This window comes from Mustela lutreola, chromosome 9 (genome assembly GCF_030435805.1).
Source record: "Mustela lutreola isolate mMusLut2 chromosome 9, mMusLut2.pri, whole genome shotgun sequence".
Taxonomy (NCBI): Eukaryota; Metazoa; Chordata; class Mammalia; order Carnivora; family Mustelidae; genus Mustela; species Mustela lutreola.
Window position 1 is genome coordinate 25,844,812 of NC_081298.1, and position 128,973 is coordinate 25,973,784.

Here is a 128,973-nt window from a genome sequence, read left to right on the forward strand (position 1 = left end):
GCCATAATCACAAAGCTAGTAAATGGTGAGTTCTGGATTCACAATTCAGCAGTGTGGGTCCAGTGCCTATGCTGTTCTCCACTGCCTGTGCTGCCTCCGTAAGGTGATGGACCAAGAGCCAGCAGCGGAGAGGGTCGGAATCCCCAAAGCACTCACCAAGGTCAAGGCTGGGCTGCTTGGCCCATCAGGCATGCCCTCGTGTATCTCTCTTCATCTTCTCTTTTAAACCTCGCCGTCGCCCTGTGAAACTGTAGATGAGCAAACCGGGGTTCTGAGACCCAACAAAAGCCAGACCTGGACAGAGAATCGATCAGTGGCAGCCTGACCCTCTGCAGTTGGGAGCGAAGGTGCCATGGCTGCATTTGGTGCACCAGGGGGACAGAGATGTTTTCAAAATTGATGGTGGTGATGGTTGTACAGCTCCCTGTGAATACACTCCAGACCTGTGACTGATATACTTTCAGTGGGTGAACGGTGTGGGAAGTGAGTTATATCTTAATCAAGCCTTTTATTTTGAAAGTGGGGAGGACACAGAGGAGGAAGTAGCAGTTGTGGAATTTCCACTGGCTTCAGATCAAACACCCGGGAACCACCGCAGCCTTTTCTATGTCTCTCGCTTCGTGCATCCACTTACCAGAAATCAATACACACCCGGAGGCGCCTACTTCTCCTCTCCTCTCCCAGCGCCTGGGGCAGGTCATGGCCCCGCACCCCAACTACTGCACCCCTTCAAGCACCCCTCATCTTGTCCCCTTGCTCGCTACCTCTCTTCTCCACAAAGCTGCCAGAGAGATCGGCTTAAAGCATTCCTGTCAGATTTCCCTCTTTTGCTTAAAAGCCTCCAATGGTCTAAAGATAAAATTGACTTACAATTCAGAGCTGGCCCCTGGCCACCTTTCCAAACTCACTGCCCACCAGCCACTCTCGCCTCCTTGCTTTCCCCAAACACACGCCCACCTCTGGACCTCTGCACCGTGGTCTTTTCCCTGGAATACTCTTCCTCTGGGTACCAGATCCCACATGCTTGCTCCCTAATTTCACTCAGGGCTCTGCTCAAATGTCGCATATCACTGTTGCAGAGAAGCCTTCCCTAACTTCCTGATCTAACCCAGCTCCCACCTCCCCCAGCTTGGCAGTCTCGTTAGACCTGCCTTGTTTTCCTTCAGAGCATTTCTGACCACACAACATAACACATACTTCTTTTTTGTTTGTTTGAAGTAAACTCTACCCCCCAATATGGGGCTCAAACTCACCACCCCGAGACGAAGACATCCTCTACTGACTAAGCCAGCCAGGTGCCCCAACACACACTTCGTTAACCATCTGTCCCCACCCCTAGAATGTGACATTCCTGGGCACAGGAGTTCATCCTGGAACCCTAGGACTAGAACAATGGGTAGAACATAGTAGATAATAAAAAAATGAATACATTAATCAAATTCCAAAGCTCAGGCTTCTCTTGCTGCCCCTCAGATAATCTAGCAAAGAGACTGATCGCTGCGTTTAACACGCTCCTTACACAAATCTGTGACCCCTTCTGCATCCCATCAGAGGTACCACTGACAACCTGGACTTGGACTTATTTGTGAATGGCCAAGTCATTCCCTACCAGACTGGGAGCTCTGGAAGGGCAAGTTCCCAAGCTGTAGCCCATGACACCTAGTGCGGACTTGAACAGCATACTTAAATCCTCTGTTGGCTGGATAAAGAAGGGTAATTTCAAAACCAGCAGCAATTTAATTTTTCTCTTCCCAATGGCAGCAAAGGGACACCTTCCAGACCACTGCACTGAAAAATGCCTCAGCCCCATTCTCAGGAAACTAAGACCTTGAAGTCAAGTTCAAGTGCTTCTTGGAATTCCTTGGGTAGCGAGCTGTGCCGGGGAAAGCTCCCTGCAGAATGGAATTTGCCAGCCGAGCCCAGAAAAACCTGCATGAAACAGCAGGCAAACTTAAAGCAGCACTTAGTGAAATTGCTTTCTGTTATCTCAGAGGAAATAATAGCATATGAGGCTGGCTTAAGGAGAAAATGCTCATGTTTCACACACACACACACACACACACACACGCCTTCAGGCTGTGCCACAAAGTCAAGACCCTTCCCAAGCCCAGCCTTTCTCACTCCCATCAGTCTCCAGGTCCCCAACCACCAGAACTCCCCAGGAGCTCCTTCATGTTGCCTTTTGTCCCGCATGCTCCTCCCAGCTTCCCAGATGGGTAAAACCCTACCCATTTTCACGGAGCACAGCTCAAATGCAGTCTCCTTGGCAAAACCTTGTTTCACCTCTCCTTCCTGGAGTGGCACATCTCTCCTTCCTCTGCTAGAAAATACTGTTCTCAGCTGTAGGTGACTGCACGCCTCCAACTCATGTAAGTGTCAAACTTGGAGAAAACTATAGGACATGCCCTCAGGGAATTTACTGTCTGGTAGGGGAGAGGAAAGCAAAAAACTAACAAAAAACAAACAAAAACAAAAAACATAACCCATCATTGTAAGTTGGGAAAGGGGCTAAGAGGGAAACAAGATGAGAGATACCATACAGTCAGATGGAGATGGGGAGAAACCAGGATGGATGCTTGGGGAAGGCTTCTTTGAAGAGGTGACATTAAACTGGTACCTGATGGATGAGTAGGAGGTAGCCCACCAAAGAGTGCCGAGAAGTTTCCAGAAAGAGGACACAGGACATGTGAAGGTGCCAAGGCATGAAAGCAGTTGGCACAACCAAGGAACCAAAAGGAGAGCTGTGTGGCTCCAGCCTCAAACGTTTGGGAGAGCATATGAGGGGAGGAGGCAGGCATTCTCACAGGTCCTAAGCGCTCTGGACTGTGTCTTCGAAGTGCCTGAGAACATTCTACTCCTCCCCATTTCCACTGCAGAGCAAGAGACCTGGTGCAAAATAGGATTCAACAAGTTCCTGAGGGCTATACTGCCCTCAGAGATGCCTCTCTCTTTGCCCATTCCCCCACTCCAAAAAAGCAAGTCCCCAGTTGGCTCACCCAACTGAAACCCCCAGCGATGGTTAACCACAATTCTGGTGATGGAAATAGAGGTCAAAACAGGAGCAGCTGCAAGAGCTACAGTTACGTCCTTGACGAATGCTGATGATGACCCAGGTGACAGATGTAACTACCACATGATCCTTGGAGACTAGATTCTCAGGGTAAACTTCAATCAGATGGCAAGTCTAGTGCAATAGGGCTTGCCAAAATCACATGCCCCAAGACTTAAGCCATTAGCATGAAGTTCAAAATACGGTTTCCAAGGTCAACTGTTGTTATTCACAACACCCTGACAACCAAATATTTTTTTTTCCTTCCATGCAACAACCAAATCTTTGATTCTCCAGACACCAAGAATTCTGAACCTACCTGGAGTCAGCACAGATTCCACAAGTTAAGGGCTCCGCCCCACAAGATTTCCCCACTTCCGATGCCAGCTCAAAGTTCAAGGCTGACACTTGTTTTTCCAGCCAACTATAAACTAGCTGTACCTCAGGGGTTCTTTTTTTTAAAAGATTTTATTTATTTATTTGTAAGAGAGAGAGAGAGTGAGAGCAAGCACAGGCAGACAGAGTGGAAGGCAGAGTCAGAGGGAAGAAGCAGGCTCCCTGCGGAGCAAGGAGCCCGATGTGGGACTCGATCCCAGGACGCTGGGATCATGACCCGAGCCGAAGGCAGCTGCTTAACCAACTGAGCCACCCAGGCGTCCCAAGGGGGTTCTTATGACCCATGCCCCAAGTTTTGATCATTGCTAGAACAGCTCACAGAACTCAGGAGAGTGTTAGTTACTATTATGAATTTATTATACAGGATGCAACTCAGGAACAGTCAAATGGAAGAGATGCACAGTGCAAGGATGGGGGGAGGGGTGTGGAGCTCCATGCTGCCTTCCGATGTGACACCCCCCCAGCATCTCGCTGTGTTCACCAACCTGGAAGCTCTTGGAACCCCGTCATTTAGGGGCTTTTATGGAGGCTTTGCTACCCAGGCACAATGGATTAAATTATTGCCTATTGGTGATTAGCCCAATCCAGCTTCTCCCCGCTCCTAGGGCGTCAGCAGGTGGGGATGAAAGTTCCAACCCTCTAGTCACAAGACTGGTTCCTCCCGCAACCAGCTCCTATTCGGAAGCTATCTAGGGACCCACCTCGAGTCACTTTATTATTAGATTCAGGCAAGGTTGAAAGGGGTTTGTTAGGAATACCAAAAAATCCTCCTATCTCCTCTGTCACTCAAGAAATTCCAAGGGATGTAGAAGCTCTTCAGGGACAAAGACCAAATATATATTTCTTACTGAATCACACAAGGCTTGTATCGTTTTTAAATTTTTATTTATTTATTTTTAGAAGAACAATCCAGCAGATGAGAAGACAACTTGGTGAGTCACAGGAATTTCCAAGTTGCCCAGCTGCTCTGTCCTATACCTCCCTTATGAATTAGCCCCTGTCCCATCCAGAATTCTGTCACTTTCAAGAACACACTCATAATTCTTCAAATCACATTTTGAACTCTTGCTTTCTGGCTAATGGATTTTGAATTATCCTAAATTAATAATTACTTGGGCTAAGCCAAGCTATGCTTCTTAACTCTATTTTTTTGGAAGGAAAGGGCATCCTACGAAGAAACACAATTAAAACTCCTTTGCCTGGGGCGCCTGGGTGGCTCAGTGGATTAAGCTGCTGCCTTTGGCTCAGGTCATGATCTCAGTGTCCTGGGATCGAGCCCCGCATCGGGCTTTTTGCTCAGCGGGAGCCTGCTTCTCTCTCTCTCTCTGCCTGACTCTCCGCCTACTTGTGATTTCTCTCTCTGTCAAATAAATAATAAATAAAATCTTTAAAAAAATAAATAAATAAAACTCCTTTGCCTAAGTCACATAGGATGCTATCCTTTCTATGCTCTTTAAATTTGTTGTTCTGGTTTGGTTTAAGTCCTATGCTGTAATTTTTCCCCTAATATTTCACCATGCCTCCCTGTAGTGAGGGTAAAAAGGACTGGAGATGCCTTCCTATGAAATTCTGCTTCAAGACCTTCATAGATTCCCTCCCCTTCTCTACCCAGCTAACCTCTCATACTTGTTTATTTATTTATTTTTTAAAGATTTTACTTATTTATTTGAGAGAGGGCCCAAGCACAAGAGCAGGGGGAGGGGCAGGGGGAGATGCAGACTCCCCACTGAGCAGGGAGCCCAACAGGGGCTCAATGGGGGGACAGGATCTCCCTGTCTCTTTGTGTCAAACAAACAAACAAACAAATAAAATCTTTTTTTTAAAATATTTTATTTATTTATTTGACAGACAGAGATCACAAGTAGGCAGAGAGGCAGGCAGAGAAAGAGGGGAAAGGAGGCTCCCTGCTGAGCAGAGAGCCCAATGTGGGGCTCAATCCCAGGATCCTGAGATCGTGACTCGAGCCAAAGGCAGAGGCTCAAACCACTGAGCCACCCAGGCGCCCCAATAAATAAATAAAATCTTTAAAAAATGTATTTTATTTGCAAGAGAGAGAGAGAGTCTGAGCAAGGAGAGGGGCAGAGGGAGCAGCAGACCGCCACTGAGCAGGGAGCCATCTCAGGACTCCAGGATCACAATCTGAGCCAAAGGCAACCGCTTAATCAACCAAACCACCCAGATGCTTCCCCTTTTTCTTGCTTTTTGTCTTTTTATTTTTATTTATTTATTTATTTTTTAAAAGATTTTGTTTATTTATTTGACAGACAGAGATTACATGTAGGCAGAGAGGCAGGCAGAGAGAGAGGAGGAAGCAGGCTCCCTACTGAGCAGAGACCCCGATGTGGGGCTCAATCCCAGGACCCTGAGATCATGACCCGAGCCGAAGGCAGAGGCTTAACCCACTGAGCCACCCAGGCGCCCCTGCTTTTTGTCTTTTTTAAAGTGTGCTCTACATCCAGAATGCTGCTTGAACTCACAACCCTGAGATCAAGAGTCGCATGCTCTACCGACTGAGACAGCCAGTGCCCCCAAATCTCTCATTCTTTAGGTCTCACTGTAAATGCCATTTCTTCAGAAAGCCCTTCCTTTACTTACCCACCCAATCCCGATTAGGACCCCTTAGTCTCCTGTAATATGCTGTAATAACATTCCATGGGATCTGTCGTAATTTGTAATGGTACACTGGTGTGCACTCTGTTAACATTTATCCTGCCTCCCTCCTCATTTAAGGACAAGCTGTGTGGGCAGAAACCAAGACAGAGTGGCTCACATCTGTATACCCTGTGCCCGGAACAATGTGGCACATAATAGGTACTTCACATACACTTGTTAAGCAGTTAGCAGCTTTTCTGGAAAGGCCTAGAATTTTCTAAACATGGTGCGACCAGTCATAGCTTCTAGTTTCTTGGGATACAAACTATTCCTAGTGTCTTCTGAACACAGAGCCAGGTCATAGCAATAACCACATTTTTAAATGGCTGCTATGGTCCACACACTTGTGTGCTATTGTTTTAACTACATTATTAATCTTTACAATGGCCCTGTGAGGTGGGGATTACTGTCCCATTTTATAGACAAGGACACCAAGGTTCCGAGAGGTAAACTGAATTCCTCACAGTCACATAATAGAAAGCAAACAGAATCAGAACTCAAACCCAGCTCAGAGTCCAGGGTCTGTGCCCGTTCTTCTCAAGCCCCCAGGGGGACAGACCAAAAGCCCTGGGCGTATGGGAGACCACGAGAGCAGCATGTTGCCTATTTCCGGTTATTTCCTTTTTTACCTGATGGTGAGTAACATCATATATTTTTGTGTTAAAAAAGGGCCACATTTTAAAGTATAATATGAAATGAACTTAAAAGAAATTTTGAACCCAAAACAACAGAAGTTCAAAGAAATGCCCCACCTGATACCCAGGTCTACCTGTGGAAAACCTCTGTGGAAAAACATGAGAAGCACTTATTTTTCGCTCTTTCTTCATTCCTTTACCTTGTTGCTATCTTTTTTCTTTTTTTTTAAATGCCAGCCTTCCAACTCAGTCTTCATTTTCTATTCCCACCCTCCTTTCCCTGGAAGTTTAAATGTTTAAAGAGAGTGGCAGTGTGTCGGCCATGAGCATGTCATTTTCAAAAGCATTAGTCATTTATGAGGACACCTTTTTGTAGGTACAATAAATCTGATTGATTTTTATTACACATCTTAGTTTAGAATCACTTTTACATTCCTAGACAAAGAGATGATACAAATAAATATCAACTGTAAAACTTAGAGCCCCAAGTATTGGCATATTCTTTGTCTAAAGGTAGCCAAAGAGAAGGTCAAGATCAACAGTAACTCCAAAGAGCCATAAAGCCCACTGCCCCTTGCCTGCCCCAGGATCACTCCCTTCATAAACAACCTTAAAAGCATTTCATTCAAGAAAACAAGGGCGGGGTGAGAGGGGGCAGATTGCCAAACAGTACCGGACTAAACCATGTGCAGTAGCAACAGCCAGGCCCACTGTCCTTATCCAGTTCCCTCTGAGCATTTTGATTATGGCTTTTAGGGCTTATTAATAGCCCCATTTTCATCCACTGATGGTGCTGAGATGGCCCAAGGTGGTGTTTGCGATGAGCCTGGACCATACGGAAATGTGAGGCAGAACTGATATCCCATGTTAGCAGGGAGTCGACGCTTCTCAAGAACTTGGCAACAATTCTACATTCAGTGAGGGAGGACTTAACAAGAGTCAGACAGGAAAAGCGGAGAGTGGCCCGGGCCTGAACTGCAGAACTCTCTGACGCCTTTGGTCATGGAGGTGCGAGTGGTACAATTCAAGCAGCATGCAGGCATTCGACGGGGAACAATCCAATGTTAGGTCAGAGTCTTCAGAAAGTGCTTCATGCCTGTGATTTGTGTCCTTGGGTTCTGAATCCAGGGATCTGGGAGACATGTGACTTTCAAACAGGAAGCCAGATACATTCTTACTGATCAGAGCAAAAAGGGGCGTGATAAGGGTCGCACACAGTCTCAAACTCCTTCTCCCAGATGATCTTCTTAGATCCTGTTCAGACTTGCTTCCAGACTTCACTAGCTGCTCTTGCGTGAAGACCCTCAGACGGCTTGGAACATTCTAGCATGACTATAGACATGAAAACTAGGTCGGTCCTCCATGTGTTTGGCTCAATTCAGAGCCCAAAGCAGCAGCTTTCTGGTAGCAGTGAGACATGCTCCTGTCTGCTCTACTCAAATATTTATCGGATCCATTTTGAGAGAAGAAAAGCACCAGAGACTGCTTGGGGAGGGACAGCTCCACCTCCTCACAGCTGTTCTACCTGGGCTCACAGACTGCCAGACGAACACAGCTGTGCATAAGGCAAGCCTGTTTTAATAATCCTGCCTGCCCACTTGGCTTTCTTCCTTCGCCCTCTTAGAAAAGTTCCACGGTCACTCAACCACCCTTGCTCAGAACAGCCACCTCGAGATATCAGTATTAAGGTACAGTGTTATCTGCAGTGTTCAGTTCTCAGATGTGCTAGGTGAATATTTTCAGCCTATGGGATTCGGACTAGCTTTGAGGGAATGTGGTGCAAGAGACAGGTGTAGCTGGCAGATAAGCATCTCAGACTACCCACCTCATCATTTGGTTCCCACTCAAACAGGTAAATTCTTAATAAATAAGAAGCAGGGTCTGATCCCAAGGAAGATGAGGAAAGGCTCCATTATGCTCTGGGAATTGCTGCAAAGGGCCCCAGCTTTCAGAAAGAACAGTAACTAAAAAGGAGATAAGGGGCCAGATGCCAGATCTCCATTTGTAGAATGCTAAGACATTGCACTTGGTACCTCCTCTTTCCCACGGGTTCTGATCCAGAAATGTGCCCTGGGAACTCAGCAGCTGAGTTAAAATATAACTCAAGGCCCACCTGAGTCGCCATCTTCCTGGGGCACCGTGCCAGCAAGGTGCACCAGGGTGGCAGACCTGGGGACTCCTATTGTGCCCTCAGGCTTGGCTCGTGGACTCAGACACTCACATGGGAGCACTTCCCGCCTGGATTCGTCATTCAGTGGGCCTTCAATACAGACAAAGGCAATAACCGCACATTAGTGTATTTCTAAAACTGGGCAAGTCCTTGGTCTCTCTCTTACAAACACACATGGACACACTCAAAGAACACAGGCACCACTGTGCTTGCACACGCACGCACACTTCTGAGCTTCTCTTGGGGGGGAAATGAGTAACATTCACCTAAGGACCAACATAAAATGAAGCTTTGAATTTCAATAATACGAAGAACTAAAACTTAAAAACCAAACTAGTCTATGTCAACGGGAATTTCTAATTCTCTCCTCTGAGCCTACTCAGTTGCATGGACACTCCGGGCCACCACCTTTGGCTCTGCCGGCAGTGAGCCGCTGTTCTGGCCTCAGGTGAGGGTCCTGGGGAAGGCAGGCAGGACGCCTTCGTTCCCATCCATTCTATCGTCCTCTCCCACTGCCCCGAGTCCCACATCTCTGGGTCTGCACTGCCTTATCACCCTTTTGCAGACAGGGCACAAAACGGGGAATTCAAAAGTGCCACTGTACGTCTCATTCTCCCAACTCTTGTCCGGTCAGGGAAAGCAGACCCAACCTTCCTCTTCCCATACAACAGGCCCATGGCTGAGCGGCTGTGCGGGCCGAGGCCGGGCTGAGGCAGGGATGCTCAGAGGATGCGCAACGGCAAAAGTGGTGACAAATGAAGAGTAAAGTGACACAGTGTATGGACATGGCATCAGCTTACAGAGTTACGTCTTAGACAAGGATGGTCATGGTTTTAAGGTTTTAAAGAAGCTGTTCCCCTAAAACTCTCCAAGGAGGCAAAGGGAATGTTGTTTCTATTGCTTCCAACATGCTTGGGAAACATTTCCTTATTCAGCAGATCCCAAAGGCCCATCAAGCCTATCGGGGGCTTGGATCCAAATGAGAATTCTCATTCTACCTACAGGAACAAGCACCTATTCAAGTTCTGGGGCTTTTACTTTTCAGTCTCACTGTCATTTTATCCTGAGGCTCCAAAGACTTGGTCCTGCTCAGGTGACTCCTGATTTTGCCCTGTTGTTCAACAAGAAAGGAGCCCAGCACAAAGAACAGGCTAGATAAGGAGAGGGGAATGGGAGGGCGGGCGGGGCCGGGGAGAGGAGAAGGCAAGGGAGAAGGGAAGCAAGGTCACTGGTCATTCCCTTGCTTTCCACTTCAACTATCACACTTTACCTTACCCATGCATTTCTGAGATGCTAATTAAAGGACATTTCCCAGAGTCGCTTCGTGCCAGGTGAGCGCTGGCACGTTTCAACCAGATTACGATGGTTAATCTGCAAAGAGGCCATCGCTACTCCCCAGGGGCACAGTTCTGAGTTAGGGCTTGAAGTCCTCTCTGCAGGTGTTTGCTCGTCTCTTCTCTCAGAAGGCAAATGCTATTTACACCCTGGGAGAGGAGGAACTGGCTTTACTTGGGAACCAGTCCTCGAGACTGTGGATAAAGCTGAGATGCAGGGGTTCCTGAGGAAGAGGAGGAGGATCCCGACTTCCTTCCGCTTTTCGGCCTGCAAAAGTCAAGCACATGTTTACATGTCATGTCCCGTCTCTGTCCCTGACACAGATCAGACTCCTTTCTCACCAAGTAGCCTTCGCCTTTCCTCAATGGCCTGAACGCCAGTACACTTTCCACCGTAAAACCACCAGACCGGCACAGCCTGACCCTCTGTTCATGGCCAACGTGACCAGCCAACCGAGGCGTGACACCTCAGGGAAGGGACCTGCTTCTTGGCAACTGTTCTTCCATTTACATCAGATCTTGATTGTCTTTTCTGGCAGAAAGTACTGTTTGCAGGTGGAATTTCTTCCATTTTTTGTTTTTTCCCATTGTTGTCCTTAAGCCTCTAGTCCAAAATTTAGTAAGACAGAACTTCTAATTTAGCACCAAATTAAGTACTTGGTTATTTCACAGGTCATTTAAATGAGGTAAATTCAGCAGTGAGGCTCAGAGTCTGGGCTGTGGATTCAGACACACCTAGGTTTGAACCCTGGCTCTGTACTTACTTCCTTGAACTTGGCTACTTTCTCAAATTCTCTAAGACTCAGTCTTCTTATTTTATAGATTTTATAAATGGGATTAATGATAACATTTATCTCGTAAGTTTTTGCAGAAAACAGTAAGATCATTCTGTCAAAGGACTGACAACCGCCTAGTACCTGGCAGGGACCAAAGAACTGTCCCCTAGTTCACGGGAATACACATTCCTTAGCCATTCTGGTGTTCACAACACTTGACTGGGCCATAAATATTTGTGGAGTAAATGAACAAACCTAGGAGTAATATGGCAGCATTTTCTGGTGTGTTCTGTAAAGCATTCCATGATAAGCCTCTACCTTTGTTTGTCCTTGTTTGAGCATGTTCTGTTTAATTGCAGGTCATCAAAAGCCACTCACCTGGCCTTGGACTTCTTATTTGTCGTGCTTTCAAAGGATGATGCATCCACCTGTATCTCATCTTCGTCCTGCAGGGCTGCATCCAGTGCAGCCTGGACTTTGGGAGCGATGGCGGGGCCCTCGTAGTCTCTGGTGGTCCGGCTGGGCATGTCCAGCTCTAACAGCACGATGTTCTCTGCCTGCAGAAGCACAGCCATGACCAGTGAGGCCGGCCTCTGATCAGACACAGAGCCTACAAGCAATCCTGCCACCCTCCGAAAGACAGAACTGCACATGTCTTGCTACTAGGAGCCTACCAAGAGCCTGTAATGACACAGATTTATAACTTTTTTCCTGGTGAGGACACAGATGTTTTTATCTTCTTCTCTGGGCTTTCCTCTATTTCCTTAAAAAAGTTTTTTTAAACAATGAACATATATTATACTCTAAGGGGAATAAGCAGGGAAAAATAATAAGCAGAATCCATTGACTGCAGACAATGTGAAAATTAAAAAAGGTATAAAGAAGAAGAGGGTAATTACTGATAACCTCACCACCCCCAGCGGCTCTGATGAACATTTTGGTTGCTGAGGGAAGGAAGCAGGCAGGTAGTATATATGTGAAAGGTGTGTGGCAGTGTGTGTCTTGTAACCACATTTTATCTTTTATCATACCCAGCCCTGCCTCATAACTGGCCTTGTGGCTGGATTCCTTTACCTGACAGCCTGTGGTGAGCCTTTCCCTGGGTCCTACATGCTGAAATGAGTGTGTAGAGGGAAGAACACCCACGGTACACATCTCGTCCTTCAGCTCCTCCTACCCAGTAGAGTTCAAGCCCCAGAACTCCAGAAGGGGCAGGAGGGCCACTGCGGGGAGAAGTTGGGGAGATGGAGTGGCTCCATCAATCAATTTTATATACCGAGACATTGCTTAAATTTTCTCTTAATGGAGTGTGTCCGGTGCTAAAAACATCTGAAAGCCACTGCTTTAAATTCTACCTTTGTATCAGGTTAGCCCCCTGGAAATCCACATGTTCTGATTTGAAGGCTTTGAAATCATGTTCTAGTTTTGGGACCTGAAATAATGGGCAAGAGATGCACCCTCTGAAACTGCTAGGAAAATGCTTCTGAGGACACAGATACATTATTCACCTTCTACGACAGAAAACCCCACCTAATGTAGCTTTTTTGCTTTTGTTTCCTTTATTTTAAATAACTCAGCAACAGGAAGAACAGCACCTGAGCAACTAATTAATCCCAATCTGTTTTGCTCTGACGGCTAAGGGAGACTCAAAAACAATTTAAAATTTTCAAGATACAGGCTTGTATCTTGTATCTTGATATCAATGATACAGGCTCCCTGCTGATACAAAATACAGATAAGCAAAAAGAAGGCAACTTAAATTGAGTGCACTTCCATGAACCAGAGATAACCAGTCCACGTATTTAATTCATACGTAAACTTTCAGTACCAGTTGTTTTATAACTTAACAATAAGTTGTGTCTCCTGGTCCATCCACTTACCAGCTACCTACTAAGCCATGGGACCTACGGCAGAGAGGAGGTGGGAGCGTTCAATCAGAGAAAGCCAAGAAGCGCTGAGTACATGTCCGGCATACAGCAAGTGCTTATGTGTAGCAGTTCGTACAGTGGGATTATTGCAAAATATGTTTGGGTCATTTAAAAAGTCCTCAATTATGTCACTTGAAATAATTACCTGACTGACCCACATCCTGTTAAACAGAAGTACCAAAGGTTCTATAACTCATCTCCACCTCCCGTCATTGCACATCTGCATTCCCTCCAGTCTTCGCACGGAGCCATTTTCAGGCTTTGTGGTGATGATGTTTCTTGGCCATTACTGACAGTATGTTTGTACTCTCCTCCTTCTGTAGGCTAATTTTCTAAATCTCATTCTACTTTGCCTTCTTATTCATAATTATTTGTTCTTTTTATTTGTTCTTTACTTAGTATGTTTATTATCAATTATAATTATTATGTTAATATAAATGTCCTCAGGAACCCCTGGAAAGAGTCAGGACACATACTCTGTGACTTTGCAGAACGGTGCCTGAGGTTTTACATATACCTAAACTCCCTGAAAAGAGATAGGAGAGAAACACAAGGACAATCTTCTCACCCGATATCGGGCCTCTGGACGAATCATCATGGACATTCTTGCGTGTTGGCTCAACGGTCTCTTATACCCCACAGCTGAGACTGGTCGCTTCATCATCTGCTGATTCCTGGAAATGGACTGCAGTGGTTAAAGCCCTGTTTGGAGTGTGTTCCACAGTCCCAGGACAGTCCTGTGGAACCAGCTCTCAGAAGACACTGAGCCTATCTAAATAGGCCTGAACCTAGTAACTCCCGGGACTAAGGGCTACCATGTGAATGGGACAGGAACTGCTTATATTTTCTGAGTCACATTCTGATTCAAATGTGGACATCATGCATCTCTTAAGCTGTAAGGGACTGGTGTAATCACCCAGTTCTCAGATGGCAGGCGCAAGACACAGCTGTCAGTGTTCCCCACCCCCACATCCTTAGCGGACCATTTTCCACTATTCTAGCAAGACCCAGAAGTAGACTGGAAATCAATGCTGCATCAAACGGCCGTACAATATGACGCCTACCCAGGTACTGCCCCCTTTGGCCTAGCATGCTTCCCATGACAGCTGAGGAAGCGCGAATGCAGGAACTTGGGAAAGGACATGAATTCACTGTGATAGTCCCCCAATTCCTAACAGCACCATCCTACTATACCCCTTGGGCCAAGTCCAGCTTATCCATTTTTTCTCCCTCTTCCCCACCTTCCCCATTCTTAAAATGAATAGTGACTTACTCCAGTCTGGTTATAGGATGTAATTTCCAATGATCTTCCTCTTCATCGAAGAAGGATCTATTCATGATTTTACTTTTTTCTTCTAGAGGGATGAAGTTTTCAATAATAAGATGCCTGTAAGAGCACACAATCATGAATGAACACAGGTGGAAAAGAAGACAGCTGGTACTGGCTATCCTACATGTGGGAGTCATTGGATAAGAGTCAAGCTACTCCACAAGTACCTCCTGGGCAGGCCCTGCAGGCCGGCCATTGGGCAGAGAGCTGGGGTATGGACAGGAATGACGCTTAGTCTCTGCCTGAGACAGAGAGGTAATGGTGTGGCCCTCTTAGATATGACAGGTGCTGACAGCGGGCTGTCCCAAGACTCTAGGGAGGTCACTTCTGGCCAAGGAGGAGCAGCTCGAGGAGAAGAATGGACTGAAAAAAAGTGGCCATGCCTGGCCTATACCAGAGTGCAAACGCACTAACTGAAGTGTCTCTTAGGGGGCCATTGGTACCCCCCCAACCTAGCACGTTAATTTCCAAAATGCTAAAAAGAGATTAGAAGTGAAACGGTCTTTTTCCAATCCCATGGATTGTTGGCCAAGCTAGAAAACTTCCCACGCTAGTCGCCAGGACAAAAGACAAGACTGAGTGGATTTCAGTCCCCTTAGACCACTGAGAATAAAGGACCATTCCCGAGAAGAGTCTCAGCTTGAGAAGTGCTGGGAAACACAGCAAACAATGAAACTGGAACCCACTGGGTTGTGTCTCTCCATGGTGACAGCTGTCCCACATCTCTGCATTCACGCTTTCAAAGCCTCAGGACAGAACAATGCCAAAGGGGTGTTAAAGTGGGAAAGACACACAACAAACACCAGTGACATGTAGGGTACCGACTATGAGAAAGAAGCTGACTCACTGTTTATTCAAAAAATATAAATAAGAGCTAAAGCCATGAAAATGGCTTCCCTAGGAGAAAAATATTTCAGAGAGATGAAATTTTCTACTTATTTTATTTGAAACATTTAAGAAATTATTTTTATGACATATATTTGCTTTTTTCTGATTTTAAAAGTCTTATTTATATAGCAGGAAATGTAAAAAATACAACTACATTCACTATCCAGAGATAGCTATTATTAATATTTTGGCATATTTTGTTCTTTTTTTTTCCTAGGTGTACATACCTAGAAAGAGGATACCTTTAATTATAAAAGCTCCTTCCAAATTTAAAACTTGGTCATTAAAATAATCCCTCTGAAGAGTTCTTTGAAGAAAAATTCTAGCTAGACGTATCTGGCTGGCTCAGTCTGCAGAGCATGTGACTCTTGATCTCAGGGTTGTGAGTTCAAGCCCCACATTGGGTGTAGAAATTACTTTAAAAAAAAGAAAAGAAAAGGGGATGCCTGGTGGCTCAGTGGGTTAAGCCTCTGTCTTCAGCTCAGGTCACGATCTCAGGGTCCTGGGATCAAGCCCCACATCGGGCTCTCTGCTCAGCGGGGGCCTGCTTCCCTCTCTCTCTCTCTGCCTGCCTCTCTGCCTACTTGTGATCTCTGTCAAATAAATAAATAAAATCTTTAAAAAAAAAAAAAAAAGAAAAGAAAAGAAGGGGCGCATGGGTGGCTCAGTTGTTAAATCCTCAGGTCATGATCCCAGGGTCCTGGGATCGAGCCAGCATCGGGCTCCCTACTCAGCAGGAAGCCTGCTTCTCCCTCTCCCACTTCCCCTGCTTGTGTTCCTTCTCTCACTGTGTCTGTCTCTGTCAAATAAATAAAATCTTAAAAAAAAAAAAAAAGCAAAATTTCAGCAAATATTGTGGAAGGACTGATAGAGAAAAACAGTATTATGTAACCCCTAATGAAATAATAATTTCAGACAAATTATTGTTGGTTGAAACTGTTAACTCAGTGGTTCTTAAGCCAGGCTGCATGTTAATACCACTTACAGAGTTCTGAAAAATATCTTGCCCAAACCTCATGAGAGACCAGTGGTTCTCAAAGTGTGTTCACAGAACCAATAGGAGCAACAACTGGAATCTTCTAGAAATGCAAATTCTCAGGCTCCATGCCTGATGAACTGAATCAGACTCTCTGGGTTTGGGACCCAGTAATCTGCACTTAACAAACCCTTCAGATGATCTGGTGCCTGCTAAAGTTGAAGGACCAATTAAGTCAAAATCTCTGGGGTGGGACCTTTTTAAAACTCCTATGATTTCAGTGAGCAGCCAAGGTTGAGAACCAGTGCTTTGAACTAGCTTTCAATTAAACCTTTCAGTTAAATCCAGACTGTGAGACGCTTCAAGAGGCTGACCTCACTTTTCAAAAAGTCAACTGCAAAAAAAGTTTTTAAAAGGAAAAGGGACTGCTCCAGATTAAAATAAGCTGAAGAGAAATAATAACTAAATGCAATATGTGGTCTTCATATAGATATTAATATGAACAAACCCATAAAATCCGAATATGGGCAAGGTATGAGATAATAGTAAGAAACAATACTAATTTTGTTAGGTGGAAAGATATAATTGTGTATACAAAAATCAATTGTGATTCTATACACTAGCAATAAATATTCTAAAAATAAAACTAAGAAAAACAATTCCATATATAATTGCAAAAAACCACTTAGGTATATATTTAATAAAAGAAGTGCAAAGACTTGGCTATTGAAAACTACAAAACATTCTTGACAAAAATTAGAGAAGATCTAAAAAAATAAAGAGACATCCCATCCCAAGTTCATGGACCAAAACACGTAACTGTTAAGATGACAGTACTCTCCAATTGGATCTATAGATTGAACACAGTCCCTAACAAAATCCCAGCTGGCTTTTTCACAGAAATTGACAAGCTGACCTTAAAATGTATATGGAAATGCAAGAAACTCCAAATAGCCAAAACTATCTTGAAAAAGATCAACAAAATTGGAGGACTCATACTTCCTCATTTCAAAACTTATTACACAGCTGTAGTAGTCAAGACAGTGTGGTATTGGCATAAAGACAAACAGATCAATGGAACAATATTGAGAGTTCAGAAATAAACCCTTCCATTTATAATTGATAAGATGCAAAGACAATGAGAGAAGACCCTTTCAACAAATGGTGCTGGGAAAACTGGATATCCACATGCAACAGAAGGCACTTGGAACTGCACTTCAGACCATATACAAAAGTTAACTCAAAATGGATCACAGACCTAAATGTAAGACCTCAAACTTTAAGACTCTAAGAGGCTTAAGAAAACTGAAAACAGAAGTCCAGAATAAAACTTGTACACAGGGACGCCTGAGTGGCTCAGTTGTAAAGTGTCTGCCTTTGGCTCAGGTCATGATCGCAGGGTCCTGGGATCGAGCCCCACATCAGGCTCCCTGCTCAGTACAAAGCCTACTTCTCCCTTTCCCACTCTCCCTGCTTTTGTTTCCTCTTTCACTGTGTCTCTCTCAAACAAACAAATAAAATTTTAAAAAATAAAATAAAACTTGTACACGAATCTTCATAGCAGTATTATTCGTAATAGCTAATAGAAATAACCCAAAGGTCCATTAACTGATGAATGGATACATAAAATGTGGCATAGTCATACAATACAATATTATTCAACCACAAAAAAAGAATGAAATATTGGGGCACTTGGGTGGCTCAGTGGGTTAAGCCTCTGCTTTCAGCTCAGGTCATGATCCCAGGGTCCTGGGATCCAGCCTTGGGTCTGGCTCTCTCCTCAGCAGAGAGCCTGCTTCTCCCTCTCTCTCTGACAGCCTACTTATAATCTCTCTCTGTCAAATAAAAAAAAAAATTAAAAAAAAAAGGAATGAAATATTGATATGTGCTACAACATGTATGACCCTTGAAAACACTATATTATACTAAGTGAAAAAAGTCAGCCACCAGTGGCCACATTATTCCATTATAAATTAATATGCAATATCCAGAACAGGAAAATTTAGATACAATACCAAAAATTTAAGCAACAAAAGAAACTATATATAAATTGGACTACTTCAGAATTAAAATCTTTTGTGCTGCAAACAAAATACCATAAAGAAAGTGAAAAGACAACCCACAGAATTTGAGAAAATATCTACAAATCATGTGTCTGATAAGAGACTTGTCTCCAGAATATACAAAGAACTCTTACAACTCAATAATAAAAAGACCCAATAAATTACCCAATTTTTAAATGGGCAGAGGATTTGAACAGACATTTCTCCAAAGGAGATATGCAAATGGTCCAAGAGCACATGAGAAGACATTCCATCATGAGTCATTAGAGAAATGCAAAGCAAAACCACAATGAGAGCCTTCACACCCATGAGGAAGGCTATAATAAAAGGACAGACAGTTGCAAGTGTCAACAGGACATGGAAAAATTGGTGGTGGAAATATAAAATGATCCAGCCATTTTGGAAAACAGTTTGGCAATTCCTCCAAAACTTAAATACCGAGTTACCATATGACCTAAGCAATTCCACTTCTAGGTATATATATCCCAGAGAAATGAAAACACATCCATTTAAAAACTTGTACATGAAGGTTCACAGCAACATTATTGATAATAGCCAAAGACAGGAAACAACCTAAATGTCCATCAAATGATAAATGAATTAATTATATGGTATATCCATAAAACCCAGTATCATTCAGCCATAAAAAAGAATGAAGTCCTTACATGTTACAACATGGAGGATCCTTGGAAGCATCATGTTAATCAAAAGAAACCAGTCACAGAAGGCCATGTTATACGATTCCATTTATATGAAATGTCCAGAATAGACAAATTTATAGAGACAGAAAGTAGATTAGTAGATACTTAGTGCTGGAAGGGGGGGGTGGGTAATACGGAATGACTGCTAACTGGTACAGGGTTTCATTGAGGGGGGCGGGGAGACACAAAAAAATGTTCTAAAATCAGATTGTGGTAGAGGTGCCTGGGTGGCTCGTTGGTTAAGTGTCCACCTTCAGCTCAGGTCATGATGCCAGGGTCCTGAAATCAAGTCCTGCACTGAGCTCCTTGTTAAGAAGGGAGCCTGCTTCTCCCTCCCTCTGCCTGCCACTCCCCCCTGCTTGTGCCCTTGTGTTCTCTCTTTGTCAAATAAATAAATAAAATCTTTAAAAAATAAAAAAATTAAAATTAAAATAAAAAAATCAGATTGTAGTGATGGCTTTACAACTTTATAAATATGTTTTGTTTGTTTTTTAAAGATTTTCATTTATTTATTTGACAGAAAGCGAGAGATCACAAGTAGGCAGAGAGGGAGGCAGAGAGAGAAGGGAAGCAGGCTCTCCGCTGAGCAGAGAGCCTAATGCAGGGCTCGATCCCAGGACCCTGAGATCATGACCTGAGCTGAAGGCAGAGGCTTAAACCACTGAGCCACCCAGATGCCCCCAAATACATGTTTTTAAAACTGACTTGTATATTTATTTGTTTACCTATTTATTTAATTTATGGGGCAGGGAGGGGCAAAGGAAGAAAGAATCTTAAGCAGGCTCTGTGCCCAGTGGGAAGCCTGACATGGGACACAAGTTCACAACCCAAAGATCATGACCGGAGCTGAAAGCAAGAGCTGGATGCTTAACCAACTGAGCCACCCAGGTGCCCACTGACTTGTATACTAATTTAAATAGGTGAATTGTATGGTCTGTAAATTATATCTCAGTAAAACATTTTTTATTTACTTTTTCTTAAAGATTTTTTGTTTATTTATTTGACAGAGAAAGCAAGCACGCAAGAGAGGGAACACAAGCAGGAGGAGTGGGAGAGGGAGAAGCAGGCTTCCCACAGAGCAGGGAGCCCGATGCAGGGCTTGAACCCAGGTCCTTGGGATCATGACCTGAGCCGAAAGCAGACACTTAATGACTGAGCCACCCAGGTGCCCCAGTAAAGCATTTTTTGAAACAGCATTATAATCATGGAATAAGATAACACGAGGTTAATATTACATGAGATTTTAGAATATTTCTATGAAAGAACAATGACAAAAGGTAGTTTATCAATGAATCTGGGCTGGGGGGCATTTGGATGTTCATTAAACCACTCAAAAAATTGTAGTTAAGAAAGATTCCCTCTTATCAATAGAGGCTGGAGCCTTTAAAAACTTCCAGCAGGTAGGATGGAAGGAAATTCAGAGATCTGGTGAGGTCGTTTGCTTAATAGATGGGACCCAGAGACAGAAAGTGATTTTCTCAGAATAAACAAAAAACAGACAAGGTGGGGAGAAGTAGGCAGGGGCCCTGCCTTTAGATTCACGTTTCTTACTCAACAAACTACCTGGCAAGTGGCTGAGGGTGCCATAAAAGGTCCAGAACTTACTTGAGTTTCAGCTCCCTTGTGAGCTCATTCTGAGTCTGTTCCAGCTCCTGACGCTCCTTGATGTGCTCTTCTTGGAGGTCATGGATCTCCGCCTTCACTGCCTGAAGCTTGGAGAAGAGCTGGAACCGAGGGGAAAGGCAGGTGAGGAGGAGAGCCCTCCAGACAACAGAGCTCTTCCCTTCCTCCAAGTCTCAAGACACCTCTGCCTGGCCTCATTCCTTTATACCTTCTTGAGTTTTTTGGTCTTGATGTCCACCTCTTGCTGCAATGAGCTGTACGTCTCTTTCAGTTCCAAGGTCTCCTCATCTCTGCTTTCCATCTGTTGCTGGATTTCTCTTTCTCGACGTTTCTGGGCAACATCACAAAATTCATCAGCTTGCCTACAGACTATGTCTAAACAAGAGTACAGGGCTGGGGCTCCAGATCGGAGTCTCCCACTGGGAAGGGGTTGAACACCCCATTTTCATTCCCTCTGAAGAATCTAATAAAAGAGATATTTACTCTGTAGCATTGGTGTGCCTTGTCCCACGCCCTTCTCCTCAAAAGGGAATGAAAAGTTACCTGCTCTGCAATTTCCTGCCGTTTCTGCTCCAGGATTTTCTGTTGTTCATTTGTATGATCTACTATATTTTTTCCTCCAACAAGCAGCTTACTCTCCATGGCCTGAGTGAGAAAAGAGTAGAATCCATCTCGTGAATGATCTCCCTCAGGACATAGCTCCTCAGAGGGAAGCCTGTAAAACATCCTGAGCTCAGGACTGAGCCAAAGGGGTGAACTCTGGGGGAAGACAGATTGGGCACAGCAGTGTCCTTACCATCACCGAGGTGGGGCTGAGGTGGCTCCGCTGGGGCTTTACCTCAGAAACACTAAAGATACAGCTCCCTCAGGACTACAGGAATTCCAGCTTTCTTAAAAAAAATTTGGGGAGGTTTGTATGGACAAAGTGTTGACCCTACTTAAAACATATTGAGTTCCTCCTATGTGCTGGGTGCTAGAGAGGCAACAGAATATGAATCACAAGGCTGAAGACTCCACTGAGGGCCACGGATAAGCAAGCAGGCTCTCGTGCTATGCAGGCAGACACAAGCATGAGGAGAAGACAGAGAAGGGCCCCTGGGTGGCTCAGTCGTTAAGCGTCTGCCTTCGGCTCAGGTCATGGCCCCAGGGTCCTGGGATTGAGCCTCACGTTGGGCTCCCTGCTCAGTGGGGAGCCTGCTTCTCCCTCTCCCTGTTCCCTCTCGCTGCGTCTCTCTCTGTCAAATAAATAAGTAAAATCTTCAAAAAAGCAAAGAAAAGACAGAGTGATAATAGGAGAGGCATATAGGAGGGAGAGAACTCAGGCTTTTGGAGGGAATCAAGGAAAGCTTCCTGTCTTGAGAGTGCTGAAGTAAAAATAGGAATTAGCTAAGGAAGAAAAAAAATCGATGTAGCGGTGCTTGGCTGGCTCAATCGGTTAAGCATTCAACTCATGATGTCGGCTCAGGTCATGATCTCAGGGTCGTGAGACTGAGCCCTGCATCGGGCTCAGTGCTGAGTGTGGAATCTACTTGAGATTTTCTCTCTCCTTCCTCTCTGCTCCTCCCCCTGCTTGCATAAGCAACCCCCAATAAATAAATAAATAAATAAATAAAATCTTCAGGAAAGAAAAACAAAACATGGTGTGTGAGAGGGTAGGGTAGGAAGTGATGATACACAAAGTTGGTAAAGCAATCAGGGCTCAGTTCAAAAACATCAAAGCCCTGTTAAGGGAAACTAAAGTTGATTTGAGACACTCAGGAAACACATTGACCGTTCTTTGAGTATAAGGGTACACAGATTTGTGTTTTACACAGTCAGTTTTGGTTTTTAGAGACATTTTCCCCCCACCACAGGAAAGATGACTGGAAAAGGACAGGCCGGGTGGAGGCGGACCGGTCAGGAGGTTATTTTGAGGATCCAGGCCTGGGCTAGGGCAGTAATGGCGGGAGAGAGCAAAGTGGATGGGTCCAAGAGAGCCAATCCGATGACGCAGGATTCAGAGGCCTGGGGACTGACTGGGCCATAAGAAAGAGGGAAGGACAGCTCGCAGGTATAACTCCTAGGGGTCTGGCTTGACTGAGGAAAGGCAGGCAGAAACAGGTTCTGGGTGGCCATGGCCATCTCTGGAAATGTCCAGTGGGCAGAGACTACCAGGATCGAAAGTTAGAAGACAGCTCTGGGCTTGCTATGTAGACGGGCCACCTTGAGCAAATATTTAGATGGTGGGTAAAGCCATGGGAACAGTTTGTACCCAAAAAGCAGAGAAACCAAAACCTCCATGACCTTGTCTTTTTTTTTTTTTTTTTTTAATTATTTATTTGACAGATGGAGATCACAAGTAGGCAGACAGGAAGGCAGAGAGAGAGAGAGGAGGAAGCAGGCTCCCTGCTGAGCAGAGAGCCTGATGCGGGACTCAATCCCAGGACACTGGGATCATGACCTGAGCCGAAGGCAGAGGTTTTAACCCACTGAGCCACCCAGGCACCCCAATGACCTTGCTTTTAAGAAACTTACAAACATCTTTCAGGGAACCCCTAGGCCCATTTCCTCTTCTCTCAAAATGAAGTGGTTGCACTGGATTACTAGCCCCCACACGCACACATTCCTTCTAGCTTTATAATACTTTTTTTTTTTTTAAGATTTTATTTATTTATTTGACAGAGATCACAAGAGGCAGAGAGGCAGGCAAAGAGAGAGAGGCAGAAGCAGGCTCCCTGCTGAGCAGAGAGCCCGATGTGGGGCTGGATCCCAGGACCCTGGGATCATGACCTGAGCCGAAGGCAGAGGCTTTAACCCACTGAGCCACCCAGGCGCCCCTAGCTCTACAATACTTTTGTCCTATGATTTTATAGCATCCAGAGATTCTGAGACAGAAGTAATATCATTCTCCAATAAAATCAAGTCTAAGAGATTCAGTGACCTTGAGGTAATATTGAGTCTTGCCACACCTGGCTTCTGAGAGTTGCCCAAATAACCCAGGTTGTTTAGAGAGTCTAGGTGTTCTTAGGCTTGAATAACAGATGTGATCCTAGAAACCAGCATGCACATCAAACACGGGCACTCCCCGTTATATGTCAAGTGCAGGAATGAGGAGGGATGAAGTGGCGTCTGACGTTGAATCCCAGACTAAGCCCCTCCCTGGAACAAAGTGACGCCCTAACTGTGTTGTATTGGACTCCATTTTCACATCAGGTCTTGAAAGCTCTGGAAAGGACCCCTGCCTCTGAAGTAAAAGAGAACGCAGCTCTGTGAAAGGGCCACAGATGAAGCCACAGATAAAGCCACAGCTTCATACAGTGGGGGCAGGGGAGGTGAGAAAAAAGAGATCACTGGTCATTTTAAAATTAATAAACAAGGATACATCTGTGAGGCGAAGTCAGAGTTTTCATAAATTCATTAAGAAAGAACCCAACACCTCAGAGCTGTTCTAGCTTATAGGCAGGCAGCGGTCATCCTCAGATTTCCAGGGCTGGCTCTGTCCTCTCCTCTGCCAGTAAAGGCCAGTGGGAGCCCAGAGTCTGGGCGCCTGATGGAATGGTACACTGGCACCAGAAAGAAAAGACACAGGAGTCTCCACGCTCTAGAATGCTAGTCAGCCACTGACTCACAGAGCTTGGAGTCAGTTGAGGGAGGGGGCTGACTACAAGGGAGCATTTGTGGGGCGAGGGAACTGTTCTGTATCTTCTATGGTTGGGGGCGCTGCATATTAAAACCACAAAGAGGGGCACCCATGTGGCGCAGTCAGGTAAGCTCAGGTCTTGATCTCAGCTCAGGTCTTGATCTCAGGGCTATGAGTTCAAGCCCCAAGTTGGGCTAAACCAAAAAACAAAAAACCCCACAACGAGATACCATTTTATAGAGAATTAAAGCAGATAGTCATACAAGGATGGAACTAGAGGGTATTATGCTAAGCAAAATAAATCAGTCAGAGAAAGGCAATTATCATACAATCTGATATGAGGAATTTGAGAGGCAGGGCAGAGGAGGTAGGGAGGGAAAAAATGAAACAAGATGGGATCAGGAGGAAGACACACCATAAAAGACTCTTACTCTGACGAAACAAACTGAGGGTTGTTGAGGGGTGAGAGAGGAAGCATAGGGTGTCTGGGTGATGGACACTAGGGAGGGTTTGTGTTATGGTGAGTGCTGTGAAGTATGTAAGCCTGATGATTCACAGACCTGTATCCCTGAGGCAAATAATACATTATATGTCAATAAGAAAAAAAAAGCAGATAGTCATAAACACTGGTAAGGATGAGGAGCAACCAGAGTTCATACTGTGTTGGTAGAAGCTTCGCTTCACGTGGCCACCACTGAGATAACTTGTGATTATCTAGCAAAATTACAGCTGTACAAACCCGAGGACCTAATGGTGCCAGGTAAGAAATTCTTGCTCATATGTGTTCTCCTGGAACCAAATACAAAAACATTCATAGCAAAAAATGGAAACAACCCACTATCAGGAGAATGGAATACACACGCTTCTCAGAGCAGTAATAATGAATGAATCACAGCTACAAGTGTCAATCTGGACAAATCTTATTACGTAAGGTTGGGCAAGTAAAAGCAAACTGCAGGAGTGGGATTTCATTTATATAAAGGTACAAAATTGTGTGGAACTCTCCTTTTTTTTAGAGACATATACCTATATGAGAAAACCATAAAGAAAAGTCAGGAAACACCAAATTCAAAACAAGGGCTAGCTCTGGGGGAGAGGGACACAAAGCTTGTGAAGATAGGGATTCAGTTCTGTCACACGGGCTGTGGGGCCCCTGGGTGTCAGTTTTATTGCTGCTTTTTATACCTTGCACATAGGTAATAATTATTCTTCTGATGAGTTCGACATAAACTTGAAGAAATGGTTTTTACTTCTCTTCAACAAATGTTTACTAGACACTGGATCCCACCGAGCTGTTGGGAATGTAAAACTGAAAGGGACGTCACCTGTCATACCATTTTTTGGATAAAACGGGAAGCCCTGAGAGAACAGAGGGGCTGAGGAAGGCTGTAGTACCTTGATTTTGGCGCCCAGCATCTCAGCTGCATCCTTCTCCCGCCGCAGGTCCTCCATCTTCTTCTCCTTCTCCTTCAGCAACCTCATCTTCTCCTCTGCAACCAAGCTGTGGTCCTCTACAATGGCCCGCTTCTCAATCTCCAGTTTTTCTTGCTGTTCCCGCCAGTAATCATCCTTATCATCCCCTTCCTCCTCACCCTCTTCTCCCTCCTCCTCCTCCTCCTCCCCGCCCCCACCACTGCCACCACCTTCCCTCCGCTTCTCCCGCCTCTTCCTCCTGCCAATGGACCGTTTTTCCAGCTGGGCCTTGAGCCGAGCAATTTCTTCCTGGAATTCGCGAAGGAGGGCATCTTTAGGGTCCTCGTTGACCCTTGGCTTGTTCTTAATGTTTTTGGCACGGTTGGCATATCTGAGAGTGGTCAGAGTCTCTTCTACATTGTACGAGGCAGGTCCCACGTTGGCTACCATCACAGTTTTAGCATTGCCACCGAGAGAATCTTGGAGGAGCCTGGTCAGCTTTGAGTCCCGATATGGAATGTGAGTGCTTTTGCCGTCCACTAGGGCAGAGATGACGTTACCTAAGGCTGAAAGGGACAGGTTGATCTTGGTGGCCTCCTTCAGTCTTTCTCCTTGTGCGCCGGTCTTGGCTTGCCGTTCGCTGCCAGCGAGATCCACAAGGTTCAGTTTTCCTACGCGGATATGGTTTTCTCCATCAAGGCCCACCTCACTGCATTCAATGGTGATTACAAAAATCGCATGAGAGCGTGAGCTGTGCTCGTTCATGTTGGTAGCACCGACAGAGCGGTTCTGGTTCCCCACATTCATCACATGCTCGATTTCCTTCACGCTCTTGGTGACAAAGGAAGACAGGTCTTTCACATACACGCCAGTGTCAGGCCTCTCTTTGAGCTCGAGCCTTTTGGTCTGATCCTTTGAGAGCAGATCTCGGATCTCCTCCTGGTAGATCTCCAAGTAAGAAGCCCTGACCAGGTACTGTTGATTCTGGGATCGAGAGATATGGGTGAAGATGTGGTCAAATGAGTTAGGGATGACCCCTCTTTTCTCAGGGTCACCACGAACTCCTTCCATCGTGTAGGTTTTCCCAGTCCCAGTTTGTCCATAGGCAAAAATCGTCCCATTGAAACCCTGCAAGACAGAGTCCACGAGCGGTCGGAATGTCTCATCGTAGAGTTCAAACTGCTTGGCATTCCAGTCATAGACTGCATCAAAGGTGAAGGTCTTGGGCATTTCATGGGCCACGCCTTTGGGGTTCTTCACTGACACCTGCCCTAGCTTCACGTCCACATCCACCACCTTATCATATGAAGCGGCCTTTTCCTTGCCGTTCATGGGCCGACAGCGAACCACCACCCTGACGGACTCCGAGCTTTTAAACTTGGACATGATGGACTCTGACAGGGTCAACCTTGAGGGCTATGAATCCAAAATGTCTCAGGATGCTAAGGTCCTAGAAAAAAAGCAAAAGTAAGTGAGGACAGTATAGTTGTCACTGAGGGCTGGTCAACAGCACCCAGCCCACCCACGTCACCTTCCTCCTAACTACCCTTCTGATAGCTACGGAAAGGACTACAATGCACGCTGCATTTCTTCACGGGATCTTAACAAGCTTCAGTAGGAAAAGTACACACTTTAGTCCACCAGCTGTGTGAATGGGCCTGTCTTCCCCTTGACTGATACTTTATCTTATACTTCAGGTTGTAGCAGCTAGAAACCTTTTATAAGCCTGGATAATCTTCTGTCCTGTTGAACTACTAAAACCTCTGTGGAGAGCAATTTGGAACTATCTATCGATACCTTTTGACGTAGCAGTTGTATTTCTAAGAATTTATCCCACAGATACAAGGATATTCGTTGTGGTAGCAACAGACTGTGGGCCACGCCAACTCCCATCAAGAGAGGGCTGGGCTGCCTGAATACATACGTACGTAATAACATATATACAGTGGAATCCTGTGCAGTAACTGAAAAGAATGTGCTAATCTAAATGTAACCCTATCCCGAGACGCACTGCTAAGTGGAAAAAGTAGATGAGGAGCCGTGTGCACAGTACAGTTAACACGGGGTATAAGCAGGCGGATACATGCATGCACGTTTATGTGTGATATGCAAAACAATATTCTTAGAAGCAGGCATATCAAAGTGGGAACAGCAGCAGCCTCAGCAGGGGAACTGTGGGCCTAGAGGACTCTCAGGTCAAGAGAGAGAGAGAAAAAACTTCACTTTATGCTCTGTTTGTACTGTTTGAATTTCCTACCTTGTGCCAATAATACTCTTCCATTCTAAAATCATAAACTATGGCTTATGCAAAATGTATGCAAATAAATGAGGATGTGGTGTAATACGTTATATAGAAAGCACTTATTCAACCAAAAAATTGAAGACAATTTGAATGCAAATAAAAAAATAGGTGTTAAAAATTTTTTTTTTTTAAGTAGGGGCGCCTGAGTGGCGGGTAAGTTAAGCGCCTGACTCTTGGTTTCTGCTCAGGTCGTGATCTCAGGGTTATGAGATCGAGCCTTGAGTGGGACTCTGTGCTCAGCAAGGAGTCTGCTTGAGACTCTCCTCTCCCTCTGCCCCTCCCTGCCTCTAAAATAAACAAATAATTCTTTTTTTTTTAGTTTATTTATTTATTTATTTGACAGATGGAGATCACAAGCAGGCAAAGAGGCAAGCAAAGAGAGAGAGAGGAGGAAGCAGGCTCCCTGCTAAGCAGAGAGCCCGCTGCGGGGCTTGATCCTAGGACCTTGGGATCATGACCAGAGCCAAAGGCAAAGGCTTTAACCCACTGAGCCACACAGGCGCCCCAGCAAATAAATCTTTAAAAAAAAATTTAAGTAGGTGCATCTGGGTGGCTCAGATGGTTAAGCCTCTGCTTTCGGCTCAGGTCATGATCTCAGGGTCCTGGGACCGAGTCCCACATCAGACTCCTTGCTCAGTGGGGAACTGGCTTCTCCCTCTCACTCTGCTGCTCCCTCTGCTTGTGCACGCTCTCTCTCTCTCTGTGTCACATAAATAAAATCTTTAAACCAAAGTAAAAAAAAAAAAAGAGTAAAACCAAAAACGAGAACTTCATTTAGTGCCAGAAAACTCAGGGAACGGAAGAAAGGATGACTAAATGGGTCCTTTGGGAACGGGTAGCAAGCAAGCAGGTCAGAGTGAAGAGATACATACGAGGATCCCAAATTCCTAAAAACCTCAGTGTGGGGTGTCTTTTGGTTTTTGTTTTAAGTAGGTGATTCTCCTGCTTCTTGATTCAGTGACCTCTTTAACGACAGGTCCTTTTCCCTTACATGTTCTCTAGCCGCCCAGGTCCCTGTCCACAAGGCAAGTATTATTAGATTTTTAATCTTCCTGAGCTAGTCTATGCATAACAAGCAAATACGTATTAGTACATACTTACCCCCTCCTTCTTAACACAAGTGTAGAATGTTATACACAGTAATAACAGTGTCCTGCACCTTGCTTTTCCTCACTAAACCATGTTCCATCAATAAATATACAGCTAACTTATTCTTTGTAACAGCAGAAAAATTTCCCACTGCCTGGAAGCATCAATTTACTTAACCGCAATCCTAGCACTTAAGCTGTTTCTGATATTTTACTGTGAAAAAAACTAGGCCCACATCCTTTCACATGTGGGAAAGTGTATCTGTAAGATAAATTTCTAACAGCGTAACTGCTGGCTCACAGGATCTATGTATGCATTTGTGATTTCAACAGACACTTAGGACAGCGCGAACAATTTCTTTTTAGTTGTGAAGGTGACCTATTCCCTGCCAACAAAGAAGTGTGAGAATGTGAGGCCGTGATGGGCCAGTCTGTGGCTTATGTGCTGTACATTAATAAATATAGAGTCAATATGTTCTCCCATTAAGCTTTTATCAAAAATTCAGCTGCTGCTAAGCACATGGAAACATGAAAAGTTATTTTTTGCACTTTCTAGTCATTACATGTAATCAAGTAATGTCTAGAATGTCTAGATGTCTAGACTGAAGAGCTAGAAGACCTCTAATCCTCTTGGAATCCATTTTCTATAAAATTGGTAAGACAGGGATCATTCTCCTTCTTTATGGATGATTTTAAGGCTAAGGGGTACTTACAAAGGTGGAAGTACATTATGAACTAACATAAAGCTGGATTAAAATAAACCGATACAGATTCATCCAAAACCCTCATCAAAGGGTCATTCCAGAGATTACTGGTGAGTCCTAACTTTTATTCTCTTGTTCAGTTTGTAGTTGTCACCCTAAAAAAAAAAATCAGATTAAACTGAGATCCAAATACCTAATCAATGTTCCATTAGTAGTGACGCTCACGGGGTAACTGGGTGGCTTAGTCGGTGAGGCATCCACCTTCAGCTCAGGTCATCATCCCAGTGTCCTGGGATCGAGCCTCGCATCAGGCTCCCTGCTCAGCCTGCTTCTGCCTCTACTGCTCCCCCTACTTGTGCTTGCTCATTCTTGCTCTCTCTCAAATACATAAATAAAATCTTTAAAAAAAAAAAAAAATGAAGCTCAAGCCATTTAAGGAAAACCGTGTAAAAGTCCCTCATTCCTCACCTGTTATGTGCTATTACCATTTTGAGAACAAAGAACTGGATGTTAGAATGGCCAGTCTGCTCACTACATCTCCTTTTCTCTTCCAGGGCAATGGCCCCCAAACTACCACTGCAGCTGTGACCCGAGCCTGTCTCTACTTCCATGTCAGCAGAGACTTGCAAAAGCTGTCCATGTGCCAAGTTCAAACCCCAGCCCCCTGAGCCTTCTCTGGGGAGCCCTCTGCTGCAGCGCATGGGATGGTTCACACAAGGTCCTAGACTCAGCGTAAGAAATGGTAGGGGTGGGTAAGGAGGTGACGGGTTGGCTCAGCCGGTGGAGCCTGCAACTCTCTCGATCTCAGGATTGTGAGTTCGAGCCCCACATTGGGTGATTACTTAAATAAATAAAACTTAAGAAAAAAAAAAAGGTTGTGGGGGTTGGTAAGTGGCAAATGCATCAGTGGAGAGATCAATTTTTCTGCATTGCATACTCTAAAGAGGCAGAGCTGCCCAGTTCTTACCTACCAGAACAATGTGGCCCGAAGTCTGTTTAAAAAAAAAAAAAAAAAAAAGCCTGCAGCAGGGTGACCTTCATGTTCAGCTGCTTGTGTTAGAGCACGGTCTATTTTTTGAGCTCTCTAAAATGATAAAAACAAAGGTATGATAATGACCTACAATCATGTTTAAAATGTTTTAAAAAGAAGAATTCCCAAAGCCTGCATCCCCTTAATTAAATCTCAACTCAGAACACAGAACACCATTTCTTTTCAGAACCCACTGAGCTCGACTGAACTAGTCATGTATTATTGACGTAGAACTTTGGGAAGATGGGCTAATTTAATTTCCTGCCACCAGGGCTTAAAAACTTGCTTGGGTCCTCCTCAAAGGAGAGGGTTTTCTTGGAAGGATGCCCTGACACTCTTTCTTTACTTTATTACCTTCCTTATTCTCCTTCTAGCCGGTCTAATTACAGTGATAAATCTTTAAAGGAACTCACGGCATTGCCAGGAAAGAAGCAACCACAGGTCAGCAGCTCGTCACCTTCATCCTGAAGACATTTTCTGTTAGAACTTGTTATTTCAACATGAACAACCACAGTCTGAATGAAACCCCATGAAAAACCGCGTCTCTCCCCAACTTCACCTCTTTTGTCCACTGAGGAAGTCAGTTTCACAGTGCTCATGGCAATGACCTCTTCCAGATGGCTCTCCAGCCCTTACAGTTAGATTAACCACCCTCACCTTTGCTAGTTGTCACAGAGTCTTACCTCAAATTCTAGAACTAGGTGTGGGTTAGAATCTCATTACTGGCTTCCTACAGAGATTCTAGGACAGAGGTCACAAACCAGTCACATTCTACCTGAAGCATTTTACTCGGACCATTTTATTTGTTAAAAAAGAAAAAAAAAGCCTCAGCAATTCCACTACTATGTATGTGTATGTCCTAGTGAAAAACCTTTTGCACATGTACACAAGGAAACATGGACAAGGATGCTTCCTGCAGCATGTTAAAATAGAAAAATGGGAAACAACCTGGATATCTATTTTCAGGGGAACTGAAAAATAACATGTGGTGTAATCATATCATAGACACTATACTATTCAGTAGGTAAAAGGAATGCATTAGAGTAGGGGTCAGCGAACTATAGCCCATGGGCCAAACCGAGCCGACAACCTGTTTTTTGTAAATAAAATCTTATTGGAACACAGCCATAACCCTTTGTTTACCTATTATCTATGGCTGCATTAGCTATAAAATGGCAGGGCTATGTAGCTGTAACAGAGACAGGCTGGCTCACAAAACCTAAAATATTTACTGCCTGATCTTTTCCAGAAAGAGTCTGCCAACCCCAAATTAGACTTATATAAATTTACATGGAAAAATAAACAGGCTGAGTGAAAAAACAAGTGCAGAGTGATAATTATGATTAAAAACTTACAGAACAATATGGTGTTAATGGAATTGCATTTATGTATATGTAAGTAGTAAAAAACTGCTGTACCCCTGAAGCAAATAATACATCATATGTTAATTAAAAATATATATATATACAATAATTTATGATAGCAGCTGCCCAAATTGGGCAGGGTGAGAAGTGGAGAATGGGATTAAAAATGGGAAGGATAAAAAATAAAAAATAAAATAAAATAAAATAAAAAAATGGGAAGGATATTTCAATCTATAATAGTTTATCATGTCTCTTAAAAAAAAATACAGGGAGGTGCCCTGGACTGGCTCAGTTGGTGGAGTGAGTGACTCTTGAATTAAAGCCCTGCGTTGGAAGTTAAGTATACTTAAACAGAACAAAACAAACGGGAAACGAGGCTTGAAGAAAATAAGAGAAAATGTTAATAGCTGTAAATCCTGATTGTTTCTCATATTATTCTCTGAATGTTTAAAATTTTCTCAAAAATGTTTTCTCAAAAAACAAAAACAACAACAAAAAACCCAAACCCTACTAATTTCACATTTTAAAAAAACCAGGTCTTCCGCTTCTCTTGAAGAATGGGAATATCTGATAGCCCCTGGCCCATGCGCTAATTGCAGCAATGGGAGCTGAGAAACAGCTGCCTCTTTGGAGGACCTGAGCTCTCCAATCCTCCCCAATCCTGTTCCCTATGTCTCACTCCCAGCATGCTTTGCTCATTTGTACTTCCTGCCTGGCTCCTATAGGCATCTCTGTCTATAACCAAATTCATGTTCACATGATCTGACTAGAAAGGCCTACCATGCTTGCCCATATTTTTATTTTTTATTTTTTAATTTATTTTTAAAGATTTTATTTATTTATTTGACACAGAGAGAGAGATCGCAAGCAGGCAGAGAAGCAGGCAGAGAGAAAGGGGAAAGCCGGCTTCCCGCTGAGCAGAGAGCCCCATGTGGGGCTTGACCCCGGGACCCCAAGACCACGACTTGAGCCGAAGGCAGAGGCCCAACCCTCTGAACCACCCAGGCGCCCCAGCCTATCTTTTTTTTTTTTTAAGATTTTATTTATCTATTTGACAGACAGAGACTACAAGTAGGCAGAGAGGCAGGCAGAGAGAGAGGAGGAAGCAGGCTCTCCAAGGAGCAGAGAGCCCCATGCGGGGCTCGATCCCAGGACCCTGAGATCATGACCTGAGCCGAAGGCATAGGCTTTAACCCACTGAGCCACCCAGGCGCCCCCCTATCTTTTTAAATGACACTTACCAAGGTCCTGTAATGACAGGGAAAATGTTTATCATAAATGAAAAAGCAGTTTACAAAACTGAATGCATGCAATCACAATTCTATAAAAATAAGACACATCACAATATCAACAGTGGTCCACTTTAGGTGATGGGACTAGAGGTGATTTTCCCTGCTTCTTCAACATTCCTGTGTTTTCCAAATGTTCTTTAATGAGTATGCGGTATCTTCAAATGGGAAAAAAATAAAGGCCCAGCAATTTACCGGAAAGAGGCCTGCAAGTGCACACTAATGCATCTTTAATCAATGCATTCCAATGCAGTGTCCTTTAAGAACAGACCAGGCAACCACCTGCCAACTGCCTCGCCAGAAGTTCAAGGACTCAGAGTATCTGGAAGGCAGCTGAAGTCATGTGGGCCATCCAAAAAACCACTGCAACTCTCAGGCAAGAAGATAAAGCAACTCCCTATTAAGCAGCCCAAAACAACTCCCTGTGCAAGTTTCTCCCAGGGGAAGTGGCTGCTTCTATTCTATCCACCTCATCACCATCAACACCACTCTCTCACAGCTGCTGCTAAGTGTATTTGAAGTACCAGGGCTCCTTGTTTGCAATCCCTGAACCACCCCAAGAGAGCAAGTCCAATTCTGGGCTCCTGGCTCCCGTAATGGCCAGTGATCACTACAGGAGTTACACAATTTTCAAAGCAGGATTATTCAGCACCTGTTGAAAAAGAACTTCACTGCCCTGCAGAACTTTTACAAGCACACTGGATTTGTGTTGAGGGAACACTTCTTTATCTGCTTATATATGCATAAAATATATTTGAAGGGATATTCATGAGCCAGAAAACAACACTGGTTGCCTGTAGGGAAAAAGCTGTATGGTGAGGGCCAAGAGTAGGAGAGAGACTTTGTATGTCTACCCTTTCCATCTCTTGAGTTTGGTTTCTTTTTTTAAGATTTTATTTATTTATTTAACAGAGAGAGGTCACAAGTAGGCAGAGAGGCAGGCAGAGAGAGAGAGGGAAACAGGCTCCCCGCCGAGCAGAGAGCCCGATGTAGGGCTCGATTCCAGGACCCTGAGATCATGACCTGAGCCGAAAGCAGAGGCTTAAGCCACTGAGCCACCCAGGTGCCCCAGATCTCTTGAGTTTTAAATTGTAGGAGTATACTGTGTGGTCAGAAAAAATAAAATTATGGGAAAAAGAAGATGGATAAAGTTGGGGAAGTTAATTAGTAAACTAATATCCAGGTCCTAAAACTCATTCTTTTCTTCTTTTCACTGGCCACCATGGACATAAGGTAATAAAATGTTTTGAGACGCCTGGCTGGCTCAGTCGGTGGAGCTTGTGACTCTTGATCTGTGTCGTGAGTCTGAGTTCCACTCTGGGTGTAGCGATTATGTATAAAAATAAATAAATAACTTTTTTTTTTTAAAGGAAAAAAAATGTTTCAATTGATGAACAAAGCCCTAGGAGTAAAAGTACTTATCTCAACTTTCTGGAGAAGAGTCATAAAGCCCTTCCATGGGGTCTATGGCAATGACAACTTTGATATTCTAATGTCATTACAGTCTGTCATGTAGCCTCAGTCCTAAAGGCATTTAGAGCAAAGATGGCAAAATACCAGACTAATAAAATATAGTCTGTTGTTATTACAGGCAATGTTTATAGCTAGATAGTTGTGCAAACTGTCTAAAAACTTTTTAAACTGTCCCTTACAGTACATATGAGAGCCACATCTTCTCAAACTGGCAAAGACTATTTGAGAAGAGTTGGAGTAATCAAAACCTTCAGTCAATCAATCAATTGATTGAAATGTAATACTCAGAATGTTATAATCTCTTGAAATAGCAACTCCATTTCTTGGAAGTATTTTAAGGACATTAGTAGTGGAATATATGTGCAAGATGTACATACATGTTTATAATTATTACAGTACCTTCTCTGACCACCTAGAAATTCATTAGTAAAGGACTGGTTATGACACACCTCTACAATGGGAAGTTATGCAGTCATCAAATAGGCAATACACCTCTAGGTATTTAGTTATAGGAAGATGTTCATGACATTTTGCTGATGCAGGCTACCAAACAGAAGAGGTATTATGATGTGATTTATGTTTACATGTGTACATGCACATGTTCAGAGAAAGATCTCAGGGAAATGGTATAAAGTCATGGTTAAAAGCATGAGCTTTTGTGTTCAACAAGACAGAGTTTGAATTTCTGCACTGCCACATAGCTACAGAATCTTGAGAGTTACAGAAGTTATAGTTTCTTACACAAAATGCAGTTAATAACACCTATCTTAAAGAAATGTTCTATGGATTACATAAACTAATAAATGCTCAATGCTTAGCCTAGTGCAAGATGTGTAATGAATGCTCAGGGAATGCAAGCAACACTGATCTCAGGGGTGAGCTTGCAAGCGATTTTTTTTTTTTTTTTTGCTTTCTTTGGCCTTTTTGATAGGTACATATATTTTGTTTCTTATAATCAAGTGGGAAGACTGCAATAAAGCTATTTTTTCTTTGGGGGAAAAAAGTTTAGCACCTTGATTTCTGGTTAAGTGTCTTAGAAAGACAGGTTACTTATCTGGAAAAAAAACCTACAAAGGTCACATAAAAGAAGCATGAACAATAAATTCTTGTCCTAAATTCAAATTGGCGTCAGGCATGCCCTATCATTTGATAACCCAAACAGGCAAACAAAGAAAGCATTTATCTAGGGGGAAAAAGAGGGAAAGAAATCCCCCCCCTTTTTTTTTTAAGCTTTTATTTATTAATTTGACAGAGAGAAATCACAAGTAGACGGAGAGGCAGCCAGAGAGAGAGAGAGGGAAGCAGGCTCCCTGCTGAGCAGAGAGCCCGATGCGGGACTCGATCCCAGGACCCTGAGATCATGACCTGAGCTGAAGGCAGCGGCTTAACCCACTGAGCCACCCAGGCGCCCTCCCCCCCCCTTTTTTAAATCCAGTTGTGAAACATTCTCAAAATACATTAAAAATATATTCAAATCTAGAGGATACTCCTCATTAGAATCTGGGGTTTTGTTATATTCAATAGTCACAACTCATAGTTTGTCAAGAGTTTAATGTAGGGACACTTGGGTGGTTCAGTTGGTTAAGAATTTACCTTCGGCTCAGGTCATGATCCTAGGGTCCTGGGATCAAGTCCTGCATCTGGCTCCTTGCTCAGAAGGGAGTGCTTCTCCCTCTATCTGCTGCTCCCCCTTCTTGAGCGCTCTCTCTCTTTGACAAATAAATAAATAAAATCTTAAAAAAAAAGATTAAAAAAAGAGTTTAATGTATATTCCTCTTCTAATCCTCAAAATCACCTTAGGAGGGATAGAGGTATTAGCCTTATTTTAAAAAAAAGGATGGGGGGCGCCTGGATGGCTCAGTGGGTTAAAGCCTCTGCCTTCAGCTCAGGTCATGGTCCCAGGGTTCTGGGATCAAGCCCCACATCGGGCTCTCTGCTTGACGGGGAGCTTGCTTCCTCCTCTCTCTCTCTGCCTATCTCCTCTGCCTACTTGTAATCTGTCTGTCAAATAAATAAATAAAAATCTTAAAAAAAAAAAAAAGGATGGGAGATTCAGAGAAATTAATCTGTTCAAGGTAATTAAGTGGAACGGTCAAAATTCAAAACTAGGCTTATCTTATTAAAGACCTACATATGAACTTACTCTGAACACATACACATATGTATATGTACATTTGTGTATCAATATATGCATAGATTACAACAATTCAAGTCATATAGGTAAGTATACAGTAAACAAGTAATCTACCCCCTACCCCTTGGAGAGATACTCAATGCATGTGCAAAGCATTAATATATCTATATTGCTCTCCCACCTTTCGTTTGTTCTTTCTTTCTTTCTCTTAACTCAATCATATGTATACTATTTATATTCTCCATTTTACTTTATAGATCAATGAGGTAATTTCTGCACCACCTCCCCTTTTAAACAGCTGCCCAGATGTCATGGTTTGGTTGCTTTATAACGTTTTTGATGGGGCACCTGACTGGCTGAGCCAATAGAGCAACTCCTGATCTCAGGGTCATGAGTTCCAGCCCCACAGTGGGTGTAGAGTTTACTCCAAAAAATAAAATAAAATAAATTTATAATATATTTGATTATTCAACTCCTGAGGGATCTTCTCATGGTTTCTGGTCTTTTGCTCCTGCACACAATGCTGCAGGAATATCCTGAGCATACACCTTTAACTACAGGTAGGAGTAAGGAGCAGGATCCTTTCCCAGAGGTGGAAAAGCTACACACGTTCCTCTCTTGACAGAAGGTGCCATCTTACCCCAGTAACAATCCCCCTGCTGTCTCACTAATTCCCCCACTACCAGTGCACCCTGTTGCCCACACCACCCCAACATACAGAACTTACACTCTCAACCACCACAAAACTATAAAGCCAGATAAGCCTTCCTGCCAGGAACTTCTTATTGGATGTACTAATCCAGGAAAGAAATAAAGTTGTTTCCCTGCTAAAAATGTACACTCTGTTGATGTAAGACACTTAAATCAACCAAATACAACATCTAGCTCTTGACTGGGGCCCTTTTTGGATCTTGATTCATAAAAGTCAACTGTTACAAAATGTATGAGATAATCAGGGACATCTGAACTGGATATTAGATGATGTTAAAGAATTATTATGGGGCACCTGGGTGGCTCAGTGGGTTAAAGCCTCTGTCTTCAGCTCAGGTCATGAGCTCAGGGTCCTGGGATGGAGCCCCACATCAGGCTCTCTGCTCAGCAGGGAGCTTGCTTCCTCCTCTCTCTCTGCCTGCTTCTCTGCCTACTTATGATCTTCATCTCTCAAATAAATAAAATCTTTAAAAAAAAGATTATTACCTTTTTTTAGGTGTGTTCTTTAAAGAAAGTTCTTCCTTTTAGTCATACACACAAAAGTGTTTTCAGATAAAGTTATGTGTTGTCTGGGATCATAATAAACTAGGGTAGGGCGGGGTGGATGGGAGGTTATCGGTAGAACAGAAGTGCTATGTGCTGATAACTGCTAGAGGTGGGTAATTGGTTCACGCCTCATTATACTATTTTATTTTTATGTATGCTTGGAATTTTCCAAAATGAAAAAAAAAATGCCTTCTGACCAATGCTTTGCTTTTCTTTTTTTTTCCTCTTTTTTCTACTTTTAAGAAATTTATAATTGTGGGGGTACCTGCCTGGCTCAGTCAGTTAAGCAGCTAACTTCGGCTCAGGTCATGATCCCAGTGTCCTGGGATGGACCCTGGATCAGAGTCCCCACTCAGTGGGAGGCCTGCTTCTTCCTCTCCTTCTGCCTGCTGCTTCTCCTACTTGTGTGCTCTCTGTCAAATAAACAAATAAAATCTTTAGGGGAGCCTGTGTGGCTCAGTGAGTTAAGCCTCTGCCTTTGGCTCAGGTCATAGTCTCGGGGTCCTGGGATTGAGCCCTGCATAGGGCTCTCTGCTCAGCAGAGAGCCTGCTTCCCTCTCTCCCTTACCTGCCTCTCTGCCTACTTGTGATCTCTCTCTCTGTGTCAAATAAATAAAATCTTATAAATAAATAAGATCTTTAAAAAAAAGAAATTTTTAATTGTAGTAAAAAAACCCCACACTTACATAAAATATACCCTTTTAACCATTTTTAAGTGTACAGTTCAGTAGGTGTCAATTACATCCACATTGTTTTGTAACAGATCTCTAGAACTTTTTCATCTTGCCAAACTGAAACTCTATACCTATTAAACAAAAACTCCCTGTTTCCCCCTCTCCCCAGCCCCTGTAAACCACCACTGCACCTTCATGTTGTATCATGTGACGAGATCACCTTGTTTTTGGAAGGCTAAATGATATCCTATTGTACATATATGCCACATTTTTTAATCCACTAATCTGTCCATGGACATCTGGACTACTTCCACCTCCTGGGTATTCTGAGTAATGCTGTAGTGAATATGGGTGTGCTCAATGACTTTTCATTTTTTTAAAAATGTTTTTATTTGAGAGAGAGAGAGAGAGTGCAGTGCACAAGCAGGGGGAGGGGCAGAAGGAGAGGGAGAGAGCAAATCTCAAGCAGACCAGGACCCGGAGATCATGACCTGAGCTGAAATCAAGAGTCCGATGCTTAACTGATGGAACCACCCAGAAGCCCCTCAATGACGTCTCATTTTAATCAGACTGCCTTCCAGGTGGGCAGAGAGCCACAGCAAAATCTACATTTAGAAGAGGGAAGTGGGGGCGCCTGGGTGGCTCAGTGGTTTGGGCTGCTGCCTTCGGCTCGGGTCATGATCTCAGGGTCCTGGGATCAAGCCCCGCATCGGGCTCTCTGCTCCGCAGGAAGCCTGCTTCCCTCTCTCTCTCTCTCTCTCTCTCTCTCTCTCTGCCTGCCTCTCTGCCTACTTGTGATCTCCTTCTGTCAAATAAATAAATCAAATCTTTAAAAAAAAAAAAAAAAAAGAAGAGGGAAGTGACCTGGAATACGGAGGGAGAGATCCTGGCACATCAGAGATTGAAACCCATGCCCATTGTCCCAGCTCTGGGGCTCCTCATGAGTTCCCTCAGGCCTCCCAGCCTATCTGCTGTCTGTAAAGTGGGAAGACCACCAACACCAGGCCTGCTGCCAGGGGAGCTGTGTGAGGATCTGAGGAGACAAGCATTATAGGGCCTAACCTGCAGGAGGGGCTTCCGCCCCGACGCAATTTAGAACAGAAAAGTCCTGAGATGGGGAGTGGGAAGTAACCTGGCACACCAAGTTAATAAGTGGCAAAATACCTAGAAACCAGGTCTACCTGGCTCCAAAGTTCATGGCCTTTTTTCCACACCAGCCTGAGATATCAGTCATCAGGTTGTCTCTTCACATTTTTTTTTTTTTTTTTACCATTTCCAGGCACCACCTGTATTATTATTTACTCAAGGTTTTTCTTTAAATCTACTTTCTTTTTTTTTTAATCTACTTTCTTTTAACCCAAATTTATTCTTAAAAGAAACTTTGTATCACTAACATGCTAGAAAATCAGTATCACATGCTGTAAGTAGAAGGTAACTATGAAAATAAATACAAGGACACATAACAATGTTACTCAGTTCTAGCCAGCACTTTAGCTTCCCTAAGGACTGAGGTCTGATCTCTCTGGGTTGGAAAGCCAGCTTAGCAAGTGTTAAGAAACAGACAGGAACCAAACAAATACTCTTCTAGACACAGAAGAATAACCAAATGAGCTTAAAATGGAATAATGCTCGGAACACCTGGGTGGGTGCCATTGGTTAGGCTCTGACTCTTGGTTCAGCCTCAGGTCATGATCTTGGGGTCCTGACATTGCGCCCTGCTTCGGCTCCACACTTTATGCTGAGCGTGGAGTCTGCCTAGAGTCTCTCTCTCTCTCTCCCTTTCCCTCGGGCCCTCCCTCTTCCCAAATAAATAAACTTCTCTCTTTTTAAATTTTTTTTTTAAAAGATTTTTATTTATTTATTTGACAGACAGAGATCACAAGTAGGCAAAGAGGCAGGCAGAGAGACAGGTAGAAGTAGGCTCCCTGCTGAGCAGAAAGCCCAATGTGGGCTCGATCCCAGGACCCTGGGATCATGACCTGAACTGATGGCAGAGGCTTTAACCCACTGAGCCATCCAGCTGCCCCACATCTCTCTTAAAAAAAAAAAAAAAAAAAGATTTTATTTATTTATTTGAGAGACAGAACGTGAGTGACAGAGTACAAGCTGGCAGAGGCACATAGGGGGAGGGAGAAGCAGGCTCCTTCCTGAGCAGAGAGCCCAATGTGGGACTCAATCCCAGGACCCCGGGACCATGACCCAACTGAAGGCAGACACTTAACCAACCGAGCCACCCAGGCATCCCTCAAATAAATAAATCTTTAAAAAAAAAAAAAAAAAAAGGAATCATGCTCATCATGCCAGTCAATGTAATTTAGGATGTTGTATTTGAGTGCCACCAAAAATCTTCTCTTGTCCCACTCTGGTTTAACTCTACAGAATCTAACTCCCTCTAGATTGCCAAAATCAGAATCCCATTTTATCAAAATTTCTGGTGATCTGTATGTACATTAATGTTGGAGAAGCTCTGCCTACATGTGCCACCTCTAGAGTAAACAGTTCCCAAAGTCGATGAAGCAGAATATCCTATAAGTTACAGGATTTATTTCAGTAATGTGACAATGGAAATACTTTTTTTTAAAACCCTTTCCAAAAGTCCACCAGTACTGTCATGGCTCACTGCCTAGGACCGCAACAATATGCGCGCTCTCCCAGCTCACACAGTGCCCACACCTGACAATGTATGTACAGCATTTCTGGTTAGTCACCAACCAACCAACAGCCTGTTCAAGGAATGGAGGGTTGAAATAGGACCACCTTCTGGGTCTTACACACTGGAAATTCTGTATCAAAAAGAAAAGTAATTAAGGACAAACAGCAAGGAAGGCTAAGAAAAATTATTAAAAGATCCTTATGGCATGTGAATTATATTTCAATAAAGCTGAGGTTTTAAAAAAATTATTTTAGAAGCGCCTAATAAAATTTTAAGAAGGAAAATGAACACTTCTCCTTTAGAACTTTTTCAAGTTCTAACTTTCTTCAAAGTATTTATTTAGAATTGTTCTCTTATGCGGCTAAGAGAGAAGCAGAGATGTCCATTAAAGCACTATACGTGGGGCGCCTGGGTGGCTCAGTGGGTTAAGCCACTGCATTCGGCTCAGGTCATGATCTCAGGGTCCTGGGATCAAGTCCCGCATTGGGCTCTCTGCTCAGCAGGGAGCCTGCTTCCTCCTCTCTCTCTGCCTGCCTCTCTGCCTACTTGTGATCTCTCTGTGTCAAATAAATAAATAAAATCTTAAAAAAAAAAAGCACTATATGTGATTATAAAAAGTTGGGAAAAAACGCCCAGTGCTAGGGAGAGTTTACTATAAACATGGTAACATGGTTACGAAATGTTAAATGAACATTTCCAAGTGGAAAAATGAAAGGTCCGATTTGAGTACATTTATCCGAAAGTGTCTTTGTAAGTAGACAAGTGTGCTGAAATGGACATAGGATACCATTTTCACTGGTAATCCCTCCCCACCAAATTGTAATAATGTCTGCTTTTGCAACTTTATTTAGACACTGCCTTATTCAAAACATTATTGAAGGAGGCTACCTTTATAATTAAAAATTTTTAACAATTAAATCATCTAGTTTAAGGAAATTGTCAGAAATGCAGACAAAGGTGTATGCAAAGATAATCATCAAGATATTCTCTGTAGCATTATTTATAATATTCAATATTGAAACTAGCCTAAAAGACAATAATAGGGGAAACAAGTAACAACAGTACATCCCAGAGAAAAAAATATATTTAGGATATATTTGCCTTTGGATAGTAAAATGTTACAGTGATTAGTTCTGGGTGGTAGGATTTAAAGTGAATCTTTGAAAGTCTTTTTTGTTTTTTTAAGATTTTATTTTTACATGATCTCCATACGCAACATGGGGCTCAAACTCACAGCCCTGAGATTAAGAGTCACATGCTCCACCGCCTGAGCCAGCCAGGGGCCCCCAAAGTGAATCTTATTTAATCTTTTCAGGACTTTCCTCATTTTTCCTCAGCACAAATTCTTTATTTTTATAATGAGGAAGAAAAATTATATTTTAAAAATGCTGGAAATTAATTAATTAATTAATTAGAAATGCTAGCAAGGGCGCCTAGGTGGCTCAGTTGGTTGAGCGACTGCCTTTGGCTTGGGTTATGATTCTGGAGTCCAGGGATAGAGTCCCGAGTTGGACTCCCTGCTCAGCAGGGAATCTGCTTTTCCCGCTGACCTCTCTCCTCTCATGCTTTCTCTCTAATAAATAAATAATAAAAATAAATAAATAAATAAAATGCTGGCAACTGAAGAAATAAGGAAGGAAAAACATGATGTATTTTAGGCTAGAATCTGATTCGTTACTGCAGATCTTGCAAAACCAGTAACTAAGCGCTATCTTCTTGCAGTTATTGTAAGTAACCCGAACTGATACTTCATCTCACCTGAATGGAATCTTTTGTGATTTACTAGCTAGGTTTTTTTGCTTAGGTTATTGAAATGTGTTAAGTAATGACTACTGCAATCCACTCTACTGCTGGAGACTGTGCTAGAAGCTTTTAGTTTCTATTTACTTTATTCCCACACGGAAGCCCCAAAGAAAGCAGTTCCTGGAACCACTGCTGAAGGTGATCTGAAGGACCCCAGAGTAGGTAAGAGCAGGTCGTGTCTCTACTCCCAATAATCACTACAGTTTCTAGTCCCCTTGGACCGGCTTCCATTTATACACTGTGTTCAGAGATGACAAAATGCAAATGCTACAAATACCCTGCCAAAAACTTTAAAAATAAAACCACACCCACCACAATTATCACTGGGTGCTCTCTAATGCAAACTCTGATTTAAATAAATCAGCATACTAAAGATAGATCTGCCTGTGTGTGAAGAGCTCAGTGCCTGCAGTGTGACAAAGTGTGGAGACACAATGTGTCACCATGACTAACTGAGCCTTAAACATGAGCATCCCGAGCTGCAGTGCAGATGTGTGACGCTAATAAGATGAGCTGATTGCAATCACTGATCTCTGGCTGCCAAGAAATCTGGTCTAAAAGCCCCACCCTGGAAGGTCTGGGTGAAAGCCCAGCATGAAGTCACCAAGGAAGAAGAAAATACCACTCAGTTCCTCGCTCAGTCTTCCAGGCAGGGCTGGAAGAGCCTTAGAAGGCTGTCCCAGGTCCTTGTTTTGTGTATATAGAACCTGAAGGCCAGAGAGGTTGAGTTACTTGCCCCAGGTCACACAGCAAGTGGCAGAATCGCTACTAAAAGTCTTGCCCCAACTCCTCAGATCCTACCTCCTTTTCACACCAGAATTTCTCATGATTGCATACCTTGACCAAGAAATCTTTCTAAGACTCTGGGGAGATCAGGAGATATGGAAAGGAAAATAATGAGCCCATGGCAGAGAGGGAAAACTGAGGCGCCACAAAACTGAAGCCTTCGCGGTCAGTCAGCGGGTGGTACAGGACTTGGGCTGCCCTCTTCTCACCCATACAGATGTTATCACCACCATCAAGAAACAGTGTAGGGCCAAATGACTCAGTACAAGCAATACAAGCTCACAGTTCCCACCTGCGTCAGCTGTTTTGGCCTTGAGTGTTGGACTGCTAAGAAGTGTCAGAGGTGGCTTATCTTATAAATTGGAAATCTGGGGGCGCCTGGGTGGCTCGGTGGGTTAAGCCGCTGCCTTCGGCTCAGGTCATGATCCCAGGGTCCTGGGATCGAGCCCCGCATCGGGCTCTCTGCTCAGCAGGGAGCCTGCTTCCTCCTCTCTCTCTGCCTGCCTCTCTGCCTGCTTGTGATCTCTCTCTGTCAAATAAATAAATAAAATCTTAAAAAAAAAAATAAATTGGAAATCTGTTTACTGACTATTGGTCAAGTGATTGATATCCAGGTTCAGTTAACAAAGCTCAAGGGTTTTTCCCCTGATTTCCTCGAACACTCTTTGAAGTCACACTTTTTTTTCTTCAAATGAATAGGGTACTTTTTTTTTTTTTTAAGATTTTATTTATTTGTTTGACAGAGGCACAGTGAGAGAGGGAACAGAAGCAGGGGCAGAGGGAGAGGGAGAAGCAGGCTTCCCACTGAGCAGGGAGCCCCACGTGGGGCTCAATCCCAGGGCCCTGGGATCATGATTCGAGCCAAAGGCAGACGCCTAACAACTGAGCCACCCAGGTGCCCCTGAAGTCACTTTTTCATCAGCATTTGACATTGGTTACCCACGAAGAGAAGAGAAGGGCTCCAGACAAGACAACAAGGATATACTGTTCCCCTGAAAGATGAATAAACTCAGTGGTAGAAGGAGCAACGGACTTGGACTCAGAAGATCTGGGGAAGTTATTTTACTTTTGTATGCCTCTACTTTCTTCTTCTGGAAAGTGAGATTCATATCAGTACCCATGTTCAGGGCTGCCTTGAGGACCAAAAGAGACAATCTGTGTCAAGCACTTATGACAGTGCTTGGCTGGATAAGTGTAGCCTAGTCCTATTACTTTTATTATAATTATCATGGGGAAGACCTAGTTTTGCCACTTATTACCAAAAGAGTGCACCTGAAACTCTTAACTCATGCAGGACACATTGGGGGTTTTGGTAAAATATAGCCTGGTGAATTAGCTAGGTCCAGAAATCTGAAAAGCTTTCAGGGGCCATGGGTACTTCCATCATGTAAAACACACTCTCAGAAGCAAGGATCTACCTAACCCAGCACCTAACAGGTGCCTAACACTGACAAAAACAAATGACCTCTTAGCATCTCAGTGCCTCGTCTGTAAACTGAGGGTAGATCATATTCCATGTGGTCTCCACTGGCGGGCATTAGTAAATAAGAATGCACAGGAAAGAGCATTCTGAACTGCTCTACAAGTGGAGGTGATGGGATTATCAGTCTTAATATTCCCAGGGTGGAACTTACAACATTGCAAAGCCTAAATTTACAAGAGCAATTATTAATATGTATGAAAAAAAGGCTTAAATTCTCTTGCTCAGAAGAGATCCTCCATTCAAGGATCCTCTAGGAATTCTGGCAGGACACAACAGCTTTTCAAGGGATCCCCAAATCAAAAGCTCTGAAACTTTAGAAATGTCATTTGATGGCCAAGGAAAGAACCACTTTGGCAAGGAAACTGTGGCCATGTGAGGCACTGATGGTGAGCTTCTCCAGCCATTCCATTCTCTCTCCCCAAGCTGGCCGGCCTCCTTCCAGGCTTCATCAGCCAAGATCTCGAGTCAGGACAGCAATGGCAACAGCATGAGACAGATGGGCACTGCCCTGGCAAAGCCCACGCCTGCCACTCCACAAACTGGCCAAGAGCCAGCATGCAAGAAGAGCAGGGCTTGCGGATGTCCATGGTGGGGGCTTCTGTGAGACGCATCCGGCTGTCCTGCAGTATGAGCTGGGCTCTCCTCCCCCAGGACTATAAGGTATGACTATAAGCAGGTTCAGCGCAAGCCAGCGATCATTCTTCCTCACAGGGGACCTTACCAAAAGTTCTTTGATCATTTTAGAGGCAGATGGCACCACCATCATCTACCTAACTGCTTGGGCCAAAAACCCAGCGGTCATCATGGATTCTTACGGCTCTTCTCCCAACCACCATCCTGCTGCTCCTGCCCCCAAAACACCTCCCAATTCATGCTCCTGTACCCATCTCCAGTGATACCCCTCTAGCAGGCCACCATCACCTCTCTACTGGCCTCCTAACTACCCTTCTGGCTGCCATGCTTACCTCCTTAAAATTCATTGGCCACAAAGAGGTCAAAATGATTTAAAAAAAAACAAAAAACAAAAAACAGGGGCGACTGGGTGGCTTAGTCAATTAAGTGTCTACCATAGGCTAAGGTCATGATCCCAGGGTCCTTAAGATAGAGTCACATAGGGCTCCCTGCTTAACAGGGAGTCTGTTTCTCCCTTTGCCCCTCCCTCCTGCTCACGTTCTCTTTGAAATAAATAAAAACCTTAAAAAAAAAATAGACTATTGTCACTCCCCTTCTTAAAGCCTTCAATGGCTTCCCATGCTTTTAAAATCAAATCACAATCACTTACTCTAGCCTATAAGCCCTATAAGACCTGAGGCCTCTCCTCGGCTCACCTTTCCCCTCTCCTCCTCTACCTCCAGCTCACCTGCTGCAGCCGCTTGGAGCCTTTTTTCAGTTCCCAGAACTTACCAAACTTGTTCCCTCAGAGCCTTTACCCTAGCTGTTCCTTCTACATTTCCAAATTGGCTGGCCCCTTCTGGCTGCAAATCTCAGCAAAAGTGTTACCACCTTAGGGGCACCCGGGTGGCTCAGTCACTTAAGCATCCGACTCTTGATTTGGGCTCAGGTCATGATCTCAGGTTCTGGGATCAAGCCTCACATCAGGCTCCCTGCTCAGAGGGGAGGCGGCTTGGGAATTCTCTCTCCCTCTGCCACTCCCCACTACACCTGGGCGTGCAGGTGCGCTCTCTCTCACTAAATTAAATAAATGGACTAAAAAAATTGATTAAGAAAAAAAGTCAACACCTTACAGAGAGGCCTTCTCTGACCATCTAATTAAAGTAGCAGTGTCAAGGGGCTCCTGCGTGGCTCAGTTGTTCAGCATCTGCCTTCAGCTCTGGTCATGATCCCAGGGTCCTCAGATCGAGCCCTGCACTGGGTTCCCTGCTCAGCCGAAAGCCTGCTTCTCCCTCTCCCACTCGCCCTGCTTGTGTTCCCTCTCTTGCTATTTCTCTCTGTCAAGTAAATAAATAAAATCTTTTTAAAAATAAATAAAGTAGGGACGCCTGGGTGGCTCAGGTCATGATCCCAGCGTCCTGGGATCGAGTCCCACATCGGGCTCCTTGCTCGGCAGGGAGCCTGCTTCTCCCTCTGCCTCTGCCTGCCATTCTGTCTGCCTGTGCTTGCTCTCTCTCCCTCTCTCTGACAAATAAATAAAATCTTTTAAAAAATAAATAAATAAATAAATAAATAAAGTAGCAGCGTCCCAATCCCCATAAGAAGCTACTGTTCCTGGGGCACCTGGGTGGCTCAGTGGGTTAAGCCGCTGCCTTCGGCTCAGGTCATGATCTCAGGGTCCTGGGGTCGAGTCCCGCGTCGGGCTCTCTGCTCAGCAGGGAGCCTGCTTCCCCTCTCTCTCTCTGTCTGCCTCTCCGTCTACTTGTGATTTCTCTCTATCAAATAAATAAAATCTTTAAAAAAAAAAAAAAAAAGAAGCTACTGTTCCTGACATCACTGTTTTAGTGTTTTCACAGTCCTTATTTCTATCCAAATTACCTTGTTCATTTATTGGTTTATTTCTCCATTGCTGCCACTGGAATGGAAACTGCATGGAAGCAAAGACCTCATCTACCTCTGAACCATCATATCGCCAGGCTGCAACAGGGGCCGGACACATATGAGGTGCTCTGCAAATGCGGTGTGAGTAAAACTGAGGCAGCATAGGGCAAGAGCACTGAACTTGGAGCTGGAAGACCCAATTCCCAGGTGAAACAGGCCACTTACTAGCAGCATGGTTTCTCTCATCTTACGTTCCTTGACTGCAAGATGGGGATCTTACATCTTCACCTTACCTTCCTTGTAGGGCTACTAATAATACCAAATGAGTGAAGGCACACTTAAACACTTTTGTAAACCAGTAGGCACCATACAGAGAGCATTGTATTATCAACCAGCGCAAGAGAAGGTTCTTTCTCAGGGACCGAGGCACCCAACAGAAGCCTAGGGACACAAAAGAAGACTTGTGGACCAGAAGCTTTACTCTGCAGTAGCAGTAAACACAAGATAGGAATTCATTTAAAGAAGCCAGATCATAGGGCGCCCGGGTGGCTCAGTCATTAAGCGTCTGCCTTTGGCTCAGATCATGATCCCAGGGTCCTGGGATCGCCCTGCATCTGGCTCCCTGCTCAGCAGGAAGCCTGCTTCTCCCTTTCCCTCTCCTGCTCCCTCTGCTGTGTTCCCTCATTTGCTCTCTTTGTCAAATAAATACATAAATTCTTAAAAAAAAAAAGTCAGATCATTTCCAAAGCCAGTGATATGCAAACTAAGTTCTGGGGCCCTTGAAGTATAGGGCATCAGGACCGATTTCCACATCCTCTGTTGTGCTCAGCACAGAGGGGTTTAGTACACATTTACTGAACTGGGAGCTGGGCTACCACCTGACATCCTACCATCAGCTTTCATCTTTCTTCTCAACCCATTCTGGCATGGGGTTGCAGGTTCCTAGAGCCACCCTGTACTAACACTAACATTTACGTTATACTGTGACAGCCACTTTTTCAAGCTTACAGCGATCTCCTGAGGTGGACAACCCTCGTGCTGTGAGCACATACTTTATTCACTCACTAACCGTAAATAGAATAAAGAGTATAGGTGCTATGTTAAGCCCAAATAATAATGGCTAACATATATCAAACATGCCGCTGAGCAGGGAGCCAGATGCAGGGCGATCCCAGGACCCTGGGATCACTTTACCTGTATTACATGTATTAAGCTTAAATGAATCCTCACAACAGCCATACATGGTGGATGCTATTATTAACCCCATTTTACAGATGAGGAAGGCGCAGCACAGAGATGAAGTTTGTTGATCAGTGACACGCAGCCTGGAGGCGGCAGAGCCAAGCTTTGAACCCAGACACCAGATTCCATGTTGTTAAACCACTAGCTTGCCATTAGAATTGCACAACATCACTGAAGGGCCCTTCTGATGTCATCTAGCCCTCTTCTTTCATTTTAAAGAGGAGGGGACTGAGGGACAGAGAAGCCCCCTTTTAAACATGCCAGCTCTTTTTTGAGGTCCACACTTTGGATGATATCTATTTGAATGAAGCTTTATATAAGACCTTATTTCCTTGCCACTGCGGGGGGGGGGGGGCTCTAGCCATAGCAGTTAGAAGAAACAGAGAATACCTGCTGGCTTTGTAACAGCTGTTGTTGAGAAAGCAGAGACATCAGGATACAGGGGAGAAAATATGGGACTTACATGGATTTACCACCACTTTATAAGGATAAGATTCTTAGGCAAGTCATTCACTTTTCTGAGCCTCAGTCTCCTCGTCTGTGAAATGGGGATAACATCACATATACCTGTCCAAGTCTATGTGAAGATTAAATGAGATAATGTACCTGAGAAGTGCTTCTTAATTATACATTTACAAATAGCGATTAAGCTTTAAGCACCTTCCAAGAGACATTAAAAAAAAAAAAAAAAAGAAAGAAAGAAAGAAAGAAAGGACACACCCTTTTGCTCCTGAAGGATTAACAAAGCCCAAGTATTTTGAAAATGAGACCATAAGCTCAGTCATCTACAAGAACTTGAACTCACGGTCTCCACGACCAGGGCTACTTGCGCAGGGCCGCCTCGCCTTCCCTGCTCGGACCAGCATGGAGAAGAAAAACCGGGGGCAGTGGGATGTCAAAAGCGGAGGAATACACATAAGAGCCCGTGCTCTGCACACTTCAATCCCACCCACCTCAAAGTCATCTCCAGGAAGCCTCGCCCAAACCTCCCCACATGCCTCCTAATAAGCTTGCAGGACACTTACGATGCGCCAAACTACCTAACATACCCTGTTTCACGGGCTTCCCTCCGTGGTTCATTAACTCATTTTACAGATACAGAAAAGGCGGCTCAGAGATTAACTTGCCCAAGACAAGGCCACACAATTACTAAATGGAGGTGCAGTCTCCTACTCAGACACTCTCGACTTGAAACCGGACTCTTGGTCCTCATGTCAGGGTGCCCTAAGAATTCTCCCTCTCCCCATTCAGGACATTTTCAACGTACACACCTCATCATCTTAACCACTCTGAGCAGCAAGTGTTCGGAGATCCCTGAACGGTCGACCGAAGCCTGACAGGGGAAGGGACTTGCCCAAGGTCACACAGTGAGCCGGGGCAGCGGCGAGGTTCAGACCCCAGGCTCTCGCTTCCCCGCCTCTCTCCAGAGCTGGGTCCCTGACCACGGCCGCAGACCCCGCCGGGTGGACCCCAACCCCTCGCGGCCGAGCCTGAGGGTCGGGCCGCACCTCCGCCCGAAGGAGGAGGGGCGAGGCCGCCCAGACAGCCGGAGGATGCCCGGGAGGCAGGGCAGAGGATGCTCCCGCTCGTGAAGCAGCAGAGCCAGGCGGCGGCTGCGGCGCGGGCCCCCGGGCAGACGGCGGGCGGCCGGCAGGATGGGCCTGCCCCGCGGCAGCCCGGGCCCCTCCCGGACTCACCTGCGGCGCGAGCCGACAGCTGGCGGCGGCGGCGGCGGCGGCCGCGGCGGCGGGGGCGGCGGCAAACCCCGGGCTCAGCCATTCCCCGCTGCCCCGGATGGGGAGAGAAGGCAGCCGCTCACTTCCTTAGCAACCCGGCTCAGCGACCCACTTCCTTAGCAACCAGTGTCAATTTCAATAACTTTATTGGAACACGAGCGGCGAACAGGGAAACCGGCGGAGCGGAGCCAGGCCGGGCACAGTACTGGCGCTTAGTAGGTTCCCAACGCGCCTGGGTCCTTTCACTCAACCAAGAGGTGTGAGGCGAGCGCGTCGTGGAATGCCTCCATCTGCCAGACTACCGTGCCTCAGTTTCCCCATCTGTAAAATGGAACTCACTGCCTTGGTCGCGCCACAGGATTTCAGCCGCCGCCGTTTGACCTTTCCGAAAGCGCTTTCACGTTCATTATCTGACTTAAGCCCTGAACTGCTACTGAGATTGCTCTCATTTAGGGTCAGTCACTCAAGCCGAAAACATTTAGGGATTATTCCTGCCTCTTCTCTCTCCTTCACCCCCTCATCCACTCAGTCACCATCTCTCTCTCTCTCTTTTTTTTTTTTTAAGATTTTATTTATTTAACAGACAGAGAACAGAGATCACAAGTAGGCAGAGAGGCAGGCAGAGAGAGAGAGAGGAGGAAGCAGGCTCCCTGCAGAGCAGAGAGCGCGATGTGGGGCTCGATCCCAGGACCCCGGGATCATGACCTGAGCCAAAGGCAGAGGCTTTAACCCACTGAGCCACCCAAGCGCCCCAGTCACCATATCTCTTAATCTATCTCTCAGATATCTCTCCCGTCGGTCCACCTTTCTCCATCTTCAGTGCCACCGTACCAGGCCAGGCCACTCTCCCCTCACCTCTAGATTGGCTGAAATATCTGCTTCTGTTCATGTCCAGCCCTGCCCTGCCAAGCCATTTTCCCCTAAGGCTGCCAGAGGGATCCTTTCAAAAGGTAAAAGAAAGCATGTCATGGGGCGCCTGGGTGGCTCAGTGGGTTAAGCCGCTGCCTTCGGCTCAGGTCATGATCTCAGGGTCCTGGGATCGAGGCCCGCATCGGGCTCTCTGCTCAGCAGGGAGCCTGCTTCCCTCTCTCTCTCTCTGCCTGCCTCTCCATCTACTTGTGATTTCTCTCTGTCAAATAAATAAATAAAATCTTTAAAAAAAAAAAAAAAAAAAAAAAAAAAAGAAAGCATGTCATGGTCATGGCTTAACATCCTTTGACAGAACCTCGTTGCTCCTAGAATCAAATCCCAAACCCCTATTGCTTCCTACAAAATTGCTATAAATCTGTTACAGCCACGTTGGTCTGAAAGGCCAGTCTAACCACCATCCCCTCAAGAAGAATCCATATGCTGAGGCCCCCGGGGGTGGCTTCCAGGGTTACGCCTCTCACTCTTGATCTCAGCTCGAGTCTTGATCTCAGGCTCATGAGTTCAAGCCCGGTGTTCAGCTCCATTCTGGGTTTGAAGCCTACTTATAAATTATAAAATAAAATCCATATGCCATTCCCCACCAAACAGAAAGCTCCATAGGAGCAGAGTCTGTTTACTACTATAGCTGCCATGCCTAAAACTTTGCCTAGTCGATAGTAGGTGCTCAATAAATACGTGTTAAGTATTACATAAATGAATACCTGAGATGCTCTTCCTTACCCCACACCCTACTTTTGCTTACTCTAGAAGATATTGCTACCTGCTCCCCAGAGCTTTTTTCCTTGCTCCTGAACACACAAGTAGACGACATTTCTCAACCTTCCTTGCAGTTAAGACCAATTTCTGGCCAATTGAGTATGATATGCACATTCTCAGACCTGGTGTATAAAAAATTCCTGTATACTTGTTCTCACTTTCTCTTCTTTAAAGTGAAGAACTCAGGGTGCCTGGGTGGCTCAGTGGGTTAAAGCCTCTGTCTTTGGCTCAGGTCATGATCCCAGCATCCTGGGATCAAGCCCCGCATCCGGCTCTCTGCTCAGCAGGGAGCCTGCTTGCCTCTCTTTCTTTGCCTGCCTCTCTACCTACTTGTGATCTCTGTCAAATAAATAAATAAAATCTTTAAAAAATAAATAAATAAAGTGAAGAACTCCATTGAACACCTGAAACTAACATAACATTGCACGTTGACTAACTGGAATTAAAATAAAAACTTAAAAAGAAAGTGGGGCGCCTTGGTGGCTCAGTGGGTTAAGCCGCTGCCTTTGGCTCAGGTCATGATCTCGGGGTCCTGGGATCGAGTCCCGCATCGGGCTCTCTGCTAGGCAGGGAGCCTGTTTCCTTCTCTCTCTCTCTGCCTGCCTCTCTGCCTGCTTGTGGTCTCTCTCTGTCAAATAAATAAATAAAATCTTAAAAAAAAAAAAACAAACCTTAAAAAAAAAAAAAAAAAGGGAAGGACTCCAAGGCCTTAGGAGATCAATGAGACATCCCTTAAAGGACAGCTTGCCAGAAGCTAGCCAACCCCTACCATTTAAGATGGACAAGAAAATAAATTTTTGTTGGATTCAGTGATTGAGATGTTGATGCTTTTCGTCACAGCAGTTAGCTGATCCCAAGTAAGATAGTTAGCTGATCCCAAGTAACTCTGAATCATCTTCTGGGTTCCAGCTTATTTCCCTTATCCTGTTAACCTACTGTACTATCCTATCCACTGTTACTCGATATTAATCAAGTCAGTAAATCATGTTTTCCGTATACTGACTACAAATACTATTTTCTAGGGTGCCTGGATGGCTCAGATGGTTAAGCTTCTGCATTCCGCTCAGGTAATGATCTCCGGTCCTGCTCAGCGGGGAGTCTGCTTCTCCCTTTCCTTCTGCCTCTCTCCTAACTCGTGCTTTCTCTCTCTAAGAAATAAATAAAATCTTTTTTTTTTTCAAAGATTTTATTTATTTATTTGACAGACAGAGATCAGAAGTAGGCAGAGAGGCAGGCAGAGAGAGAGGAAGGGAAGCAGGCTCCCTGCCAAGCAGAAAGCTCAATGCAGGGCTCGATTCCAGGACCCTGGGATCATGACCTGAGCTGAAGGCCGAGGTTTTAACCCACTGAGCCACCCAGGCACCCGAAATAAATAAAATCTTAAACAACAAAAAGAAAAATACTGTTTTCTACTGAATCAAATAATATGTTTATGTTTATGTTTCCTTTCTTCCACATCTTTTGGTATTTTCTGAGGTTAGTAATTGCCTTTTTTTTTTCTTTTTCATTACTTTTCTTTGTAGCTACTGTTAGTTTAGTTGTTTGTTTGTTGTTGTTGTTGTTGTTGTTTTGTATAGTGTCAATAAATCAGGCAAATACTTAGCAGTGGATTTTCCAGATGCTTAGACACAACAAAGAGTCCATGAGTTTTGTTTTTTCTTTTGAAGACCTTGGCTCCAATCTGGACTGGTGCTCACCAAACCTAATGCACAACTGTCATACTTGCTCTTTCCTGTGTCTGTCTCCTGGATTGGATTTCCCGTTCCTTGGATCCAGCGTCTTCCAGTTTTTAGATTTACTCTTCATTTCTGTGTAGCACATTTTTTAGCAGATTCCTGAGAAAAGGCGCATGGAAGCAAATATGTTTAGTCTCACACATGATTAACAGTTTAGCAGGGTATAGAAATCTAGGTTGAAAATTATTTTCTCTTGGAATTTTCAAGGTATTGCCCTATTTTCTTTTTGGTATCTATATTTAAGAGCTCTAACCCTGTTCTGAATCCTGTTCCTTTGTATAAGACTAATTATTTTTTGGGTGGGAGGTCGGGGTACCAGGTGGTGGGTATTATAGAGGGCATGGATTGCATGGAGCACTGGGTGTGGTGAAAAAATAATGATACCATTATGCTGAAAATAAATAAATGGAAAAAAAAAAAGAAAAATTGAAAAAAAAGACTAATTATTTTTTTAATCTTTGGAAGCTTTTAGGCCATTCTCTTTATCTATAATGTTATGATATTTGATGATGATTCTTTTCAGTGAGTTTTTTCCCTCGTTGTGTCAGCTGAGTCCTTTCAATCTGGAGACTTGTATCTCTTTGTTCTAGGAAATTTTCTTATTTCTTTGATGATTTTCTCCTCTCTATTTTTTTCCCCCTCTGTTCTCTCTTTCTGGAACTTCTCTTAGTCAGAAGTTGTATCTCATGGAATGAGCTCTTAATTTTCTCATTGTTTTACTCTTATTTTCCCTCTTTTTGGCTTTTTTTCCCACCTACTATCTGGGAGATTTCCTCCACTTTAGCATTCAACCTCTCAGTGGAAGGATTCTGGACTCACCTTTCAGTCATCAATATTCCCTTCTGCAGACTCTAGGTCCTAACTTCCTCTCTCTGTAAAGTCAGTTACTTCTTGCCCTCTGTCTCTGTCTGCTAAAAGCTTTCTGAAATTTCTGGACTACTAATGTCTCCCTCCTGTACCATTAGCATCGTGGGGTGATACATTATTTTTTAATTCCTTATTGTCATATAAGTGGAGTTCATATAAATGTCATCAATCCACTGTATTTAACAGGATGTCTGTTTTGCTTCATAATTTTTAAAAAAAGGTGGATGAAAGGGGATGAATAGGTATCTCCTAGAAAAAGAACAGAAAACATGGCTTTTAAACATATGAAAACATGCTTCTGCTCACTCATATTAAAGCAAATGAAAATTTAAACAACCATATGATTTTCCCCCCACGTAATCAGAAAGAAAAAGAACCTTTGATAACGCACTCTTGATGTGTTGATGAGAGTCTGGTATTGGTTGTGTCCTCAGCAAGTTGTATGACTCTGTTTGAAGGAACAGGATTAGTAGTAGTAATAGTAGTACTAAAATGTAGAGTGACTAACTCATCCTGGTTTGCATAGGACTTCCCTTGTTTTAGCACCAAAAGTCTCATATCCCAAGAAATCCCTCAGTCTGGGCAAACTGGGGTGGTTAGTTATCCACTGCAGTGATATATATATATATATATATATATATATATATATATATATATTTTAGATATTACTATTATGTTCCTTTTCCTTTTCAGATTGTGACCCCCTTTCCATCCAACCTGGACTGGGAGGCATTTATTGCTCAGGGAAGAGTTGTTTCAGAAGAAAAATAGGGAAAGAAATTTCTGAGTCCCCAGATTCCTGGAGGGAGACTCAGAATGAAAGAAATCTTGACAAGTCAGAGCAGAGATTTGCTAAGTTTGAGGGAAGCAGGGGGACCTGGGTGGCTCAGTTGATTAAGCATCTGCCTTTGGCTCAGGAAATAATCTTATGGTCCTGGGATGGAGCCCCACTGAACAGCAGGCCTTCTCCCTCTCCTGCTGTCTGCCACTCCTCCTGCTTATTCTCTCTCTCTCTCGCTCTGTGTCAAACAAATAAGTAAAATCTTAATGTTAAGAATGCAACAAGGAGGGGTACCTGGGTGGCTAACTGGGTTAAGCCTCTGCCTTTCACTCAGGTCGTGATCTCAGGGTCAGCGGGGAGCCTGCTTCCTCCGCACCCTCCCCACCCCACCGCCTGCTGCTCTGCCTACTTGTGATCTCTCTCACTCTGTCAAATAAATAAATAAAATCTTAAAAAAAAAAAAAAAAGAATGCAACAAGGAGAATGAGGCCAATGGGATGAGATCAAAGGGTCCTGATACAGAAAGATCATGTGGACCAGAAAAGAGACCCCTCCCTGCCAGATGGAGCGAACTCCAGCCTAGAAATGATCTGATCTAATTCCAGTGAGCACTATTCATCATAAGCAATAGAAACCAATTCTGACTGAAGGCTGCAGAAATGGGATTCATTAAAAGGGTAATGGGAAGTTCAAAATCAGAATTTTCTAGAAGCAGCCAGGAATGAGAGAGGTCATTGGCCAGGCTGGTGAGGACACCGGATGCCCAGCTGTCACCACAGATATCTGGCCATGGGCACTGTCTCAATACCACTCTTGCTCACCCTCCCCATAAGGATTCTCCACAGTATCAGCTTCTTTGTAACCCAAGCTCTGATAGGTTGAGCTTTGATCATGTATCTATCTCCTACCTGTAGTAGAAGCTATAAAGGCAAACATTTGGGGCTTCTTCTATGGTGGCAGGAAGACTCTACCTTCATTTACAAAGTGAGAATTCCCAAACACTGAGAAGAGTTCTGTTGCTAGGCAGGAGCAAGGTAGCTCATTACAACCAGACATCCCCTTATCAAGGAGCTCCATCAGTCCTCCCCCTCACTGTCACTCAGTGAGGACAACTCACCCCAGTGGCAGGCGTGACACCAGTGACCACCCACCAGAATGAACCCCACCATGCCATGAAATCTTGCTCAGTCCTCATCTGTCTCATCCTGTGAGGACATCCCATTTTCATGGCTGGAGGCATCCCAAATGCTCTGTGACAGAGGAGAGCACTAGATAGTTAGGGACTTGGGGGCAGGAGGAGAGTGAAGAAAGGGATCTGCTGGTACCTAGCCTGGGTTGGACTGAATGGAGCCAGCTTGCAGTCTCCTACCAGACCAGGAGAAAGGCAAGTTTTAGCCTAGACACCCATGAACAGTTTTATTATGACCTCACCTAGAGAAAATAACTTCTGATGGGCTCCTCACAGGGTTGACAAATGACAGATGGTCTGGCTCCTCTCGCAAGGAGAAAATCACCCAATTTGCTCTCTTCTCTCTGACATTTGAGAGCAGAGTGGTCTAAAAGATCTTTCCACAGTGACAGAAATGATCTATGTCTGCAGTGTCTAACACGGTAGCCAACCAGCCACGTGTGGCTATCAACCACTTGTAATGTGGCTAGTGCTCCTGAGGAACTGAACTGTAATTTACTCAATTTGGATTCATTTAAGTTTAAATGGATGGTGCAGCTCTGGGCTATGGAAAATGACAAGCCTGGACTATGGGGTCTGGATGGTCTTGGGTTTGAATCCCAGCTCCTCCTCTCACCAGACAGCTGAGTAACCCAGTGCATGTCATGTGAACTTTCTGGGACTCAGCTTCCCATCTGCTATTAAGGGTACCGCTTGCGTTTGTTGTGAGGATTGACTGAGATATGGTGTGGGACCATGCCTGGCACTTAGTACGTGTTCCGTAAATGGTGGATCTTTTTCCTTCCTTGATTGGGTGAAGGGCCATACTATCCTCCAGGGAAATGATCATTGCAAATGTAAGGAGTCCTGCTGGCAAAGAGAGCTTGATCTTTTTAGAAATTTAATACCACTTGCGGAAGAGGGCTGAAAGGGGATCCTGTAAAAAGACTACAAAGGTGAGTGAAGTAAGTCAGACTGAAAAAGATAAATGCCCTATGATCTCACTTACATGCAGAAACCAAAAATCAAAATAAAAAACAAACAACGGCAAAAATCTGAGCTCATGGATACAGGGCACAGATTAGTAATTGCATTAGGTGGGGAGTAGAGGGTGGGCCACATGGGTGACGGGGGCCAAGAGGTACAAACTTCCAGTTATACCCAGGACTAAGTCCTGGGTAGGTAATGTACAACACAGTGACTATAGTTAATGCTTTCTATAAAAGAGAAAGAGTGGATCTTGAAAGTTCTCATTATAAGAAACTTTTAAAACTGTGTGTGGTGATGGATGCTAACTGGATTTATTGTGGTGATCATTTTGCAACATACACAAATATCAAATTATTATGCTGTACACCTGTAACTAATATAATACTATGTCAGTTATATCTCAAATTAAAAAAAGAAAAGAAAAGAAAAGAAAGAAAGACCGTAAAGGGAATGATTTATTAGAACACAAGGAGGTGGCATCCCAGAGCCCCTTTCAGGAAGAAACAAGATGCCAGGCTTGGATGGAGGCCAAGCACCTGAGACAACCTGGATGGTTCTCACTTGGCTAAGTGCCCAGGTTCAGTGTGGATGAGGCTCTGGGACCTGAGGGAGGCTCTACCGGCTGAGAATCAAGCTAATGCCTTCTAAATTCACTAAGCTAATGCCTTCTAAATTCAGCTCTTTGAAGTTTTCTGAAGAAAACCAGATGGGAGTTGGCTGCTAATTGCTTCCTCCTCGGGCACTTAACTGTCTCTATGACCTTGAGCAAGTTAGTTCACCTTTCTGGATCTCATTCCCTATTTGCCCCCTGGAGGTCTGCTGTGAGAACTTAACCCAGAGAATGGGTGGGACATTGCTCTCCCAGCTATCAGGCACCATAAATCATGGGGGATGAAGAAAAAACAATAACTAACATCTCAGAGCCTGAAGGAGGTCCTAGATGCCTGTGGCTGAACTAGGACCAGAATCAAGGTCCCAGGACTGGGTTTTGTCTTACTGTATTCTCTAGGCATAGCACAGTGCCTGGCACATAGCAACACACAGCAGACTATTAAAAAATATATATTGGGGCATCTGGGTGGCTCAGTGGGTTAAGCCTCTGCTTTCTGCTCAAGTCATGATCCCAGGGGTCCTGGGATCAAGCCCCGCATTGGGCTCTCTGCTCAGCAGGGAGTCTGCTTCCCCCTCTCTCTCTGCCTGCCTCTCTGTCTACTTGTGATCTCTGTCAAATAAATAAATAAATTTTTAAAAAATGGGTAGGGGCCCCTGGGTGGCTCAATGGGTTACAGCCTCTGCCTTCGGCTCAGGTCATGATCCCAGGGTCCTAGGATCGAGCCCCGCATCAGGCTCTCTGCTCAGTGGGGAGCCTGTTTCCTCCTCTCTCTCTGCCTGCCTCTCTGCCTACTTGTGATCTCTGTCTGTCAAATAAATAAATAAAAATCTTTTTTTAAAAATGGGCAAAGGACTTGAACAGACGTTTCTCCAAAGAAGATCTACAAATGGTGAATAAACTCATGAAAAGAAGCTCAGCATTACTAATCATCAGGGGAAATGCAGATCCAACAATGAGATCCTACCTCACCCATTAGGGTGGCTATTTCCAGAAAACAGGAAATGACAAGAGTTGGTCAGGATGCACAGAAAGTGGAACCCTCATGCACTGTTTGTGGGAATGTAAAACAGTGCAATCACTGCGCAAAACAATATGGTGGTTCCTCAAAATACTAAAAATAGAGTTACCATATGATCCAGAAATTCATATCCTGGTATATGCCCAAAAAGACTGAAAACAGGGTCCCAAAGAGATATATTTGTATATACCCATGTTCATAGCAGCATTATTCACAATAGCAAAAAGGTGGAATCAACCCAAGTGTCCATTGGAAGGACAAACGAAATGTGATATAGACATACAATGGAATATTACTCAGCTTTGAAAAGGAAGGAAATTGGGGTACCTGGGTGGCTGAGTCAGTTAAGCATCTGCCTCTGGCTCAGGTCACAATCCCAGGTCCTGGGATCGAGCCCTGCGCCAGGCTCCCTGCTCACTGGGAGAAAGAGAAGAGGCTTCTTTTTCTCCCTCTGCCTGACGCTCCCCCTGCTTGTGCTCGCTTGCTCTCTCTCTGTCGAATAAATAAGTAAGATCTAAATAAATAAATAAATAAATAAATAAATAAATATTAAAAGGAAGACGATTAGGGGTATGAGCCTGGCTCAGCCAGTAAATCATGCAACCCTTGATCTCAGGGTAGTGTGTTCAGTCCCCAGGGTGGGCATAAAGCTTTAAAATAAATAATAAAATAGAAGGAAATTCATGCTATCACATGAATGAATCTTGAAGACATTATGTTAAGTGAGGTAAGCCAGACATAAAAAGGTAACTACTGGTAACTCAAGTATAGGAGGTACTTAAAGTAGTTAAAATACAGAGACAGACTGCAGAGCAGTGGTTGCCAAGGGCTGTGGGGAGGAGGTTATGGGGAGTTGTTCACTGGGCAGATAAACTGTGGCACATCCAGATAATGGAATATTATTCAGCACTAAAAACAAATGAGCTATTAAGCCATGAAAAGACACAGAGGAAACTTATTAGTAAGTGAAGAAACCAAACGGTACTGTATGATTCTAACTCTGACATTCTGGAAAAGGCAAAACCACAGAGATGGTAAAACATCAGTGGTTGGTCCACCTGGGTGGCTCAGTGGTCCACCTGGGTGGCTCAGTGGTTAGTGATCCCAGGGTCCTGGAATCTAGCCAGCCTCTGGCTCTCTGCTCAGCGGGGAGCCTGCTTCTCCCTCTCCTACTCCGCCTGCTAGTGTTCCCTCTCTCGCTGTGTCTGTCTCTGTCAAATAAATAAATAAAATCTGAACAAACAAACAAACAAACAAAAAGATCAGCGGTTGCCAGGAGTAGGGTACAGGAAGGGAGGAATAGGCAGAGCGCAGAGGAATTTAAGGGCAGAGAAACGTCTCAGTATGATACCATAATGATGGATACACGTCATTAAACATGTGTCCAAATCCATAGAACGTACAATACGAGGAGTCAACCTGACTGTAAACTTGGATAGTCTATGAGTGATAAGATGTGTCAGTGGAGGTTCATCAATTACAACAAAGGTACAGCTCTGGGGATGTTGCTAACAAGGAAGGCCACACATATGGGGACAGACAAGGAGTGTGTGTGCTCAATCTCTCTGTGCCTTCCCCTCAGTTTTGTTGTGAACCTAAAACTGCTCTAAAAGAATAAAGTCTCGGGTGCCTGGGTGGCTCCGTGGTTTAAGCCTCTGCCTTCAGCTCAGGTCATGATCCCAGGGTCCTGGGATTGAGTCCCGTATTCGGGCTCTCTGCTCAGTGGGGAGCCTGTTTCTCCACCTCTCTCTCTGTCTGTCTCTCTGCCTACTTGTGATCTCTCTCTCTGTCAAATAAAGAAATAAAATATTTTAAAGAAATTAAAAGTGAAAGAATAAAATCTCTAAAAAAAGAGAACCTAAGTAGATACTGTGATCATAATGCAATCTGTCATTAGCGAACCCACCATCCTGGTGCTGGTGATTACAGTTCCTGGGATGGCCATCACCTGGAAGGTCATGAAGATCCATCAGGACACTACTATTTCCCTTTCTTTCCCCTGAGCAGCAGGGTCATCTCTGGCCCCACTCACAACCAGGCCCAGTCTCTGCATAAAGTTGACATCTGACACTGGTAGCCGCCCACCCATCAGGAAATGTTTACTTAAAAAACCTTGGGGTGGGCACGAGTAATTGTAGGAATTACAAGGCACCTGAAGGTGGTTAAGATGCGGAGTTTGCATGAGCTAGGGCTCTGGAAGCACAGGGAGTCTTGGATATACCAGTTCTGTGTGGCCTTGGGCAAGTCTCTTTCCCTCTCTGAGCTTCGGTTTCTTCCTCCACGACCCAGACGTGACGCTTGCTGGATGACCTCACAGAATTCCTACAGGAGAGTGGATAGTGAAGTGCTGTAGTAAAATGCTTCATTACTTAATGGCCAGATGGGAGGAGCATGGTGGTTATTCTAAAGGGCAATTAAAGATTCCGTATGAGAACTGGGGGACTCAGCATAAGAGAGAACTACCCGGTGTGGAGCCAGGCGGATCTGGGTTTGGATCTTAGCTCCGTCATTGATGCTGTGGGGTCTTGGGCAAGACACTGAATGTCTCAATGTCTCACAGCCAGTGAGTATTAGCCCCAAGGAGCACAGAGTGGCATCAAAGTTTATGAGCTGCTCTAGACCTATCTCTGCCATTTATTAGCTGTATGTGATCTTTTTGGCTTTTCCCAAAGAGCATCACAAGGAAAGAAATTCAAAGGCATATTTTTGATCAGTAGGAAAGTGGAATCAGGGATGAAATGAGAAGAGCAGAAGGGTTGGTGGGACAGATAATCCACAGACACAAGGTGGTGGCCTATGGCAAGGAGACAAAGGGGAAGGGCACTGGGAGAGCTGAAAGTTCCAGAAAGGGTATTTATGGAGCACTTACAATGAATCAAGAATGTCAGTCCTCACAATTCCTGAGTATGAAGGCACTATTACATCCCCATCCTACAGATGGGCAAACTGATCCCGGAGCCCACCCTCTCCTCTCTGCACACAGCCAGGTGTTCCAGTGCAGGCCCTTCACTCTCTCATGTCCTCTGCAGATAATGGGTGTGTCTCTAGGGCACACACACACACAAAAACATTCTATTCTCCCCTTCCCCAGAGGCTCCCAGACTTGTGGACAGGAAACACAAACCCTACTCTGATTTGAGGTAAGGCCCGTGGAAGCATATTCAGTGACTGGCAATCCGTGACGATTCTCAGTTATCCCTGTCCCACCCCTGCAGACCTGCCCCGCCCACACCTCTCCTAGGACTCCTCACCTCCCGGAGGGACAGGCCTGAGCTCCTCCTGCTGATGTGGACCCACCTCGCTTGGCCGTATTTCTCTTTTCTCTCTGGCCTGGCTCCACCAGCTCACAGGGTTCTCTCTCTCTCTCTCTCTCTCTCTCTTTTTTTTTTTAAGATTTTATTTATTTGAAAACAGAGATCACAAGAAGGCAGAGAGACAGGCAGAGAGAGAGGAGGAAGCAGGCTCCCCGCTGAGCAGGGAGCCCGATGCGGTGTTCTATCGCAGGACCGTGGGATCATGACCTGACAGAGGCTTTAACCCGCTGAGCCACCCAGGCGCCCCTCACAGGGTTCTCTGTGCCTTTGCTCTGGGGGGTTTTCCCTGCCTGGAATGCCCTCTCCCCAGATCCCCTCATACACACACACACACACACACACACACACACACACATACACACACGCACACACACAGGCACAGCACATCTCTGTCCCTACCCATTCATCACCTCCACCTGGATATAGGAATATGCTGCATGTTCCAGCACCTAAGAGGAAAATGTGAATAATTAAACAATTAAAATAGTTAAATCAGGGGCGCCTGGGTGGGAAGGGAAGGGAATTTCCCTTCTCCTTTTCTTTCCCTTCCCTTTTCTTTTTCCTTCCTTCCCTGCTCTCTCCTTCCCCCCCTTCCTCCCTGTTTGCTCACAGCACTGCATTTATTGGGCGCTTCCTATCTGCCAGACGCTGCGGTAAGGACTTTACCATCTTTCTTATCACGTATCTATCTGCTTAAGAGGCAGAACCTATTATTATCCCCATTTTACAGATGACAACTGAGGCTGAAGTGATTACCAAATGAGTAAGGGACAGAGCCACAGTCAAAGTCTGTGCTAACTCAACTTCAGAGCCCACAACTTTGGCCTTTTCTGGACTCACCAAATGGTGGACAATAGGTAGCATCTGTCTGCAATTGTGTTTCATTTGGCCTACTGTCTTATAAAGAATTAATTGCCAATATTTAAAAACCATATTTTCCATATACATTGGGATATACAACTTCTCTTGAAATACCCGAGGACTTGGCCATACTGGACCTGGATTTCCACGTGGCAGTCGTTAGCTGGAGGGAGTTACATTTGCCCCAGATAACAACCAATGTGTGTATTCCACTTGGTCATATGTTCCCCTGCCCCCCATAGACCCACCATATTTATTTTTATTGCCTGTCTGGCTCCTGGAAGCATTTCAGTTTATGTATGACTCCTGGGTTCACACCTTCTAATAGCTGGGTTTGCCTTGAGAATATCCTGAGCTCCCCATCACCAGAGGTGTGCAAACTGAGAGTAGCTGGCTAGTCGGTAGGTGTGTTGAAAAGGGATTTCAAGGTCCAGTTGGGGAATTGGGTCACATAACATACAGTCCCTTCTATCCCCGCAGGGCCAAATATTTACTTAAGACTTTCCAGCATATATTGTTAAAAACCAACTTCCCCTCTGGTCTCAACTTACTGTTTCAACTTTCCCTTCACCTTGGTTTCTGATCTATTTCTGTATTTTGATCATATGATTATGCTGTATGAATTCTCATAAGCTTCCTCAAATCCTTTTTGGAACAAGGCATGGGGAACAGATAAATCTATAATAAATATTTACATAAAGGGCTTGGTTCCACGAACAGAAAAGAAACAACAACAAAAAGAATTTTAAGTTGTATAACCTGTACAGCTTGTAAGTTGTAGGAGTCATAACTGTCAAGTTATCTCAGTTTCTCTGAAATTCTTGAGCTCAAGGACTTGAAGAACAGAAGGACCTAGAAGTCTGGATGTTATAGTTACTAGTTTGTGCTTAGGTCCTCCCAGGAAAGGGAGCCTCAGGAAAGGCAACCCCCTAAAGTTTTATTTCCCACTCTTTACCTGAAGTAGATTTTAAAATTATAAACCCCGGCGAGGGGTTTCTAGGGGGCTCAGGTGGTTAAGTGTCCAACTCTTGATATTGGCTCAGGACATAATCTCAGGATTGTAGAACCAAGCCCCACATCAGGCTCTCCACTCAGTGGGGAGTCTGCCTGGGATTCTCTCCCTCTGCCCTTCTCCTTGCTCCCATGTGTGCGCTCTCTCTCTCTCAAATAAGTAAACAAATCTTTAAAATTATAAAACTAACCATGGGGGCGCCTGGGTGGCTCAGTCGGTTGAGCGTCTGCCTTCCACTCAGGTCATGATCTCAGGGTCCTGGGATAGAGCCCCACATGGGGGCTCTCTGCTCAGTGGGGAACCTTCTTCTCCCTCTGACCCTCTCCCTGCTTATGCTCTCTCTTTCTCAAATGAATGAAATCTTTAAAAAAAATTTTTTTAAACCTTAAAAAAATAACAAAACTAACTATAGCAGGGTTTTTTTTTTTTCTCACTGCATATTTATTGGCAATCCTCTTGTTGAGAGAGGAAATCTATGTCCTCTTTCCTCAATCATGAGTGGGCTTGTGGCTGATTTAACCAGTAGAGTATGGCAGAATGTTATCCTATGTGACTTCTGAGACTGGGGCATAAAAGATACATAGCTTGGTCTGGTTCTCTTGAAATATCTTTTCTCCAGATGCTTCCTTTCTCTTTCTTTCTCTTAGGAGCACAGTTTCCATTCTGTGAGGAATCTGTGCCACACTAAGAGCATCTGTGGGTATTCTGAGCAGTGGCCCTACCTGAGCTCAGGTGCCACAAATGAAGTCACTCACCTCCCACTGTCATAGTCTTCCCCTTGGGAGCAGAAACGAACCAGTTCTGCTGTGTCTTATCCAAATTTCCAACTTATAGGATCTAAGAGCAGAATACAAAGATTGTTGTTTTATAGCACTAGGTTTGGGGTGGTTTGCTCTCCCACAACAGAAAACTGGAACAGTCAACCAATGATCCAAACCATAAAGAAAAATATGTGTAAAAGTGGTAATTTCCATTTTGTGACATTTCATTTCATGTCACTCCCCAAAGGTAACACTGTTAGATCCTTCTAGATCTTTTTCTATACATTTATATATGTATGTGTAATAGAAATATATAGGTTTTGTGTTTCTTTTTTCTTTAAGTAAGATTATATAAAAAGACAATTTGCTTTTTTTCTCAATAACGATCTCTCAGTGATCTCTTTAAATTTACAAAAGAACTTGAATGGGTAGTGATCCATTCACATGCAGCAGTAGTCAGCTTCCAAGGTGACCCTCAATGACCTCCCCCCCATATGCAAATCCTTGTATAGTCCCACTATATGCAAATCCTTGTATTGTCCTCTCCCATACTGACCTGCAACGTCTTGCATGACCAGTAGAATATGGCAGAAAAGTTGGTGTGCTCTTCTAAGACTAGGTTCTAAAAGGCACTGCAGCTTTGTCCCAGTCTCTTGCTCTCTTTTGTTCTGGGGAAAACAGCTGCTGTATCATGAGCAGGTCTGTGGAGAGGCCCACATGGGGAATAACTGAACCTTCTTATCAACAGCCATGCGCATGAGCCATCTTGGAAGTAGGCCTCCCAGCCCCAGGCAAGCCTTCTGATGAGTGCTACCCCAGCCGAAAACTTGGTTCCACTTCATGAAAGACCCTGAGCCAGAACCACCCAGCAAAGCTGATCCCAGATTCCTGACTCTCAGAAACTACATGAAGTAATAAATGTTCATCGTTTTTTGTTTTTTTTTTTTTTTTTAAGATTTTATTTATTTATTTGACAGAGAGAGATCACAGTAGGAGAGAGGAAGGGAAGAGATCACAGAGAGAGAGGAAGGGAAGCAGGCCCCCTGCTGAGCAGAGAGCCCGATGTGGGACTCGATCCCAGGACCCCGAGATCACGACCTGAGCCGAAGGCAGCGGCCCAACCCACTGAGCCACCCAGGCGCCCAATGTTCACCGTTTTAAGCCACCAAATTTAGTCAATTACTGAGTTAATTGCAACAGTATAGTTATTGCAATAATATGTAACTATATGTGGTTCAAGTTTCCAAAAAATATTAAAAAAAAGATGTAGTAAATCTCTTTGTTACTTTGACCTCTAAACTCTCACCTGGTCCACCATCCTCTCCCCCACCCCTATTTAACTTGGAGTAAGGCCTTGGGAAATGTTAGATTTATTATCTTGGGTATGGAAGCGGGCATGCCTTTGGTCCCTCTCACAGATCGTCTGACCCAAGAAAGCCTGTAGTAGTGTGGCATTCCCTTTCAGCTGCTATAAAACTGTGCCCTTTTTTTCTCCACAGGAACTGAGCCATTGGCCTTTTCAGCCTAGATGCCATTTTTCCCTGCCAAGGCCTGACACCCACGTGCATCCCCACATCCTGTCTCAGGTCTGGGGGTGGGGGCTTCCTTTCTGTGCACACTAGTGGAAAACATTACCTGGCCTTTTTCTTCAACCCATAGAAATCAGAAACCAACCACTCACCTCTCAGCCTGTGGTCCCACCCTATTCTCCAGACTTCTCTCCCATGGTACTCCCCCTTCGCCCTGCCTCAGTCCTAAAGCCTTCAACCCAGACTTCCGATCTGCTCTGAAACTCCCTTAAGACATCGCTCATGCCGATTCCTCTGCCTGGCATGCTCTATCGCACTCACCCCCCCCCCCCGCCCTTCTGAAAACAACCGCCAATCTGTAAGACTCAAACCAGGGGTCATGAATGAATGAATCTATGAATCTATCTCTATGAATCTTCCCCTATCAATCCCACAGGTCTCCCTGCTTTCAACCTAGCCCTGTCGGTCCACTATGTGCTTGACAGCCAGAGGGACTGATGTGATGAAACCTATATAGGTTTCAAACCCTATAGGTTTCATCACATCAGTCTGGGATGGGATGAAACTGGGATCATGCTCCCAGTTCCAGTAAGATGGGTGAACAGCCTCCATCCTACCTCTGATGCTGAAGGTAGCTCCAAATTCTGGACAGAAGGCATGGAGCAGTTAAGTCAGGCCTCGGAAAGTCAACAGTAGCAGGCAGACCAGGGAAGAAATACCACCAATCTAGCAGTAAGTTTACACCTGTTGTTTCCTCTGATGTTCCCTGGGCTGTGTCAGTGCAGCCTTGAACCTAGGACTGGGCATGGGCGCATGGGCAGGGAGTGTCAGGAGATACTCTCTAGTTCTGGCTCCAGAAACAGGAATGAAGAATGAGGTCTCCTACCCTTCAGAGAGAGTGAGGAAGATCTCCATTTCTTTTCCTCATTTTCTTTTATCCTAGCCCCCAGGCCTCCCAGGTGGTGGAGGTAGTTGCAGGGGCAGACAGGAACCTGAAACTATGAGGAAGAAGAACCTTCCGCTCTAATTGAATGGTTAGATGGTCCCAAGATGGTGGGATGAGCCCATACTCATACTGGAGCTTTGGCTCCAGATGTGGGTGTAGCTGTGGGAAATATGCATCAGAGTCTGGTAGATGAAGCCTCAGGGAACCACAAAGTCACAGGGAGTTGGCAAGGAGAGAGGAGTTTGGGAAAGTGACCCCACAAAATTATTTATGGATTTCTGGGCTCACCCCCTAGGTATGCAGAGTGGATCTAGCCTAAGCAGCTCACCACAGACTTTGAGAGACTGAATCACAAACTAGACCATTGCCTGAGTTGTGGCCAATGAGCGGCACTCCCAAGGGGCAGATGCAAGTGGCATCACACAGGGTTTGAAAAGAGGACTGACACTGGAACCACAACCCAGAGAAGGCAGGCAGAGATTGCGGCTTGAACCCACTTTGCCAATTACCTGCAAAGACAAAAGAATCAATATTCTCTACAGGATTTATTTATTTATTTTTTAAAGATTTTATTTATTTATTTGACAGAGAGAGATCACAAGCAGGCAGAGAGAGAGGAGGAAGCAGGCTCCCCGCTTAGCAGAGAGCCCGATGCGGGGCTCGATCCCAGTACCCTGGGATCATGACCTGAGCCGAAGGCAGCGGCTTAACCCACTGAGCCACCCAGGCGCCCCTCTCTACAGGATTTAAATGCAACCCAGAGCTCATAACATAATGTTAAAAATGTCGAGGGCAAATTACTTCCAGTATAAAGAAGTAGGAAAATTTCAGCTCGTTCAAGAAAAGACAGGAAAAGATGCAAACACCAAGATGCTGGAATGATCTGAAAAAGCCCTTAAAGGAACCGCTGCAAAAATCCTCTGGGGAGAGGATGGGGAGTCAGGGCTCGATGGGGATGGAGTTTCAATTTGGAAAGAAGAAAAAGGCTGGAGGTGGATGGTGGTGATGGTACGCAATAGCGTGAATGCATTTATTGTCATTGGACTGTATACTTAAAATAATGAAAATGGTAAATTTTAAGGGGGGTCTGGCTGGCTCCATCAGTAGAGCATGTGACTCTTGATCTCAGGGTCATGAGTTCAAGCCCTAAGTTGGGCCTGGAGACTACTTAAAACAAAACAAAAAACAAAAACAAAGCTCCAAGAAATAGGGATGAAGACTCTGGGCTTTCTTCAGTTTTTTAGTAAATAGAAGATATATATTAAAATTTCCATGGTGGGGGGCGCCTGGGTGGCTCAGCCAGTTAGGCGGCTTGCCTTCGGCTAAGGTCACGATCTCAGGGTCCGAGGATTGAGCCCTGCATTGGGCTCCCTGCTTGGCGGGGAGCCTGCTTCTCCCTCTCCCTCTGCTTGTCACTCTGCCTACTTGTGATCTTTATCTCACTGTCAAATAAATGAATAAAATCTTTTTAAAAAGTTTCCATTTGGTATCTGTATATGTACCAGCTATGTATTTGAAATACAATAACCAAAATTTAAAAGCTCACTGGAAGGGCTAAACAGCAGAATGGAGATGTCACAAGAAAGAAAGAATCTACGAACTCCAAGCTAGGTCAGTAGAAACTGCCGAGTCTGAACAACAGAGGTAAAAAAGGTTGGGAAATAAATAAATAAATAAACAGGGTCTATAAGATCTGTGGCACAAAATCCAAAGGTCTAACACACCTATCATCAGAGTAGCAGAAGGACAGGAGAAAGGGGCGAGTGCACGAATGCTTTGAACAGCTCTGTTCACCCTCTCTCTCAGTTTGGAAATGACCCCTCCAGTGAGTAAATCAATAAACAGAGTGTGGTACATCCATCCAATGGAACACAGCTCAGCAATAAAAAGGAATGAACTGTTGACACTCTACAACTGAGATGAGTCTCAATGGCATCATTCGGAGTAAAGGAAGACATTTCAAAAGGTGACATACTATATGATTCCATCTAGGTGACCTTCTCCAAAGGACAAAATTATAGCGACAGATCAGCGGTTAACACAGGTTAGGGGTGGGGAGAGTGTGTCACTACAATGGGAAACACAAGGGTTTTTTGAGCGGTGATGGAACTGTTCTGTTTCCTGTTTGTGGTGGTGGTTACGCAAATGTACATGTGTTAACATTTGTAGACCAAAGTATCAAAAAAAAAAAAAAAAAAGGAGTGAATTTCTACTCTATGTTAATTGAAATAACAAAAAACTTGTGGTAGAGACGCCTGGGTGGCTCAGTTGGTTAAGTGTCTACCTTCAGCTCAGGTCATGGTCCCAGGGTCCTGGGATGGAGCCCCACATCGGGCTCCCTGCTCAGCTGAGAGTCTGCTTCTCCCTCTTGCTCTGCCCTCCCTCTGCTCATGTTCTCTTTCTCTCTCTCAAATAATAAATAAAATCTTAAAAAACCAAACCTGTGGTAGTGAGACTCCAAGATGGCCCACAGTGATCCTCACCTACTCATATGTCTGCCGTTGTGTGGACCCCCATCATATGGAAGAGGGCTGGCCTGTGTGACCAATAAACACAACAGAAGTGTTGGGTATGACTGAAGAGGCCAGATCATAAAAGCCACCGCAGCTTCTGTCTTGGTCTCTTGAATCACTCACTCTGGGGGAAAGCCAGCCTGTGTTGTGAGGACACCCAGACCATCCTGTGAAGACAAGCTAAGGCACCTTACCAACAAATTCCACTGCCAGGAACATATCCTGCTGGTGTATTTGCCCACGTGGGAAATGGTGCCTGTTGATGACAGCTTTGTTCCTGATGGCCAAAACATCAAACTTAAATATCTCAGAATAGGCTAACTGCTTTATGGTCCATCATTCACGTTGTGGAATATTAGGAAGAGGATAAAAAGAATGAAAAAGAGCTGCATATCTGATATTGAAAAAACTCGTAAGTGTGTCATATGAAAAAAGCAAAAGCCAGAGAGTATGATTTTGTGTTTTTTTTTTTTTTTAAAGGATATACATATGGAGGTATCTCTAGAGATAGCATGAAAAATTTCTGGAAGGCATTCAGCATTTGCCTCTGGGGAACGTTCTGGTAGATGTTCTGGTAAATGTCTGCTAGAGCAGGCATTTATTTTTCATTCTACAGGTATATTCTTTTGTACTTTTCCACTTTTGAATAGCCTATACAGCCAGAGCTCTGCCTTTCGGCATTGTCCTAAAAGGGCACTGTGGGGACCCCTTCAGTGATCCCTGAAAAGCCCCTCCTTCCACCAGCACCTATTGACTTGCCTTTGACCCAGAGACAAGCCCTAATTAAAATCTATCAAACACTAGGTTTCAGAGCCTCCTCTGTCTCTCCAAGATAAAACCCACACCTCTCAGTTTGGCATTTTAGGCCCTTCACACACGGCTCAAACCTTCCTGTGCTGCTTCATCTCCCATCTCCACATCCCTGGATCCCCGCACGGCACTGCTCATGCTCCCCACAAATTCAGCTCTCTTTCTGGTTTTCACTTTATAGTCTTTCCTCTAGGTTATTTTAAACCCACAGTCACATCAACCGCCCCAAAGCCCATCTCTGCTGGTGCCACTCCCTTGCATCACTGGGTCCCTGATGCTCCCAGCAGTACAAGTTCTTCACTCTGGCCTTTGAGCACCACCTGCCATGTTCCAACCTCAAGAACTCTCCACACTCTTCCCCCAATCCAACTAAACTAGACACATTGTGAGCTCCTCTTTGTACCTTTGCTCATATGGTTTCCTCCATCCAGAATCCCCTTTCCTCTTTCGCACGTGCACCTGTTGGTAACACATCCATCATTCAACTCAACTCTAACCTTCTCCGTGAATCTTGCACGAAGTCAAAAGTCATCCCTGCTTCTCAGACTACTTTCTCTGCATTTCCTTCATTCAACCCTTACACAATGAGCACTCTTCAAAGCTGCATACCAGGTCAGATGCTGGTGTAGGGAGATACATCAAGCATGGTCCCTGCTCTTTGGGGAAGCTCCGGTCTAGCTGGGGAAACCAAGAAGCAAATGTCCTCACATAAGTAACCTCAGATAAGGCAGCACAGCTCAGGGGTTCAGGACCCCAGCTCTTATCTTCTACTTCCAAGGTTCAAGTCCTAACTCTGCCACTCATAAACTGTGTGACCTTGAGCTAGTTGCTTCACCTCTCTGTGCCTCAGTGCTCTTACCCGTCCAATGGAGATACTGGGAGGACCAGCTTCATGGGGCTATTTGAACTAGATGGTTTAGCTTATATAAAGTGCTTAAACACAGGCTGGCAAGTGGTAAATGACACATATTGGTTATGACCACAATTTCCAGGTATTATGGCAGCTCAGGAGAGGAAAATTTCTTAGAGTAAGATCTCGAAACACTAATGAGTATGATATAAGCAGAGAGAAAGCCTTGGCCACAGTGTGGAGACGTGAAGGGTAGGTGGGGTATGAATGCACAGTAGAGTTTCTCTCTTACAGTAATTTCAGTACCTGTTTCTCCCGCCTTGACAGCCCCCGTGGGGCTTGTTCTGAGGGCCTAGCAGAGAAGCGAGGCTGAGTGAGGTCTCCCAGATTTCATCTTCTCAATCCCCCCCACATCCTTTACTTAATGTATTTCTCTAAAGCGACTTGATTTTTGTAAACTAAATACCTTTCTTAGAAGGAAACCGTAAACCACATCTGTAAATGAAAAAAATTCAAAAACGCAAATACAAAAGCATCTCCAGCATCAATATAATGAAAGCAAAACAGTGTCGCTAAATTCAAGCTAACTAATGTCTTACTCTGAGGTCTGCTCTCTGTTACCAGGACAGATTATTAGCAAATCGTGGAGAAATTAATGACATGCTGGCGACGAACTGAGACTTTCTCTTTGGCATTGTTAGCAGGGCTGAGAAAACAAAAAGATAATTCTTTTTGCTAGTGCCCTGTACCTCTGAAAACACCGCACACATTGTTAAAAAGGGAAATATCCCCTCTTCCCAAAACAATCCATGTGAAATTTTTTAGAGAGACAGATTTTCAGAGAGAGAGATGAGCCTCTTCCCAGGCTCCTCCTCTGCACCCCCCACCCCCCACGGTGGGCATTGTTCCCCACTTGTGCTGAGTCACTGTACTTGGGGAAGGAGGCAGGTTCCAGGGAATGCCTTTTGTTCCTGTCCATACTGCTATTTACCTGGTTGGGCTTGGTGTCCTGAGCTGATGATCAATAAAGGATTAGACTTAAAAACAAACCAAACCTGCTTGTCCTTGAATAATGTTAATTTCAAGGTAAACATCTCAACCTTGAAATAAACCAGGTTTCAAGTTATAATTTGAATTAATTTTCTGACAACATAATCCAGAGTGCAGGATTTGCCTTCAGGCTATGTTTTTTTTTTTTTCCTTTTCTCCCCCCCCCCCCCCCTGTCAACTCCATTAATGAAACAGAGAAAACTGAGGAGGAAGAGGGATCTTTATTTCAGGCCAGGGAAATCTTATTATTCTCTATGCTTTTTTGAAGTGATCGGAACACAGAAATGAGAGCTCACCTCTTTCATCCTCACTCTATCTCTTCTCTCCTTTCTTCTTTTTTCTTTCCTCCCTTCCTCTCCCCTCCGTTTTTTTTTTTTTTTAAGATTTTATTTATTTGACAGAGAGAAAGAGATCACAAGTAGGCAGAGGTAGGCAGAGAAAGAGGGGGAAGCAGGCTCCCCGCAGAGCAGAGAGCCCCATGTAGGGCTCGATCCCAGGACCCTGAGATCATGACCTGAGCGGAAGGCAGTGGCTTTAACCCACTGAGCCACCCAAGCGCCCCAGTTTCGTGTTTCTGAAGGATCTATGATTTATCAGGATAGTGTTTCCCAGCTTTGGTTCCATTGCATACCAGCTTCTCCAATTCTGCCTAATATAGAACCTACCTCTATTGGTAGTTACTTCATTTTTAAAAAACGGAATTCCCATTGTTTTACTTATATAAAATCGGCCCCATCCTAAAACAGTGAAACCCAATAAAACAAATTCTCTCTAGTTCTACATTTCCCCCAACACACAATTAAGAGGGAAAAAAATGTTACAAACCAAACTGAACACTACCAGGTACCTAAAGCTCCCTTCTAACTAGGGTTGGTAGAAGCTTCAAGGCTTGCCAGGGAGGGGCCTGCAGAGAAGGCCCTCCAAGAATGCTTGCTGTCTGATCACAGTGCCTACATCCTTCCTCCAACTTTAGCTCCTGGAGAGATTAAAATATTCCTGGGTCACATTCCCAGGGTTTCTGACTCACCAGGTCTGGGGTGGGGCCTGGGAGTCTGCCTTTCTAATAAGCTGCCCCAGGTGACATTGATGCTGCTGGTCTGAGTAGGTCTACTCCTACTCCTCCAAGATAAGTAGGTCTTGGGCCACTGGGCATCAAAATCACTTATAAGTGCTTCTTAAGATGCAGATACCTGGGGGGTGACTTGGGGGCTCAGCTGGTTAAGGGTCTTTTTGATTTCCACTCAGGAGATGATCTCAGGGTCGTGAGACTGAACCCCACGTCAGGCTCCCAGGTTCGCATGGAGTCTGTTTGTCCCTCCCTCTTCTCCTCCCCCTGCTTGCGTTTTCTCTCTCCCTCAAATAAATAAAACCTTTAAAAAAAAAAAAAAAAAGATGCAGATACCTGAGCAGTACCCACAAAACATTCTGATTCTTCAGGAGGCGGTTCCCTGGAATCTGCCTTGTCAACCAGCTCTCCAAGGAACCTCTGGAGACCACCTCTGAGAAAACTTGGAGGCAGTGGCCCAGCTTCAGAGTTCACAAATCAGGGACAACTCCATCCCTTTGCTTGGGCCCCAAACCTTAGCACACTCTGGACTTCCCTGTTTCCCTCCTAGCCTCCACTCAGTGGATCAGCAAATTCTACTGGCTCATCTTTCAAAACCTATCCAGATTTTCTTTAGAAGACTCTAGCACATGGACTTGGGGATGGAATGGTAAATGAAACAAGACTGGTAAAGTGTTGAGGATCGTTCAATCGGGAATTCATTACTCACAATTTTTATGTAGATTTGAGTTCTTCCATAATAATATTTTATCTTTAAGTCTTTGATGATCTAAAATCCATTTCTGGGAATTTATCTTAATGAACATTTTAGATACAGAAAAAAGAAGTGCAAATAAAAGTATTACTCAAATAATAATAGAGGAAAAATTGGGAACATACTAAGTTCTCCTAATAGGACAATTAACTGTGGGACACTCATCACTGGAATCTCGTCATTAAAAATATTTATTCAGGCCATATACCAACATGGAAAATGTGACATACTATTAAGTAAAAAACAAGACATTAAACTGTTTATGCTGCATGATTAAAACTATACAAAGACGCCTATATTTTAAAAAGATTGTAATTTAATGGGGTGCCTGGCTGGCTCAGTCAGAACATCCGACTCTTGATCTTGGGGCTGTAAGTTTGAGCCCCACGTTGGGTGTAGAGATTACTTAAAAATAAAATCTTAAAAAAATAAAAAAGTTTGAACTTTAAAAATAATTTTATATATCCAGAATCAGCCCACTTTCTACTATCTTCAACGCAATGACCTTCGTGTGAGCCCCATGATCTGGCCTGCATCCTTGCTTCTACCCCTCCCATCTTTTTACCATGTGACAGCTGAGGGGAGGGGGTGTCCTTCAAACTATAAACAGATCATGACCCTTTTCCATTCAGAATCCTGCAAAGGCTTCCCATTTCTCCAAATACATCTTGACTTTATCACTGCCCTCCAAGATATAGGACCTTGCCTGCTCTGATCTACTGCTCTGTTCCCTGCCTTACTCTGACTACTCCAACCACATTGGCTTCCTTGCCATGCTTCATTCACTCACTCACTCACTCACACACTCCAACTTCAGGACCTTTGCACCTGCTGTTTTCTCTGCCTGGAATGTGCTGCCTCCAGGTACCTGAATAAGTGGTCCCCTCCTTCCTCCTGCTGGCTCTTCAGAGAGGCCTAACGTGAACTCCTCATCCAAACCAGCACTGCTCCCTCTCTCAACTCATACCCTTTATTTTTCTCCATAGCAGTTACTCAGTACCCTGCCTGATACTTTTGTTCATTGTGTCATATACTTAATACAATGCAAATCCCTTGAGAACAAAGGTGCTCTGATTCTCTGCTGAATCCTTGTACCTAGCACAGTGCCTGGCACATAGTAGGTCATTTGAATCAAAGAATGGTGGACTAAATAACTACTCAGAAGAACTGTAAGCTTCATGTGGGCTTTCTTTCCTGGCAGGATCTCTCCTTCCCCAAGACCTCCTGGCAATGACAAACCCATAGACAGCAGGAGCCCAGTGCGCGCGCGCGCGCACACACACACACACACACACACACACAGTAAAGTGCATCCTGTGAGGTGGTAGAATGTGTAGCTAACGGTCATGGCTTTGGAAGGGCAGATGCCGGCATAACACCACCAGCTATGTAGCCTTGAGAAAATGATGAGAATTTTCTGAGTGTTAGTTTTTCCTTGCGCAGAAGGAGAAGGATAGTAACAGCTTCCACTCCCGAGGGCTGGAGTTGGGACTCAATTTCCATAAAGCATTTAACAAGCACAGTGCCTGGCACAGAGTAGGTGTGCGACAAGAGACCCTCAAATTAATCACCAGTCATATACGTGCCTTTGGCTCTTTCCAGTTTACAAAGTGCTCTTATGCCTGCTTTATCTGATGGGAGCCTTTCAAATACCCTGTCGGGTTTATCACCATTTTTATAGGTGAGGCACCTGGGTCAAAGTGCTCGCCTATGGACACAACTGAATCTGACTACACCACTGAACCCTCTTGCTCAGAAATACACCTGTTATCACTGCCAGTGCTAACGAAAGTGGTCTGGACAGCCCACTAGAGCCCCCAGATTCTAAACTGTGTGCCTAGTGTGAAACTGTGATGGGCAAATAAATTCAGCAAACAAAATCAGCCAGTGAGCCAGACCTTCCCAACGACCCCACGGAGGCGGGGGTGCATAGGCTGCCGCACCTCTGAATGAAGCCTGCAAACAAGTCTGGACAGACAAGCCATCTCTCTGAGTCCACCCAGGATTTAGAGCACAAAAACACAAAAGCCCTTTCTCTAGTTTCTCCATTTCCAGTTGGGCAGCAGCTCTGAGCAGCAAATGCCACCTTTAGTGTTTGAGATCCTTGTTGCTCTGCTACCTCTAGCCTACTCTGCCTTGACGGAGACAGTGTTTTTTCCCAAAGGGAACCCGAGGGGGAGGCCCTGCATGGACCTCTGGGCCTGGCTCGCATCAGTTTCCTCCACCTTTCTAGGATTGAAGGCTAAGAAAAGTCACGTGGTGGGGAAGAGACCAGCAGGTGTTAGACGTGAATTTTAGAACCACAAGGCCAAAACAGCACACAGTCTTGGGAGTCACAGATTATCACAACTCCAGCACCTGAGAAACAGAGAAACTCACAACTTAATACCTTAAGCCTCATGGGGTTGGCAGAGATTCCCCTGGATGGGAAGGGGAAGACTGGGAATCTGATGGCTTCAGAGATTCCCCTGGACGGGAAGGGGAAGACTGGGAATCTGATGGCTTCTGGGTCAGGGGCATCTCCCACCTGGTCAGAGGCTTAGCCAACAGGCCCTGGTGAGAATACAGCCTGAGGGCTCCAGAACCAGGAGGGAGGCTCAATGGACAGGTCTTGGATAGCAACTTAATGGCAAAATTCTACAACCAGGCCCTGTGGGAGACAGATGAAAGGGGAGAGGCAGGCTTCGGAAGGATGCTGCCAGGCCATCCAGCCAGGCCAACCAGCCCTGGCCCCTGGGTGCGCCAAGATCTCGATGGAGCCAGGTTTGTGGCAGGTGCCAATCACGAGGAGACTCTGACAGCAACACCACGATGGTCTGACTCAATGGCCCTTGCTCCTTGCTTGGAATGTGGTGTGTGAGCAGCACTGTGTCTGCACAGCACTGCACAGCAGCCTGATCAATAACTTCCATTTGCATAGTGTTCACAATGGAGATACACGCTCATGCCCCCAAAACCCTGGAAATGGCCTCGGAAGATGGGTTGACAATGGCTCTGGCCAGGCAGTAGGGGTGGCTCTGGCCTGGTCTAAGGGCTACTTTGGGTCATCTGGAAAAAGGGTCAATACAACCACTCCACCCCTGGCCTCATCCTCATTCAAGGTCACTTTAGGTATCTACATTAATGAACTTCACTGATTTTTAAAAATGAGGGAGAGTTCTTGGGTAATCATGATCTCATATTAAAACTATAATAATCTCTGTTGCTCTCTCTATAAAAAAATCACTGAAGAGATTAGCCCCCCCAGGCTGCTCAGAGCAGGGCAGACCAAAAGACAGAGGTTGGACTGCTTTGCCAGTGTGCGAAATTCCCAGGAGAAACAGCAGGAGGCACACACGGAGTAGAGATGCTCCGGCTCCAGACGCCTCAAAGTCCTGTACCCTGGGAGATGGAGTCCTCCTCCAGAAGTCCCGGGTGCTTTTCTGTCTCTGGCAGGAGAGAAGAGCTTGTAATCTTGGGAATCAGTGCTGGCAGCACTGCTGGCTGTGAGGCCTGGCAAGTGGGACCAGCTCAGACCGGTTATGTGCTCCAGCCAGGATCAGAACTCATCCCGCAGCTGAGGCGGCTTGTCCATGCCGAAGAAAGAAGACGGCTTCCCCTGGAGGTCCCGTTCCCGCTTCACAAAGGCAGTGAAGGAGGAAACACAGTTGCCAATAAAGTGGTCAGCTTGGCCAAGGATGTACAGGTCGATCTGGGCCACTTCAGGCTTCAGGCTCACCACTTTAACCTGCAGGAGGAAGGGCAGAAAGTTTTCACCAGGGTGCCAACCAGTTCGGCCAAGGCCTGCAGTCATACCCTTCCTCAGCTTTTTTCCCCTGTGTGGAAGTGACACACACAAAAAGTGGGGCAGAAAGGATTAAGGCCTGGGGTCGGGCATTCTGGCAGCAGTATTGTCCAGCAGCTGGGGAGAGGCAGAGGGAGAAGCACATAGGGCTCACTGAGTCAAAGAAAGACATGAACTCATGACCTGAGCCAAAGGCAGACACTCAAACCACTGAGCCATCCAGGAGGCCTAAGTTAAACACTCTTAAATGATGCCCTGCTGCTCTTCACATGAAGATGACAAATCTTGAATGGGGGATACAAAGCCCTGTTCAAGTCACCTCTCCACCTCTTATTCTCGCCACTACCCACCAGGCTCCCTCCTGCCTCAGGACCTTTGCATGTACTCTCCCTCTGTTTGGAGTGCTCATCTTTTTGTCTGGTTAATTCTTACTTAACCCTCACTCTGCAGCCCCAGTCTCACCTCTGTGGACCCTGATCTAGGGCAGAGTCCTATGCTCTACATTCTCCCAGAACCACCTTCCTGTACTTTAGAGCACCCATCTCAGTTTGTAGTTTCTACTCTGATTAAGATTGGTCTCCTGCATCTAATGGGGATAGGGGTGTGGCAGTCGTCTGGTCACCGCTGGCTGGGACCAGCCTGAATAAACATCCACTGACTGGACAAATGAATGAGTGAGCCCCTGCCCCTACGTGAGCTCCTGGACTTCTCATGCAGCATATATTAGAGTTCTGCGCAAAGTCTCTTTTCCTGAGTCTAGACTGGGAGCTGTACCGGACAAGACCACATCTTACTTATCAGTATCTCCAGCTCGGCAGGGCCCCAGCTTAAATGAGGAGCAACGATAGGCTCTGAGCCCACGGAGAAAGGGGCTGAGGAGTGGGGAAAGGCAAGAACGTGGCACAGGAAAAGGAAAGAGAAAATGGCAAGAGGCTCAAGGTGTAACAAATATATCAACTCTAAAAACTCACAAAAAAACTCCCTGGGACTCTCCAAATGCTTCAACTTAGTACAGAGGTGGGGGTGTGGGCAGAGCTGGGGCTGAAAGTGCTTTGCTGTCACACAGAGATTTCTGATGTAACAAAAATCATCATCTTGCTATGTGGATGGTAGCAAAGAAATAATACTAGTTTAATCACGGCCAAAATCCCCGAGCAATTCCACCTACTCTCTGAAACTTACGCGCTCTGTGTCATGCCCACTATAATTAGCTCTGAGACCTCTTGGGTAAATTCTATCCCTTCTCGGGAGTTTGGTTTCCTCAACTAGATTATGCAGGGGTTGGGTTGGAGGAGCCCCGAGGTCTCCCGGCTCTGAGGGTCTTCTACAGAGTGGGTGGGAGGGAGGCCGGCCAGGATGCTTGGCATCAGCACCTTCTCTCCAAGACAGGGCTTCCAGCCTGTGTCTGGGGTAAAGGGAGAACAGGGCCCCTCACATAAAGCCATGGGTTCTCACTGCTAGAAAACAAACCTTTTAAGGTCTGTGCAAGCATTTAGAGCTTTCATTCACCCATGAAATCGTACTAAATGCTTACCATTAATTCAGTCATTTTATTGACACATACTTACTTGTTACCTACCCTCCACTGATACCGTACCAAACACATCCACTCACTGAATATATACTATTTGCCACTTCCTTGAGCCCTTACTAAGCACAAAGAGCCTTCCCTTTATTCGTCAGTCACTTACTCCTACTATCAGTGATCGCTAACATTATTGAGGACTTGTTTTGTCCTGAAACTGTTTTAGTTCCTTCATATCTGATCTTCACAACTGCCCAGTGAGATAGGACTGCTCTCGGTTCCACTTTACAGAAGAGGGAACAGAAGCACAGAGAGGTAAAGTAACTTGCACAAGACGGCACAGTGAGCAGCACCCATGTTCTCTGGCTCCAGAGTCCAGGCCCTTAATCTCTCTGCTATGCTGGATTTCTCCCGAAGGCCCACTCTTTATGTGCTTATTCGAGTTGCTGAGCATCTACCAAGGTAGGTACTGTCCTAGACATTGGTGTAGGCAAGGCCACCAGATGCTGAGGAACAGAACAGTGAGTCAGCCTTGGACTCTGCCTTTAAGGAGCCACCGCTCTTGGGAAGAAGGCCGTGTTTCTGGCCTCACACAGACTCGACAGTGCCTCCAGAGCAGATGTGATAAAATCCCGTGACAGTTCCAGAAGGGACATATTAGCTACAAGAGTGCAGGGAAATCTGGAGAGAAGGTGCCAAGATGTTTGGGCCGGGGTTTGAAGGAAGAATAGGAACCAGAGCAGAGGTGGACATCTAAGTCAGGAGGACATGAAGCATGCAGAGGGAGTGGTGGGACCACCCTGGAGCTTTCTTCAATTCCTTTCCCCTGACACCCCCGTTGGGGCCATACACACCTTCTCTTTAAAGAGCTCTTGGATCTCGGGCACGTAACTCTCGGAATCTGTGGCGATGTAGACTGACTGGGCGTTCAGCGTGTCCACCCAGAGCTTCACAGCCCGTCTGATTTCCTTCAGGTCAGGGAGGCACATGGTCACGGTGAGAGGGGCAGCCGTGCTGCGGCTATAGCCCACACACTGTGGGGAGGCCATGAAATGCGAGCCTGCAGTCCCGTCCTTCAGCATGGCGCAGGCATTCTTCTGCAGGGTTGCAGGGGGACAGGGTTAAAGATGGCAGTGGGCCCGGGACCTCAGAAGCAAGGGCCACTGAGTGGAAAAAGGCTATATAGAAGCTCAACTATGTTTTAAAAAAAAGTATTGAGGGAAGAGGGAAATACATCAAGACAGTAACAGTGGCTATCTCTGTGTAGTGGCATACCGGCTTTCTACAAAGTATTTTTTTCTTCGTCTTACTGTATTATCTGGGACCTCCAGCAGGATTCTGAACCGTGGGGGTGATAATGGGCAGCCTTATCTGATTTCTGACTTTAGTGGGAACACTTCTGATAGCTCCCATGAAGTGTATGTTTGCTGTGGGTTTTGGAGAGATAGGCTTTATCAACTTAAGGTGGGTCCCTTCAATTCCCAGTTGGTTAAGAGGTTGCCTTTTTTTTAAAATCATGAATGGGTATTTATCAAATGCTTTCTTGGCCTCTACTGAGATAATTATATGATTTTTCCTCTTTGGGTACTGGTATAGTGAATTTCGTTGTATTCCAGGTATGAAGTTTACTTGTATCATATGCTCTTTAATAGGTTACTGGAATTTACTTGTATCTGTGCATCTATGTTTGTGAGAAAGAGCTCTACTCTTCTGAACTGACCTTATCCAAGTTTGGTTTAGTGTTCTGTTAGCTTTATTAAAAATAGCACCTTATATCTTTTTATGTTCTTAGCATGTTACATGGAAAACTTAAAGGTTTAGCTGAAACCACTCATAAGATATTCTGGGCCCAGATATACTGAGCCTCGATCCTTTTCTTTATAGAAGGCAGGCACGGAGGGAGTCAAGTGCAAAAATGTGTGACTACAGTTGACCCTTGAACGACACAGGGCCTAGGGGCTGCCATCCCCTACCCCCGTGCAGTCAAAACCCTATGTATAATTTTTGACTTCCCCCAAACTTAGCTACTAACAGCCTACTGTAGACCAAAAGCCTTACTGGTAACATAAAGAGTTGATAAACACATATTTTATATGTTACATGTATCACATACTGTATTCTTATAATAAAGAAATTTAGAAACAAGAGAAAGTTACTATGAAAGTCATAAGGAAAAGAAAACCCACGTACAGCACCTCCCTGTAAAACCTCATCGGCACGTTCAGGGGCCCACGCCATCTAAACCCATGTTGTTCAAGGGTCAACCATACCTCCTCGATTGACTCTGAGTGGATTTTGATCTAATTTCTATCCTTTGCAGTATTTTCAAGTCTTCAATGATGACCATTTGTAACATATACACATACATACATTTTCTTATGTAACTTAAGGAGACTGTCTACAGTTCTCCTGTTATTTTTAAACAAAAGATAATCCAATGAGGTTTCTGCACATTTAAGCAGCCTCTAAATTTGGAGGATGACATCTTCAGTTCTTGGGGGCCCCACCCAATCTCCAGAGCCTGTTTTTCAACAAAGAGTCTACTGGCTAAACACTGAGCTGGACCACAGGACTCCTGGGCTGTGGGTCTCTCTCTGGCTGGCTGCCTGACTTGGGATCTAGTCTGATGTTTATTTATCCATCTGCAAAATAAGGACGAAAATGGCAATTGTTAAAATGAGGGCTGGCAAGCAAGCACTTTGGAGCCACATTTCTGATATGTCTAAGGCGGGATCGTGGAACATAGCCCTGTGGACTTGGCTGAGTGAGACCTCTCTGTCCTGGCTGGGACTTGGTGCAGTGGGTTCAGGGTTCAACACCCACAGGCATGGGCCCTAATTGGGGACACGTCCAAGCCAGCCCTGAGAGGAAGGGAGAAATTACCCAGTCAGAGCCAATGCGCAGATGAATGCCCACGTAGGGTCGGACGAGGTGGGTGCGGATGTGGGCCTCTCCTGTCCTCACCATCTCGTCTGACCACACCATGTACTTCTGGAGTGGCCTGTGCTCCTCCAGGACAGGGAACTGGGCCGGGGCTCCTGGCAGGGCCAGCACTGGATGTTCCTTTGCAGAAAATCTAAGCATGAGACAGAATGAGGGGAAGTCAGACAGAGGACACACAGACAGCCTGGCCGCAGCCCCCACAGGACAAAGGATGGTGTTGCGCCATGCCCCACAGATCCTGCAGAGGGGCCCCTCTAACGTGCAAGAAGCTCGAGAGGCTGAGAAATCCCAACAGGCTGATAAGGAGTGGTGGCAGCGACAACAGGCACCACATACAATACTGTCCCGCCGCACGGAATTTACAACCCTCTTTGCTTGCTTAACAATTAAAAATTTACAGTAGAGCATTCCAACCTTTTGTATGTCATGCTGGTTTCCAGTCTATGGTGGTAATTCACTCTGGGGTGGGGTGTCTGGACCGCGCCTCTGCCCTTTTACCTACATGGCAGGACTGGGACATGCCACAGCTTCCAGAGGGCCGTGGACAGATCAGGCTCATAGGGAATGTGTACACACTGGGTGAGGACATTCGCTCAACATTTAACATATACTGGTAGACTGCCTACTGTGTGCTGGGGCCCAGGTGAGAACAAGACAGGCATAGTCACTGCCCTCATGAAAAGTACCTGCCATCTGCGGACGCGCCTGCCATACCCCCCGAAGGCTCTCCTTCCCCCTTGCACACTATGCACTTTGCAATTATCTTCCCCCGTCTTTTCTGTAGGACACAGTCTTCTGAAGGCAGAACCTCTATGAGCCTAGGGCAATGTCTGGCACATGTCAGAGCTCAGTGAATATTTGTTGAGCGAATGAGTGAGGAGAGAGCCTGTGCTCCCTTTTCAGCTAAATCCAGAGTCTGTCCTAGCAACACGAAACATCCTGATGGTTCCGTCAACTTGAACACACTTTCAAGCTCCAGATCTCTGTATGCTTGCTGCCTTGACCTGGACTGCCTTCCCTCTGTCAGTCAAAGACCTTTTCTTAAAATTGTGAAATCACCACAGCCACTCTGGAAAACGGTTTGGTAGTTTCTTGTAAAACTAGAATGCAGTTACCATATGCCCCGGCAATTGTCCTCTTGGGCATTTATCCCAAACAAATGAAAACCCATATTCATACATGAACCAGCAGACGAACGTTCATAGCAGCTTTGCTCATGATAGCCCCAAAATGGAAACAGCTCTAAGCTGTTTGGAGTCAACTTCTCTAAGAAGTGACTAGCTAACCAAACTGTGGTGCAGCCCTGCATGGAATGTGACAAGGCAGTAGCAAGGAACAAACCACTGAGACAGGTGACAATGTGGGATGGCCCTCAAGGGAGCTATGCAGAGTGGGAGAGGCCAAGCCCTCAATCTTACATACTGCGTGATTGCATTTATGTAGCATTTCTGAAAGGACATAATGGAGAAGAGCACAGAAGTGGAGAAGAGGTTAGTGGTTACGGGGGTGTGTGCGCCTGTGGTGTGTGCGTGTGCGTGGTTCAGGACATGGGTGTAGTCATATATTGGTCACAGAGAATCCTCATGAAGTCAGAACTGTTTGGGTATTTTGACTGTGGTGGTTACTCAAGCCTACATGTGCGTAAAATTGAACAGACCTACACACACGTGTACGTGCACATGCAGAAGTAAGTACAAGTAAAACTAGGACAATCTGAATACGATGGGTAGATTGTATCAGTGTCAACATTCTGGTTGTGATGCTGTACTACAGTTTCGCAAAATGCCAGCACTGGGCAAAACAGGGTAAAGGGTACCTGGGAATTTCTTTGTTTCCTTTCTTTCCTTCCTTCTTTTTCCCTTCCTTTCTTCCTTCTTTCCTTCCTTCTTTTTCTTTCTTTTTTTTTTGTCTTTGTATTATTTCTTACAACATGTGAATCTACAATTACCTCAATAAAAATTTCAATGAAAAGCTATTAAATATCTCAAAGCATACAGAAAAATACAATAACTTTACAACCCACCTACCTATGACACAAATTAGCAGATATTAATATTTTGCTAGGTCTCAGATTTAAAAAAAAAAAAAAAAAGACACTGAAATAAAAGGTCTGTCTTGTCATCTTTCCCTCCTTTACTTCCTCCTCCCAGAAGATAGGGTGGCTTTATGCATGACTACACTTTTACTAATTACACAAAAAGGTATTATTCTGTGTGCTTTTCACACACTGTAATGGTACGGACCCAGGCTACCGAACCAGATGGCTTTGTGCTCGTGTTGACTATGGCACCTGCTAACTTGGACAGGTGACGTACCCATTCTGTGCGGCAGTTCCCTTATCTGTGTAACAGAGCTAATAATAGCTCCTGACGCGCAGGACTCTTGAGAAGATTATATGGATAAATCAGGCAAAGACTTTCGAACAGTACTGGGCACATAGAAAGCTCTTAAGAAATTCTGACTAGCACTATCACCATCGCTGTCCTACTGCACGAAACCCACTGCAAGTCTTTAGAAATTCAACTTCATGCTTTGCAGACTTGGACACGTTGACCATGTTAGCTTCTAAGTTTTCCATTTTGTACGAGTAAGCATAGCAGCACTGCAGCGGGCACACCCCTTTCTTCACACCCAGCCCAAACACCTCGTTCTACAGACACCTCTCAACCCTCCAAGGCCAGCTGCCACTCCCAAGCCCCAGCTCCTACGGGAGGGCTCCCTGTCCCACTTCTCCTTTGCTGCCTTCTGCCCACTGATGCGCTCCACAGCCATCTCCCCTGCTCTACCATCAGCCCACAAGGGTAGGGGCCTGGGCCGTTCCACTCACCACAGCTCACACACACACTGGTTCAGGGCTTGTGTCAAGGAAGCAACAAGCAAGTGCTCGCTGACATCCTGGCTCTGCACGACACTTGTTTCATTACAATAATCTTATACGTACACGTATGGGAATCACATATCGAGCCTTATTACGTGACCGGCAATGTTCTGCTTGCTTTATGTGTGTGAACGCATTTGGTTCTCACAGGAGCCCGGTGAGGTAAGCACTATTGTTATTCTCCTTTTACAGATGAGGAAATGGAGGCACAGAAAGGTCATGCAACCAGGAATTGGTGGAGCTGGGATGTGAAACCAGGCAGTCTGCTCTGGAAGCTGCTGTTCTTAACTATGTCCCTCACTCTCAACTCCCCCACTGCCATCAGTGAGACCCTCAAAAGCAGAGTATGCACGCTCTGTTTCTGATCTGTAGCCTCTAGCACAGGTCTCAACACACAATGGGTACAATTAATACTTTTAGAATGAATGGTTGAGGGAATGAGAAGGATTCATGGGTCTTACCAGAAACACCAGGCCAGGCTGTCAGGGGTCAGCAGAAGAGGCAGCGCGTATGAGCTGAACACCTACCACTGGGCCCTCAGCCAAACTCCTTTCCAATGTCACCTCAGAAGATTTTGAAAGAAGAAAGCCAGAGTTTGTGATCCCCCAGGCGGTGCAACCATTAGGACACATTAGGAACTGTGCGCTCTCTGACCTCTTGGAGAGAACCTGCAGTTAACCTGTGGAGAATTCTAGATTCGGAATGTCTATCCCGTCTCCCTATATCCGGATCAGTACGTGGCTGCCCCACTGGGACATCAGCTCAGACCTGATGAGCATCAGGAGGCCCAGACCGATGTGTTCATTTACACCCAATGAGAGAGGAGAGTGCTGGCTGTTTGGAAAGAAAGGGAGTGCTAAGGGTGTTGTTTGGAAAGAAAGCCTCAGCAGCTCCATCCGCCCCTGAGCGCCCTAGGTCAGGCCCTTAGCCGGATCACTGTCCAGCTGAAAAAGGCATATGCCCTTGCTGCTGGGTGCAGTGAACCTCTGGGGTTCTTCCCCTCCACCCCTCAACTCCTGAGATGCCTCTGCCCAGCTGTTTCTCTACGCACAGCATCTGCTCATGCGCACAGAGCAGAGCACACGTGTGGGGCAGCGCACGAACACCACACTGAGTGCGAAGGATGCAGGGACATGAAGGAGTCAGGCCCTTGTCGCAGTGGCCCTATCAGGAAGGACTACCTTTCTCTCCCACTCTTTGCAGGAATGGCTCCTCAGGTCTCAGTCTGGTCCCAGCCCTGCCAATTACATGTCACTTGTTTATGGGAGGAAGGCTGCAGCCTGGGAGCTCCGTAACGATAAGGGCTGGCAGTGGAGCAGGGGAGATGGCTGTGGAGCGCATCAGTGGGCCGAAGGCAACAAAGGAGAAGTGGGACAGGGAGCCCTCCCGTAGGAGCCGGGGCGTGAGAGTGGCAGCTGGCCTTGGAGGGTTGAGAGGTGTCTGTAGAACGAGGTGTTTGGGCTGGGTGTGAAGAAAGGGGCATACCCCCTGCAGCGCTGCTGTGCTTACTCGTGCAAAATGGAGAACTTCGAGAGAAGCGAACACGGTCAACATGTCCAAGTCTGTAAAGCATGAAGTTGAATTTCTAAAGACTTGCAGTGGGTTTCATGTAGTAGGACAATGATGATGGCGATCGTCAGGATTTCCTAAGAGCTCCAAATACCAGCTAACTTCATGCCACGAAAATGGTTCAGTATGACGGCCCATGGCCTTTCAACATTTGATGTGTGATCAGTATCTACCGAATTAAACCTCCGCCGGGGTATTCACAGACTCAGAAGCAGCAGAGCTAGAAGTATTCTTAGAAGTCACCTAAGTGGGGAAGAAATACCTCTTTATCCCCTTCTCCTTGAATTAGCTGGACACATGGCAGCCCCCAAAGAAAGAGATTTCTATGTACCTCTCGCAGTTAAGGTATGGCGACCACGTGTTTAGGAACTAGTCAACGAGATGCAAGAGGGTTATATGGGACTTCTAGAAAGGTTCCTTAAAAAGGGGAGGCTGTGCCCCTCTTCTGCCCTTTTTTCCTTCCAGCCGCCTGGGGCAAGGTTGTAATGGCTCAAGTTTCATCGGCTCTGTGAGAGGACACTGAAGATAAAAGCTGGTACTGGGACGCTGGGGGGGAGGGGGCCTGAGCCCTGACCACATGGCTGGGGGGGGGGAGGGGGCCTGAGCCCTGACCACACAATGGAGCTGCCATCCAGGAGTGGGTTGCAGACCCAGTACTTCTCCTCCTTAAGAAAACAATACATTTCTATCTTCTTAATCTGCTACTATTTGGGGTTTCCTGTAACATATGGCTTAGAGTAAGCTGATATACATAGACCTGTGGCCATCCAAACATTTTGTTGACATACAAGAGGATTACTGGTTAAAGGTGGTGGGAAGGAACCTGAGCCCCTCCTAGCTGGCCCTGCGTTGCCAGCCTCATGGCACCAGAGGCCCTTCTCAAGAACTGAGGAACAGTACAGAAACCACAGACCTTGGTCACCCTCTTCATTTTAGAGTTGGAACGCTGGCCAGAGAAGGGAAGCAATATACCTCGTCCCACAGTAAGCCAGGGAAGAACCTGGCCCTTTCTAATGCCATTCTCCCTACACCCATACCCCTGCCCCCAGAGGACACCTTTCTACAACAAGCGAGTGTCCACTATCTTAGAAAATGTTTAGAATATATTCGATCTCCAGCTCCCTCCCACAAAGCACTCAGGCTGCTTATCAGGGCCTACAGGGCCTACAGAGCCCCATGTGGTCTGACCCCTGCCACTTCTCCAAGCTCTGCATCTGTGTAAAAGATTAATTCTTCAAATCTCCCCTCGTTAGGTGGGCTCTATGTTCCTCCCAACTGTATGAAGCAGAAGTGACTCTGTCCCAGTCACCAGGCCCAGGTTCTAGGGGCCAGCAGCGTCTACTTCCCATCTCTGGAAACATTCACTCCCTGGTTGTACCCTCTCAGAACTTGGCTGATATGCTGTCAGAAGTCCAAGCCACATGGAGAGGCCGAGTGTACTCACATCAAACAACTGCCCCAGCTGAGCTCCCCAAGGACAGCCAGCATTACCGGCTAGCTATGAGCGAGCTCTCTTGGACATGCAGCCCAGCTGGGCTTCTGGACTCCAGCCTCTGCTGACAGCTGACTGCGACCACATCAGACCAAAAGCAAGAAGTGCCCAGCTAACCCAAGCGTGCATCAACAGATGAACAGCTAAACAAAATGTGGTCTGTGCACATAATGAACTATTCAGCCTCAGAAGGACTAAAATTTTGATACACAGCACAATGCAGATAAGACCGGAAAATAGTATGCTAAGTGAAATAAGCTGGACACAAAAAGACAAATATCATATCCCTCCACTTGTATGAGACCTAGAATAGGCAGAGACAGAAATCAGAGACAGAAAAGTTGAATAGAGGGATGGGGTGGGGGGTGTGGGAGAGCGGGGAGAAGCCATTTAGTGGGTACAAACCTTCTGTCTGGAGTGATGAAAACGTTCTGGAGATGGAAGGTGGTGACAGCTGCACACAACATGGCACAGTCCTTAATGGGACTGAATGTACGCTTAAAACAGTGGTCACAAAAATAACAAAATCACACACACACACACACACACACACACACCGGTAACCACTTTTTGAAATCTTGTGTTTATGTTTAGAACTGAACCTGCCAGCAGTATTTTCTAATCTGGTAAATATTGATATTAATTCCTCCTCAGAAGAGACAGTTAAGTAATACTCGATCATGAACCAAACCCAGTAGTTTCACATTAAGCTAATCTGTACAGGTGTACAGATGTGTATAAAAGTACGTGGAGGATGGAAGTACATACATCCAGCTGCTAAGAGTGTTTTTTGAAGGGGGGGAATGGATTACGAGTAAATGCAATCCTTTTTTTTTTTTTTTTAAAAGATTTATTTATCTGAGAGAGAATGAGAGAGAGCATGAGAGAGGAGAGGGTCAGAGGGAGAAGCAGACTCCCCATGGAGCTGGGAGCCCCACTGTGGGACTCGATCCCAGGACCCTGGGTTCCATAACCTGAGCCTAAGGCAGTCACCCAACCAACTGAGCCACCTAGGAGCCCCTGTAATTCTCTTCTTTATCAAAAATTTTAAAGTCTCCCACCAAATCTGTGGTTCTAAAGGATATTTATACCAAGAAATGAGATGTTTAACATGGTTGGAAATGGCACAGTTGGGATTCCGGAAAGAGGGAAAACCAAAAACCGGAAGGACTGCCTCACTGAGCACCGCCAACCTAGGCAACTTGGAAATAACTGCCCGCTGCTGGGGAACTGCTCCCAACTGGCTTATTATGCAGTAACAGACGATGGAACGGTCCCCACACTCCTCCTCGCTCACTCTACACCAGCCACACTGGCCTTCTGTCGGCCCCTCCACCACACCAAGCCTGTTCCAGAGCGTCTGTGCTCCATGTCTCCACCAGGAAGAACTACCCTTCCCTCCAGTTTTTCCCACAGATGGCTCCTTCTCTTCAGGTCTCCCATGGACCGAATGTTTGTGTCCCACCCCCGCCCCACCCCTCCGATTCATACTTGAGGTCCCAATCCCCAAAGCGATGATATTAGGAGGTAAGGCATTTGGGAGGTAATAAAGTTTAGTTGAAGTCATAAGGGTAGAGCCTCCATGATGAGATTAGTGCTTTGTAAGTGAGCCTACTCTCTTTCCAACATGTGAGGGCACGGCATAGAGGCAGGAAGCAAAAATCACCAGAATCCAACCAGGGTGGCACCCTGACCTCGGACTTCCCAGCCTCCAGATGCATGAGAAATAAGCGTGTTGATTGAGCCTTCAGGCTGTGCTATTTTGTTATAGCAGCCTGAGCTGACCGAAACAAGGTCTCAATCCTCCAATCACACATCACCTGTTTACTTCCTTCATGGCAGGCACCACAGCTTCTGAAAACAAGGAGGTGATCAAACGGACATGCCCATCTGAGATCAGCCACAGGGACGAGTAGAACCTGCCTTGACTGAGTATCCTCAGTAGCTCCCAAATTAGCTCAGGAATCCCAAAGGGGAATTGGCAGCTGTTACTGGCACAGCTACTGTCCAAGGTGATTAAGAATGGGTGCTCCTGGGACACCTGGGTGGCTCAGTGGGTTAAAGCCTCTGCCTTTGGCTCAGGTCATGATCCCAGGGCCCTGGGATCAAGCCCAGCAGGGGCTCTCTGCTCAGCAGGGAGCCTGCTTCCTCCTCTCTCTCTCTCTCTGCCTACTTGTGAGCTCTATAAAAAAATTAAAAAAATAAAAAAATAAAAATAAAAAAATCTTCAAAAAAAAAGAATGGGTGCTCCAGAATCAGACTGCCTGGGTTCAAATCCTAGCTTTGCCACTTCAAGCTATGTGACCTTGGGCAAGAGACTTCACTCCTCTTTGCTTCAATTTCCCTACATGTAAAGCACAGACAATAGTAACTCCTGTTGCACAGACTTGTGGAAGGATCCAGTGAGTTATCACCTTAGAAGACTTACGTAGTGAAATGAAAGCTTAGAACGGTGTTTGGTACACAGTAGGCACTAAATAAACAGCAGTTTTATTACACATTAAAGAGTTACATTTGGCCTGCAGACGCCCTCTCAACGGCTGGATGACCCTGGGCAAGTTTTCTTACCTCACTGAACTATTTCCTCACCTGCCAAATGGAAATCAATCATAAGACCCACTTCATGGAGTTTCTCAAAGTCTTTCTTTATATGAAATAAAGCATGTGAATAATCGTATTAACAGCTAATATTCGTTGGCCCCCTACTATGAACCATGCGCTCTATGCCCTAGGAAGCAGATGCCACAGGGCTCCTTCCAGTTAACCACGAGGAGATTCAGGCCAGACAGCTGGAGAGGCTGTTCAGGGTCTCCTGAGAGAGAGAGGGACAGGGCTGAGTCCGAGCCCAGATCTGTCTGATCCTAAGCACAGACTCCTTCCTCTACCTCAGTCTACTCCTGGTCTATAGAACTCCAAGCCTATCTATGACCACGTATGAATTCCTACGTTCCTCACAGCCCTGAACCCAAGTCTGACTTTCAAGCCCATGTTCGTTCTTGCCAGGCTATAGCATCAAGGCGAAAGCACTCTGTTCGTTAGCATCATTATAACTAGCCTGTGGCTCCCTGAAGGCTGAAGCTGGATCTTCCTCATTTTTATGTATCACCTCTGGCCTTTGAGCACTATGTCTCATATGTGACAGACGCCCTATAAATATTTCACAGCCTGTGCCTGTGCCCTGCTAACCTATTTTTTTTAATAGGGCTCACTGGAGTGCAATTAATAAAGCACATCCAATTATTATCAGGATGACATCACTTCTCAGTCTATACCCGAAGTGGCTTTTCTCAAGAAGCTACTTCCAATTTTCACCTTGTGAAGAAGAAGGTAACAGGGGAGTGATTCTCACGCCTAGAGGAGGAAATCGAGACCCATGTGACTGCACCATATTCTTTTTATGACATCCTTTATCGGCCGATAAACTCTTGCTCAACCTTGTGGCAGGTCAACGTCTAACCGTGTCAGGCGTTGAGATGGGAAAAGATCACACAGGATCCTAAGTTCAACAGACAGAATGGCTGTACCTTTGTTCTCAAACATCAGGGTGTGGCGCAGGGGGAGAGCGGTGCAAGGAGATGGCCAGGAAGGTGCTGCCTTCTCAGGGGCCCCGTGCCCCTCCCCTAAACCCAGCAACATTGTCCCCTCCAAGTACCTCTGGATCCACTGGTCTTTGTAGGAGGCACTGAAGGAAATGCCAGAAAAAAGCTCAGACTTGTTGAAACTCACATGAAACTGATCCCAAAATGGGCCAAAGGGATTTCCTTCCTGCAGAAAGAGAGAGATCAAGGACTTACTGAGAAGGAGGGAAAGCTTTCTGGGGATGGGGCCAAGGAATTGTGGGTGGGGGAACCCTGGTCGACTAGACTTCAGTTGAAACACCTCATAGGATGGCCCAATAGGAATGTCACTTTAAAAATCCTGAGCTGTGGACTGAGGAGAGCAGATCAGCCTCCAGTCTGGTTTCCTTCAAATGTTCTTCGCAGTGCCTGACAGAGTCTCTTCTACTGACATGCCGCATCCCACTGACCCTGCAGCACTGGTCGGGGTAGAGGAAGGAAATGGATCTTGAATTTGGGCTTTAGATCTTGGACTAGACCTTTAGAGACTTTCAGGACCAGCTAACACAATGCCCTTATTTTCAAAATGGAAACCAGGCCCCAGACAGGCTAAGACCCTTGTCCAAGGTCACACAGCAAGTGAGGACAGTGTCATGGCTACAAGCCAAGCCTCCGTTCTCAAATTTCATGGCTCTTTCAACTATCCTCCCTAGACTTCAGTGTAAGCACTGAAAGACACACTGGGGATTGTTTTATTCCCAAAGTGGCAGAAAATTACAAATTTCTCCTGATAAAACATGACTGTTTCTTATTTACCTGCTGAAAGGTGGGAAAGTATACAAGTTAAGAGGGTGGATAATGGAGCCAAATTACCTAGGGTTGAATCCAAGCTTATTTGCTATGTGACCTTGGGCAAAATATTGAAACTCTATGTTGTACTCTGTCCTCTCTATAAAATGGGGATATTAATGGTACTTCCCTCATAGAACAGTTTGAAGATTAAGTGGGTTAATATGTGTAAAGCTCTTAGCATAGCACCCGGCATGTAGTAAGTCCCATAGAAGGATGCCTGGGTGTCTCAGTCGGTTAAGCGTGCGACTCTTGATTTGGGCTCAGGTCATGATCTCACGATTATGAGACTGAGCCCCAAGTTGGGCTCTGTGCTAGGCATGGAGGCTGCTTAAGATTCCCTCTTCCTGGGGCGCCTGGGTGGTTCAGTGGGTTAAGCCGCTGCCTTTGGCTCAGGTCATGATCTCAGGGTCCTGGGATCGAGCCCCACATCAGGCTCTCTGCTCAGCAGGGAGCCTGCTTCCTCCTCTCTCTCTGTCTGCCTCTCTGCCTACTTGTGATCTCTGTCAGATAAATAAAAAAAATCTTTAAAAAAAAAAAAAAAAGATTCCCTCTTCCTTCCCTCTCCTCCTGCCCCTCCCCTCACTTTCTCTCCCAGTCTGGAAAAAAAAGTACTAGTTATTATTACTCCTGTGGCATTTTACAGTTTATAAGCACTTTTGTAGCTGGCCCTCATGACATTTATGAATGAGACGGAGCAGGGATTGTTGTCTTTATTTCGCAGGTAGAAATAAAGGCTCAGTGGAATCAAGATCCTCTGCGCCAATTGACAATGATGACGAATGTCAGCAATGGGACTTAAATCTGTCTTTCTACTCCAAGCCCTTCTAGTGCCTTTCCCCACATAGTGCTGCCACAGTGTCTCAGGGGCCTAGAGGGCATAGGACAGGCAGAGAAGGTCCCCCAGACCTACCTTCATGGGGCATGTCTTCTTATCGGGGCTTCGCTGGGCTGCCACCTCAAAGCAGTATGCCACCCGCCTCTCAGGGGGCCAGTGAGTGGGTGCCAGCTTTTCCATGAAGTCCTCCAGGCTGATAATGCGATGGTAAGCCTGGAGGGGCTCCAGCTTGAAGTACTTCTGGTAGGACACATGGAGCTACAAGAAAAGGTACAAAAGGAGAGGCATCTCCTTAGTATCCTACTGACTCTTTTAAAGACATTCTTTAAAAGCATACACTCCAAGACCCAGAGAGCTCAGGCTATAAGCCAATGGAAAAGCTTCTGGAAAAGGACACCAAAGCTAGAAGAGAAAAAAAGCCTGGGAGAAATGATCTGCAAACTAACGAAGCAATAGTTGACATCTCTTATGTTCAAAAACGCTTGCTGATCTAGATGAAAAAAAGACAAACAATGTTAAGGGAAAACCTGAGCAAAGGACAGAAGTGAACAACTCATAGCAAAGAAAACCCATATAGCCAATACATTAAAAAGATGTACAAACTCACTAGTCATTAGAAAAATGCAAGTCACCGTTACAAGAACACGTCTCACTTATTAGACCAGCAAAGATTTAAAAGCTTAACTTTAATTGTTAGAAAGGAAGCGGGGAAACAGGCTGCTACATATGGCTGGTAGTTGAAATGAACATTCTGGAACAATCACTTTGGAATGTGATCTTGCAGCATCTACCAAGAATTTAAAATGTTCCTTCTACCTCTGTGTATTTTCCCTGCAGCTCTTCCACTCTGCGCTGGGAGATGGGTACAGGAACGCTCAATGCCACAGCAGAAGCACAAGACAGACCTCAAAAGAAGTCACACTAAAGACATTAAGTTCACAACAAGGGCTGCCTCTGGGGCTGGGAGGAGGGGGTGGGAGTAGCCTTGGGAGCCACGTGAGACTTTAGCTTTTCACAACTTCATCTATAATATTTTATTTCTTTTATTAAAAAAAAAAAAAGAAAGATGAAGCAAAGAAGAAAAAATGTTAAATGATGATCACATCTAGTGGTGGGTACATGGATGGTGATTATATTAATCCCTATAGTTTTCTGGATTAAAAAAAAAAAATTCTTAGAACACCATGGAATAGAGACGCCTGTGTGGCTCAGTGGGTTAAACAGTTGCCTTTGGCTCAGGTCATGATCCCAGGGTCCTGGGGATCAAGTCCCACATCGGGCTCCTTGCTCAGCGGGAAGGTGGCATCTCTCTTTGCCTCTGCCTGCCTCTCTCCTGCTTGTGCTCTCTCTCTCTCCCTCTCTGACAAATAAATAAATAAAATCTTAAATAAATAAGTACCATGGAATAAAAATTCAGACTTTATCCTATAGGTCAGGGTTCCCAAGCAAATTCCACTAGTTCATGGGGATAAAGAGTTCTGCAATGCAGAGGTTCTGGAGTTAAACAGACCTGGGAAATGCTGTGTTACGCTGACTTTTTTTTTTTTTTTACCTTTTTACACTGATTTCTTTACTACAGGACTTCTCCATATGCTAATGTGTATTCTGAATCACCAATTTTGGAGGATGGGAAATTGAGACTATAATTTCCCAAACTGATTTAACCATTGCCCCCCTCCTTCATGGCCATTGGCATTTCAACAAACAGAATTTGGGAAATCTATTAGCTGAGGAATTTTATTAAATTTTTAAAAGATTTTATTTATTTATTTAACAGAGAGATCACAAGTAGGCAGAGGTAGGCGGGGGGTTGGGGGGAAGCAGGCTCCCCGCCAAGCAGAGAGCCCGATGTGGGGCTCGATCCCAGGACCCAGAGACCATGACCTGAGCCGAAGGCAGAAGCTTAACCCACTGAGCCGCCCAGGCGCCCCTATTAATTTTTTTTTAAAGATTTATTTATTTACTTTTTAGGAAGAGAAAGAGAGAACACGAGCAGAAGAGACAGAGGGAGAGAGAGGACCTCAAGCAGACTCCAAGTTGAGCATAGAGCCTTATACAGGACTCAATCTCATGAGCTGAAAGCAAGAGTCAGATGCTTAACCAACTGCACCCCAAGCACCTCTTGCTGAAGGATTTTAAACAGAAATAATAAGAGATCTGACTTTTAGAAAGACCAGTCCAGTGGAAGAGGACAGAACAAATGGATGGTAAGCTTAGGGGAGGAAGAGGACTAAGGAGGTTACTGCAATGGTCCTTTTATTTGTTCAAGTACTCACTCAATGTGTATTTTTGAGCATTAAGTCCAAGTGAAGACGGAGGGCATGGACAGCTTAGGACAGGTAAAGGGACATGGAGTAGAGAGTAAAAGGATTACTTCTTTCAATTAGAATGACTTCTAGGTTCCTGGCTTGGTATCCAGGTGAATGGAGGTAACATAAACTAAGGCTGGAAATATAGGCAGTGACACAGGTTTGAGAGGGAAAGATGCCAAGTTGAGTTCTGTCTTTGTGAATCTGAGGTATCTCTGGGAAATCCAAGTAGACTCAAGGGCTTAGGAATTAGAAACACAGGCTTATGATCAGAGGAGAGTCTGGGCCATAGATAAGATTGGGAGATATGCAGAGAACAGTGAAAGCCACAGGACTCAACAGAAATTTACAGCGAAGAAAATGATGGTAATAATAGCAACTAATATTTATTGAGTGCTGACTTAGTGCCAGGTGCTGTACTCATCACATTTCATGGACTTGCTCATCTAATTCTAAGAGCTGGGAACATAAACCATCTCCAGTTTACTGACGAAGAAACCCAGGCAGACAGACTCTAGATAACTCATCTGAGGTCACATAGCTAATAAGCAAATGGAACAAGGAGACACATGAAGATTTATTTTTTATTTTTATTTATTTGTTTATTTGAGAGAGAGAGAATGAGCGAGAGAGAGCGCGCGCACACGTGCTCGAGCGCGCATATCCGGAGTGGGTGGGGGGTAGCAGGAGGGACAAAAGGAGAGGGAGAGAAAGAAATTTTTAATTTAATTTAATTTATTTATTTGACAGAGAGAGAGTGTGCACAAGCAGGGGGAGCAACAGGCAGAGGAAAGGGAGAAGCAGGCTCCCTGATGAGCAGAGCCCGTCACACGTTTCAATCTCAGGAGCCTGGGATCATGACCTGAGTTGAAGGCAGATGCTTAACCAGCTGAGCCACCCAAGAGCCCTGAGAGAGAGAATCTTAAGCAGACTCCACGCCTAGCACAGAGCCCAACTTGGGGCTCAATCTCACAACCATGAGATCATGATCTTACCTGAAATCAAAAGTTGGACGCTTAATTGACTGAGCCACCCAGGCGCCTCAAGGCACACCCATTATTTAAACAGTGGGTGGAGAGAGAAGCCCCACTTCCAGCACAAAGAAGAAAATGCTGAGTTGGTGAGGGCTAAAGCAGAAACAGGCTATGTCTTAGAAGACAGGAGAGTAGGGATGAGAGGCTCACAGGCCCAGGTACCACTGGGAGGATAGCTGTAAGACTAAGAAATGACCTATAGATTTGGCAATTCTGAGGTCCCTGGTGGCCTCTGTGAGAACAGTCCCAATGAGGAAGGGGAGCCTAATGGGAGAGGTTGAGAAACCCATACAAAGCAAGAAATAGAGACTCAGAAAGATCCTTGGCTGAGAAGGCAAGGCAAGAGAAAGAAAACAAGGCAGAAGGAGACAAAGAGACAATGTCTAAACGATAATAGTGAGTGCAAAAAATCAGCACATTGGGGCGCCTTGGTGGCTCAGTAGGTTAAAGCGTCTGCCTTCGGCTCAGGTCATGATCTCAGGGTTCTGGGATTGAGCCATGCATCGGGCTCTCTGCTCAGCAGGGAGCCTGCTTTCTCCTTCTCTCTGCCTGCCTCTCTACCTACTTGTAATCTCTGTCAAATAAATAAATAAATAAATTTTTTTTTTTTTTTTTTTTTAAAGATTTTATTTATTTATTTGACAGAGAGAAATTACAAGTACACTGAGAGGCAGGCAGAGAGAGAGAGAGAAGGAAGCAGGCTCCCTGCTGAGCAGAGAGCCCGACGCGGGACTCGATCCCAGGACCCTGAGATCATGACCCGAGCCGAAGGCAGCGGCTTAACCCACTGAGCCACCCAGGCGCCCCATAAATAAATAAAATTTTTAAAGATTTTATTTATTTCACAGACAGAGATCACAAGTAGGCAGAGAGGCAGGCGGAGAGGGGTGGGGGGGGGGGCAGGCTCCTTGCCGAGCAGAGAGCCTGATGTGGGGCTGGATCCCAGGACCCTGGGTTCATGACCTGAGCCAAAGGCAGAGGCTTTAACCCACTGAGCCAGGCACCCCTAAATAAAATCTTAAAAAAAAAAAAAAAAAAATCAGCATATCAATGGCTCCCAGTTACAGAGGACATCCTATAGCCTAAGCACTCTGCATTGATTAACTACTGGTTCTAAGAAACAGGCATACAAAGTTCAAGGCATGCTACAATCGCTAACTTATTATGGGAGGTAGCCACCATTACTAGAAGCCTTTTCTACAGATGAGAAAACTGAGGCACAAAGAGATCAAGTACTCTGTCCAGGCTACATGGCTAGTTAAGTGGCAAAGATAAACTACAATCTCAGGTTCTCTGACTTTTCACCTCTAACTGATAAAAACCTCTCTAAATATAGGCATGCATAATAATAATAATAATAATACCTACCCAGAGAAAAGGCTGTAAGAATGAAATACAGTTTTGTACATAAAAATGTAGTTTTTTCAAGTTTATTAAAAATTTTAAAGTCAGCGCATTAGATTAGTTTAGTTCCTACTGCCAGGCCCCTGGGGATATAGTGTGAACAAAGACAGACATGGGATCACAGAGGGTCAGTGGAAGATACAAAGAAAAAGCAAAAAATTAGAGAATGTTGAGTATCACCATGATGGTGGATACTCCAGAGCGAAATAGCTCTGGAGCCAGACTGCCTGGGTTTGTGGCCTTGAACACAGTATTAACTAACCTATGCCTCAGTTTCTCCTTCAAACTGATGAGCAGGGTGGGCCCAGCCAGGGGTGGAAATAGAGCTTTAGGTTTAGATCACGGGTTCTGGAGTCAGACAGACATGGGCTCGAGTTCCAGCTCTACTATTCACAAGCTGTGTGACCTTGAGCAGGTTACCTAACCTCTTGAAACCCATTTCCTCATAGGAATGTAATGATGGAGAAAAGAGCTAGTTCTCCGTCGGTGCTCATAACAATGCCTGGCACACAGAAGACACTGGATAAATTAGCCAGTTAGCCAGGGCAGAGAGTTCGGGGTGACTGGGGAAGGTTCAGAGGAGCAGGAGGTAAAGGCCAGAGAAGGCCTTGGGGTCCACAGGAAGCAGGATTGGAGTAGGATGGATAAGGCCAGTGGGAGGTACTCACATTGGTGAAGGGAGGCCTGTGATGCTGGTACTCAATCCAAGGGGGTACAGCCAAGGTGCGGTTCAACAGCTTTGCAAAAGCCAGGGAGCCCAAGAAGTGATCAGCCTGGTTCCCGAAGCGCCCTGGATGGTATACGGTGGTTGAGGTGAGGCCTAGGGCATCGAGGGCATGGGGCAGGCAGTATTTGGAAAGGTTGCAGGGCCAGGGGTGGGGAGGGCCAGGACACCAAGGAGAACCAGGATTGGGGGGAAGATAGGATCAAGTCTGGACTGATCCTACTGCGGCGGACACTCAAGGCCCCTACCCTTCTGCCTCAGCCGCTCCAGGTTCCTTGCCATTTCCCACCTTCCATCCTGACCCTGTGCCTTTGCTCCTGTTGTTCTCTCAACCAGGGGTGCCCTTCCACCTCTATCTCCACTCATCTGCGCATGAAGGGGCAACTCCAATGCCTCATTCACCAGAATCACTTCGCCAACCGCCTGCTATACTCAATCCCCTTCTCTGCCTCCCACCTTGGATTGGAGCTATTTAGAGTTCACTTTTTCTCAAATGTCCTTTCCCACTTCCTGGTCTTTGTACTGGCTCTTACTTCAGCCTGTGAATACCTCAGGAGCAAGAACCCTGTCTGATTATTTTTGTTATCCCCAGCATGACATCCATTCATTCATTCCACAAATACTGAGCAGCCACAATGTGCCAGGGTCTCTGCTTGATGCTGGAATATAGGATTCAGCAAGAAGGATAAGGTCTCTCCCTTAGAGGCACTCACAGTCCAGCTAGAGGGACAAGTATGTAGTGGTAAACAAGTATATAATGGTAAATTCTGATAATTCAAGGAAGAAATGGAAAAAGGTCGGTGATAGAGAATGGTAAGGTGGAGATTGGGGTTGAGGTCAGCAAAGCCCTTTCTGGTGACATTTAAGCTGAGACATGAGAATGCAAAGGAGTTGACCTGGCAGGAGTGAAGAGGAAGAAAGTGTTTCAGTCAGAGGGAATAATAGCCTGAGAATGTTTGAGGAATAAAGAGGGAATGAGAGTGGCTGCTGCTGGGGGATCTGGGGAGGAGGGAGTGGTGGTAACCACCGGCAGAGGGCCAAATCAGCAGGGTCTGGAGTCTGGAGGGTTTTAAGAAGGAATGACTTTTACAATGACGATCCACCATCCCATCTGGAATGGCAGCTTTTAGATCCTCCCTTACTCTTTCCTATTTTATTTTCCCATAGTGTTCATCCTCTTCTAAGACATTATGTATACTTACTTATGTTTTATCTTTTATTGTCTGTATCTTCTGCCCATTGTATCTTCCACTGTCTGTCTTTCCCAGCTAAAATGAAGGTTCTACAAGGGCATGGTATTTTCTGTCTTACCACTGCCGTATCCCCAGAAAAGAAAACAGGGCTGCGCACAGAGCAGGGGTCCTATAACTATTTGTTGAAGGATGAAAGAATCGTCCAGAGCCAAGGCTGAGTCAGTGACATTAAGTCCTGTCCCACTAACTCCGTTTACTGAACTCTGGGCTGGCTTAGACCTTGCACAAGACACATAACCTCTCCTGGCCTCGGTTTCCTCATCTGCCAATGGAAGGTTGGACACAGAGGCCCTTCACGGCCGTTGCAACTGAGGCAGAGAGGCAAGGAGCAGGCCATGCCCCGCGCTGCGGTTCTCTCCAGGATACGTCAAGATATCTGTGGGTGCCTCAGAAGAGGGCGTTCTCCTCTCTGGGCCTCAGTTTCCCCATTTGAGAAGAGGGCTCGGGATGCCTTACCCATGCATGGGCAGTAGAGCAGGTAACCGGCCGGGTCCCAGGAGCCTGCAGGCAGCCCCGGGAGCGGCAGAATCAGCAGCAGGAGAGACACGCGCACCAGCAGGGGCGACGATGCCCACGCGCCGGCGCCCATGACGGCTCCGGAGCCCGAGCGCGCCGCGATGCGGAGGCGGGGAGAGAAGGAGGAACGCGAGCGTCCGCCCCGCTCCCGGCGGTCCCCACGCGCCGCCCGCGCGCCGCCCCGGCCGCTCTAGCCGGCAGGCGGGCGGGACCATAGAGAGCCCGCGGCACCGCCCCCTCCACGGCCCGAGCGCCCGCTCGAGCGGCTCCCACAATGCACCGCACAATGGCCCGACCGCCGCCACTACCGGGGCCTGAACGGGCCTGGCGGAGCCCGAGCGCGGCCCGGCCCGCAGCGCGGGGCCCCGAGCGCGGTGAGTGCCGGCGAGGACCTCGGGGGACGGCGGGGAGCGGGGCGGGAGGCCGTCTCGCTGTGCCCGCGCGCCCGGCACCCGGAGCGGCGGCGCCTCTCATCTCGGGCCCCGCGGCGCGGTCGCCCACACCCCCGACCGGGGGCCCCCTTCACGCCAGTTCGGGCCCCGATAGGCCCCATGGTGACGAAATCTCTCCGCGGATCCGATACCTGGGTCGGGGGACCGGAAGAAACCCCACTGGTCCCTTTCCTACCGAGACCTGGAGACTTAGCCCTGAGGGTCCCCTACTCTTGACCCCCAGGTTCCCTGGAGACCCAGATAACGCGCTGCTGACCTTACGAGGGACCCGGGTCTGGGGGACGCAGATAAGCTGCACCTGCTCCCTCCCCTCGGACACGCCTACCGGGACCCACATAACCCCCTTTCCTGCTCCAAATACTCCGCTTTTTACTCTCTGTTTCGTTTTCCAGAACCACACAACCCATTTTGAGGCTTCCGTCAAATACCCGGTTCTGGAGAACCCCAGTAAGCTCCATCTATAATTCCCTCCTCAGTGACCATACTCCCAAACCTTAGATATCTATCTGGTTACCCTTTTTTGAGACTTTGAAAGTTCAGAGAATTCAATTCTGTTTTCAACTCCTGGAATCCTCCAGCCCTTGTAGTCCCCCATCTCTTTTGGGGGTGGGGGGAGGTGGTCCCTTAGAGACTAAGTTCACTTGCTAATAATTCTTTATCATACGTTTCCTTCCTTCCCATCCCTGAGACCTCCTCCAGACTTCTCCCTGAATTTCTGTCCCTTCTCTGGCAGGCATCTACTCCTGTCTCTCCCAGCTCCAGGGGAGTTGAACCTCTCCCTCCACACAGTGGAGTGGTCTAAGAAGCTGCCCAAGGAACCTGGTTATTCCCTATAAATCCAGTCCCAGGCTCTGGCCCCAGCTGGTGGGGGAAAGGCACCTGTAACGTGAAAGATAAGGGGACAACTGGTGTAGAGGAGTTGTTGGTGCTTTCACCTCCAAGAGTAGCTTGTCTTCTGGCTTGTGTGTTTTTCCACCTGTTAGTTTGGGACTGTGATAGAGACTGGCCTTGGATTTCTAACCCTCCCCCTCATGGTGAGGCCACTCCATTGTTGGGGGAGTCCTTTGTGGGGGGGGGGGGTCCAGCCAGGTTTCCTGGTAATGAAAATGGGGCTATAGTGAGTTGCAGCCATTTGCTCATGGCCTCCTCAGGAGTGAGAGGCAGCGGGAAGGGAGGAAAGAGTGAATCAAAGGGACTGCAAAGAGGGCCCATCTATAGTGACAGAAGAACTAGCAGCCCGAGAGTAAATCCAACCCCTGTTAATCCTGTTTGATGTCTCTTGGAATGATGCAAGTCATTGAGACTCTCCGGCCTCCCTGTAATTTAATTCTCCCACCACTTTGGAGTGTGTGTGAGGGAGGGAGTGAGAGGGGCGGCTCTTCCCATTCCTCCCTTTCCTTCTCACTGTTTTCCAGCCAGTGTGTCATTTGGATTTGTTTCTGGTGCTCAGGTCAAGACCTGGTTTTTTTGTGTGTGTCTGTGTTTTTTTTTTTTCTCTCAGTCTATTTATAATTTCCCAGTTGCTATTTTGGGTTCTGCTTAAGGGAAGATTCTGTCCACCCTAAGGAACGTTCCAGGGTGTGTTCCCGGGTGTGTTTCCTCCTCGGCAGGTGTTGAATTGAGTTTTTCAGATCCCCAAGTAGCTCTTGGGCTGGAGGGATAAAAGCTATTTTAGGGTAGTCACTGAAGTGGAGCTGTTAATCCTCTATGGGTCTCTCTAGTTAAGAACACTTAGAGGTTAACCCTTCTCTTGCTGCGGGGGTGGGGGAGGCTTCTCCACAGTTTTGGGAAGGTTGTGAGAATTTCCTGCCGCAGCAGAAGGTGGGATAAGAACGTGCAACTCAATACAAAGGCAAAGATAATAGCTGCCTTTTGTTGGGGACTTACAGCACGCCAAGCACTACGCCGTGCCCTTTGCATACCTGACTAAAATAATCCTCACAACAAGCCTGTGAGGTAAGTATTTTTAGCTTTACAGATGAGGAAACAGGCTAATAATGGAGAAAGAACGCAGTTTCTATAGAGATGATGTAACACCATAAAAAACTATCGTTTCGTCAGAGGGCAGCAGGCATCATGGCACACAGCAGGACAGATAGACTAGGGAGCAGTTTGTCTCCTTTCAGCTTCCAGAGAAGGCCTTCAAGTTTTCGGAAAGCATTTGTGTTTGGGGTACCGAGCCTTAGTAATAGAAGAGATTCCTGAGGTGAGAGAACTGTGGCCCAGGATGTGGTGGTGGAGGAGGGGAGCGCAGCGGGGGCTGGTTAGAGGGGATGTGCTGCGGGTTGACTGTGAGGGAAAAGGGGAAGGCTGCGTTCTGTGGAGATGTTGTGAAGGGAAGGAAACGCACTCAGAGGCCTGAGAAGTAACATTAAAAGGGGAAAAAAAGAAGTACTACTCGGGCCCTGTGCGGAAAAGTGGCAGACACAGTGTAGACCTCAGAGACAGCACTGCATGTACTCACATACTTTAGATCAGACACTTCATCCTCCTTGAGACTACTATAGGTAAGGAGAATAAATCTTCAGGTTAGAAACTGAGGAAACAGAGATTCAGAGAAACAAAGTAACCTGCCCATGGTTTCACGGCCAGTGAGTGGCAGCTCTCCTGATAGCAAGTCCAAGGTTCTTTCCATGCTGCCTCCCTCTTCAGATCAGGCGCCAGGAGGAATCTTTGGATGAAAATATACTGAGTTATACCAGTAACTGGGAGGGATTGATTGTGTTTGTTTTATGGGAACAGGTTCCGTCAGCTTCTCTACAGTTGTTAAGGTTAGAGTGTGAGACCAGAAGAGCAGCTTTGAAAGAAGCAGAATTCTTTCAGTTTTGCCAAGGAAGAAGTCTGAAGGAGAGGGGCCCAGGAACTTTCCTGGAGGAGAGAAGTTTGCAGACAAAGGACAGAGGGAGAGAGACTAGGTTCCCAAAAGGGTTCCTAAGGTAACAGCGGCAGCTTTGGTTATCCAGTAGGCTGTTGGTGACTATAGGTAAGGACTTCCACTGTGCCTTTTTAAAAGGGTGGGGGGAATAGGATCAGGGTGTTGGCTGTTTCCTTTTAGAGTCATAGCCCCATTAAACCCAGATCAAGGCAAGCACATGGCTGCTTCCCTCCTTTGGTTCTGTCAGTACAACCTCGTGAGCTTTCCTTAGCCACCACTGGCCTCTTTCCTAGAAGCCCATTACTCACGCTTTCAGAAGCAGGGTACTAAACTGCTGTGTCTTGTTTGTGCTTGTTCAGGAGAACAGAAGAGGTGGACGTGTGGGAGGTGGGGGACGTCCTGTTCTCTTTCTGAGGTTGTGTGGAATTTCCAGGGCTAGGCTCCCCTCTCACACTGGCCAAAGTGATGCGACTTGCTTCCCTCTGGCTGCCATTCCCAACTTTCCAGGGGCTGAGGTGCATGATTTTGGGTAAGAAGGGGGAGCAGAATTTGACTTTGAGGGTAGGGGAAATTCCCCTCCAAACTAGATGTTTAAACTTGTGCTTGTTTTCTACCCACTTCCAAGGTGCGTAGTAATCACTGGTATTATAAACAGGTAATTCCACCCTTGAGAAGGAGGAAGAACTTAAACCATGAAAGGCAGACGTCAGAGGCCTTTGAGATTTATAGTGAAGCAGGCACATACACCACAATGACTTGAAGGCTCAAGTGGGACTAGTTTTTAGTACTGCCTACCCCTCCCCAGCGCATGACTCATGCACAATGCAGCCACCTTTGTGCCGATCTTTCTAGGCAAATCTCCACTCGTGATGGGGAAGTGTTTATCATATTATATTGCAGTGTTTCTTCAACAAGAGGAATGGTTCCTGAACAGGACGTAGCTCATGTTAATGATGAGCAAAGCTCTCTGGGGCATGAACCCGCTGATCCCATCATCTCGTTCGGGGCCAGTCTGTTGGATGAATGGTCACTGTGAGCAGCAGGTGCTAATGAGCTGAGCAAGCATTCTGTGACCCACAGCTGTTTGTGTGGTTGGAGCCTTCCCCAGATTCTCATGGACAATCCCCAGATACCCTCTTTGCTCCCTTTACATGGAAAAGCCTCATGACCAGATTTTTGGCATGACCTCTTCAAAAGGAATCCCCCTGTTGTAGCAAGTTGCTTTGCAGTTGGTAATCTGTGATGAGTTTGTGAGTGAATATGGGTCTGTTGTCCCCCTTTTGACAGTCCGTACAGTAACTCCCATCCTCTCTTCCTTTGAGTTCATGTCAGGAAAAAAGCTATGTCATCTTTGCTCCAGTTTTCCCCCTTCCCACACGCTTCCCCTCCCCCTGCCTCAGCAAGAGAAAGGATCAGACTTCAAGATATTGGCTCCCCACTTTGGAAGGGCTGCGACCCCAATTTAAACCCGAACTTTCTGAGCATAAGTTAACCTTGCATCAACTTGCATTCAGTGACTCATTCACCCACCTAAAAGTTGAGAGTCCTTTTCTAGATGGTAAGTGTGTGGAAATGAAAGAACTGTGATCTGACCCTTCAAAGAATCAGTTTGGTGAGAAGTTGTAATGCAAGCATGCTACCTGCTCATAATGGAGAAATGCATGTGTGCTATGGGGGTCTGCCAGCACGGGTTGGGGTGGCACTCAGCACCTGGGGTCTTGGACAGGCTTTGCTAAAGAAGCTTGGCTTGGGACACCCAGAGAGGTGGTGGTGGGTAGGATGAGACCAGTACTGGTTTAGGGGAAAATGTGGAGTCTTCTGTTCCCTCCTCCGCCAGAACCTCTCATTGATGCTCCACTGAGAAACACATCTGGCTCTGGAGCTGACTTTCCAGGGTGTAAAATTCCTAAGCAAAGCCTTCTTCCTTCCATGTTGCCTTTTGGGCATTTTATTGCTCTTTAGCACCTCCATGAGGAGGAGAATTGTGGAAAGTAGTGGGTGAGGGGGAGGTAGGGTAAAGAGGAGGAGGAGCTACTTATCTCTAAATTTAGTGGAAAGGATATAAAAGTGAAGTTGAAAGAGAATAGTTGGAGGTTAGGGCTTTTCCTTCCTCAGATTATCTTGCTTACTATTCACCTAGTTAGTACTACTAATAATAGTTACCATTAAGCACTTACTGGGTGCCCAGACTTCTGCTCAATGCTCTCTCTTCATTATTTCATTTAGTCCTCAGGCCATTCTTAGGATTTAGGAGATCATTAAGCCCATTTTGTAAATGAGGAGATAGCTCAGGGAAGTAAGTAGGTGGCTGAAATTCACATGGCTCTGAGGTGGAGGGGCTGGGATTAGAACAGGATCTGTCTCCCTCCAGAGCCCATGTTTTCATGGTATTGGGCTCCCTAACACCAGGTGTTCTGATGTTTCAGGTGAAGAGATTGTTTTCTGAAGGCTGCGTTGGAGGCTGTGACCGAGCAGAGAGCCTGTGTGGAGCTGATGGGGAGGCTTTCTGAATAACATGGCCCTTCGCCATTAGTCTTGCCATGACCACATTTTTCACCAGCGTCCCCCCCTGGATTCAAGATGCAAAGCAGGAGGAGGAAGTGGGCTGGAAACTAGTTCCCAGGCCTCGGGGCCGGGAGGCGGAGAGTCAAGTGAAGTGCCAATGTGAAATCTCGGGGACGCCCTTCACGAATGGGGAGAAGCTGAGGCCTCACAGCCTCCCCCATCCAGAGCAGAGACCGTATAGCTGCCCTCAGCTGCACTGTGGCAAGGCTTTTGCCTCCAAGTACAAGCTATATAGGTAGGTGACACTCCCGTACCTATTCCTTCTGTGGGGTTTCCAGAGGACAAAGCCAGAAAGACTCCACTGAATATGAGGCTTTATGTGTGACAGAAGAGTAGAGGTTAATTGGCCCACAAGTGTACCCTGAATGCCAACCACTTGAAGTCACTCACTAAAAGCTAATACTGATATTTGTAGGCAGACATTAGACTCTGATGGGGAAATACCAGCCAGTCATGAACAAACCAGATTGAACAGTTTGGCAATACTACTTTCCCCACCTTTGTCAATTAGCGGTGAGATTCTTAGCCAGAAATTATAACTCAGTCTTAGAACTTTAGAAGGAAAAGGAGACCCTCTGGTCCAATCTGTAAATTTTAAAGTGGAGGCTCAGAGTGGGGAAGTAATTTACCTAGGGTCACATAGCTTCTTTGGTCCTGCAGTGCCTCTTCTGAGCCAGTCCGCTGTTCACATGATTCCTTCTGTCTCTGTAGACTCCATGGTTTCCCTCTGGGTCAGCAGCTGATCTGAAACTTGTAAGCCCAAGAGCCCTATATAAAGTGACATGGAATGTGACAGTGCTGGTATAAAGCAGATACAGCAGAGCAGCCTGGCGGGGGTGGGGGAGCTGCTCAGATTTTATCCTTGCCTTTCCATCAGAAGAACAGGAAGATGCCCCCTTTACAAATGAGGCAGATTGGGCGCCTGGGTGGCTCAGTGGGTTAAGCCGCTGCCTTCGGCTCAGGTCATGATCTCAGGGTCCTGGGATCGAGTCCCGCATCGGGCTCTCTGCTCAGCAGGGAGCCTGCTTCCTCCTCTCTCTCTCTCTGCCTGCCTCTCTGCCTGCTTGTGATCTCTCTCTGTCAAATAAATAAATAAAAAATCTAAAAAAAAAAAAAAAAAAAAAAAAACCAAATGAGGCAGATTACCTGATGCACACCCCTTCGTCCGTTCATCTAGCTGGCTATGATTTATTGAGCTCCTGCTATATGCCAGCCACAGCATTCAGTGCCGGGGACCGAGCAGTGAGCCAGACAGATGAGGGTGCTGGCCCTCGAGTTCACTATCTTAATAGTGGGGACAGACAGCAAACAAGTAAATTCATGAACAAGATGACCACAGAAAGCCTTAGTTCTTTGTCTGGAAAACAGTTGATAGGAACTAAAACAAGTAATGGGGTAGTAGGTGACCAGGATTGTCCTCAGGACAGTTCTCTGGTCCTCAGGAAAGAATCATGCTTTGATTCTGGGTGTTCCTGTGTCTTAGGTGGACTCCAGTTGGGTTGTCCTCTTGGTACCATCTGGGTGTCCATGGGAGGCTGCAGGAAAGGTCCTGGTCTGGGGGCAGGAGCCAGGACTCCAACTGTAGTCACTGTGTGAGCTTAGGTGAGTTACTAAACTTCTTAGGGCTTCAGTTTCCTCACTTGTAAAATGAAGGAAATGGACTGTGGATCACCTATCACCTCCCTCTCATACATTACATGTCAGTTATGTCCCAGGAGGTTCACAGTAACTCTCAGGCAGGGCACTCACACATAGCATGAGTGTAATGGCTGTTTGCTACCTTACAGGTAGGAAGGATCACTGGGTGCTATAGCGGAGGCAGCGGTGGCGTACCTAAGTGAACTCAGGTTGCAAGAAGGACCGTGTTCAGATTTAGCCTCTGCTGCTTACTGACTGGTGGGTAGGGCTGTCCTATGCTTTGGCCTCTTGTGGAGAACAAGGTAAATGACAGTTCACACAGGGCCTGGTAAATGTGGGCCCTTGAAGTCTTGGTGAGTTGATTCTGAATGTCCTGTGGAGCTCTGGATTGTAACTCCTGCACTCTGAGCTGCTGTCCCTCCAGATGGGAGCAGGTAAACCAAGGCGGGCACTGAGGTGCTATACCATTGGAACAGTTTTTTAAGTGTTGCTGGTTTATGTGGCAAACACTTTAAATGGTACAGATGGGCATTCAGTGAAAAATGAATTGTCCTCATGCTGGAAGCAACCATTTTCCTCCCCAGAGGTGTCCACTGGGGTTATTTTCTTGTGTATCCTTGCTGAGACATTGAAACATGTACTCCTTCCCTTTTTATTTTCACAAGGGATTGTATTACACACACACTACCAAACTTCCTTTTTTGACTCAGCCCCTTATATTTTGGGATTGTTCTAGATCAGGAAGTTTAGATAGATTTCTTTTTTTTTTTTTTTTATCGTACCATTTTAAATTTTTTGAAAAGAACATACATTCACACAAAACAAATTCACAAGATACCAAAAGGCATACAATGGAAATTCTCCATCATACGCATCAGCTTCTTATCTCATCTCTGCAAAGGCAGCCAGTGTTGTTAATTTCTTGTATATCCTTCCAGAAATATTTTTGAGTACGTATAAACAAACATTTGTCTATTTTCCGTTTTTTCTTGTATATCCAGAAATATTTTTGAGTGCATATAAACAAACATTTGTCTATTTTCCGTTTTTATCCTATGCATAGTACCATTCTGCATGTACTGTTCTGTCCCATTGCCTTTTTTTTTCTTTTTTTTTTTAGATTTTATTTATTTATTTATTACAGAGATCACAAGTAGGCAGAGAGGCAGGCAGAGAGAGAGAGGAGGAAGCAGGCTCCCCGCTGAGCAGAGAGCCCGATGCGGGACTCGATCCCAGAACCCTGAGATCATGACCCGAGCCAAAGGCAGTGGCTCAACCCACTGAGCCACCCAGGCGCCCCTGTCCCATTGCTTTTTACCACTTCGTATATCCTAAGAGCTTGTTCCCTGAGGGCATATAAAGCGACCTTGTTTTTTTTTTTTGTTTTTTTTTTTTAAGTTGTGTCATTTTATGAACTTACCATAATTTATTTGCCAGTTCCCTATTGATGGACATTTAGATCGTTCCTGACTTAACTGCTACTAACAGTGCTGCAAAGACTAGCAGTACATAGGAGATTTTGCAGGTGGGCGAGGACAGCTATAGAATTTAGGTACTGACTGGCACGGGACCCCATTGCATTCCATCACATGGTTCGACCATAATTTTAGTATCTAGTTCTGCCAGTGGATGTCTCGGTTGTGGCCAGCCCTTGTGATCTCCCTTCTTTTTCTCCTCTATCCTCCATCCCTACCCCCAGGCACATGGCCACCCACTCAGCCCAGAAACCCCACCAGTGCATGTACTGTGATAAGATGTTTCACCGCAAGGACCATCTGCGGAACCACCTGCAGACCCATGACCCCAACAAAGAGGCCCTTCACTGTTCTGAGTGCGGTAAGAATTACAATACAAAGCTAGGCTACCGGCGCCACCTGGCTATGCATGCCGCCAGCAGCGGTGACCTCAGCTGTAAGGTGTGCCTGCAGACCTTTGAGAGTACCCAGGCCCTGCTGGAGCACCTGAAGGCCCACTCACGCCGAGTAGCTGGTGGTGCCAAGGAGAAGAAGCACCCCTGCGACCACTGTGACCGGCGGTTCTACACTCGCAAGGATGTGCGGCGGCACTTGGTGGTGCACACGGGCCGGAAGGACTTCCTGTGCCAGTACTGTGCCCAGCGGTTCGGCCGCAAGGACCACCTGACGCGTCATGTCAAGAAGAGCCACTCACAGGAGCTGCTCAAAATCAAGACAGAGCCAGTGGACATGTTAGGCCTACTCAGCTGCAGCTCCACGGTCAGTGTGAAGGAGGAGCTGAGCCCCGTGCTGTGCATGGCCTCTCGGGACGTGATGGGGGCCAAGGCCTTCCCTGGCGTGTTGCCCGTGGGCATGTATGGCGCCCACATCCCCACCATGCCCAGCCCGGGCGTGCCCCACTCCCTGGTGCACGGCACGCTGCCCGTGGGTATGAGCTACCCACTGGAATCCTCGCCCATCTCTTCCCCAGCTCAGCTTCCTCCAAAATACCAGCTTGGATCTACCTCATACTTGCCTGACAAATTGCCCAAAGTGGAGGTGGATAGTTTTCTGGCAGAGCTTCCCGGAAGCCTCTCTCTCCCGTCCGCTGAGCCCCAGCCCGCCTCACCTCAGCCGGCGGCGGCGGCGGCGGCCCTCCTAGATGAGGCACTGCTCGCCAGGAGCCCCGCCAGCCTCTCTGAGGCCCTCTGCGCCGCCAACGTGGACTTCTCCCACCTGCTGGGCTTTCTCCCCCTCAACCTCCCCCCGTGCAACCCGCCGGGGCCCGCGGGAGGCCTGGTCATGGGCTACTCCCAGGCTGAGGCACAGCCCTTGCTCACCAGTTTGCAAGCACAGCCTCAAGACTCCCCCGGAGCTGGGGGGCCGCTGAACTTTGGACCTCTGCACTCCTTGCCTCCGGTCTTCACATCTGGCCTGAGCACCACCACCCTGCCTCGTTTCCACCAGGCGTTCCAGTAGCCCCCAGGGAGGCCCTCGGTCCAGGCTTGGGCTCCGTCAGGGAGCCTCTGTGCCCACTTTGTCTGCCTCCCCCACGAAGGCAGCTGAGCTTTCAGAGCTGGGTTCAAAAAGAAAAAATTCCAGTATCTATATGGAGCACTTGGTTTGGGGGTTCAAGGCTCCAGGATCAGTTCCAGGAGGAGCCCTGAGCCCCAGCCCCATGAAAAGATCTCATACCATAGAACTTCAGGTATTTTTACTTTTACTTTTTTGATCTGAATCGGGAGCCACACTCAGCCCTCTCCCCCTCCAAAACGTCAGAAGCGCTTTCTCTTCGGAGAAGGAGGCAGTCTCTTGGAGACAGAGGGTTTCACTTTGGATGACCTCGAGAGAAATAGCCCAAGAAGCCCGTCTCCTGGTCCCAACCTGCAGACCCCACAGCAGTTGGTCGGGCCCTGCTGCAGAGAAAGGGTCACTTGGCTCCATCACCTGCTTCCAGCCAGTGGGCAGGAGAGAGGGCCTCTTCCTCCCACCGCCCCCGTCCCTCCTGTACCGACACCTCCACTTCCAGTCAGTGTTGTCCAGCAACGGCACCGTTTACACAGTCGTCTCAGACACACCATTCACCTCCCTTGCCAAGCTGTTAGCCTTAGAGTGATTGCAGTGAACATTGTTTACACGCCGTGAGTCCATTCCCACCAGTCCATTCCAGTTGGCACCAGCCGGAACCATTTGGTACCTGGTGTTAACTGGAGCCCTGTTTACAAGGCGGAGTCGGGTCTCGCTGACTTCTCTTCACTTGAGGTCACGTTTTTCCCCTGTGGGGAAATAAACTGACTTTGGACTGCTTCAGTCTCTGCCATCTTCCATGACTGTGTCTGTTCCTGCCTTCCTCGGCAGTGTCCGCGAGACAGGCAAGAAGACTGGAGCCGTTTTCTCACAGGTCTGCAGTTCTGTTTTTCTCCAAGTACATCATGACCCCACCCCCTCCCCTTGAACTGGAGAGGGGAGGCCTGAAAGGCATGGCCGCTGCTTTTGCCCACTCCCATTGCCCCCTCTCCCCGACCCCTGCCCCAGACATCATGAACTGTTATCATTAGTCTCGGAAGGAGGGACTCAGGTTCTAAGCTGGTGTGGATAGCAAAGGAGAGGGTGTGAAGCCCTGATTTTGTCTCCTATTTATCCCTTTTCCAGGAAGTTGTGGAATTGTTGGAAGAAGAGTTTTCAGGAAGTTAGGGCTGGGCAGATAGTTGAGTCCTAACCTGTGGGTATGTCATTGGCTCCCATACTAACCTTTTCTCCACAGTGCCCCCTCTATCTCCACTCCTTTGCAGTTACCGTGGACTCGGGGTCACTGTGCATAGGCTTCTCCGCTCTCCATCAAAGAAATTCCACCTTCTGCTTATGCCCCCCCCCCACCTAGCCCCGATACTTAGCAGGGTTTCTTGCAACAGGTGATCTGGCTTGTGGGGCTCCCTGCCCCAGACAGTGCAGCCCTTGCCCAGCCGAACCCCATCCCTGCTTCATTTCTCAGTTCTGGATGGGCTTCGCTCTTCCCACTCACGGGAGGGAGGCAGCTCGGGGACCACTGATGTGGGACCCTCATGAGACACCTCCACTCTGATTCAGAAACACACTTCTACCTCTTTACTGTTAACTCCTACAAGTGCAGCCAGTAGTTTCTGGGCACCTCTCTCAGCCGTGCCTCATGCTGGCTTCTCCACGAGGGTTTCAGGACGAACTACCAAGGAACTGCCTCAGCCTCCTCCCAGTCCTCCTACTCTCCCTTCTAGAAATCACTTTGCTTTTTCATCAGGAACTGAGCAGGTCCAAGACCCAGGCTTCTGCTTCAGCCCAGGCCAGTACTCTTTGAGGTGAAAACCTTAAAATGTAGCTCCCTGGTCCTTAATTGGAAGCAATGTGGCGTGAATAAGCACATTTTGATTTAGGCAGGGTAGCTTGGGATACCTTTAAAACAAAACAAAACAAAACAAACCAGATATAAAAATGTCTGGCAAGGTTAGAATCAGACTAGATGATTTGCTTCTAAAAATTAGTTTCAGTGAGTCCCAGGGACTAATTAAGGTTTATTTTTAAAAGCGTCCCCCGTGGTACGCAGCCACCTCCTACATGCTGTGCATGTTACTGGGACTCGTATTACAGGAAATGGCACGTGAGGGTCCCAGCAGGACTCGGTGCTGCCATTCTTCTTATTGTCGCTGGTCCTCATCACTAGACCCAGCAGCCCTTTACCTGCTCCCGGCCACCTTCTCTGCCCCCCTCGTTCATAGAGGCAGGTGGGCCTCCGGCCACAGAATAGACAGTCTCAGGCTTAGAGGAGTCCACTCTTCTTGCCTGTCCTTTCCTGTCCCTTCCTTGAATTCTCTGCCCCAGTAGTGATGCTGGGAAACTCCTAGAACAGGCAGAGCGACTATTTAAAGCCTTGTAACCGGGGCCTTGCCCCGTCCCCCCTTTCTATCCTGCCCCTCTTTTCCTTCAGTGCCCTCACCACACACAAGGAATTTCTCTATCACTGTGAACTTTGCTGGTACAGAGGAACATCTGCCTTCACCTTTTTTTGGACCATAGTCACCCAGCCGTTTCTTAAACTTCCCTTCCCCAAAATTTAAGGAGGAAAAAAAAAAAAAAAAAAAAGCCTTATTGGCCTGGTTGTTCGAAGGATAAGAATAGCCTTATCCTGCACTCAGTACCAAACCCACTTCAGTACCTTTACTGAGGCCACGAGAGCCCAAGGGGTGTCTGCCCAGGACAGGAGCCATGGCATGTGGCAGAGACCAAACAGGGACCAGGTAAAAGGGGTGATGTCTCCTTTCCCTACCACCTCCTCCAACTTCTGTCAGCGATGAGTTGCCCTGAACAGGGCAGGCACCTCCCAGCCTGTACATAGCTGGTCCAGGCTGAGTACATTTCTGGGGGCCAGGGATGACCTGCCCAGCTGTGTCAGCTCAAAGGTTCTGTGCACATCTTAAAAGGGGAGAGGTGGGAAAAGGAGCACCAATGAGTTCCCCCCCCAACCGCCCCACCTTTTACAAATGGCATTTAATGGAAATCCGGGAAGCAGGTGTGATTACTTTTTTGCTGGTAGATATTGTCCTAAGTTGAAATTCTTCCACTGCCCTAAACTTCCCCTACTAGTCTGAATCCCTGCCCGCTCCCCCCCTTTTTTTTTGGTAGCTGTTTTACCCATTCCCTCTACCTCCCCTCTTATCTAGGAGCTGTTTTTAAGCACGATTTTTTTTAACAGTTTATATTGTACAGGATCAATATTTTGCTTTTTAACAAGGATATTTATGTAATAAGAAACTTTGCCTTAGGCAGGTGTTGGCCAGAAAAGTCCAGATTCCTCTGGGACCCCACCCTGGCCTCTCCTGGAGCTCTAACCTGCTGTGGAAGGAATTGGCTATGACCTTCACCACTGGAGAGAAGGGTCTGCGGCAAGGGAAGGGGTGTTCTGGTTCTAACAGAAGAGAGATTCACCGTGATAATCTAGTGCCTCTGTGGAGGGGTTTGGAAGAAGTATTCCAGCCCAGTTTCTTCAGATGCAAGCTCACTTCTGTAGCTGCCCCCTCCACCTCTGCCTGCTTGGCACTAGAACTCTTGAAACACACTTCCCATTCGCCTCCCTCCCCCCGCAGTGATCAAGGCTTTGGGGCCACTCTTTCGTAACGCCAGATTATTTAAAGAGAGAAAAATACAAGACAAAAACCTTCTAGCACTTTGTAAACACAGTGAATAACCTCTTGGAGTATTTTTGGCTTTATATAAAACAAGGTTTTTAATTGTAAAATATAAGTGCCATTAGAAAATGCACAGGGCGTATCTTTGTTAAAGTAGATTTTTCAATGTTTTACAGAATTACATTTTCAAAAAAAAAAGTTTTTATAATGAAGTTGTTTATTAAAAACTTCTGAATGATGTGTTTGGAAGTTGTGAACCTGTCTGATTGGGAAAGGGCTGGAGAGAGCCTGGGGAACTAGAAACTCCAAACATCTCTAGCCCCCAAGGGAATGGTGAGTGTAGGGCAGATGAAACAGGCCTTCACGTTAGCACCTATAGACTTTGAAATGAAAGATCGTAATGAGATGTCTTTGAGGTAAGTGGCATCACATTATCACTTAAACTTGGACGCAAGGGTCAGAAAAATCAGAGTGGCTTAATGAAATTTCATATAACGAAAAATGCCAGATGTAGCACAGTAGCACAGTTTTTAGAATTGGTTCAGCCACTCAAACATGGCTGGCTTTAGCATTCCTGTCTCTCTCGACCCTATCTTTTGTAGAAATGACTTTGTCCTCAGGCTCTACAAAGTGGCTCCCTTTGTGTAGGAGTAGAATGCTGCCATGATTCCATCCCTGTCAGTCACAGTGCTGACCAGGAAGAGCAAGAAATTCTATTTCTTTCTTATATTCACAAAAGCACCACTAGGCATCTCCTGTTCACTGGCTTTGATAGGGCTCTGTGCTCTCCCCAAAACCAGCCGGCGACAACAAGGCTGAATGAGACAGGAGGAGTGAACCGTTTCTCAAAGGAAATTGGGGTTACAGTTAGGATGGGGAATGAGTGCTGGTTGTCCAAGAAAAGACATGCCATCCACTGCCCAAAGTGCACAGCTGGCAAGTGGCAGAGCTAGGACCTGACCTTGCTCACACCTGGGCATGCCCATTGGGTGTAGACAAACTTGAGACAGTGACGTGGCTTCTGACTTTGCTTCTTGGCCAATCTCTTAACAAAGGTAGTCCTCACCACCCCGGGCCCTGTAACTCGTACTGCGATCCTCCTATCCAGGGCTAAAATTGAGCTTACTTTTCCGTGGTCTGGGGCCAGTGTCCAGAGCCACAAAGTGTAAGTCACCTCTGAATCCAGCCCAAGAGTCCATGGGACAATAAGTGTTAACGTCTGTAACAGGCATTTTGTGTACAAAGGCACTGGGCTGGCCCTTCATCTCTTTGGCCTTGAATTTACTTCATAAACATTCAGTGTCAACCACAATGCCTTCAGATCCCTAGCAGGGCCCCAAGGGAACGCACCTTGCTCTCTTGCTTCTTGGGAGTGTACACCCCATGGTGGGCCCAGGGGCTCAGAGCTATCTTATTCATTGGGCAGGAAGAGGCTGAAGGCTCTCTGGAGGAGGTGGCAGTGACTTCTAGGAAGAGGGGCCATTAGATGTACTGACCTGCGTAGATCCTGAGTTTGGGAGGCACGACCATGGGAGTGCAGATGTGTTTGCAGGCTCAGGGCTGCATGGCTGGTTCATCCAGGCTCATCCCGGCTCATCCCATCCAAGCACATTCCCTGCAATTTAGATTGGAGTTCACATAGGTGAAATGTCTGGTATAGAGCAAGCAGCAGCCAGGGTTGGGGCGCCTGGGTGGCTCAGTGGGTTAAGCCTCTGCCTTCAGCTCAGGTTATGAACTCAGGGTCCTGGGATGGAGCCCTGCACTGGGTGTGGGGGGGTGGTCTCTGCTCAGCAGGGAGTCTGCTCCCCCCCCCCCCCGCCCATCTGCCTCTCTGCCTACTTGTGATCTCTCTCTGTCAAATATAAACAAAATCTTAGAAAAAAGAAGCCTGGGCCTAGGACAAGTAGAAACATCCACCTTGCGGTCTGCAAGCCCAGGAGGCTACAGTTCCTACAAACAGGTGTCAGTTTACTCCAGGTTCACAGCGCTTGAGACATTCCCTTGCCCAAGATCCTTGTACTCTTAAAGTTTCTCTCCGTATAAATATTTCCAGTATCTCCATGTGCCAATCAGTTACCATCATTTGCAGCTCCTTGTTTGAGGCTGGTTCGCCTCTTCTGCATATGTTTGAGTAGTTTGTCCTGTGCAAAGCTGCTAGTTTCCTACAGCTGCCCCCAAACCGCAGTTAAATGTGGGCTCCGCCCGGTGCCCACTGCCCACCACAGGCGGGGTGGGAAGGGGGGGGCGGTTTGGCGGGAGAGTAATCACTTGGTGTGGTGGTTGTGATGGAAAGTTCTATCTGTCCGCGACCAGAGTTGTGCCTGATTCTCAGCGCTCACTCTGAGCTGCTCCAGGCTTGGTAACACCCCTGCATTTCACCCCACTGGCACCTCCAGCGCCCTCCTAATCTCGGGCCAGTTCCATCTGGCGCTCGCGGTTGCATCCCCACCGGGCAGCCCCCTGCCACTCCGCCAGGCTGGGGCACCCCTGCGAATCACACCCCGAAGGGGGGCGCGAGGGACGGAGCGGGCCAGGAGGGGGAGACCGTGCCTCTCCACTTCGCGCCCCGCTGCCCCTCTGGCGGGACCCACAGTGTCACCCATGCCCCCTGACCCCCGCCAGGCCAGAGGCTCCGGCAAGAGATCACAGCGAGGGTACCGTGGCCCTGGAGCCGCCACGCGCCAGTCGCCCAACCTCACCGGTGGGGCCCGCAAAGCCGCGGCACCCGGGCGCCCCCCTCCCACCCCGGGACTGCCCCGCCTGCTCCGGGGCGCGGGGCAACCGCCTGGCCCCGGGCCAGGGCTGCAGAGACCTGAGGAGCCCAGGGGCGGGGTTCGCGGGAGGGAGGCGGCGGGAAGGCCGAGGAAGTGACGACGGGGCAAGGCGCCATCTTCATGGAAGAGGCGGAGGGGTGGAGAAGCTGAAGCTCGCGGAGGAGGGGGAGTACTGGGGGACCTGGGGGTGTGAGGGCGGGAGAGGAAGAGCCAGAGGTGGGAGCCGCGGCGCAGCAGGGCCCGGGGCCCCTAAACCTGGAAGGCCAAGCCGTGCACCCACCGGAGGCCATCGAGTGGGAGCTGAGAGGTGCCCAGGCGGACAGGGCCTACCTGTGGCTGCAGCGCAGGTCTGGGCGCATCCACCGTCTGCACCTGGCCCGAGGAGTTTCGTCATCCAGAATATTCCTGGCTCCTGGGTCACCGCCCTTCTGAACCACTTGCAGTTGACAGCCATGATCATGAGTGGTGATGAAGACGTGCTCTGCTACCTGATGCATTTGGAGCTGAGGGAGCTCAGGCACGCCAGGACCCAATGCAAGTTCAAGTTTCGCTTTTGGAACAACCCCTACTTCTGGAACAAGGTGCTCATAGAGTATGAGCGCAGATCCTCAGGACTGTGGTATCAGTTCTGGTTTGCCAGGTCCGCAGCGTCTTCACCTGGTTCTGGCAGCACAGCCTCCCAGGCGCTGACAAGGTTGCCCAGATTATTAAAGGGGACCTGTGGCCCCAGCCCCTGCAGTACCACCTGCTGGGTGATAGGCCGCCCATAGCCAGGAGAAGCCTGGCAAGGTGGCCCACAGAGGCCCCTCCTAGGCTCCACAGGTTCCGGTCTGGCTAAGCCCCTTGCTGGGACCTGGCCCCTACCTAAGACTCCCTTCTACCTGTGTTTAGGCCAATGACATAACCCTGCTATCTGCTTGAGCTTTCAGGCTCCCTGGCCCCTCTGAACGTTCAGTGGACTCTGCTCCAAGGCTGTGGCCTCCATGCCCAAGCTCTTCTGTTTCCAAGTGGTTTCATGCATCACATATCTGTTACATGCCATGGTGTCTACCAAGGACCTGCAGGTGCTAAAGATGGGCACTACCATCATCTTCGTGGTCCAGGTCTACCTCTGGACCCACCCATTTTCCTTCCTTCCTGAGTTCTGCCAGGGCTGCCACCAACATTGTTGCCTGCTCCCAGGTCTGTAAGGGCCCCAACCACCACCTGGCAAGGCACAAGAAAGCCCCCAGCTCCCTAGGAGCTCTGGCATGCTGGCATTTCTGGGCATGTGCTCCAGCCAGGGGCCATGATGGGGGTCCCTTCCAGAAGCCTATTTTCCTGAGCCAGGTCATGGGGATCACACAGAATCCAGGCCCCCAACCGGCACCCTCAGTCTCTGTTTTTAGGCTGCCGGGCTGCAGGTACAGGAGGGGAGTTTCCAGTTGTGGGACCTGTCTACACCTGCCCAGACCTAACATTTTTTTCGTTTTCTTTAAAATGACAGCTCAGAACAAACAACTGAAGAAGCAAAGTTCTTAAAAACAGCTAAGCAGGCTGTCTTTTTAATTGAATCTTCCCCTTTTGGCGCTAGAGAAGGAGGGTTGCTCTGCACACCGTGGGAGGGCCTCCCCCTTCTTTGCCACCTCTTTCACATGCTCCGCCCCCTTTAGCAAGGGCACTCCCCCAGGGGCGGGGCTAGTTCTTTGTTCTGTGCTGTATTCTTTTAGACCAACTCCTTTCTTCTCCTTCTACCAGGTCCAGCCCCCACTTTGGGACTGTGTAGGTGGAGGAGTTCAGTTGCCTCCCCCGGTCCTCCTTCGGGAGGAAGGCCTTGTCTTTTGCTTCCCAGGACCTGGGGAGGCCTTGACACGAAACATGGTGGCCGGTGCTCTCTGCAGGGGAATGCAATGGAAGCAGAGGCAGCTGGGAAGTTTCCAGTGGCTGAGAGACCATGGCATGTAGGGAGCAGAGTCCCCTGGTTCTTCTGAACTTTCTTGATTCATCAAAATGTTTTTTAAATGAGAAGAATTACTAACCAACCACTGAAACTTGAGAGGTTCTCTTGGTCCAGGTGTGAAAGTGGAAAGTGAACGCTGTTTTTCGTTTCATGGCTTTTAAGTAAGATCCTATGCATCTCCTCCCCTGTTTCTGCCCGGTGGAAACATTGAGCTGTCCAGGCCTGCTTATTGCTTTTAGTTGAGAACATTTACAAGAACATCCATGTAATTTCTCCCTGCCGTGCCATTAGGGGACTTCAGTGGCCATTTGTGGTGGCGATCAGGTTGTTGTGGCCTGTTAATACAGCCCTGTGTGGTTCTGTAGGACTTAAAACTGGGAGCTGTTAGCATGTTCTGTGAGGATAGCCTCCAGAAAGAAATCTGCTAAGGTCCTGATGACTCTGTGCCCTGGCCGCCACGATGTAGCGGGCATTGCTGGATCTCTGCTTCTAAACAGAGAAATATCCATGGGATGGTTTTGTCCAATCAGAAGAAGATTCATGGCACTACTGTCTCCTATCTGCATGGTTAAAAAAATAAAAACCTTTCAGTCTGGGGAAAAAAGAAGTTGGATGATATTATTCCTCCATCCAGAACTCTCCATTGGCAGGAAAAAAAAAAAGTCCTTATTCTTTAACCTGGCTGACAAAGCCCAGCCCTGGGCTTTGCCCCCTGTCTGGCTCCTGCTGACCCCGCCCACTGATGTCCTTACTCACTCACCCCCAGTAACCTCTCTCCTCCAAATGCAGCACATTTTGGCCTCAGGGGTTTTGCACTTTCTAGAATTTTCTTCCTACAGATACTCTCCTCTCTGGCCCCCTCCCCTCTTTCAGGCTTTAGTCAAATGTCACTTCTCCAGAGGCCATCCCAACCTTGCCTATCTAAAGTCTTTCTTTACCCCGTTCTGTCTCTTCTCCCCGCCCCTTCAAGATTTTCTCCATATCATTGTAACTCTCTGAAATGGTCTTGTTTTCCTCTCTTCTCCTTCCTCCGACAAATCAGGAGAACAGTGACCTATCCGTTGGCTACTTAGCCGTGTTATGCCTCAGAAATTACTTGTGCAAGTGAATGACTCTCCAGATGTGTCCATAATACCCACAGCATTATCCCAGGCCCCAACAGAACAAAGAACAAGGCATAGTTCCCACTGGAGACCTTCAGCTGGGCAGTGACGGGTCTCTGTGTGATTTGTTGCACAGCTGGAGCACATCTGGGAATGAAAGGGGCACTGCTAACAATGACGCCAGGACAAGAAGCCTAACTGGTACAGAACCATGACCCCAAAGAGATGGGACCCAACTAAGTCCAGTTTGACATACAGTTCACCCTAAATATGTGTGATGGGGGATCGGAGGGTGGAGACTCCCCTGATGTTGGGACAAAGGAGCTGGGCCTTGAGGAAAAGGCAGCCATTTAGGTAAAATGCCCCTAGGGAATTCCTGAGGGAGCAAATGGCAGGACCAAAGGCACTGGGATAAAAGATGCCTGATGTGCTCAGGGCACAGCATGGACCCTGGATATAGGCTACTTGGAAGAGGCGACGCTGGATGGGTAGGCCATTTTCTGGATATTCAAGCCAAGGCATTAGCCCATGGATAGTGGGGAGGGATATCAGATGTGGTTCAAGGGTAGGAGAGAGCTCACAGGGTAGCTGGCGGCAAGGGGAGGGGAGTGTCTGCAACTCCAGCTCTCTAGTTGACAGTTTGACCCCAGGCTGCAGCTCTTCCAGGAAGCCCTTCATGATTGCTCTTCCTTGCAACAATTTCTGCCACCTCCAAAGTACAGCCTAGAACCCAAATTTTTAATACTTCTGCCTGGCCAGGCTACCTCCTCTGGGTTTCTCTTTTGTGTTAAACACCTGTTTGTGATGCTCCCAAAGGAATCAGAGTGAGCCTCTAAACATCCTGGGGACCCTAGAAACTGGTGCCCCAAGTCATTTGCCTGCCCTGCACCTACCTGGTGGTTGGCAGGTGCGTTTAGACTCCTGCAGGCCACATTTGGGCCCTGTCACAGCCTGCAAGTTCTTAGGCCCTGGACGATGGCGCTTACCAAAATGGGTACTGACTGGATCTTTCTGCTGCCTGGCCAGCGCCATGCTTCTTTCACTCTGTGACTTATCTCAGCAAGGGGCCGTGGCAGCCATGGATCCCAGCCACCCATCTGGGGCAGGAGTCTCATCCTCAGAGCTCACTCCTGCTTGCTCACTCTTTCATGTCCTGAGTCACTCATTTGTTTACCCACATATTTTAGCAACCACTCCAGAATGGGAACCAGGAATACAAGATGACTGTTTTGATCTTTGCCCTCAGTAACCTCAAGAGCCCAATGATGAGGCGGAAAGCAGTGATACTAACCACTGACGTTTAGTGAGCACCTACTATGTGCCAGGGGCTTACATGGACACAGCAGCCAGAGTGGCTCTCTAGACCTGAGTCAGGTCATGTCCTTAGTTCTAAACCCTCCAAAGACTCCAATCACATGGAAGAGGAAAAACTAACCCACTCCTCACAACCTAAAAAAGCCTCATGGGGGCGCCTGGGTGGCTCAGTGGGTTAAGCCGCTGCCTTCAGCTCAGGTCATGATCTCAGGGTCCTGGGATCGAGTCCCACATCGGGCTCTCTGCTCAGCAGGGGGCCTGCTTCCCTTCCTCTCTCTGTGATCTCTTCCCTTCCTCTCTCCTACTGTGATCTCTCTCTGTCAAATAAATAAATAAAATCTTAAAAAAAAAAAAAAAAGCCTCATGATCTGGCCTCTTGTAATGTCTCTAACTTCACCTTCTCTGGCTCCCCTTCTCCAGGTCACTTTTCAGCGACACCGCCTCCTGCTGGTCTTCAAATCTGGCTCAGAACCTTGCTTGCTCTGCCCTCTGCCTGGAACCTTCTTCTTCAGATACAAGTATGCATTCCTTATGGTTTCTCAGCTCATCTGTTACTATTTCACCTCTTCAGGAAGCCTTCCCTGATTACCCCTTCTTAAAACTACCCTGCTGTGGCGCTAGGGTCACTCAGTCGGCTAAGTGTCTGACTCGTGATTTCGGCTCAGGTTTGTGATCTCAGGATCATGAGCTCCAGCCCCACGTCAGGCTCCTTGCTCACAGCCGGCAGTCTGCGGGACATTCTTTCTCTCCTGTTCCCTCTGCCCCTCCCCTCACATTCGCTCTTTCTCTCTCTCTCTCTCTCTAAAATAAATAAATTGCCCTGTAGCTCTCCCTCCCTTTCTGTGGTTTGAATTTTGTAAGAGCACTTACAACCATCTGACATTACATTCTTACATACCTGCCTTTTCCCCTCCCCTTGTGGGGACTTCGTTCTAATCACCGCTGAGTATCCCTCACCTAGCTAACACCGGGCATGCCTGGGGCTTCCGAAACTCATTGTGGAATCAGTGAGTACTTTACATGCTCCTGGTTTAGGACACTCTTCCAGGTGGGCCAGTGTAAGATTATCTCTGGGAATAGGAACCCTGTGTGGCCAGCGTAGCCCTTCTCCAGGCAGTGTCTGTGCCCATTTCTGGTCCCTCCTCCAGAGAGATGGCTGCTTGGCTTACACCTGCGCGAGGGTGGAGGAAGGAGGTCAGAGCGAGGAGGGGCTTCCTGCTCCGGGGTGGAGAGCAACAGGAGCCTCTGACCCCAGGGTGCTGCTCGCCTCTGCTCTCAGGACTCTGCCCTGTTCTGTTAGCCAGGGGAGGAACTTTGGACAAGTTTTTACAATCAGAAAAATCTGTCCCGAAACTAGAGCAATTAGCTGTTACCTGTAACCACCCTGATTAGAGTTTGGGGGACTTTGATTTTTTCCTCCAAGGACATGATTTCAGCACAGAAATTCAAGGAAGTCTTTGGTATCTGCTTGCCCTTGCTCAGCAGAACTGAACATTGACTTGGGCGGGTGAATTCTGAGGCCCCCGTCCACCTGGTCCCCCCATCACTGCTGACTCAGGATCTCAAGGGCATGGGGCTGTGGTGGAGCAGGCACCCTCTGGAGGGCTGGTAGGCCTGTGTGCTCTTGATTCCCCACTTCGTGGCCTTGGGCACGGCTTCCTGCATTTCTCAGCCTGGTTCTCATCTAAAGGAGTACTTAGAATTCCTTAGCAGGGGGCCAATGTCCCTGCAAGGTGCCCTTCCTGCGTTTACACCTCTAGCCCACCAGGTGGCTGGCTCAGCAACAATGCTTCCCGTTGCATCTAAGAGAAATTCTAACTTTAATTGACTTAAACGCTCGTTTTTTCCTTGCGTGAACATCCACAGGTGAGAGGGGGTTGGGGGTGGTTTGATTCAGCAGCTCAATGATGTCTTCCAGGACTTAGACCTTCTTCTCTGATCTGCCATCCTTCCTGTTGGTTCCATCCTCAGCTTGGTGCCAAGATGGTGGCACTAGCCCCGAGTCAGTTTAGGAAGTGGCAACTCCAGAGAAGGCTGATTGTGACTTCCCATGGCTCCCCTAAAATGGAGGAAACCTTGCACAGAAACTAGACTTTCCAGAATGTGTATCTTGTTGGCCAGAACTAGGTAACATGTCCACTCTTGAATGAGTTGTAGGCAGGGGTGGAGCACAAAGCCATGACTTGCTTGGAACAAGCATCAGGGTTGAAATGGATATCTGCCCACAATGTCCAGTAATGTAACTGCCACAGAACAAAGTTCAAGAGTATTTGCAGGATTACAAAAATATCCAGTACCTATCAAGGTAAAAATCACAATGCCCGGCATCCGGTCAAAGATTGGCAGATCTATGAAGTGGCAGGCAACATGATCCAAATTGAGGAAAACAAGCCATCAAAACCAACTCACAACAGAAACAGATGTCAAAATGAACAGATTAAGGACATTAAAAGTTATAGCTATATTTCATGCCTTAAAAAAGTTAAATATACTCTCACACACACAGTCAAATGACCCTAAGATCAGGAACTGAGCTCAGATCAAGAGTTGGGACACTTAAGAGCTGCCCAAGGGCTCCTAGGGTTAAATTTTTTTTTTTTTTAAGATTTTATTTATTTATTTGACAGATCACAAGCAGGCAGAGATGCAGGCAGAGAGAGGGGGAAGCAGGTTCCCTGCTGAGCAGAGAGCCTGATGCGGGGCTCAATCCCAGGACCCTAGGATCATGACCTGAGCCGAAGGCAGAGGCTTTAACCCATTGAGCCATCCAGGTGCCCCAAGGGTTAAATGATTTTTATAGAGCTGCCAACCATTCAGCTGGGAAGGGACAATCTCTTCAACAGATGGTGTTGAGGAAACTGGGTATCTACACACAAAAGAATAAAGTTGGACCCTTACCTTATACCATATACAGAAGGTTGTATGGGGCCAAGTTTGTATGTGGAAGACAGTATGGAGGTTCTTCAGCCTCAACTGATATTCCAATGTCAATAATGATCAAAATAGATCACAAACTCAACTGTGAGACCGGAAACTATGGAGCTCTTAGAAGGAAACATAGCGGAAAAGCTTCATGATACTGGATTTGGAAATAATTGCTCAGATGTCACACCAAAAGCAGAGGTGACAAAACAAATAGATAAAATGGACTTAATTAAAATTGACTTTTGTGGGACGCCTGGGTGGCTCAGTTGGTTAAGCAGCTGCCTTCGGCTCAGGTCATGATCCCAGCGTCCTGGGATCGAGTCCCACATCAGGCTCCTTGCTCCGCAGGGAGCCTGCTTCTCCCTCTGACTCTTCCTTCCACTCTGTCTGCCTGTGCTCGCTCTCATTCACTCTCTCTCTGACAAATAAATAAATAAAATCTTTAAAAAAAATAAAATAAAATAAAATTGACTTTTGTGCATCAAAGAACATTATCAACAGTAGGGACAGAGAACTCACAGTATGTGGGAGAAAATATTTTGAAAATCATGTATTTGATAAGGGATTAATATCCAGAATATATAAAGGACTTTTAAAACTAAACTAAAAGAATGGGCAAAGGACATGAATAGACATTTCTTCAAAGAAGACATACAAATGCCAATAAGCACATGAAAAGGTGTGCAATATCACTTATATTAGATAAATAGAAATAAAAAACACGAGATATCACTTCACAACCACAAGGGTGGGTATTATTAAAAAAACCAGAAAAGTAAGTGTTGGTGGTTATGTGGAGAACTTATAATTTCTCCATTCTAAAAAGAGAATGTAAAATGGTGTGACTGCTTGGAAAACAGTATGGTGGTTCCTCAAAAAAAATTTAACATAGGGCACCTGGGTGGCTCAGTGGGTTAAGCCTCTGCCTTCGGCTCAGGTCATGATCTCAGGGTCATTGGATCGAGTCCCACATCGGGCTCTCTGCTCAGCAGGGAGCCTGCTTCCTCCTCTCTCTCTGCCTGCCTCTCTGCCTACTTGTGATCTCTCTGTGTCAAATAAATAAATAAAATCTTTAAAAAAAAAAATTTAACATAGAATTACTGCATGACCCAGCAATTCTGCTCCAAGTTATCTACCCCCAAAGATCTGGAAAGCAGGGACTTGCAGATACTTATATACCAGTGTTCATAGCACCATTATCCACAAGAGCCAAAGAAGCAACCCAAGTGTCCACTGGTGGATAAATTGATTAAGTGTGGTATGTACATAAAACGGATTATTACTAAGCCTTAAAATGGAGTGAAATTCTGATACGTGCTACAATGTAGATGAACCCTGAAAAGAAATAAGCCTGACACAAAGGGAGAGATATTGTATGATTCCACTGAAGTAGTCAAATTCAGAGACAGAAAGTAGAACAGTGGTTACCAGGGGCTACCGTGGGAAGAGAATGAAGAGTCAGTGTTTAATGAGTACAGTTTCAGTTTGGGGAGATAAGAAAGTTCTGGAGATGGCTACTGGTGATGGTTGCACAACATTATGAATATACTTAATGCCATTGAACTGTACATTTTAAAAAGGTTAAAATGGTAAATTGTATGTTATACATATTTTACACAAAAAGTTAAATAGATATGAAAAAAACACTTAAATCAAGTTTCTGAGATTAAAAAGGCAATGTATGAGATGAAGACCATACTGGATGGGAGTAATAGCAGAGCAGACATGACAGATTAGTGAATTTAAAGACAAAGCAAAAGAAATTATCTAAAATGAAACAGAAAAAAGAATGAAAAAAAAGAAAAGAAAAGAGGCTTAATGGGTGGGCATCAGTGGTGAGACAACTTCAAGCAGCCTAACATATGGGCAATTAAAATTGCTGAAGGAAAGGAGAGAGATGGGGGACAGAAAAAAATATTCAAAGATACAAAAAGCCTAAAAGTTTCTGAACTTACTGAAAATAAACATACAGTTCTGAGAAGCTCAATGTACCTGTAAGCATAAGAAATATGAAGACTAGGGGCGCCTGGGTGGCTCAGTGGATTAAGCTGCTGCCTCGGGCTCAGGTCATGATCTCAGGGTCCTGGGATCGAGCCCCGCATCAGGCTCTCTGCTCAGTGGGGAGCCTGCATCCCCCTCTCTCTCTGCCTGACTCTCTGCCTGCTTGTGATCTCTCTCTCTGTCAAATAAATAAATAAAAATTTAAAAAAAAAAGAAATATTATGACTAGACTAAGGCAATTGAACAGCTCAAAATCACTGACATCGAAAAAGCTGTCAGAGAAGAGAGACTTGCTGCATACAAAGGGGACAAAGGTAAGGACATCAGATCTGTTGTCGGAAGCAATGTGAGCAATAAAGGATATTGAAGTAGCATCTGTAAAGTACTAGGGAAGGGTGGGGAAGACTTGTCAACCTAGAATTCTATGCCCCGCAAAAATACCTTTCAATAACAAAGGTCAAATTGAGATGTTTTAGACATATGAAAGCTAAAAGAATTAATCATCAGCAAATCGTCACTATGAGCAATGTTGGCAGATGGAAAATTATACCAGATGGAAATCTGGATCTATACAACAGAATGAAGGCCACTGGAAATGGTACCTACCTGGGTACTTACCTAAGATTTTTAAAATTATTTTTCAAATTCTTTAAAGACAACTGTTTAAATAAAAATAGCAACAGTATACTGTGGGATTTATAAAGTAAAAAGGA

General features: G+C 46.2%; 3 protein-coding genes and 1 pseudogene across 8 annotated transcripts; 2 read left to right on the top strand and 2 right to left on the bottom strand.

Moving 5' to 3' along the window:
• Positions 1-7,099: 7,099 nt before the first annotated feature.
• Positions 7,100-51,162, bottom strand: KIF3B (kinesin family member 3B). 3 transcript variants are annotated; one of them, XM_059133574.1, is made up of 9 exons: positions 51,026-51,162; positions 25,536-27,003; positions 21,065-21,166; positions 20,730-20,852; positions 20,504-20,622; positions 14,214-14,327; positions 13,509-13,614; positions 11,391-11,569; positions 7,100-10,504 (listed from the first exon to the last, which is right to left on the bottom strand). In XM_059133574.1, the coding sequence occupies exons 2-9, from the start codon at positions 26,937-26,939 to the stop codon at positions 10,408-10,410; spliced, it is 2,244 nt and encodes a 747-aa protein (XP_058989557.1). In that variant the 5' UTR covers positions 26,940-27,003; positions 51,026-51,162; the 3' UTR covers positions 7,100-10,407. The 3 variants fall into 3 exon arrangements, with proteins under 3 accessions (XP_058989557.1, XP_058989559.1, XP_058989558.1); XM_059133576.1 differs by lacking the exon at positions 51,026-51,162 and adding an exon at positions 31,091-31,110; XM_059133575.1 differs by lacking the exon at positions 51,026-51,162 and adding an exon at positions 29,657-29,771.
• Positions 51,163-75,562: 24,400 nt separating this feature from the next.
• On the bottom strand, positions 75,563-102,242 carry POFUT1 (protein O-fucosyltransferase 1). The gene is made up of 7 exons (XM_059133582.1): positions 102,005-102,242; positions 100,240-100,361; positions 94,900-95,082; positions 93,233-93,345; positions 83,582-83,774; positions 81,553-81,795; positions 75,563-79,116 (listed from the first exon to the last, which is right to left on the bottom strand). Exons 1-7 carry the CDS (start codon positions 102,135-102,137, stop codon positions 78,928-78,930), a joined length of 1,176 nt encoding a protein of 391 aa, XP_058989565.1. The 5' UTR covers positions 102,138-102,242; the 3' UTR covers positions 75,563-78,927.
• A 53-nt stretch (positions 102,243-102,295) lies between these two features.
• Positions 102,296-116,444, top strand: PLAGL2 (PLAG1 like zinc finger 2). 4 transcript variants are annotated; one of them, XM_059133578.1, is made up of 3 exons: positions 102,296-102,438; positions 107,818-108,191; positions 111,294-116,444. In XM_059133578.1, exons 2-3 carry the CDS (start codon positions 107,932-107,934, stop codon positions 112,525-112,527), a joined length of 1,494 nt encoding a protein of 497 aa, XP_058989561.1. In that variant the 5' UTR covers positions 102,296-102,438; positions 107,818-107,931; the 3' UTR covers positions 112,528-116,444. The 4 variants fall into 4 exon arrangements, with proteins under 4 accessions (XP_058989561.1, XP_058989564.1, XP_058989563.1 ...); XM_059133580.1 differs by lacking the exon at positions 102,296-102,438 and adding an exon at positions 102,484-102,963; XM_059133579.1 differs by lacking the exon at positions 102,296-102,438 and adding an exon at positions 104,805-105,499.
• A 108-nt stretch (positions 116,445-116,552) lies between these two features.
• On the top strand, positions 116,553-123,740 carry LOC131808335 (putative testis-specific Y-encoded-like protein 3; annotated as a pseudogene).
• The last annotated feature ends 5,233 nt before the right edge of the window (positions 123,741-128,973 follow it).

What these genes read in the sequence shown, in the direction of transcription:
- KIF3B (XM_059133574.1), bottom strand. Translation starts at nt 26,939, where the DNA reads ATGTCCAAGTTTAAAAGCTCGGAGTCCGTCAGGGTGGTGGTTCGCTGT. An exon ending in CATCCTATAACCAGACTGGA is followed by an intron (nt 13,615 to 14,213) that starts GTAAGTCACTAT and finishes GTCCATTTCCAG; the next exon opens with GAATCAGCAGATGATGAAGC. An exon ending in GTCCAGAGGCCCGATATCGG is followed by an intron (nt 11,570 to 13,508) that starts GTGAGAAGATTG and finishes GTGCTTCTGCAG; the next exon opens with GCAGAGAACATCGTGCTGTT.
- PLAGL2 (XM_059133578.1), top strand. Translation starts at nt 107,932, where the DNA reads ATGACCACATTTTTCACCAGCGTCCCCCCCTGGATTCAAGATGCAAAG. An exon ending in TCCAAGTACAAGCTATATAG is followed by an intron (nt 108,192 to 111,293) that starts GTAGGTGACACT and finishes CCCTACCCCCAG; the next exon opens with GCACATGGCCACCCACTCAG.
- POFUT1 (XM_059133582.1), bottom strand. Translation starts at nt 102,137, where the DNA reads ATGGGCGCCGGCGCGTGGGCATCGTCGCCCCTGCTGGTGCGCGTGTCT. An exon ending in GCTCTACTGCCCATGCATGG is followed by an intron (nt 100,362 to 102,004) that starts GTAAGGCATCCC and finishes TATACCATCCAG; the next exon opens with GGCGCTTCGGGAACCAGGCT. An exon ending in ACAGGCCTCCCTTCACCAAT is followed by an intron (nt 95,083 to 100,239) that starts GTGAGTACCTCC and finishes CTTTTCTTGTAG; the next exon opens with CTCCATGTGTCCTACCAGAA.